The following is a 135,659-nucleotide window of genomic DNA, read 5'->3' as shown; positions in this document are numbered from 1 at the left end:
AAGACAGTACATTGGAAATCAAACAGATAGCAGAAGTGGTCAATAAAAAGGTAGAAAAAATCCAGATAGGATTTAGGGACCTGAATGATAACGCAAAACGCTCAAACATACGTATTATAGGCATTCCAGAAGGAGAAGAGAAGGGAAAGGGGTCAGAAGGAGTGTTGCAGGAAATAATGAATGAAAACTTCCCAAATCTACTGAAAGAGACACATGTACATATCCAAGAAGCACAGCGCACTCCACAAGTCATAAACCCCAACAGGCCCACCCCAAGACATATACTTGTCAAATTATCCAATGCTCAAGACAAAGAAAAAATTCTAAAAGCAGCAAGAGAAAAGAAAACCATCACATACAAGGGAAACTCCATAAGATTAAGTGCTGATTTCTCATCTGAAACGATGGAGGCAAGAAGGCAGTGGTATGATATAGTCAAGGTACTAAAGGAAAAAAATCTCCAACCAAGAATACTCTATCCAGCTAAACTAGCATTCAAAAATGATGGAGAGTTCAAAATATTCACAGATAGGGAAACGGACTTTGGCCCAGTGGTTAGGGCGTCCGTCTACCATATGGGAGGTCCGCGGTTCAAACCCTGGGCCTCCTTGATCCGTGTGGAGCTGGCCATGCGCAGTGCTGATGTGCGCAAGGAGTGCCATGCCACGCAAGGGTGTCCCCCGCGTGGGGGAGCCCCACGCGCAAGGAGTGCGCCCTTGAGGAAAATTGCCCAGCGTGAAAAGAAAGTGCAGCCTGCCCAGGAATGGTGCCGCCCACACTTCCCGTGCCGCTGACGACAACAGAAGCGGACAAAGAAACAAGAAGCAGCAAATAGACACCAAGAACAGACAACCAGGGGAGGGGGGAAATTAAATAAATAAAATAAATCTTTAAAAAAAAAAAAAATATTCACAGATAAACAGAAACTGAAAGAGTATATCAACAAGAAACCTCCCCTTCAAGAAATTCTTAAGGGAATTCTGCAGGAAGAAAGGAAAAAACAGGACAGTCAGAGATGGAGGAGAGTGTAAGAGCAACAAGAAAGACAAAAATAGAAGGGGAAAATAAAATAATACAAACAAAATATAACAAACACAAATCCAACCAAAATATGGCTACCATAAATAACTCTCTAAACGTAATAACACTGAATGTCAACGGATTAAACTCACCTATCAAAAGATTCAGACTGGGACACTGGATAAGGAAATACGACCCATCTATATGCTGCCTACAAGAGACACATCTTAGACCCAGAGACTCATGGAGGTTGAAAGTGAATGGCTGGAAAACAATCATACAAGCAAACAACAACCAAAAAAAGGCAGGAGTAGCTATATTAATATCAGACAAAATAGACTTTAAATGCGAAACAATTCTGAGAGACAAAGAAGGATACTATATTTTAGTGAAAGGGACAATTTGTCAAGAAGATCGAACGATCATAAATATTTATGCTCCTAACAAGGGCGCCTCTAAATATGTGAGGCAAACGCTGGAAAAACTAAGTGAAAGAATAGATGCATCTACAATTATAGTGGGGGATTTTAATACACCACTATCAACTCTGGACAGAACATCTCAAAAGAGAATCACTAAAGAAACAAAACATTTGAACAGTATATTAGAAGAGCTGGATCTAATAGACATATATAGATCATTACACCCAAACACAGCAGGATATACATTTTTCTCAAGCGCACATGGAACATTCTCCAAGATTGACCATATGCTAGGCCAGAGAGAAAGGCTTAATGAATTCAGAAAGATCGAAATCATACAAAACAATATCTCTGACCACAGTGGAGTCAAGCTGGAAATTTGCAAGGGACAGAGACCCAGACTTCACACGACAATTTGGAAATTAAACAGCACACTCTTAGAAAAACAGTGGGTCAAAGAGGAAATCTCAAAAGAAATCAATGACTACCTTGAAACAAATGATAATGATAACACAACATACCAAAATTTATGGGATGCAGCAAAAGCAGTACTGAGAGGGAAATTTATAGCCATAAATTCATATATCAAAAAAGAAGAAAGAGCAGAAATTGAAGAATTAACTGCCCATTTGAAGGAATTAGAAAAACAACAACAAAGTAACCCAACAGGAAGAAGAAGGAAGGAAATAACAAAGATAAGAGCAGAACTAAATGAAATAGAAAATAAGAAAGCACTTGAAAAAATAAACAAGACCAAGAGCTGGTTTTTTGAGAAGATCAACAAAATTGACAAACCTTTAGCGAGACTAACAAAGAAAAAAAGAGAAAAGATGCAAATACACAAAATAAGAAATGAGAAAGGTGATATCACCACTGACCCCACAGAAATAAAGACTATCATAAGAGGATACTTTGAAAAACTATATTCCAACAAAAATGACAACTTAGAGGAAAAGGACAAATTCCTAGAAATACATAAGCAGCCCATACTGATGAAAGAAGAAATTGATGATCTTAACAAACCAATCACAAGCAAAGAGATAGAATCAGTCATTAAAAATCTCCCAACTAAGAAGAGCCCAGGGCCAGACGGCTTCACAGGTGAATTCTACAAAACATTCCGGAAAGAACTAACACCAATCCTGTTGAAACTATTCCAAAAAATCGAAACAGAAGGAACACTGCCTAATTCCTTCTATGATGCCAACATTACCCTAGTACCAAAGGCAAACAAAGACACCACAAGAAAGGAAAATTACAGACCAATTTCTCTAATGAACCTAGACGCAAAAATACTTAACAAAATACTTGCTAATCGTATTCAACAACACATTAAACGAATTATACACCATGACCAAGTGGGATTTATCCCAGGTATGCAAGGATGGTTCAACATAAGAAAATCAATCAATGTAATACACCATATAAACAGATGGAGAGAAAAAAACCACATGATTATATCTATAGATGCAGAAAAGGCATTTGACAAAATACAGCACCCCTTCCTGATAAAAACACTCCAAAAGATCGGAATACAAGGAAACTTTTTGAACATGATAAAGAGTATATATGAAAAACCTAAAGCCAACATTGTTTACAATGGCGAAATCCTGAAATCCTTCCCTCTAAAATCAGGAACAAGACAAGGATGCCCATTGTCTCCGCTCTTATTTAACATTGTCTTGGAAGTACTGGCTCGAGCACTGAGACAAGAACCAGATATAAAAGGCATTCAAATTGGAAGGGAAGAAGTCAAAATTTCATTATTTGCAGATGACATGATCCTATATATAGAAAACCCTGAGAGATCTTCAACAAAGCTCCTAGAACTCATAAATGAGTTTAGCAAAGTCGCAGGTTATAAGATCAATGCGCAAAAATCAGTAGCATTTCTATACACCAATAATGAGCAAGATCAGGAGGAAATCAAGAAACAAATACCATTCACAATAGTAAATAAAAAAATCAAATACTTAGGAATAAATTTAACTAAAGAGGTAAAAAACTTATACATCGAGAACTATACAAGATTGTTCAAGGAAATCAAAGAAGACCTAAATAAATGGAAGAATATTCCCTGTTCATGGATAGGAAGACTGAATATTATTAAGATGTCTATCCTACCAAAACTGATCTACACATTCAATGCAATCCCAATAAAAATCAACACAGCCTTCTTTAAGGAACTAGAAAAACTAACTATGAAATTTATTTGGAATAAAAAGAGGCCCCGAATAGCCAAAGACATATTGAAAAAGAAAAATGAAATAGGAGGAATCACACTTCCTGACTTCAAAACATACTACAAAGCTACAGTAGTGAAAACAGCATGGTACTGGCATAAGGAGAGACACACAGACCAATGGAATCGAATTGAAAGTTCAGATATAGAACCTCATGTATATAGCCATATAATATTCGATAAAGCCACCAAACCCTCTCAACTGGGAGAGAATGGCCTATTCAAAAAATGGTGCCTGGAGAACTGAATAGCCATATGTAGAAGAATGAAAGAGGATTACCATCTCACACCTTATACAAAGATCAACTCAAGATGGATCAAAGACCTAAATATAAGAGCCAAGACCATAAAGACCTTAGAAAGCAGTGTAGGGAAACATCTACAGGACCTTGTAATAGGAAATGGCTTCATGAATATGACACCAAAAGCACGAGCAGCAAAAGAACAAATAGATAAATGGGACTACCTCAAAATTAAAGCCTTCTGCACCTCAAAGGAGTTTGTCAAGAAAGTAAAAAGGGAACCCACACAATGGGAGAAAATATTTGGCAACCATATATCTGATAAGAGACTTATAACTTGCATATATAAAGAACTCATATATCTCTAAAACAAAAAGATAAACAACCCATTTAAAAAATGGGAAAAAGATTTAAACAGACACTTCTCCAAAGAAGAAATACAAATGGCTAAAAAGCACATGAAAAAATGCTCCAAATCTCTAGCTATCAGGGAAATGCAAATCAAAACTACAATGAGATACCATCTTACTCCCATAAGATTGGCAGCCATGAAAAAAACAGTAGAATACAAATGCTGGAGAGGATGTGAAGAAAGGGGAACACTAATCCATTGCTGGTGGGAATGCAGAAGGATCCAACCATTCTGGAGGACAGTTTGGCAGTTTCTCAAAAAATTATCCATAGATTTGCCATATGACCCAGCAATACCACTGCTGGGTATATACCCATCAGATCTGAAAACAAGGACACAAACCGATATATTTACACCAATGTTCATAGCAGCATTGTTCACCATCGCCAAAAGTTGTAATCAATCCAAAAGTCCATCAACAGATGAGTGGATCATTAAAATGTGGTATATACACACAATGGAATACTACTCAGCTGTAAGAACCAATACACTACAATCGCACGTGATAACATGGATGAACCTTGAGAATCTTATGTTAAGTGAAGCAACCCAGACATTGAAGGACAAATACTATATGACCTCAATGATATGAAATAAGTTAACTGCCTCAGAGAGCTAGAGTCTGGAAAAGTGGCTTACTGGAAATCGGAGGGTGGAGGAAGGATGTGAGTTAATGTCTGTAGGGGTGGAATCTGTGATGAGCTGGGGGTAAGTATGAGCACAAAGAAGGGACAAAATGGGGGCAAGGGGTTACCTTCGGGTGGGGTTTTCTGGGTTTGAGGGGGGCTGGGGATGGGAAGAGGGGTAATATGGTCCAAGAAATAGGTGGGAGGGAGGGGCAACATACAAACATGGGAGAGTGCCAGAAGTTCGTTAAGAACTAAATGTTGAGTAAAACGTATCAAAGTATAAGTAGGAGGGTCACCTGGTTAGGACGCTCAGGGGGTATGGTCTGATGCGGGACGGACTCCGGAGGGAATAGCTGAAGGCTCATTTTGCCAAGGTGGGTTCTACCATTGGGTGGGGTGGACCCATATCCTGGGGAAGACTAATGCTGTCGAATAGAGAGAACTGTATCTCTCGTGAGAAAGGACGGCTCCCAGGGCATTAGATTGGCAGGCGTTGTGGGCCCTAAGGGGAGGGGAAAATGGACGTGCAATGGATAGAACAAAGGTAAATAAGGGGGCAAAAGAGGAGTTATGTGAGAGTACATGAGGATGAATATAAAACAGCTAATATTACACCAAAAATATATAGGGGACGACAGACTAATAATGAAAACCATAAGACAAAACATAGGATAACTAAAAAATTTAGAAAACTGTACAACCTAAAGTATGGACCACATAGTAAGCACAAATGTTACCTTGTTTGAAAACTATAGTTTCGGAATCTGTACATCAGTTTCAGGAAATATGATATGAATAAGTTAAAAGATTATTGCTGTGCAAGGGAAAAGGTTTTATGGTGGATCTGGGGAAATACTGTATATTGTATATATGAATTTTGGTGATCTAAGACTCTTCTGAAGCTGACATTATGTTGGGATTCACTTTACGGGAAGTTTTGGATCACAGAGTGGTTCAACAATGGCAGCGGAGGAATACTGATATGGGATGTTATTGACAGGATATATATGGTTGACAGGGAGTTATACAGGGCATATGCCCAGGGTATATGGTAATGTCTATATATACTCATAGTGGAAACAATTAAAAACAACAGCCGGGGGGGTACTGGGCTCCTGGCCGGGGGGTCACTGTTGTGGGCCCTGGGAGAGCAGCGGCAATCCTCCAGGTGCAACGGCAAGAACCAGGAAGGAAGGAGGGCCCAACAGTGGGCTCTTGATACTAATGCCTACACTTTTGAGCCTATGCACCTGCAATAAGAACAAGGCCTAGAGTAGCATTGTGCCTGGGGGTCTCCTCCTGACAGCCTTCATGTTACTCAAATGTGGCCACTCTCACAGCCAAACTCAGCGTGTAGATGTGATGCATTCCCCCCAGCGTGGGACACGACACCCGGGGATGAGCCTCCCTGGCACCGAGGGATCACTACCACATACCAGCTGAAGAAGCAACTAGAAAATGACCTTGAATTAAAGATTCAATGCGGAACAGCAGAATATACCTGTCTACATATAATAACATGACTTCGGGAAGCGGTTTGACCTAATGTAAGGGGGAAATGGAAAGAAGAAATGAGATTATAAGGCTGTGAGTCTCTAAAAAAGAGTCTGGAGGTTGTCAGAAGGAATACCCCTATGTACAACTGAACAGAGTCTAAGAGACAGATAAGGTAGATACAACCCCAGGTATTGGTTCTTTTGAGGGATAAAGAGACCCACGGGTTCTATGGTCATGGCAGAAGGGGTTCACTGCCATGACAGATGGCCCTTCTTTGGAGCTGGTGTTTCTGCGTGATGGAAATGGACTCAGAGGGGATCTCTTTTCACAAGACTTGCATGCTACTTTATTGGAATTGTAGTTGGTGCTGAGTTTAAGATATATGTCGGGGATTTGAATCTCTGGACTGATAATATGACACCCAGGCCCAGAGCCTCAACAGACTTCAGCTCCTACACTTTGACTTATTGGACTTACTCCACTCAGCTAACATGGAGTTGAAGAAGGTCAACCACCACAACATGCAGCCTAGAGTGTCTACAACTAGAAGCGGGAAGAGTGCATCCAGTACCCATGTGGAATCTAAGCCCTCACTTGACATAGGTGTGCAATGGACACAACCAATCCAATGTCCACAGAGAAAATGTGGAATGGGTGTGGGAATGGTAGCCATGGGGGCTGCTGGGTGTGGGGAACGGGAGGAAGAGATGAGATGTGGAGGCGTTTTCGGGACGTGGAGTTGTCCTGGATAGTGCTTCACGGACAATTACGGGACACTGTAGATCCCCCCAGGGCCCACTGGATGGAACGTGAGAGAGTCTGGGCTATGATGTGGACCATTGACTATGGGGTGCAGTAATGCTCAGAGATGAACTTACCAGGTGCAATGGATGTATCACGATGATGGGAGAGAGTGTTGCTGTGGGGGGAGTGGGGGGCGGGGGCGGTGGGGTTGAATGGGACCTCATATATTTTTTTTAATGTAATTTAAAAAAAAATAATAAATAAATATTAAAAAAATAATAATAAAGAAAAGAAAAAAGAAAAAAAATAAAATAAAATAATAAATAATTAAAATATGTATCTCCTCGTAATAGGCCTCTGAACTTTGAAATTTTATGTGAGAATATATTTACATCTCAAATTTCTAGGAAAGACACAGGTTTTACACTTTTTTAAAAAGTAGCAAAATTTTGAACCCGCCCAATTTATTGAAAAAGCCGTTACTTTTCTTAGAAACAAACAATGCCCCTCCAGATGTGGGCAACAGGTCACGCATTTCACACAGTGCGCGCCTCCCTCTAAGGGGATGGGGCAGGGGGCGGGGTACCTCCTCGACCCTGCGCAGAAGTAGTTGGTGGACTCCGTAAGCTGCTGTCCTCGGACACAGACCAAGCATTCCCTCCCCAAAGTATCAGATTCAGAAAGGCAAAGATGACAGACACATTTGGGGATCCATGTCGTGACAGAGTCAAAGTGACATGCCACTTCTGGAGGCTTGCGACAAGGCCCCAGGTCCCCACAGCGCCGTGGCCGGTAGCTGCTCCAGGGTCCCTAAGAGCGTCCGCCCAGGCGCAGGGCTCGCCAGCCGCAAGCGCGCGGCACCAGGAGAAGGCGCAGTCAGCCGAGGGCGGTGCTGGGCGATCCCCCCGGAGGCTCACGCGGTGCCTGAAGGGGAAGAGCAGCGACGCAGCACAGCAAAGCCAAGACTAAGACGCCCCCTACCCTCGCGCGGAGGAGCCACCCCCGCGAGGCAGGGATTCCCCAGTTCACATGGCCCCGCGCGTCCTCAGCGGACCCCCGTGACGTCTGCTTCACCCTGAACCCTGCAAAGAGACCCGGCCGTGTTCTTTTCTTTAGGACAAGACACCAGAATCTGTTTGACCCTTTAAGCATCCGCAGGTGGCAAAAGCAAAGACGGCAGCGGCCCAGCCGCGGACCGTGGTGAAGCGGGGCTCCTTGAGCGGGTTGGGGCGACCGGGGAGGTGGGCGAGGAGGGGTGCAGGCGGCGAGCGGGCAGCCGGGCGGCGGGAGCGCTGGTCTGTTCCAGCCGGCCTTAGAGCCTCTGCTTGACTTGCTGTACGTAGACCACTTATAGTTAATGCCGTTACTGATGAGGTTGTTCAGCTTTACCATTTTATTAGTTTTCCGGGTATCCCCTCTATTGCTTGTTCTTCTGTTTACCCTTTCCTACCTTCTTTTGGCTTTTCTGAATATTTTTTAGTATTCCATATTAGTTTATCTACTGACATTTTAACTATAACTCTTCATATGTCTTGTCATATGGCTATTTTAGATATAACAATTTCACATAAATAGAATCATACAATATGTGACCTTTTGCGTCTGGTGTCTTTTATTTAGCATCATTTTTGCAAGGTTCATCCATGTTCATAGATATACTCAAGTGTGTAGCAGTACATCATTCCTTTTTTTTAATTAAGGTAAAATTAAAATAGCACAAAATTCACTATTTTAACCCTTTTGAAGGTACAATCCAGGGGCATTTAGTACATTTACAGTGCTGTACAACAATCACCTTTATCAAGTTCCAAAACACTACAATCCCCCCAAAAGGAAATCCTGTACCCATTAAGCAATAATTTCCATTCTCCCCACTCCGAGACCTTACAACCACTAATCTGCTGACAGTAGCTATAGATTTGCCTATTCAGGATATTTCACATAAATGGAATCATACAATATGTGGCCTATTGTGTCTGACCTCTTTCACTAAGTATAGTATAAAGTTTCCAAGGTTCATCTATGTTGTAGTATGTATCAGCGTTCTGTTCCTTTTGATGGCTGAATAATATTCCATTGTGTATTAATCAGCCAAACAGGTACTGATGCAAAATACCAGAAATCTGTTGGCTTTTATAAAGGGTATTTATCTGGTAGAAGTTTAGAGTTACCAGGCCATAAAGCACAAGTTACTTCCCTTGCCAGTCTACTGCCACGTGTTGGAGAAAGATGGCTGCCGTCACCTGCCAAGAGTTCAGGCTTTCTGGGTTCCTCTATTCCCAGGGCTGGCCTCTCTCTGGGCTCAGCTGCTAATTCTCCAGTCTCTGCAGCTGCAGGTGAATGGCTTGTCTCCCTTCTCAGGGTCTTCTCCCTTTCCTCATGACCAAGCTCCTCTGTATACTTACTTCCCAGGGCTCCAGCTCAAAATTCCCACTTTCTCTTCTGCCATGTCCTTTTCCCTACTGACGTGGCCCAATCAAAGCCTTGATCATTATTTAATCAAGTAAAAGTAAAATTTCTGAATTCAATACACTCTAATATGCCCAGAGGAAAAGACAGTTTACAAATATAATCCAATATTTCTTTTTGGAATTCATCAATAATCAAACTGCTACATATTGTATGGATAAATCACATTGTGTTTATCTGTTCATCTGTTGATGGACACGGGTTTCCATCGTCATCGTTAGCCATTGTGAATGATACTGCTATGAACATTTGTGTACAAGTTTTTTTTTTAATGCCACTTTCAATTCATTTGGGTATATACGGAGAAGTTGAATTGTTGGGCCATGTGTTTTGGATATTGTGCGGAAGTTGTTTGGGTGATGAGGCACAAGCACAGCCAGCCAGTCAGCTGAGAGTGCATGCACCAAAGGCCCTGGGGGGCCACTGCGCTTACCTAACCTAGGGCCCTGTGAGGATCTGTGGAGGAGGGGAGGACGTCTTGCCTTTACTGTGACCCAGAAGGAAGGGGGATTGAAAGTTTCAGCTCTACAGCACAAAGTGCAGAAGTGAACAAGGCCATCTGGAGAAGCTGAGCGTAGCTTCTGATCATCCAGGCCACATGGACGTGAAACGGGCCTTGACAGTAAATTGTGCGGCTCAAAGGAGCAAGGGGCTTTCAGAGAAGCAGCAGCAAGGGCAGTTCAGAGACTCTAAGGGCAGCTCCATTTCAAGATATTCCATGGAAACTGGCTTCCCCCAGAGCAAGTGTGGGTGTTTGAAATTATTTTATGAATCCCAAAAAGAGAATATTTGTTTTAAACTAATCCATTCCTGTGGGTATGAGACCCATTTGACTGAATTACGTCAGTGGAGATGGAAGCGGAATTCTCCCGTGACCCCACATTGTGAGAGAGGGATTCCTGTCCCCCTTCATTAACAAGTAGTCGGTTCATAGCTCCCAGCTCCACAGGGGTCCAGGACCACACCCTGAGGCTGTCTCAATGCAGATGCAGTAACACAGCCCCCACCGGCCTCTGCTTACTTTTCACACGTTCACTCTTACTTTCCTGGAACTTTTTCTCAAATGAGTATTGACTGTGGCCACATAGTTTATAACATTTATCCAGCAACTTCATGTATTTGGAGCAGAAATGATCTGAAGTAAGATTTCAATCAGCGCTCTGAGGTCAAGTCTGACACTATCATCATCTCAGTGTCTCCAGCATCCACGGCTTCATCTGGCCCACGAAGCCACCCCAGACCGAACCCCTTTCTTGTCTCAGGACCCACTGGTTCTTCACAACATCCCTAAGAGGAGAGGCCATAATCCACACTACAAGGAGGGAAGTGAGACCATATATACACTGAGTCAGTAAATGCAGGATCCATGTCTTCATTTAAAAGCCCTGAATTGCCTCCAAGCAGCACTCTTACCCAGTGCCTGGAGAAAGAATTCACAGTAGGATATGGAGAGTTCTACCAAGGGAGGAAGAGACCCTGGGGATGCAGAAATGAAAATCAGAGGTTTGGAGGAGGAGGGAGAGAAAGAGGGAAATAGGGAAGTCAGGGAGGGGAAGTGGTGGAGAGAAAGAAAGACCAGAGGGCAGGACTGTGCTTTCTTCTGAAAGATTATGAACACTCTTATAAATATCTCCCCATGACTCTCCTCCTTGTGGGGTCATCCTCCCTGTGGCAGCCCCATTGGCTCACCCAGGCAGCCAAGGAAGAGAGTGGCATAGCTCTCCAGCCCTCACTCTTCCCCTTCACACCCAATCATCAGTCCTAACAGTCCTGCTCCCTGAACCCCTCATGTCCATGTCCACCAGACATCACCACAGTCCATGCCCAGAGGAAGCCCCTAGATGTCTTGCCTGTGCCACCACACCAGCCTCCTCCCAGGAGGATTCCTCAATCCCTCCAGAGGGCTCTTCTAGCAACGCCATCTGGGCCTGACCCTCCTCTATACAATGTCCTTCCACAGACGTCCATCTTCCTCAAAACAAGATCCTAAGTATCTCTCCCAACAAGTCCATCTCAGTTAACTACTTTCCCCTGGACACACACAAACCCAGCTATTTAACACTTCGGTGCTTTTTCACCGGCTGCTCCCTCAGCCAGTTTGAACATGGCAAATTCCTTTCCGACCTCTCAGAGTAAGACAAAGACCAAGAAGTATTCCAGTCTCATTCCACTCCACTGCAAATGTGTTGGTGTTGTAGTGTTGTATAAGGGTTATGAGAAAAACCCACATAAACCACATAGAATACTAATCAGCACATCATCTAGGGGTCAGATTGCTGCAGTTTTGTTTTATTAAAAATAGAGCTTTTCTGCATTCCGTTCTCCACAAAATGGAGGTTTTTAAAAACAGAAATCACTTCATAACCTCCTTGCTAATAGTCTTTCCTTTGTCTGAAAGATAAAATTGAAAATACTAGCACAGTGCACAAGGCCCTACATGACCAGTTCCAGCATTCCCGGAAGAGCTCTCTGCTCTCAGAACAGCCAAAGCTCTTTCTGGGGGAGGACGCCTCCGCCACCACTCATGCCTTGGTCTCTCGTCCTCCACAGGGTCCCTCTCTTTCAGTGACTCCAAGTCCAGGACATCTGCCTATTACTGAGTCTCATTGTCCCATGCTCTCATTATCTACATGCCAAAACCATAACTGAGCTATCCATCTCCTAAATATTTGTAATTCCTGCCTTTACCTCCTCTCCATGAGTCCAGGGAAGAAACAAGTCTGCTTCACCAATCAATCTCCCATGTCTGGCCCATGCCAGGATGTGGTCATTGCTCAATAAACACTGTTGATTGTTTTAGTTTCCTCGTTGCTAAAGAAAATACCATGCAATGGGTTGGCTTAGACAATGGGAATTTATTGGCTTGTGGTTTGGGGGTTGGAGAAGTCAAAATGAAGGTGTCATCAGGCGAGTGCTTCTCCCAGAAGCCTGTGGCGTTCTGGGCGGCTGCCAGCAGTCGCTGGCCCTGGCATGCTGTCACATGGCAGTCTCCCTGGCTTCCCCGCTCTCTTCAGGGGTCCACTGACAGCTTCTGGCTGCGCCCTCTGAGGCTTTCCTCCCTCTCTATGACATTCCTGATATAAGCCTTCAGTAGTAGGATTAAGGCCCATACTGGGCCACACCTGATCTGAAGTAACTTCATCAAAACGTCCTATTTACAAGTGTCCACACCCTCAGGAGTGGGTTAAGTTTGAGAACATGTTTTCTTCTGGGGTACACAGCTCCAAACCACCAAGCTGGCTGACAGAAGGAGGAAGAAAATCTCAGGTTCAGGGAGGGGAAGGGACTTGCCCCAGTCACACAGCCTGGATAGAAGGCACACTCAGAACTGGAGCCATAATCTGGCTGGCTGCTAAAGCCCGTCTTCTCCCGGGGCCAGGTAGGAGGCAAGGGCCACTCTCCAGACCTGGGTTTGACATGAGATGAGGGCTTGGGGGTCAGATGAGACGCCAATCTGATCTGGAAGGTCACCAAAGCCTGCTGTCTCTGGCTCTGGGGCGTGGCTGTGCCCCCCCTGTGAAGACACCCCACACGTGAAACTGGGCTTAGGGCTGGTCACTTGCTGTGCGTCTGTCCACCCCGCAGGGCTCTGTGGTCTTTATAACTCATCTGCATTGCTGAAGACCATGAAGGCAATGCCATGACCACCACCCTCATTGCTCTTTTCTGCCCGGGTGAGCTACGGGGCAAGTAGAGGGGACGCAGACCCGAGATGAGGCCCCCATCCCACACAAGGACACAGGGTGATCAAAGGAGGCTGAGCCTCTGGGAGGAGAGAACAAGCCCGTCCCCAGCTCCTACCACCACTCAGGGCCAGGCACCCCTGCAGCGCCCTCGTGTGGGTGGGAGGACACGCCTCTCACGGGGAACTCGCTTGCAGGGCTGTGTCGGGGCCAGGGGGACCAGGTACAGGCAGGTGAGGCCTCCACAGACATCCCAGCTCCCACCTCCAGGCTCAGCACGATGAGCCCCCTGGGCAGATCAGGGGGGAGCTCAGCAGGTCTGGGCAGAGGGTGAGCAGTCTGGGGGGGCCTTGGAGCGACAGCTGGGGAAACTGAGGGAGAAGGGAACCTTTCAGAGCTCCAGGTCTGACCCCTTTCCAGGACCTACCCTAAACCCTCCATCTGGGCTGCCACAGGCCCCATTTTCCCAAGGGGACCCTGTGACCCTCTGGTGCCAGGGCCTCTGCAGGCTGATGTCCACCAGCTGTATGAAGTGCGGGTCTCTGAACCCTGGGACACACAGGCCCCAGTGGACTTCAGGGACAAGGTCAGATTCCCCATCACATCCACGAGCACACGCAGAGCAGGAGAGTCCAGGGTGTGCATAACGGCTTGGAGGGCAGCTCAGAGCCCGGCCACCCCCTGTGCCTGGTGGTGACAGGTAAGAGGGAGGAGCCAGGCCCCCTCCTCCCTGACCACACCTGGGGGTGAGGTGGGGTGACGGTGGCCCCCTTTAGCTCGCTCCCTCCCTCTCTCGGGAACACACGGAAACCCTCCCTCTCAGCCCATCCTGGCGCTGGGGCGGCTTCCGGAGGGAACGTGTTGCTCTCGTGCAGCACACAGAACCCAACGGCACTTTCCATCTGCTGAAGGAGACGCCGCCAGCCCATGTCGTGACCTGGCAGTTCTCTGCTGGGGGGCACCAGGCCTCTTCCTGGGGCCCCGTGATGGCCTCCCATGGGGGAGCTACAGGTGCTATGGCTGTCCCAGCTCCTACCCTGACAGGTGGTCACTCCCCAGGGACCCTCTGGACATCTAGGTCACAGGTGAGGGAGCCCCGGCAAGATCCCATCTCTTTTGGGGGCTCCACAAAGACTAATGTAAGCCGGTGCAAGGGCAGCCCCAGTGGGGATGGGGGGTCAGAGACGGGGCCTCCTGGTCCGGACTCACAGACAGGGGGGCATAGGTGGCAGCTCGGGGCACCCCTCTGCAGCCACAGTGGACAGCATGGGATGAGCATCCCCTGCAATGCCACTGTCTCTCCATCTCCAGGCCTGTGCCGGGCACCCCCCTCGGGTAGGCTGGGAGCACTGGTGCTCCCAGACACCCTGAGCCTGCAGTGTCACTCGCAGGCTGGCTTTCACGGATTTGCTCCAACCAAGGCGAGAGCTCACAGTCCCCCAGTGCCTCACCCGGCAGTTCAGTCCTGGCTTCCCCCTGGGTGAGGCGAGGAGCCCCCATGGGGGCTGGCAGACTCTACGTGGACACCACCTCTCCTCCAGTGGTTGGCCCCCCTGAGCCCCTGGCCGTCCTCATTGGGGCAAGGAGCCCCTGCCCAGCCCCAGCCCAGGTGCTCAGGACCCTGGACCCAGAGTCGCTCTGGTGGCAGCTGAAAGAGGGGGCCATGAGCTGAGGCCCTGGAGGGGAAGGGGCCCCTCGGCTCCGGGTCCGGGCTGTGGGGAGGGGCGGCTCCTCCACTCTAGTCTCCTCTCCTAGGACTCACCTGAACCAACTGCGCCCCCCCCCAGCCCAGCTGGGCCCTGCTGCCTCCACGGGAGAGAACGTGGCCCTGCATGCAGCTCGGGCACGCGGTACACCACTTTCCACCTGTCCAAGGAGGGGTCGGCTGCTCCTCCCCAGTGCCTTCTGCACACAGCACAGCTGGAACCTCAGGCCACCTCCACCGTGAGCCCTGTGGCCTCGGCCCACGGGGGGACCACAGCTGCTACGGCACTTGCAGCATTGCCCTCACCTGTTGTCTCAGCCCAGTGCCCCCTGGAGCTCCTGGTCTCAGGTGAGCAGCCGAGAGACCCCGTCCTCCCTCTGTCCTAACGGGCAGTTCAGGGCCCTGCCCCAGGAGAGCCCTGGGCTGGGAGGGAGAGGGGCTCAGAGAGGGTCAGTCAGAGCAGTCCCGTGTCGCAGGGGGGTGGAGCAACTCCTGCTCCTGCCTCATCCTCCATCTTCATCCCTGAGGCCCATTCCTGGTGGGTGGATGGAGGCCTGGGGGGGACTCAAGGCTGAGCAAAAGAAGAGGTCAGAGGCACCCACCCCACCCTCCTCGGCTCCACTCCCGGTAGCCCCTCACCCACAGGCCACACAAGAGCTGGTGGGTGGGGGCCTCGCCCCTCAGCCGGTCCAGTCCCTACATTGTGCCCTCTGGCACTGCTGGTCTCCGGGGAAGCAGGAAGGTGGGCAGAGACGAGGCTGTGGACACAGGGCTCCCGGTGGGGTGGCCACAGCTGTGCAGACCAGTTCTGTGTTTTACCACTCAGAGCTGTTTTCTCTTGACTTCATGGAGACTCAGAAGAGGAGAACATCATCTGTTCAGTTCTTGGGTGCTCTGTAGACCCTCATGCAGACCTAGAGGAGGGCTCGAGGCTGGATTTTTGCTGATTGCCAACTTTCTGCAGGAGCTGCAGAGCCCAAGTCTCAAGACAGAAGAAACCTGCAGGAGAGGTAAGACCTCTCCCAAAGACTCCCGGACCCCACCCCGCCCACCACTCCCTCCCTGCCACCTGACACTCCTGTCGCCTTCCCCCAGCTCCAGCGGAGCTGCTGACCTACAGGAGACCTTATGTAAGGGGGAAAGGCGGGCCCAGAGGGTGGGAGGCGCAGGCAGAGAATGTCAGTGGGCAATGGGGGAAGAGGAAGGCTGGAGATGGTTCTGGGCTTGGGATAAGAAGCACACGTCTGGTGCTAGGTGACATTGGTCACAGCACTGTCCCTCTCTGGGTCTCAGCCTTCCCATCTAGGATGGGTAGAGGCTGTGCTGGACTCTGAGATCTCAGGCAATTTTGCCAAAAGATGGGGTCCCTCGCTCTGACCCTACCAGATGCTGCCATGAAATTCACACTGCCTGAGGACAGACCGATGGACAGTCAGATGAGTCCCTGGTCCTGACCCTGACACTCACAGACATCTTGTCCATAAGCGAGACCCAGTGGACATGCCACTTGACTCTTAGAAGTAGTTGTCCAATTTTTTTTTTATTGCTTTTATGCATTCTAAATTATTTCCATTTTAATGTCAATGTTTTCTGATCTTAAGGAATGATTTTCTTTTTTCTGGTTGCAAATATACCTGTTTGTTTGTTTTTACAACAGCCCCCTTCCTCTGACCCAGTAACCTGTAATCCATGGTCTCTGAATTTCTAGTCATCTCTTGTACATGATCATGTAATTTTTGTCTTACTTCACTAAGCGTAAGGATTTCAAGCTTCTTCCACGTTGCAGCACATCTCAGAACTTCATCCTTCCTTATGGCCTGAGAGCATGCCATTGTGTAGGGCCACACTGTGTTTGTCCATTCATTCGCGGGTGGACTTGAGTTGTTCCCACCTTTTGGTCACCGTGAACATGCTGCTCTGAACACTGGTGTACAGGCCTGTTTGAGACCATTTTCACTCTGAGTATTTACCTAGAAGAAGGATTGCCAGGTCAAACGGTCGTTCTGTATTGAACTTTTGGCGGAACTGTCATATTGCTTTCTGCCATGGCTGCACCATTTTACATTCCCACCCACAATGCAGGGACATTCCCATTTCCCCACATCCTCCCCAGTGCTATTTGCCATCATTTTCAATAACAGCCATCCGTGTGGGTGTGGTCGAGAAGCGTCACAGCTGCATTTCCCTGATGACTGACGGCCTACAGAGCCTCTCCCTCATGACATGCTCTCCTTGGCCCTCCGGGCTGGAGCAGAGCCTAAAGGCCTGCAGTAGCCAACGCCACAGACAGGTCAGCTCACACGGGAAGTCTCACCATCCTGGAGGCTAATGCCCAAGACCAAGGTGTGGGCAGAACCAGGCTTTTTTTTTAAGATTTATTTTTATTTCTCCCCACCCCACCCTATTCCTGCCATTGTCTGCTCTGTGTGTCCATTCTCTGTGTGTTCTTCTGTGGCTGCTCATATACTCATTAGGCAGCTCCAGGAACTGATCCTCCAACCTTCCAGAGTGGGAGAGAGGGGGTCATTCTCTTGTGCCACCTCAGCTCCCTGTTCTGCTACGTCTTATTTTCTCTCCTGTGTCTTGTTGCGTCATCTTGCTGTGCCAGCTTTCCGTGTCGGCTGGCACTCCTGCGCAGGGCAGCACTCCCGCACAGGACAGCATTCCCACGTAGGCCAGCACTCAGCATGGGCCAGCTTGCCATGTGGCCAGTTTGCCCTCACGAAGAGGCTCTGGGCATTGAACCCTGGACCTCCTATGTAGTAGATGGGAACCCAATTGGTTGAGCCACATCCGTTCCCCGGATCAGGCTCTCTTACAGTCTGTTGCCTCCTGGCAGTGGCTGACAAGCAATCTCTGCCCCCCTCTGTGGCTTGGACCTCCGTGTCCAAATTCCAAAATTCCTTGGCCTCACTCAAACAGGATCTTAAAAGGTCCTAATTATAAAGGAGTTCACCCCCACAGGACAGGGCTTAGGACTAGGTTGTGTCTTTGTGGGGCGATCCCACCCCTCACAGCAAGTGTCCCCTCTTCTGCCCACTGAGGTGCTGACCTCCCCCCTCTCACACTGGCCAGGTTAAAGGATACGGCGGTAGTTGTGTGCTACACGGCAGGACTAGCGAGAGCTGAAATCCAAGCCCGGCTCCTGCAGGGAGGTCCATCTGTTAAATCAACACAAAGGTAGCCTGTGTGCTCAGCGCTCCGCAGTCAATTCTCTCTCCCTCAGTGCCCTGGTTGTGTGAAACCCAACAATAACGTGCCTCGACACCCCACGAGAGGTTTTACTGCTCCCCTGTATGTGACGGCTCCACCTATTTCTAGTCCTGACCCCTCCCCTGAGACTCAGCCCCACCCACATGCCATCCACATCCACTGCACAGACCATTCAAGTTCACATCCTGCTACCGCCCCCCAACATACTGGAGGGCAAGAGGAATCAAGGAAACCCCTGTCTCCCTACAGCAGAGCCCTGAAGAGCCCCAGGGCGTGACCCACTCCCAGGTGAACCACTCAAGACATCACGGGAAGTGACCAAGCCCCCTGCCCCTCTGGAGCAGGCAGCCGGGCAGTCCGATGGGTCCTTAGCCCCCACACCCTCAGGGTTCCCCTCGCCCCCTTACCTGCCCTCACATTTACACCCCCTCTCTGGGGACCCAGGACATGACCCTGCCCAGCTGAACCACTTGACCCTCCCAGGCAGGGGAGCCCCAGGCTGAGTCCAGGCACTAGCCCAAAAACCCCACTCCAGGGGTCCTGCAGGGACCTTGGAAGGCACAGGATATGCTTTCACTCACCCAGCCCAGAGAGCAAACCAAGGGGCTCCGAGAGAGCTTTTGTAAGTTAACTGCTTCCAGAGATTCCACCTAAACCACACAGCTGACCTCAGGCCCTACACCAAAGTGGCCCAGTGGAATTCTGCCACCAACCAGACCACAGACTGAGGAGAGGGGGAAAGAGGAACTGAATAGATGGAATCAATGTAACTGTGGGGCAATGGAAATGTTCCACAAGATTATGCAAGGATGGATACAGGACAAGTTAAATTACACCAAAAATGTATAGGCGCTGATAGGCTAAAATGTAAATCATAATATAACTAAAAATTTAGAAAAGTATCTAGTCTAAAACATAAACCATAATGTAAACCCAAGTATAACCTTGTTTGAAAGCTATTGTCTCAATATCTGTACGTCAGTTGCAGTAAATATAGTATGAACATGTAAAAAGATTATTGCTGGGGAAGAGACAAAGTGTCTGATGTTAGATAAGTGGGAGTACCGTATATTATATATATGAATTACTGTGATCTATAACTTTTGTGAAGACAAGCTTAATAATTAGAGAAAAAAAAAAGAACAAGAAAGGCCGTAGACACTGAGGAAAAGATGGAAAATGTTGCCTTGCCAATGTGCATACAGGGCAACATTTATTGCAGTGATGGAAGGCAAAACATCAAAAACAAAGCTTTTTCATTTTTTCATTTTTTTGATACCCCAACTTATTTTTAATTTTTCTGAATTAGTATGTATTCTATATCTAACCTTTAAACCCATCACTATATTCCATTTTACTATTAATGGAATCTGGCACTATATTAGGCTTCATTTTCGAAGAAGTTTTGGACCACGGAGGCTCAACAATGGCAGGGGAGGAACACTGGTGTGGGGTGTTATTGATAGGGGGCACATGGTTGGGAGGGAGTTCTCCAGGGCATGTATACAGGGTACATAAAAATGTTTGGATATTTTCGTAGTGGTTACAGTTAAAAATGACAACTGAGGGAGTGCTGAGTTCCTAGCCAGGGGAGCTCTATCACATTCCCCAATGGAACAGCAACAATCCCCCAAGTGCAATGGCTAAGACCAATAAAGAAGACTGGTCCAACAATGAGCCCTTTATACTAAAGACTATGCTTATGAGCACATTTGCCTGAAATAAGAACTAGGCCTAGAACTGCAGGGTACCTAAGAGTTACCTCCTGACAGCCTCCGTGTTGCTCAAATATGGCCATTCTCAAAGCCAAACTCAGCATGTAAATGCATTGCCTTCCCCCCAGCATGGGACATGACTACCAGGGATGACTCTCCCTGGCACCAAGGGATTACTACCAAGCACCAGCTGATGATGTAACTAAAAAATGACCTTGAATAAAAGGGTCAACTCAGACCAGCAGAATATCTCTGCCTACATGTAATATCAGGAGTTAAAAATGCTTTTTGACCTTGATTAAAGGGGGAAATAGAAAGGACAAATGAGTTTATATGGCTATGAGTCTCCAAAAAAGAGCAGGGAGGTCATCAGAGGCATCGTCCTTACACACACCTCAGCAGAGTCCCAGAGACAGTTAAAGCAGATACAACCCCAGGTATTGGTTCTTCTGAGGGCAACAAAGACAGACAGGTTCTATGGTCATGGCAGGTGGAACTCAGTACCATGTCAGTTGGCCCTACTTTGGAGTTTGTGTTCCTGAGTGTGATGGAGCTGGACTCAGATGTGATCTTTGTTCACAAGCCCTCCTGTTATTTTTACCAAACCTGTGGTTGGCACTGGGGTTTAGTGTATACTTAGGGGACCTGAATCTCTGGACTGTCCATGTGATAGCCAGGCCCTGAGCCTCAGAAGACTTGCAACTCCTACCCTATGGTTTATTGGACTTACCCCAGCCAGCTAACAGGGAGGTGAAGGTCAATCACCACATCAGGGAGCCAAGAGTGCCTACAACTGCAAACAGAATTGCATCCATCATCCAAGTGGAATCTAAGCATCCTCTCAATACAGAGATGGAGCAGACACAACCATCCCAGGGTCCACAGAATGGAGGAATAGATTATGGATTAGAGTAGACACTGATATTCTATTCTGGAACTACTGTGATTAGTAATGGAAGTAAATGTAGCATTGATGTGGAGAAAGTGGCCATGGTAGCTGCTGAGAGTAGGGAGTAGGGAGTAGGAAGAGATGTGATGTGGGGGCATTTTCAGGACTTGGGAGTTGTCCTGGGTATTACTGCAGGGAGTTACTGGACATTGTATGTCCTCCCATGGCCCACTGGGTGGCCTGGGGGAGAGTGTAAACTATAATGTGACCACATGGTGCAGCAGTGCTCAGAGATGTATTCACCAAGTGCAATCAATGTCCCATGATGATGGAGGAGGTGGTTGTTATGGGAGAGTGGGGTGAGGGGGACCTCATATTTTCTGAATGTAACATTAAAAGTAATAAAGACAAAAATAAATTTTTTTAAAAAAAGAGAAAAAAAACAGACCACAGATATCAGGTGGCAGCCATTGGGGGCCTACCACGTTGCCTAAGCCACCGCATGGAACACGAAAGCAGAGATCCTTAAAGGACTCTGAAAATTAGCATGATCTCAAAGTCTCAATGCCCAAACAGGGAACAGACCACGGCACACAAAGTCACTGAGGTCTGCTGAGGACATTGCCCAAGCTCAGCCATTCCCCACTTCCTCAAAAACCAAGCCCCTTCCCCCTTGCCTGATGCAGACTCTCACAGCAAAGCAGGAAAAAAAAAAAAAAAAAAAAAAAAGGGGAAGCCTGCCTCACTCATGACCCTATTTCCAGAAACTCCCAATTCAGCAGAAGACAAGCAGGGTTCCAATTTCTGAGGTCACTAGTCAGAAGGCCCATCATCCACTTCCTACTTCACAGAACCCACAGGACATCTTCAGGATAGAAAACCAGAACCATTCCCCAACCAGCTCTAATGTCTATAAACCCTCAAGTGCTCCTATCTCAACAGCCCTTGATGGTGAGCCTGAGATTTCTAGCCCAGGTCTCCACAAAACCAGCCCCACCTTACCCTGACATCACTCACCAGGGGCCAGGATGAAGGGCTGGGTGTGACTTTCACTTGCTACTTCCCCTGCCGGGAGGGCTCCTCCCCACCTCCAGGTGCAAATGGCTGGCCTTGACTCCAGTGCTTTCCTGACTACCATGGCCCCCGTAAAGGCTTAGGGTATTATCTAGCAGCCTACAAGGTTGAGGAATTCCATACACACACACTCGAGCGAGGTAAGCTGGATTGGCATTCCTTCCATCTACACCATCAGAGCATGGGCAGGCCTGCAGGGCTCCAAGTCAGGCATGGAAAGAGACAGAAAAGCCAACAAACACAAGCTCCCAAGTGTTGAAGTGTTTATTGACAGATACTAGCAATCCTCGCAGCCTAAGAGGGGCTGGGTGGGCTTAATCCTCCTCCTCATCATCCCCGGCACCGGCGCCACCCTGGCCCTTCTTGGCGTTCTTCCTCTTCACGCGGCCTGGGCGGCCGCCGCCATATGGAGAGCGCAGGGAGAAGTCGATGTGCTTCTGGGAGTCCAGGCGGACAATGAAGGACGGGATGTTCACCACCTGCTTGCGGACCCTGGAGGGGGTTGACAGGTGAAGGGGACTGGAAGGGAAGCAGCAGTCCACACCAAGACATCACTCCCTTTTCCCCACAATGTGGCTGGCGCTAGTTACCCTGACAACGAAGCAGATGCCTGTGGGCTTCGGAGGGCTGCAGGGCATCCTCTAACCCATACAACTGCTTGGTGAGTTTTCAGTCACTTTACAGAAGGGGAGAACCCTCAGAAGTAACCCACACCAGACCACAAAGCCAATGAGGCGGCAGCGACAAACCCAAGGTCTGACTGCCATACACCTGCACCGTGCCTTATTCTCACGTGCACTTTCACTGTCCTCAGAGGATCGCCTGCAGCAGGTGCTATGATCCACAGGCAAAGGAGCAGGAGGGCTAAGGCAGCTCAGGGCAGGAGGGCTAAGGCAGCTCAGGACAGGAGACTCGACTGGGGGCACCAAGAGCTGTTACCTGTCCAGCTGCCCGCATGCCTGGCAGAAGCCTTCACAAGGTGTACGGCCAAGCCGCAGTGACCCTTGCGCTGGGCTATGGGGGCATGAGGCTGTCCCCAGCTCCCACGAGCTGTCAGCCGCGTGAGAATCTGTGCCCTGAAGGTGAGCTCACACCTTTGTCACCTCCAAGGGCTGCCTAGGAAATAGGGACAGCACGCTTATTGAGGTTGACCAACAGAGAAGGGTGAGGTGGGGAAAAACTCAGGGGCCCTGCCACAGGCAGTACCTGATATGGCGCTGGCGGATCAGCACACGAGCATGGTGGATGGACTTGGCCAAGCCCAGTTTGAAGACTTGGGTCTGCAGGCGCCTCTCCAAGAAATCCTCAATCTTCAGGCCCAGGATGTAATCCAGCTTCATCTTGCCCTCATCCAGCACCCCAATGCGGACAAGTCGCCGCAGCAAGGCATTGCCTAGAAGAGGCAGCAGCAAAAATGACTGACTTTAGACCTCTGGAGTTCAAATCGTGGCTCCTGTCAGTAGTGCTCTATGCCCTGGTTGTGGGACACAGGTGCAAATTAACAGCCAACTCTGATAAGGGATTTTACTGTCAGTCACTGCAAAACTCAGTCCTTCTAACTCTAGCTGGCACCACTGCTACATTCGCTTTGCCCAGGAAAGTGACATTACATACGCCTATTCTGTCATATGAGAAGAGCAATAACACCTGCCCTCATACAGTAAATGATAATCCCCTTAAAAGGAGTTGGCACATGCCTGCTAAGAGTTGGCTACTTAGTTACTACCTTAGCAAAGCTAGAGGTAAACTGCTCACATCCTGGAGAGGGAAGCCCTATCAGTTAAGTAGCTATGTAGTGAAGTCACCCTGGAATACAGAATGTTACCTCTTAGCCTAAGAACAGAAAGACTAAGAGTGCCCTTCTTTAACCTGGCTACATGTCATTCACTCCCATTGTTTGCACATCTCCATAAAAAACACACTGTAAAATCGAACAACTCATGGCATAAACGTTTCCAAAAGACACCAATTACCTCATTTCTTCCAACACCCCTAGCTCAGGCTTCCAACTCAGATTATGCTGTTTCTTGCCCATGGTCCCTCAGTAATTCCCAATATAATCCGAGCAATGTCTGTTCAAACTCCACAACTCCTGTCCAGAGGCAAACCACTTCCCCAGCCTCAACCTCACAGGACTGTTCTGGGACATGAACTCTGGCTCACCACAAAGAGTTAGTTTTAACACCTTGAGGCTGTGGTAACAGTCCTAAAAATAAAGGGGAGTGCTTGTAGCTCAGTGGTTGAGTGCCTGCTTCCCATGTACAATGTCCTGGGGATTCAATCCACAGTTCCTTCTCAATTTCTTTTTCTGTAAAAAGATTGCTGTTATTTCTTTATAATGTGACTCTTATGTTACTCCCAGCAAAATAACACAACTCAAGCAAGCTACAAAAACAACAGGGGAGGCACTGTTACCACCCTTCAGGCAAAGCTGAAAATCAAGCTGAAGTAACGGCAAAGACAAGTCTTCCTGGCAGGGAGTTAAGACACTGAGATGGCTCCTCACTAGGATTAAAGCACTTAATGAGTGAAATAAAAGCACCATTGTAAAATTTCATATTCACCACTAACCTAAACCCCTGGGGAAAAAAAAAACGTACAGCCACTCCATCAATTCAGGCAAAAAACATGAGGACAGAAAATGAAAATAATTTACATATTCAATAGGCGCTTGCTGTACCACTGAGAACTGCTTCCTGGGTATAGGAGTACTTTATAAACAGCAGATGCTCATTAGTAACTGCTTTGGGAGAGGGGTTCACATACATGCCACACAGCCCTGTAAATCAAGGATCAAGTAAGCCCTGAAAAGAAATTTAAACATTTCAAAACAGAACTACCTGTATAATAATAACCCAAGTAAAAAAGTATGACAAATATCAGAGGAAGGGGGACTTGTCCTGCCTGTAATTTGTAACAACATTCTCTTCAAACCCAAAGTGTGAGTCCCGGAGGTGTGGGAAATCCCTTTTGGCCAACGAATTACACAAATGGAGGCCAGGCCAGTGAGTCGCGGGGTAGGAACAGTCCTTGACTTCATCTAGTCCTTATTGCAGAAGAGCATTTAAGTGCCTCAGCTTCTTCTCAATCCAGAGAATGAAATGAATACAATCCCTGCATTTCTGCTGCTGCAAGATTAGATTTCATCTCTATATGGTACTGATCAGTGTCTGCCACTGAATTGACCTACCAGTAAAATGCTGGCTGTCAAGAATCTTCCTGCTGTCACTGCAAGTACCCCACCTGTATCCCCTTGGCACCTGCCTTTCCAGTGCCTGCCAACGGCATTTCCCAAAAGTGCCTGTGACCAAGAGCTTCCAGTGTGCACAGTGGGGCAGGCTGGAAGGTCAGGGAGTCAGAGCCCCAGGGGCAGCCTTCTGCCAATGGGAGCTGGAGGGAGGCACAGAAGCCAGGGGACCCCGAAGCACGCACGCCTGTGCTGATTCCCAGGTGTCCCCAGCAATAAAGCTCAATAACGTGTCCTCGTTGGTGGCTGTCCCTTCCCTGTCTCTTCCCCACTTCTCTCTCCCTGCTGCTTGGGATGACCCAAATAAACCATATGCACCACCGAAAAAAAAAAAAAGAATCTTCCTGCTCATAGATACAGCTTAGCAGGAGAGCTGGAATCTTAAACAAGGCTTGACTTTTAATCAGAATAAATGTCAAGGCGATGGTGCAGAACACATGTACCTGCAGATACAACTCCCAAACTCTTTCCTGTCCTATAACTAAATACTTCCATTTACTAGAAAATTTAATACCTGAGAAGTTGATACCCCTTGCTACTTCCACTTCTACCATGGAAAACCACAAAATAACCTTGAATACCTGTTGTTCAGTCCTGCCCTACAACACAGCTTCGTTGTCACTTCCCCACGAATATCATCTAACTAAATACCTGAGTAAGTCTCCTTGTAATTAGTTCTATCTTCAGAAGATCCTCCTGAACCCAGAAAAAGCTGTGCCCTCTCCCCCACAGGTCTCCAGGAACAACTCCTATTCTAATATGAGCATGCACGGGGAATCCAAGAATTTAAGTGTGACCAACTTGTAATGGTTAGACAAGCGCTAGGCTTTTCTCAACCATTGCCATGGATAGCCACTCTCATACTACAAGTAAGGGATCAGGTGTAGTGGTAATTCCTTTCTATACACCTTAGTCAAAAGAAATACATTAGGTTAACTAAAATGCTACATTTTAAACTCTAAGTTGTCAGTGTGTTATTTGTAAAGCTGTTAAAAATAACATACATGTTACAGAACCATCGCTGGCCATTTCACATCTGCAGAAATCACAATTCACAAATGCATCTTTGCTCATCACTAAATTAGGGTGAAATAAGATAATGGACATTTTGAGCCCACAAAAAGTGCTTAACAAGTCCTCATAAAACATTTGACCATTTCAATAGGACTGTCATCTTACAACCCAAGCAGTACTGTGAAAATCCTAAGATCATGTCAATCTGCTTGAGAAAGCCCTCCATCAAACTCCTCTAATCTCAGTAGAAACTCAAAACCTTAAAAAAGTAGTCTATGGCTCTACTGGATCCGCATCCCCTCCTCAATGTTATCCCCTGCAATGCTCCTTGTGACATCAACATGGGTTCCTCCCCCCTCCTGCTGTCTGCTAAACGTTCACCTCATGAGGTCTTCCCTGAACACTATATTAAAGCAGTCACTCAACTCCCCTCCCCCTTTCCCCCCACAGAATTTCACCTTCAAACATGCCAGCAGTTTTTACTGTCTGCTCCTACCATCGGAACGCGGGATACACAAGTGAAGTGTCTTGGTGCGTTATACACAGCCAGATGAGCAAACGGGCGTGAGATAATCTTACTCATCAGTAAATTAAAGTCCCAATACTTGGCTAAACCAAAGGCACACACACCTAAAAAATGGGGCTGGGATTTCCATCCTACTCCCCAATCCCCACTAAACTCTGGTGAACATGCCGAACTTGCTCAACATCACACCTGATCATTGGAAGAATTCCAGCAACCCTCCACTCCTACCCCCCCCCCCCCGAGGGGGCTCGTACGCACCTTCAAACAGCCGCCGTGGGTCCTTCTCGTCCAGCGTCAGCAGCTCCCGGGCAGCCTTGCGGATCTTAGCCAGAGTAAACTTGACCCTCCAGACCTCACGCTTGTTCCGGAGCCCATACTCGCCTGCAAACCAGGAGTAGGGGTGGGGACGCTTTAACGGGTCAGCAGGCTCATCCCACCGAACTAGCGCTAAACTTGCAACTTGAAGACTGGTGACTTTGGGATCTAGATCTTTCTAAACCATGTTAAGATCCCTATTTCGGGAGAGTCAGACCAAAAGACACGACTAGTGGAGCACAAGGGAGGCCTCATCCACGTGCTAAACCTTCCCTCTTTCCGGAAGCCGAAACCTTGCCTCGGCCACTCACCGATCAGCTTCAACTCTTGGTCGAGGCGGGACTTCTCGAAAGGTCTCCGCGGAGTCACATAGGTTTTGCGACAAACCCAGCTCCTGGCCACGGGCATGTTGGCTCCGCTCACCCGTCCGCGCCTGCGAGGAGGGGAAACGGCACCATGAGGATCCGGGCGGCGCCTGCGCAGTCTGCCGCCCCGCAATTCTAAAAACTCGGGGCTCCGCACTAAATCTCGCGGGACGCACACCCAAAGCTTTTACAGTCGTTATCACAGCCGAGAATCGGTTTGTAATCCTGTCCAACTACCCTCCTCTCGTCCCCACCTTCTTTAGTGTACAGATAAAGCTCAGAAGCCTGCACGACCTTACAAAACAAGACAAGAAAGAAGTCAAGGACAACCTTACCAACACGCGGACCCTGGCGATTAAGAGAAGCGGTCGCGCCTCAGCCACGCTCTTATATGGATGCCGCCAAGGCGTGGCGTCAGCACGCACGGCGCACGCCAGCGTGCCAATCAGAAGAGACGCTCGCGAGCAATCGAGACGAGAGCCTGAGCTAGAGGGGCGTGCTTGGCTTGGAGAAAACCGCGCCCTGGCGGTGGAGGGTCGTCCGCCCCACCCAGGATGTGGGAGCAAGTCGAGGGCCCCCTTCCGGTAGTTCGTAACCTGCTAGGCAAACTAGCGTAGGATTCCAGAGGCCGCGAAACATGAAGCATTTTGTGAAGGAATCCAGATGCAAGGACCACATGTGTCTGATTCCATTCATGTGAAACGTTCAGAGAAAGCAAATACAGACAAAATAATTAGTTGCCACAGTTGGAAACAGGAGGCGACTACAAATGGGCCTGAGGGATATATTTGGCATGCAACTGTTCTGAAATCAGATGTGATGTCTGCACAGCTCCGTAAATTTCCTAAAAATCACTGAGTGGTACATATACAAAGCTGCTGAATTTCATGGCATGTAAAGTAAACCTCCAGGAAGCTGTTTTTACAAAGGAAGCCACAGCCTGTTCTCAGGGAGCTTATATTTTGGCTAGAAGATAAACTGAATAGAGGTACTTAGCATGTTAGTGATAGTGCTAAGATAAATCAAGAAGGAAAGCAGTATCAGGGAGGGGTGCTAAATTTTAAGGTGGCCAAGAGTCTTCACTGAGGTAACACTTAAGAAAAGACGAGCAGGTAGTGAGGGAGCAAGGCCATGTTACCCCCCAGGAGAAGAGCACTGTAGGTAGAGGGACAGCAAAGTGCAACTGAATGGGAGCGCTCTGAAGAGGCTGGTGTGGCAGGTGCAGAGAAAACATGGAGACTAAATGGGTCAGCGAATGAGGAACCTGCAGTGTAGGGCCTTTGAAAAACCTCCGAATTTTGACTTTCACTCCAAGATGGGAAATCAGAGTTTTAAGCAGAGGGATGACATAGTCTGACTTACCTTTTAATCAGATAATACTGGCTACTCTGTTGCAAACACGGTGGAAGGGAAGGGGTGGAAGCGAGGAGATGTTATGCAATCATTTAAGCAAGAGATGTGGCACATGCCAATATGTTGGCAGTGAAGGTGGAGACAAGTGGACAAATTTTGGATCTGCAGTGTTGTGAAAGCAGTGCTACAGGTTCAGTAGCCCATTTTAGATGTGGGAAATTTTGAGAAGGAAAACTTGTACTCTTGATGTAGCAACTGAGACTTCTAAGTGACTTGTAGAGGAAAGAGAAGTTAGAGAATGTATTTGTAGGTCAATTACCAAATAGATACAAAGAATAGAATGTTGACAAAGCAAAGATCATTTTCCTATTTAAAATTAAACTTGCTCAACATCCTGTCATCAGGAAATGGACATTCCATCCAGTTCGTTTTATGGACAAAATCCCTTCTGGCAATATCCTACAGCCAACTCAGAAGGTTTGATCTGGAAGGGTAGGATTATTAATCTATATTTATGTTGCCCATGTACTTGCGGCAGTTGTACTTGCTCACTTTTGGTCATATGAGATTGTATTCCAATATTAGAGGAATTTATTCACCTATATTTTCATGAAAATATCATTATCATGATTAACCCCAACCAGAGTTCATTCGTTTGATTCTCCAACTTAGTGGTTCTAAATAAGAACAGTAGCACCCACAAGGGGACATTCTGGAAATTTGAGGTAGTCAGTGATTCAGGGACTCTACAGCATTTAGCGGGCAAATTCGTCCTATGCCCCTTAGGACTCTGAATGGACCACTAGACAAACATTCGAGATGGGAGCCCAGAACACCTAATCATAAGAGAGATTTTGCACTGATTTAATATGCACTGGATTTTCCAGAAATGCAACTTCAGTGTTTACTAAATATAGTACTCTCCTAAGGCTGCCACAACAAGGTACTTAAAACAACGGAAGTGTATCTCTCATCGTTCTGGGGGCTACAAGTCTGAAATCTGTGGTGAAGACTCATTCCTTCTCTCTCCCTAGCCTCTGGCGGTCTGCCAGCAATCTTTCGGCTTCTATCTGCACCTGGGTCATCACATGGCCTCCCCCGAATCTGTTTCCTCCCTTCTTGAGGACACCAGTCTTACTGGACTAGGGCCCAACCTAATCCAGTTTGGCCTCATCTTAACCAATAGCATTTTCACAGACCCTATTTCCAAAGAAGGTCACATTCACAGGATCTGGGATTAGGGCTAGAATGTCTTTTGGGGGGACACCATTCAACTCATAACACTGAGGGATATTGAATTTTGCTTAGTTCACCCTGGCAACACCTGTTCAGCCTTTTTGAAAAGTTACCAACAGTAAACGCTTGATGAAATTTGAGTTGTCAATGCAACATACCTGTATCACACTGCACTTGCATCTACTGCATTCAGGGCAGCCCTATGTACACAGATACCAGGATCCATTAGCTTCATTACATCCTCTAGTGTGTAAGTAGAAGGTTATGGTGCCTTGAAAGCCCATTTAATGTAAAGGAATATAAAGGGACGTTTTTTTAAAAGATTTATTTATTTCTCTCCCCTCCCCGCCCCCACCCCGGTTGTCTGTTCTGTGTGTCTATTTTGCTGTGTCTTCTTTGTCCGCTTCTGTTGTTGTCAGTGGCACGGGAATCTGTGTTTGTTTTTGTTGGGTCATCTTGTGTCAGTTCTCCATGTGCACCGCACCGTTCCTGGGCAGGCTGCACTTTCTTTTGTGCTGGGCGGCTCTCCTTACAGGACGCACTCCTTGCACGTGGGGCTCCCCTACGCAGGGGACACCCCTGCGTGGCACTGCACTCCTTGCGCGCATCAGTACTGTGCATGGGCCAGCTCCACACGGGTCAAGGAGGCCCGGGGTTTGAACGGCGGACCTCCCATGTGGTAGACGGATGCCCTAACCACTGAGCCAAGTCCGCCACCCTAAAGGGACCATTTTTTAAAAATATTTATTAAAAAAAAAAAAGTGTGGTGTATCTGAAAGGTTCAGAACCATGTTCTAACTCCACCTCACCCTAAGTAGCATACACTTACTTGCTAGCCACAAAGAATTAAAATCCTTTAGGTTTCTTCCCACAGGCTGTCTGAAAAGGTGAAAACATGACTCTAACAGATTCCTTTCTAAATGTAATGCAAACCTCGGCTCTGGCGGTGGGGGATACTTCTAGGGGTAAAAAGCTGGGAAACCAGAGGTAGAGACTGTTAGCCCCCAGGATTTTTACTGTATGAATGGATTACACTAAGGAAATCTCTGCCGACAAAAGAAAACTACATATTGTTTGGCTATGCATATAAATGTTGGAAGTTGGTACAGGTAATGTTCTGGTAATTTCTTAATCAGAAAGTGATTATGCATTCGTTTTATATATGCATGTTTTATACATATATATATAACTTTTGTAACAATCATGGAAAAGATACACAAAAAAGGACCTAAAATGTACACCATCAAAAATAACGACCACACACCTGAATAACCACCACCCCAGCTAAGAAAAAGACTGCCAGCACCCCTGAAGCCTCAGGGGACCCCAAGAGCCTCTTCCCCCACTCCTGTCCTGAAATTATAGCACTCACTCCCTTGTTTTCTTTATAGTATATTTTTATTTATACCTTTGGATGCATCTGAAATGTTTCATTAAATCTTTAAAAAGTAAGTTTAGTGTGGAGGAAAGAGTTCAGACTTAAGAGTCAGAGAGGCCTGGTTTTCGATCTCAGTTCTGCTACTTACTAGTTGTGTGATTTTGGTAGGTCATTACCCCTCCTCCAGGGCTCTCTCATCTGTAAGCAAATGAAACACTCCCACATCCCTGGGTTGTTTTAAGGATTCAAATCATAAACCACATTTATTCAACAAGTTTATTGATACCTCCTGGAAGCTAGGCCCTGTGGAAAACAGAGATGAATCAAGTCCTTGCTCAAAAAGCTCAGTTTAAGAAACAGTTAGAAATTGAGAACTACAAAAACAAAGCCAATAAGTGCTTTGAAACAGGGAGGGATATAAGAAGGACATAGTGTTTAAAAACCTGGAATCAAAAACTAACCGTAGAGAGAGGCAGGAGGGTGCTCTAGCCTCCCACGCAGAGATGGTTTGGGGACATCTCGAAAGGCTCCTGCCACAGACACTGTGACATCATCCAGGCCTCGGGAGTTCACTGCAGGCTGGCCCACTGCAGGGAGGTGTAGACCACCTTACCGTCAGGCTGTGGGGAACAGAGCAGCAGTGTCTTTCTGACGCTGGTTCCGAGGCGGCCAGCAGAAACCAGGTCCTGGAGGGGGATCGGGTCCCCAGCAGCCCAGCACTGAGCAATGTAGTGGGCATGGAAACGCAGCGGATCCCCTGGGAGAGGGAGAGAGGCACGCTAAACCACAGGGCCGAGAAAGGATCTGCACTGTGGCAGGTTGCAGTGGCAGAGGACTGGAAGGCACTGAACATCTACTGACAGGAAACTAAAGGTCGTTTTGGCAATCACTACCAAACTTTTAAAACAAATACCCTTGCACCTAGCAATTCCACTTACAGGAATTTTTTTCTTACTACTGGCCCAAAAATAAACCTATAAAGATGTTCACTCTATTGTCACTTATAATTGCTAAGGAATGGAAACACCCACAGTACATCTGTAAGTTGTACATACACAACTGTTAAGCCCACAGTACATCTGTGAGATGAAACATACACAACTGTTAAGATTAAAATAATGTACTAACTTGGAAAACGTCAATGATGTGTTGAGGAGGGGATGGTGGTGGAGGCAAGTTGCCAAACATGAATAGTATGACCTTATTTTAAAAACACACAAAAATAACCAAACATGTCATTGTTACAAACGAAGGAGGAGGACCACAAAGTCCATCAAAGCCACAAGAGACTTAAGAAAATACCCTTTAAGGAGCTGTAAAAGTTGTGGCTCTAATGAAGGAATATGAAAAGAATGTAGACTAGAAAGGGGAACTAAAAAAATTAAGAGAATCCCAAGTAGGTGGCAAGCTAGGTGAGGGGAGGCAGATTTCTTTTCACAGGTCTTTAATCCCTTATTTGAAACCCTCAGGGTGAGGTGTTTTTAGAGTATTTGGGGTAACATGGTACATACACCGCCCTAGCCAGTACCCTGAACGTACACACATAAGCATTTCTGAGGGTATTAGTGTCATTCCAGTGGGATAAGGTCTGTAAACAGCTTTATGCCAGTTCAGGTCAGGTTTTCCCACCAAATGAGCTGACACCAAATTACAGAAAAAAACACTTGTGGTTTTCAGAGCTTTTCCAGGTTCAGAATTTCAAATGAGGGACTGCAGACCTGTATATGCTATTGTCATAATTACAAAACTATGATCACAGAGTCAGACAAAGCCATGAGAAGCTCAAAAGAATATTATGCAACTATCTAACAAGAAGCAACTCTTTTGTTATAAGAAGAAAGAAAAGAATTGACAGTAGGATAGAGCAATAAAGAAAAGGAATACGGGGTAAACAGAACTTTTCAGTGATTATTGTAAAGTGGGTCATTGTAGCACAGTAGCAGCCAAAGACTATATGTAAACAAATGGCAAGGCTGTGTTCCAGTAAAACTTTATTACAAAACCAGCTGGTGGATCAGATTAGACCCCCAGATTAGATGAGTTCGATCAAGTTAAGCAGAAACCAGCTTGGGAAACTGCATAGAAGATTAAGTAACAGGTAAGGTAAACCTAAGAGGCCAAGCCTCTGAGACAACCCACCTGAGGAGACAGCCATAACAACTCTAAACAAGACGCAGCCTGGCAGCTGGGTTTCCAGCAAGAGTCCAGCCAGGAGCCAAGAGTGTTCCTGGTTGCTAGGCTACCTCAGCCAGCTGAGAAGGAAGCGTGGAAGCTTGAGAAGTTAACCCAACACTGTCTTCTTAGAGGCTTAGCATCTTTTAACCTCAGGGAAATTTAGAATTAGACTTAAGAATATTTAAGTAAACCAGATCTTAAATACTAATATCTTGGGGACAAGGAATCTATACATCTCTGGTATACTGAATGTTTACATTATTTTAAAACATTGCCCTATCAGAACTAACAGGTCGGCCTTGTGGTTCTGTTTAAGAAGTATGATTGAGTAATTGGTTTAAATCTGTTACTTTCACCTAAAGTTTTAATAAGTTTATAAACAATGTTGGAACATCTAAGAGAATCTAAAACTCACCCATTTCCAATTTATCGAAGTTACTGAGCCAAGTTGCAGAACCAAAAAACTGTAGAACTTAAAAAGCAAAACAGGAAAGCAGATTTGGCTCAACTGATAGAGCGTCTGCCTACCACACAGGAGGTCCAGGGTTCAAATCCAGAGCCTCCTGACCCATGTGGTGAGCTGGCCTACATGCAGTGCTGATGCTCGCAAGGAGTGCCGTGCCATGCAGGAGTGTCCCCCATGTAGGGGAGCCCCACACGCAAGAAGTGCACCCCTCAAGAAGAGCTGCCCCGTGTGAAAAAAGTGCAGCCTGCCCAGGAGGGGCACCACACACACAGAGAGCTGACAGAGCAAGATGACGCAACAAAAAGAGACACAGATTCCTGGTGCCGCTGACAAGAATGCAAAGCAGACAAAGAACACAAAGTGAATGGACAAAGAGAGCAGACAAGGGGAGGTGGGGAGAAGGGCAAAGAATAAACCTTTAAAAAAAAAAAGGCAAAACAAACATTAAATTTTAAAATGCAGCTTATAATACTTAAAAGTACGTAACTTCTTTTGCAAACAAGATTAAACATGAACTAACAGTCCTCTTAAAATTTCCTAAAATTGAAATCTTTAAATTGAATTTAAAGCTTAAAGAAGAACTAGGATTTGCATTTTAAGTTTGATCAATTGAATATTCATATTTCAAACCAAAATAATCTTTTGTACATATGAAAGCCACCCCAAAATAGCTAATAAGCCATGGTTATCTGCAGAGAATGGGATTGTGGGTTTTGTGGCAGGTAAACCGTCCTCAGTTCCTAAATCAGTAACTTAATCTTTCAGTCAGAACAGACTGGCTTTCAGCTCATATGCAGATTTAGCAGAAGTCCCCAACAAACTCCTGAGATCTGACTACTGAGCAGCTTGTTCTCTCTCATCACATTCTTAGAAGAAACAAAAAAGGTAACTTTTTGCCAATTTATTTTTTAGAATCTTAAATCTATACAACAGAGGAAGGCACTTTTACTGTAAATTTAAAAATTAACCAATTCAGCGGCAGTCCGCTCGTCTATCTAGGTCACCCCCAGGGGTAACCACTGTAGCTGGGCTGCTTTATAACCTTTCAGGCCTTTTCCTACCTACTAGGTGGGGTTCTCTTCATCTGCATAACACTCTGTTTTTTAAGTTCTTCTCATAGTCTTTCTTTAAAGCCACAAACTTTACAGCTGCTTGATGATATATATGTATACATCTGCATAGCAGCATAAAAATACAATTTACATTTTACTGTGTGGCTTTTCTACAATTTGTTATTTTTTCCCAGTTTGATACAGTTATGAATTCTAAAAATAGTTACTGGATTTTGTTTGTAAACTAGTCTGTACCTGGATGTGATTAAATTATGATCAGGGTTTTGACTGGACACGTCAGTAGTAGGGTGTTGAGTCCCCACCTCTTGGTGGATGAGGATTCACAGATAAAAGGCATGGCAAAGGACAGAAGTTAAGGGTTTTTAATGTTGGAGTTTTGATGTTGGAGTGTGATGCTGAAGTCTTAAGCTGGAGTCCCGGGAAGTAAGCACACAGAGGAAAGAGAAGCAAGCCCTGGGAAGAAAGGAACCCAGGAAGCCTGAACCCTTGACAGACGTCGGCAGCCATCTTGCTCCAACACATGGAAATAGACTTTGGTGATGGAAGTAACTTATGCTTTATGGCCTGGTATCTGTAAGCTCCACCAAATAAATATCCTTTATAAAAACCAACCGATTTCCAGTAACTTGCATATATCCCCCTTTGGTCATTTTTTCCTAAATATTTGTGAGTCTACAATAATCACATTTCTTGTAATTTCTCTATTAACTGCTTGCTATATTTAACCACTAGCCTACTAACAATCATTGTGGTTGTTTTCTGGTTTTTTAATATTATAAAGAAACCTGTAGTAAACATTCTTTAATTTTTTGCACGTGTCTGAGTATTTTTAAGTGAAACTTCTGGGACAAAGGAATTATTTAATTGAATGAAAATTCCTACGCTGCCCTTCAGTTAACTTTGGGCTCCCAAATGTTTCCTGTCCTTCCAAGGGTTTCAGATACTACAAGAAAGTGAGACAAAAAGGAAAAACGAAAAATAATTCTGGACGGCCAGATTGTGAGGAAAGGGGTAGCACCCAGGTATCCCAACCCAAACTCACCAGGATAGACCAGGAAGTCTCCCCCAAACTTGCCAGCGGCACTTAAGAAGAAGCCTCGCTCCCACAGGTCTCTGTAGATGCTGTAGCGCAGCTCATGGGCTGGACGGCCAGCGTGGGGCCAGTCTTTGGACTGGACTCGCCAGTCCAGGGGCCTAGCCTTGATGGGACGAGGCCTGGCAGTGGCCAGCTGAACAAGAAGTGCAGATCTGGGCAAGGGGGTTACCCCATTTGACGGCCCTGGTTGGGGAGAGGAGGGACCTGGGGGAAGCACAAAGAAGACAGTTTGGTGAACCTAAGAGAGATGGTCTTTGAGACCCAGGCCCTAGATCCCCAATCAACATACCCAAAAGACCTCTATCCCCTCATTGCCCTGGTCCTAGACTCCAGCCCCACCCTCACCTGCTTCCTCGGTCTCTTCGGAAGCCGGGCTAGCACCGGCTGCATTCTCTCCGGCAGCTTGGCTCCCACCAGCCTCTTGGCTCCCGCCGGCCCCTGAATCCTGTTCGAGCTTCTGCTTCTTCGCAGCCTGGCCCTCTGCAATCTTCTCCAGGAGCTCCTGGCGTCGGGTCTCTCGGGCCTCAGCTGCCAAGGCGCTTTGCTCCTGGAAACCCTGCTCTTGCTGGCGCTTGAATGATGCCAGAGCCTGAAGAGTAAACTTAACTGGCACCCCAGGACTCAGGCATTCCGTTCCCCGAGTTCCTAGGAAGCCAGGACTCCTGAATCCCCGTCCCTTTCCCCACAGAATTCTAGCACCCAGGGCTCCAGCCCGCTTCGCCCACAGTATTCTAGAAGACTGCACACCGGCCCCTCCCACCTCAGGGACCCGAAGTCGGCGGCCCCGCCCCTTACCAGGCTGTGGTGGCGGGGATCCGGGCGCGGGGCGCTGACCAGGGTCACGGCGCCGATCTCGGCCAGGAGCCGCGCCTCCTCGGGCATCAGCAGCAGCGGGAGGCCCAGGCGCGAGTTCTGGCGGGGCCCGCGGGGCAGGGCACCCACCGTGCGGCCCCCCACGCCCAGGCGCTCCCGCAACGCCTGCACCGCTTCGGCTCCCCACACCAGGGAGCGGCCGTTCGCCACCTCCACCACCAGCATCCTCCTGCGGAGGAGGGCCGGAAACGGTCAACGCCGAGGCCGCGCGCCGCCTCCCGGCCTCGGCCAAGCCCCGCCCCTAGCGCGAAGGGGGCGGGGCCTCGCTGGAGGCCCGAGGTTGGCCGGCCCCGCTGGCCCCGCCCCTGCCCGAACGCCGGGGCTGAGGTTCGGCCTCCGCCGCTGGGCTTCGCAGCCACCCGAGGCCCTGCCCCTGCCCGAGCCGTCGGTTCCGCTGGGGCCCTCGGGCCGCTCCCGGATTCCGAACGCGCGAAGGCGGCGACCTTGGGAGCCCTCGGCGAGCGCCCCCGCGAACCTCACCTCCGTGAAGCCGGGGCCACGCCCCCTCAAAATAGCCATTTTGGCGCCGCCTCCCGCAAAGCGGGCGGCCCCGATAGCCATCGGCCTCCCAAGGCCAGTGCCCCGCCCCCGGGAGGCTTCCGAAGCCCGTCTCCAAGCCGGCGTTCTCGCAGGGTAGATCCCCCGAGTCCCGAGGCGACACTCTTCGAGATCCCCGGAACTTGGCCCCTGTCCCTTCCCCTTCCAAACCACGGAGGTGCCGGCTTCGGGATTTCTCGTTCTGAGTCAGACCCGGCAGCGCGAAGCCCATGGAACCCCCACCCCCCGCAGGCTGTTCGGCGTTCGGGCGTCCTCGGCTCGGCGGAACCCACAGCCCCGCCCCCTCCCGAACGCGTCAGGTTCGGGCGTTCTCGCCTGTCAATCGCGAAGCCACGCCCCCACCCGAATACTAGCGGTAGGGGCGTTCTTGCCTATGTCAATCCCGCAGCCCCGCCCCCCCGAAGGCAAGGGGTTCGGGAGTTCTCGCCTGTCAATCCCGCAGCCACGCCCCCTCGAGTGCGAGCGGTTCGGGCGCTCGGGCGTCCTCGGCTCGGTCGTCCTCGGCTCGGCCGAACCCACAGACCCGCCCCCTCGGGTCGCTGACGCTCCGAGTTGGGCAGTTCCCGCCTCGCGACCGAACCCCACACCCGAGGACCCCGCCCCTTGGCCCGCTGTTGGTTCTCGGCTCCAGCGGGCTCACCCCACTTGCCAGAAGCCAGTCGGCGCCCCTGCTTCCCGGCAGAGTGTCTCACCGTTCTTCGAGAGCACCACCTCCGAAACACCAACTCGGACTCTAGGCGGAGCCACCCCCTACGTAGCGCGCCACGCGCCGCTTCCTCCACCCACCCGCCCCCATGCCGACCCTCCTGCGCCGATTTCGTCATCCCGCCACCTCGGCGGCGCGGGAAGCCTGGGGCCCGCCCCCAACTAGGCCCAGAGCCCCGCCTCCCTCCCTGGCCCCGCCCCCCCAGAGGGCCCCTCCCTCCGCCCCCACACGTCCGGTCGCCACGCCGCCTCCGCAATTTGGGAACGTACGGCTCATTCATTACCCTGGCCCCGCCCCTCTGCCTACGGGGCCAAGGCCCCGCCCACCTGTTGTCGGGGCGCTCTTCGTCCCACGCGTTGCAATGCCAGGACCCCCGCCCGTACCGTGTCACCTAAGTCCGTGGCCCTGCCTCCCTCCAAAGAGCGAGGCTCGAGGCGCGGCGAAGCTGGTGACTCCGCCTATTTTTAAACCCGCGTCACCTGTATCTGCGACGTGGGCCGACCTTCCCAAACTGTAAACACTCCCCACTCTGCCCGAAGAAAAGCGAACGCTAAGGCGCCGGCCGCTTTCGGTCGGGACGCTCTCCGCCCGACTCCCTTGGACCGTCAGGAGCCCCGCCCCCTTTGCGTCGCCTGCGCCTGCGGCCCCGCCTCCCCCGTAGGGCGGGGCTGGGCCGGGAGAAGCAGGTAGCTCCGCCTATCTTTAAACCCAGGTCCCCGCCTCCCGACTACCTCCGAACTATGCCGAAGCCTGTGGCCCCGCCCCCGTGCTGTGAGCGGAAGCTGCCGACTCAGCCCGAAGGGGCCCGAAGCTCGAGGCCCCGCCTCCTTCCTGGTTCGGCGGCGTTTCCCCATTTCCGAGCCGGAGGCCCCGCCCCCTGGCTTGCCCGCCTCTCCGGCCCCCGCGCTCCTGAACTCGGCTCCGGCCGCTGCGCTCCTGGACTCCGGCTCCCAGCGCGGCTTCGCGCTCCGGAGCTGACCCGGGCTCCTTCTCTGCCAGCGCGGGTCCCCCACGGCGCCGCGACCCCGCCCTTGGCAGAGGGAGCAGCGCGGGGGCGGGCTTGCGGGAGGCGTGGTCCGGCCGCGGGCAGCCAGCCGCGGCCGCCCAGGTGGGCCGGGGTCGGGGGTCGGGGGCAGCGCGGCCGAGCGCGGGGTGGCGCACCCGCCTTTGGCTGCGCGGAGGCGGGCGGGGTGGAGGCCTGCTTCTCGGATTCTAGGCAGAAAAGAGGGCTGGGGCGCTGAAAAGATCTGGACACATGGGTGCGCAAGGAAGGACGGGCAGGGGGGTCCGAAGAGGGGCGTCTGCATTCCCGGATCCTTGAAGGGGAGGAAGGCCGGGAGGTCTGGATTCCTGGACTCCGCAAGGGAAAGGGGCCCGGGCAGGGTTGTTTCTGGGTTCCCAAAGGAGCGTACTCTAGAGACCTGGGCCCTCGACGTGGGAAGGTGGGGGACTTTGTTTTCTGGGTTCTCAAGGCGGGGGGTTAGAAGCTGGATTCCTGGATCCTCGAAGGAGCAAGGAAGGGGCTGAGGATCGCAGTTCTCAAGAGGAGCTGAAGCCCTGACTCCGGAATCCTGGAAAATTGGGGGTGAGGGGGCCTCATTCCTCGGTTTTCACTGCGTGTCCTTCCCCCAGATCATGTCCCCGGAAGAATGGACGTATCTAGTGGTTCTTCTTATCTCTATCCCCATTGGCTTCCTCTTTAAGAAAGCTGGTGAGTCCGGGTCCCTCTCCAGTGGAAAATAAGGGAGGGGGGCGCGGGCAGGGGCCGCCGGAAGGTTCCAGGCTCATGCTGGCTCTTCTCTCCCCGCAGGACCTGGGCTGAAGCGATGGGGGGCAGCGGCGGTGGGCCTGGGGCTGACCCTGTTCACCTGTGGCCCCCACACCTTGCATTCTCTGGTGACCATCCTCGGGACCTGGGCCCTGGTCCAAGCACAGCCCTGGTGCGAGCTTGGGGGAGGGGAGGAGAGAGGGCCACAGCTACCAGTTCCTCTCTGGGTCCCGCTGGTTATTGCCTCAACCTCTGCGTATCTCCTGTTTATCTCTTTGCTTCTCTCTCGTCTGCCTTTTTCTGTGTTTATCTGTGTTTCTCTCAATCCTCACATCCACATCTTAGGGAGGGGGGGCATTTTTTCTCTGCTGTCCCCACAAAAGACACACCATTCGCATTAGTTTTTCAGCTTCTCTCTCTCTTGTCCTGGACTCTGGACCATGGAAGTAAAGGAAAAATGGAGAACTGAGGGTCTTCACCCTGAAACTTCTGTTAACCCCTCGTTCTCTTTTCCCTGCTCTGTGTGTCTCCGCGTGGTGGGCCTCCTCTCCCCCTCCATCGTCTAATTCCGCCCATCCCTCTCTCCCTTGGTCCTGTCTGCTCTGCCTCCTCCCCTCTTCCCTGCCTCTCTCCTTTCCTCCCTCATTTCCTGGGCCTGGGGGAGGAGGACTGGTAGCTAGGCTCTGGGGGAGGTGGAGGCGCACCCCGGTGTCCAGCACAGCGGCCTCCTGCCTCTGCCCAGCTCCTGCCACGCCCTGGCCCTGGCCTGGACCTTCTCCTATCTTCTGTTCTTCCGCGCGCTCGGCCTGCTGGGCCTGCCCACCCCGACGCCCTTCACCAATGCCGTCCAGCTGCTGCTGACACTGAAGGTCAGGCGCGGGGCTCCCCCTCCCCGTGAGCTAGGTAGCCCCCCACCCCTCACCTCCTCCAACTGGTGGGGGGTCTGGGGGAGTCACTTCCCAGCAGTTCCCTCGAGGGTTGGGGTTTCAGCTCTCACACACCCCTGGGGATTAGACCTCATCTCTCCCTGTTCAAGGGGTGAAGAGATAGACAAGTAATAGAGCAAAAGCAAAAGGCGCTGCCTGCAGTGGCTGGGGGCTGTACCACGTGCTCTCCTTGAATCTCTGCAGCAAGTCACTTTACAGAGGAGGGAGACCAGATGGAGGAGAAGGCACCTGCCTCAGGGCACAAAACTAGCAGGCCAAGACCTGGCTCTTAGCAAAATGTTGGAATCACCCGGGAGCCCTACCAAGCCCTGCATTCCTACGAGGAGTTGTGTGCAAGGCCCCAGGGACACACCAGTGAGCCGAGCAGTCATCGAGTAGCCCAACAGGTGTCCTTGCACTTGCCCGTTTTCAGCGGGCACTTGCAGATGGGTAGGAGTGGGTGGGCAATAAGAGCGGGAGGAGGAGCCTTGCAGGGCCTAGGGACCAGCGTGTGTGCGAGGGAGCAGGCAGAGTGCCTTGAACCCTGCACCAGCCACCTGTGCTTTCTGCAGAGAACTGAGGGGAAAGGCCTGGAGTCCCAGGGAAGCAGTTTTTTTGTTCTAGAAGATTTCTGGGTTCAAGGAAGTTGGCTCCTGCCAAGTGTAGGGAGGCAGATGGACTGAGGTAGGGAGGTAGGATTCTTTTGTCCAAGTCCAGGTGGCAACAGTGACGACTCCGTGGAGGTCTGCCAGAGTTCCAGCAGATAACACTGCATTTGGGATAACTTGGAGAGTTGAAAGAGGTGTGGGCAGGATGTAGAGGAGCTGGAGAGGAAGGTGCTGGCAGTGCAGGTAGCAGCAGGGGGGACGAGAGGAGGGCCAGAGGGTAGAAAGCAGAGGCAGAAAGGGGCAAGAGAGACAGCTTGGGTTGTTAGGGTCAAGGCCATCCCAGGGACCCTGCTCCCCCCCCCACCTGGGATGGAGCCCCCAATTACCCCAGCCGGCAGGAAGCCGAGGACACAGGGCCAGCCTTGGGGGCTGGGTTGAAGGGGATAGTAGCCCTGGAGAGGCAGACAAGCTCCTTAGTGGCTGGAGCGGGAGGAAGCCACCGACAGGATTGGAGCCGGGAGCCTGCAAGGCTTCTGGCTGAGCAACTGAGTCGATGGCCGGAGACCCTGAGAGGACCCACTCTGGGGAGCCGGAGTGACGCGTTCTGCGTTGGGCACATTTTCACTGGGGTGCCTGCCAGACACCCGGGTAGAAATGGCAATCTGGGAAGAGGTCTAGAGCTTCAGGGAGGGGTCCACGTGTGGGCAGGAGCCAAAGCCAGGGCACAGTGCCAATGGACTGGGGCCGAACCTGCAGGGGACACCCAGCAGCCACAGCACCCATAGGCCACTGGCTCAGTGCTGCCTTTGGAGAACAGGAAACCTCCCAGCCTCCCAGGCTGCCTGTGCTTCTGCCCATGACTGCCAAGTGGGCCCAGGAAGAAGGCACGGAGGGGCCCGGGGCTGACCCGGCCCTGCCCGCGCGCCCTCCCCCAGCTGGTGAGCCTGGCCAGTGAAGTGCAGGACCTGCACCTGGCACGCAGGAAGGAGCTGGCCCTGGGCTTCAGCAAGGAGCCGGCCCTGGGGCTGCTGCCTGACATCCCCTCGCTGATGGAGACGCTGAGCTACAGCTACTGCTACGTGGGGATCATGACAGGTGCGTGGGTGTGCCGCGGTCTGTTCTCCGCCCCAGGTTTGCTGCCTCCCCGAGTCCACCTGCCCCGGTTGCCTCATTCTAGCATCTGTGGCTTTGGGGGAGAGCAGCAGTGCCTGGGTCCCTCCTGCCAGGCTCCCGCTGAAGGGGAAACTGTTTTCAGCCTAATGGGTGCTGTGCCTTTCTCCTTACATCAAGAACAATTAGGAGATAAAGGAAGACACTCATCCCTGCCCAGGGAGCAAGTACTCACAGCTTAGGACCCTCATTTAAGAAGTCGTTTCTCATCTATTTACATATCCTGTCCAACCCACCCTTTTAAAGTGTTTGGGTCAGTGGCCTTTGGTAAGGTCACAGAGTTGTGCACCCATCGCCACAAGTGAGTTTAGGACATTTTCACCACTCCCTAACCCCCTTGCTCTCTCTTCTCCCGGCTCCTGGCAGCCCTTTCTGTCTCTTTGGGCCTTCTGTCTGGGCGTTTCTTGTAAACGGAGCCCTGCGACGGGCCGCCTGGGTGAACACGCAGGCTTTCCCACACCTGCCCCTTCTGCTGGCCCACTGCTCCTCCCCAGGCCAGGCCACCCTCCCGTCTAACCCTGGCGTCAGCGTCTCCCCTTCCACCATCACTCTGCTGCCAGCCACCCTCCACTCAGCAGCCAGAGGGTCTTGGTGAAAGGGGAAGGGTGTCAAGTTACCACGGTGTGGTCAGATTGTGCTTAGGATAAAGCCGGAAGTCGTCCTCACTGCCTCCCTCCCATCTCTTTTCATTCCCCTGCCCACTCAGACGCACCACTGTCCTTCGATGGAGGCGTTTATTCCAAGACCACCCGCATTTCCCTGGGTCTCGTGTCTCAGGGTCTCCACCTCCCTCGTTCCTTTTTTTTTTTTTTTTTTTGAGGTACCAGGCATTGAACCTGGGACCTCCTGTGTGGGAAGCCAGTGCTCAACTACGGAGCCACCTTCCTTGAGTTGGTTTTGTTGTTTGTCTTGCCTGTTTGGTTTTGTTTTTTTTTTTGAGGGGGGGGGCAAGGCACCAGGGACAAACCCAAGACCTCCCACATGGGCTCCCAGCTCCCTCGTTCTTGGCATCTTGTCCCCGCCTCAGGGTCTCTCCTGCCCTCCCCCAGCTCCCCCCCCACCCCCCGCCCCTCTGGGGCCCCGCCCGCTCACCGCCTGCCCCTCCGCCCCGCACAGGCCCGTTCTTCCGCTACCGCACCTACCTGGACTGGCTGGAGCAGCCCTTCCCGGGCGCCGTGCCCAGCCTGCGGCCGCTGCTGCGCCGCGCCTGGCCGGCCCCGCTCTTCGGCCTGCTCTTCCTGCTGTCCTCCCACCTCTTCCCGCTGGAGGCCGTGCGCGAGGACGCCTTCTACGCCCGCCCGCTGCCCGCGCGCCTCTTCTACATGGTCCCCGTCTTCTTCGCCTTCCGCATGCGCTTCTACGTGGCCTGGATTGCCGCCGAGTGCGGCTGCATTGCCGCCGGCTTCGGGGCCTACCCCGTGGCCGCCAAAGCCCGGGCCGGGGGCGGCCCCACCCTCCAATGCCCACCCCCCAGCAGGTCAGGCGGCGGGAGGGAGGCTTCCCAAGACCCTCCGGGCCTGGTCGCCAAGGGCTGGCCCTGCCCGTAGCGGGGAGGCAGGCGGGGAGCCGGGGGCAGGTGCGCCACCCGGGGTCAGTGAGCGTCTCCCCTGGGCAGCGCGGCCGCCTCCCCCTGCCGGAGGAGACGGCGCCTTGACCACCATTGCCCCTGAGCTAGCCTGCCGCTAGGAAAAGGAAGTGGTGCCTTAGCCCCACGTGCTGCCCCTCTGTTGCCGGGGAAGTGCCACCCCAATAGCCAGGCGTTCCTGGTTGCTTGGGCCACATCGTTTGGCAGCACTGTCCCCAGGGAATGGTTTCCTGGCGTCCAGGCTGCCCCCTTTGCTCGGGCAGCCGGATCCCTCCCCCGTGGGTTGCCCCTCGTGCTGGCAGGCTTCCTCCGCGTTGCTGCGAGGCCTCGTGGGGAGGAAACGGCAGCCCCCGGACGTCCCCCCAGGGCTAGGGAGCCAGGATCCCTGAAGGGGTGGCGTCACGCAGCGGCGCTCAGTCGTCCTGTCTTGAGGCGGAGGGGACCCTGTCCCCAGCATCCGCAGATCGCCTTCCTCCTGTTGAGGCGCTGACAAGCAGCACTGCCCTGGACTTGTCGCTAGGGATGTGGCGCCCCCAGTAACCAGGACGGGGCGGCCTGCCCTGTGTTTCCAGCAGCCATAGCCAGACTTCCCCCCAGGGCAGGGCTGGAGTAGCGGCCCTTGAGTGTGAATTCTGCACCCCCGTCCTTGCTGGGGTCGTGTCGCCCCTGGCTGCCTTTGGCACCATTCCATTGCTGGGGAAGTGGTCCCCGTATGGATTCATTGCCCCTGCTGGGGTCCCCACGGGCTGACCTCCAGTTGCCAGGGAGGTCATCCCGCAGGAAATGGCCAGCAGCAATCACAGGTTCTCCAAACCTAACAGATGGCTCCTCTCATCAGAAGCCCCCAGGGTTCAGGTATATCGAGGCTATCCCCGCTGCTGGGGTGCTGGCAGTGATGCGGGAACGCTGAATTGCCAGACACGGCGCTTCTCAACCACCGCAGGACCCCCAGCCAGGAAAGATCCTTTCCTGAAGCTTTTCCAAAAGTGCTAAGCCTTGTTGCTATGGGATGCTCTCCCTAGCAACGGAGACCATTGAGGTGTCACGTGGCCACAGAGCATCTCCTTAGCAACCGTGAAGCACCTTGTGTGCTACCTCTCTAGCAACCAATGTGCCCAGCAGTTTAGAAAGAACTTCTTGGGGTGTCTCTGAATATGCTAAGCCTGATTGCTAAGGAGCGGCCTTTGCTTGGCACCTGAGACCACTGCAAGGTCAGGTTGCTAAGGACCTTTCAAGGCTTTTCGTGGCTGTTGCAGGCCCCACTGCCCAGAGGAGGGGACCCCATTGGTGGACTGTGCCCTCCCCTGGCCGCCCCGAAGGCTCCTTGGGCCGCCCTGGCAGTCACCCTAGCAGGTCCAGCAGCCGCAGGGCTGGGGCCTGGCCAGACTCCCCTAAGCATCCGGGGCTGGGCATCGGGGGGTCTGGCTGAGCTGCGTGTCTCCCCACCCTCGCCCTCCACCCCCCAGTCTGGAGAAGGCGGCTTCCCTGGAGTACGACTACGAGACCATCCGCAACATCGACTGCTACGGCACGGACTTCTGTGTGCGGGTGCGGGATGGCATGCGCTACTGGAACATGACGGTGCAGTGGTGGCTGGCCCAGTACGTCTACAAGAGCGCGCCCACCCGCTCCTACGTGCTGAGGTGGGCTCCGCCCCGAGGCTCGCAGCTGAGGGCGCTCCCTCCCCTCCCGGGCCTTGGTTTCTGCTGTGAAGTCAGCCTCGCTCAGCAGAAGCAGGGTGCTGAGAGGCTCAAGCTTCCAGTTACTGGGGAGCCTGGGAGGGACCGTGTGACCCCTCCATTTCCTCAGCTGTCAGTTCTTTCTTTTCACTTATGGGGTATTTCCTGAGTGGAGACTTTGCCAAGCACTGTTACCTTTACAGCCTTAGGAGGTAGGAACTAGTAGCCTCGATTTAAAGATGAGGAAACAAAGGCCCAGAGGGGCTAGGCCACTTGCCAAGTCTCCTGTCTGAGGTCAATCCTCTGTGACCTGCCCTGAAAAAGTAGCTGATAATGTCAGCCTGGTTTCATGGTCAGGGAGGAGGGGCTGGGGGCTGGACTCCTGGTCTGAGGGAGAAGGGGCTGGGGCCTGGACTCCTGGTCTGAGGGAGGAGGGCTGGGGCCTGGACTTCTGGTCAGAGGGAGGAGGGCTGGGCCTGGACCCTTGCGTCTGAGGGAGGAGGGCTGGAGCCTGGACCCCTGGGTCTGAGGGAGGAGGGCTGGAGCCTGGACCCCTGGGTCTGAGGGAGGAGGGCTGGGGCTGGACCCCTGAGTCTGAGGGAGGAGGACTGGGGCTGAGGGAGGAGGGCTGAGCCTGGATCCCTGGGTCTGAGGGAGGAGGGCTAGGGTGTGGACCCCTGGGTCTAAAGTTAAGAGGAACTGGGGGCCCAGACCCCTGGATCTGAGGGAGCAGGGCTGGAGGCCTGGACCCCTGGTCTGAGGGAGGAGGGCTGGGCCTGGACCCGGGCCTGATCCCCAGTTTCCCCAGGAGCGCCTGGACCATGCTGCTGAGCGCATACTGGCACGGCCTCCACCCCGGCTACTACCTGAGCTTCCTGACCATCCCGCTGTGCCTGGCGGCCGAGGGCCGGCTGGAGTCGGCCCTGCGGAGGCGGCTGGGCCCCGGGGGCCAGCAGGCCTGGGACTGGGCGCACTGGTTCCTGAAGATGCGCGCCTACGACTACATGTGCATGGGCTTCGTGCTCCTCTCGCTGGGCGACACGCTCCGCTACTGGGCCTCCATCTACTTCTGCATCCACATCCTGGCGCTGGCGGGCCTGGGCCTGGGGCTGGCTCTGGGAGGGGGCAGCCCCAGCCGGCGGAAGCCCCCGGGCTCCACGGCCACCAGCCTCACCCCAGAGAAGCAGCGGGAGGAGTGAGCCACTGCCGCGTGCCCTCTGCCCAGCAGCCAAGCGCCTGCTTTCTCCTGGGAATCCTGTGAGCCCGGCTGTCGCCTCCTTTCCCAGAAAGCCCTTACCGTGCCACGAGAGGATTCCCCTTCCCTGGCAGGCTCCCTGCCCGCAGTGCAGGCAAAGCTGGGGCTTCCACCACCCCCTGGGGCCCTGCTTTCTCCCTGGGCCTTCAAGGTCAGTTTCACTTCCTATAAGATCAGGTCACTGCCCAGAGAGGAAATCTCCTTTTCCACCAGCTCCGGACAGCTTCCCAGGTGTACAGAGAGAGGCCCCTGCCCCCCGCGTCAGGGGCCCGTGGGTGGAGTGGTGTCTTGGGTGCAGGGGTTAGGGGGCTTTCTCTATCTCGTCGAGTCAGTATTTCAGAACTGGAAGGGAGCGGAACCTTCCTGTCCCACGGGGGCACCAGCATCCGACCGCCAGCCTTGGGACAGCTGTTCTCCAGCTTCTGAGTCGCCTCGGGCCCTGGCTCCGGTCACCCCCTGTCATCCCCTTGTCACCTGCTGCTGGGGCAGGGTCTGTGGTTAAATCTTTCCCAATAAAGTGTTGCACAGGATGCCAAGTGTGTGTGTGGGCGCTGGTCCGAGGGCGAGGACTGCAGTTCCCAGGCCGCGGGGCAGGGGGCGCTGCAGCGCTCCCTTGGGCCACCTGGGTGCGGGAGCGGGCCTGCCCCGGGCTCCGCCCTCACCTGGGGCAGGCCCCGCCCTCACCTGGGGCAGGCCCCGCCCAGGTGGCCACTGGAGAAGGAAACGGCCAAGCCCTGGGCCATGGAAGAAAGCCCGGACTGGGGTCCCTCAGAGGGGTGGCCGGCACCCCGGAAGGCCCGAGGAGGTGGGCCAACCAGGGGATTTCAGACCCAACCCAGGGGAGAGACCCTGGGCCGGGAGGTGGAGAAGGGAACCGGAGGCCTGGACCCCCGGGTCCTGAGGGAGGGGTTCCGGAGGTCAGACTCTGGCCTCCGAGAAGAAGGCGGGGCCGGGGTCTCCTGGAAGCCTGAGGAGTGGGAAGGGCTGGACCCCAACTCCTGAGTGAGACAGAAAAGGAAGTTGAGGGCCTGCCTTCTCGGCCTTGGGTAGGCTGGGCTGGGCGTCCCCGCTTCCGGGCGCTTAGGGAGAGGGGCTGGGGGGTTCCTGCTTCTGGGCGCTGGGGGAGGTGGGCGGAAGGTCCCCGCTTCTGGGCTCTTGGGGAGGCGGGCGGAGGGTCCCCGCTTCTGGGCTCTTGGGGAGACGGGCGGAGAGTCCCCGCTTCTGGGCGCTTGGGGAGAGGGCTGAGGGTCCCGGCTGCTGTGTCCAGGGCAAATAGAAGGCTGGGTTCTGTTCCGGAATCTGGGGTCTTGGGAAAGGGAGAGGAGGGGGGTGGGGTCCCAGACAGCTGGTCCGAGGGAGGAGGGGCCGGGCCGGGCCTCCCGGGTCTTCCCAGCCTCCGCGCTCCCGCCCCAGGCCCGTCCCTGTCCTCCGTGCTGAACGAGCTCCCCAGTGCAGCTACCCTTCGGTACCGAGGCCCTGGGGTGCTGCCATGGGGGCGGCTGGAGCAGGAGGAGGAAGAAGGAGGGAGCATCCAGACCCTCGCGGAAGCCGCCCTAAACCAGCCGCAGGAAGCGCGGCCTTCCCGGGAGCTGCCCTGGCCCATGCAGGCCCGACGGGCCCACCGGTGAGGGGCCCAGCGCCTGCTCCGGACCCCGGGCCTCCGGGCCCGTCCTGCTTCGCCCCGACGGCTCCTCGGGGCTGCCTTTCCTCCACTCGGTTCCCGGCCTGTCTCTTCTCTGGCTCTAGAGCCCCTTCCCATACCCCTGAGCCTTTCTCCTCTCCCTCCCCTTCTCTCTTTCTGTTTCTCTTTTCGTGCTTACAGTGTGCTATTATTTTCTCCCCTGCTTTCTGTCTTTCTCTACCTCCTCTTCAAAGCCTGTCATGCTCTCTTGCATTCTTTACCCCTCCTCCCTCCCTTTCAGCAAAGGCAGAACCTAGAGCCAAGCCACTGCTCAGGGAGCCCGCCCTCCCCCCTCTCTCCTTCCCTCCCTCCATTCTTCTCCTTCCCTCCCTCCATTCTTCTCCTACTTCCTTTTCTTTTCTTTTCTTTTCTTTTTTTTTACTTTATAGTGCTGTTTGCCCACTGAAAAGTGCATGAAATGTGAATATGTAGATCTAAAGAATATGTGTAAAAGGAGGGTGCCCAGATAAATTCCAAATAGGGCAAGTCAGGAATGTTGCGGCACCTCAGAAACGCCCCAGGCTCCCCCCACCCCATACCCTTTTCTCCACTTTCTCTCCATAAGGTAATCCTTTCCCTGACTTTTGGAACTATCACTGCCTTGATTTTCTTTATAGCTTCACCACCTGTGATGCATCCCTAAGCAAAAGGCTTTAACTGTATTTGCTTGTGAACTTTATGTAAATGAATCATGCAGTCTTTATTCTTTGTTTAAAATGTGATTATAGACTCAGGAAATGCAAAAATAGCACATAGAGTCCTGAGAACCCTCCACCCAGCTTCCAATGATGTTATTCTTCTTTCTTTTATTGTAATATATAAATAACATTTCCCATTTAACCATTTTTATGTTTACAATTCAGTGGCATAAATTATACTCACGATGTTATGCTACGGACACAACCATCCATTACCAAGACCTTTCCATCACCCCAAACAGAAACCTTGTGTCTATTAATCAGTAATTCCCCATTCCCTACTCCCGCCCTGCCCCTGCCTTCTGTCCCTGTGAATTTACTTATTCTAGATATTTCATATAAGTGGAATCATTGCAATGTTTGTCTTTTTGTGCCTGGCTTATTTCACTCAACCTGATCTCTGCAAGGTTCATCCACACTGTGGCATGCATCAGAACGGCATTCCTTTTCATGGCTGAATAATATTCCACTTATGGATAGACCACATTTTGTTTGTCCATCCATCGTTGGACACTTGGGTTGCTTGCACCTTTTGGTTATCGTGAATAATGCTGCTATGAACACGAGTATAAAAGTGTCTGAGTCCCTGTTTGGTATTCCTTTTGGGTATGTACACCTAGGAGTGGGATTGCTGGGAAGCTCTAGGTTTAACTTTCTGAGGAGCCAGTATTCATCCTCTTGTTGCTGTGTAGTGTCCCAGTTACGAATGCACCGTTTGCTTCCCCGTTCTACTGCTGGTTGCTTCTGTATTCGCTTGTTGCTGGGATTGGGGGCTGCTAGACCCTTCACTGTCTGCCTCTGTGCACTTCCAGGCAAAGCCACGGCGGGGACCAAGCGGCCCAGGACTCGGGGTCTACGGCGGCCCACTGGGCCCGGCTGCTTCGGAGGTGCAAGGAGAAGATGCGAGCAGGCGTGCTCGCCCTGCAGCCCTGGGCCTGGACGCTCAGGAGGATCGGGGGTGCGCAGGCACGGGGGGGGGGGGGGGGGGGGGGGGGGAGGCCGAGCGCGGCGGGGCTGGCGGGGGGCCGGGAGCGCGCCTGAGGCTTCTCTCTGCTGCCCCCTCCAGGCCAGTTTGGCGCCGGCACCGAGTCCTACTTCTTGCTGCTGCGCTTCCTGCTCTTCCTGAACGTACTGGAGGCCGCGGTGAAAGCCTGCATGACGCTGCTGCCCACCTGGCTGGAGGGTGACCCTCCGGGGCCCCCGGTCTCTGGGCCCTCCTCCTGCGGCTCCTACAACCCTAAACCCGAGGGCCTGGTCTCCTTCCCCACGCATCTCTTCAACCTGCTTTCAGGGGAGGTGCGGGACGGGGCCCCTGGGAGGCTGGAAGGTCCCCCAGACTCTGACCGCTCTGAACCCCGCCTCCACCGCCCCGGCCTGCCAGCCCCACAGGGGCCCCTGAGCCTCTTTCCCTCTCCAGGGTTATTTGGAGTGGTCCCCGCTCTTCTATGGATTCTACCCACCCCGCTCAGGCCTGGCCATCAGCTACCTGTGCTCTGTCTTTGCAGTCGGCCTTCTCTGCCTCCTGCTCATCCTGCATCGGTCAGTGAGTGCCCCGCTCCCGCAACCCACCCATCCCAGGTGGTGGTACGGCCCCTCCCCAAGAGTCCCGAGTTTTGTTCTGTGGTCCCTTTCTCTATTTGAGTTAAAACCCATTTCAAAATGTTTACCAAGTGGTAGAGGCCAGGGATACAAGATGGGAAGCTTCTCTCTCCTGAAGCTTCGAGTCTAGTAGGGAAGATGTTAAACAAGCGGCAAGGAAATTAACTTTATATTCTCTGTTGGGGAGAAAAGGGTTAAAGGGAAACATATGGCAGTCGTTCACGCATGCATTCAACAGATATTTATTAAGCAACTATTATGTGCCAGGCACTGTTCTAGGTGCTGGGGATACAACAGTGAACAAAACAGCGGGGAAAACCAGTAAACTAAGACAGAGGCCTGCCCTGAAAAAGCTTACGATTTAGCGGGGCAGACAAGCAATAAGCAGTAGATGAGTTCATGGCATCGGCTGTTAGAAATAAAAAGCAGAGCAAGCTGAGGGGCACTGGCAGCAATGCACGGGGCTCTGGGGAAGCCTCACAGAGAACTATTATTTAAGCAAAGGCACTGAGAAGATGAGGGGTTTAGCCAAGCAAATCTCTGGGAAAAGAGTTCTCCAGGTAGAGGGAGTAGCTACAGTAAAGCAGCTTGGGTGGCATGTTCCTGCATGTTCCTGGGAGCACAGGGGGACCATGGGGCTGGAGCAGAGTGAAGGAAAGGGGAAGTGGTAGGAGACAGTGGTAAGAGTGAGGGAAAGGAGAAGTTGTAGGCCCCTGGGAGGAACTTGGTTATTGCTATTGCAATAACCCAGGTGAGAGAAGACAGTGGCTTAGACTAGGGTGACAGCAGCAGATGGGTGACATGTAGTCAACTTTGGATTTATTTTTCATTTTAAAAATATCACACACATCCAGGAAAAGGCACAAATCAAAGGGTCGTGCTTTGATGATAATGGAATGATGATTCCATTATCAAGAAATGGAATCCTATTTGTATGCTGTTTGCCCAGTTCTCTGTGTGTCTCCTGTTTCTCTGCCCCCCTCCCCCTCCTGGGTCTCCATCCCCCTCCCTGGTCTCTCTCACTCTCCCATCTTTCCAGATCTTTTCTCCCTCTCCCTGGGTCTCTGTCTCCTCCGAGGTCTCTGTCTCTCTTTTGGTGTGCCTGCCCTTCTTGCTATCGTGGTCTTTGTCTCCACACTGTCTTCGCCCCTTTGACTCCCCCTCCATCAGGTGACCGCTCGCCAAAAGCCGAGGGTCTTAGGGCTCCGTTTCCCCGTTGGTCCCCTAAGAGGGGTGGCTGCGTGGCTGAGCTTCCACACCCGCCTCCCGGGTCTCCTCTCACTCAGCGCTGCGTCCGGGATGAAGCAGACGCTGCTGGCCGAGTCGGGGGCTCTGACCAGATATAGTCACCGCGTGTTCTCCGCCTGGAACTTCGGCCTCCACGGGGATGAGCACGTGCGGCTGCGCCAGCGCATCATCCGTTACGAGCTGCAGGTGCGCTCGGGGCGCCTCGCCAGGAACGGGCAGAAGCTGGCAGGGCCTCTGGGGAGGCTGGCGGAGCTCGCTTCCAAGGGGGCGGGGCTCGGGAACCTGGACGGCCGGGAGGGGCCCACGGCGGGGACGCAGGGCAGAGGGCGCAGGGCAAGGTCAGCGCCCGCGGGGAACGTGGCGGGGTGGACCCGAGCTCAAAGGGGGCGGGCGGGGCCAGGCCGGGGGCGGGGCTGGTAAAACCACGGGACCCGCCGGGCTGGGCGGGGCTTCGGGGGCGGGGCTTACGGCGTGGGGCGGGGCTGCGAAGCGGTGAAACTTGGGTGTTGGGCACTGCATGGGTTGAGGGGGCGGGGCGATGCTGGGGGCGGGGCGATGCTGGCGGGCGGGGCTTGGAGTGCCGCCCCCGAGGGGCGGGGCCAAAGAGGTCTAAGTAGGCAGGAGATGGCCCTTAGAGGGGCGGATCTGCCTGGGTTCAAGTTGAGGCGGGACTCCGGACCACTCTCCGGGCCTGGGGGAATGGAGCCGAAGTGGACGCGTCTCCTGGTCTCAGGTGGAGCTGGAGGAGGAAGCGGTGCGGCGCCGGGCTGCGATGCGGACGCTGGGCCAGCAGATCAGGGTGTGGTCGGTGCGGGCGCTGCTCAACCTGCTGGTTTTCGCGCTCCTGGGGGCGGCCTTCTACGGCGTGTACTGGGCTACGACTTTCACGGTGGAGTCGCAGGTATGGAAGGTCTTGGAGGAGGAGGCATTTCCAAGGGTGGAGTGGCCCGAAACCCAGGATTCCTGGCATCTTGAGAGAGGAGGAGTTGGGGCAGGGACAGGTTTAGGCCTCGGATGTCGGGGTCCAGGAGGAAGAGCAGGCTGGGGGAGGACCTTAAGCAGGGGTCTTGGTCAGGCTCTTCCAGGACCCAGGCCCTCTTTTGTTGGTACGCCTTCCCTCCCAGGAGACGCCCCTGCTAAAGCTCGTGGTGGATTACCTTCCGTCCATCTTCATCTCCGTGGTCAACTTCCTGCTGCCGTTTGTGTTCAACCTCATTGCCCCGCTGGAGGGCTACACTCGGAGCCGCCAGATAGTTTTAGTCCTGCTCAGGTTCCAGCCATGCGGACTGGGGGTGGCCTGGGAGCCGGTGTGAGGGACACGGAAATCCTGAGGACATGGGATCCAGGGAGATCTAGGTTAAATTCCCGATTCTGCCACAGAGCCTCGGTTTCTTCATCCGTGAACTGGGGAGAATCGCGAGCGCGTTTCCGAGCAAGAAGGTCGCGGCGCGTGGGGCTAATTCCTTTCCTTCCTTCGCCAACAGGACCGTGTTTCTACGCCTCATCTCCCTGCTGGTTCTGCTCTTCTCCCTCTGGAGTAAGATCACTTGCTGGGGCGACGCCGAGGCCGAGGATTGCAAAGGCTGTGGCTACAATTACAGAGAACTTCCGGTGAGGAGGGCATGGGGCGAGATGGACCTCTTGGAGGAAGAAAGAGCTGAGCGGGTCTAGACTCCTGGATTGGGAGGCGGGAGGGACTGGAACACTCCCTGCCCTGAGGACAGGGGTGTGGATGCTGGAGAGACCTGCCGACCCGCTGGGAAAGTACAGACCGGACCTCACATCCTTGCGGGGGCCTCACATCCTTGCGACTTGGAGGCCGGGGTCCTGAGGTCTCTCTGACTCCTTATCTTCCTTGTCAGTGCTGGGAGACTCGGCTGGGGCAGGAGATGTACAAACTCCTGCTGTTTGACCTGCTGACTGGCTTGGCAGTCGTGCTGCTCGTCCAGTATCCTCGAAAGTGAGAACCCCGCCCCCGCGGGCCCCGCCCACACCTCTGGCTCGGGGCTCCGGGCTCGCTGGCCCCGCCCCCTCCACGTTTTCGAGGGTTGAGTTCCCCTGACCCCGCCCTCTGGATGCACCTTCACCCCAGGAGCCTTGAAGCTCCGCCTCCCCTCCGAGACGCTCCCTCCCAATTGGTGGGCGGGGCAGCAGGGGCGGGCTAGTACGCGTGACTGGCAGGAAAACCCGGGGCCGTGCGCCTCTGACTCGGCCGTCCGCTTTTCTCAGGCACGTTTGTGGCCTCTGTCCCGGGGCGCTGGGTCGCCTGGCGGGGACCCAGGAGTTCCAGGTGCCCGACGAGGTGCTGGGGCTGATCTACGCGCAGACGGTGGTCTGGGTGGGGAGTTTCTTCTGCCCTCTGCTGCCCTTGCTCAACACGGTCAAGTTCCTGCTGCTTTTCTATCTGAAGAAGGTGCGAACTGGGGGTAGTCCTGGGAGAGGAAGAGATTGGGGCAGAAGTATTCTGGGGCCCGGCTCTTGGTAGGGAGAGCTCTAAGGACCCGGACATCTAGGCCCTGGCTGAGGAAGGGGCGGGATTGCTGAGTCGTGGAGAGAGGCCCAGACCCTCGAGTCTCAGATTCCTCCTTGCCCACCTTCCCACACCAGTTCACCCTCTACTCCACCTGCTCTCCGGCCTCCCGCACCTTCCGTGCCTCCACGGTGAATTTCTTCTTTCCCCTGGTGCTCCTCCTGGGCCTGGCCATCTCGGCCGTTCCGGTGCTTTATAGCATATTCCTGTAAGTGTGAGCGGCGCGCGCCTCCCTCCCCACCATCCAGGGTCCTGACTCCTGGCTCTGCCTGAGCCCACCCGTCTCTCACTTTAGGATATCACCTTCCCAGCTGTGTGGCCCGTTCCGGGGTCAGAAGACCATCTGGGTCCTGATCCCTAACTCCACTGACAGCCTCCCTCAGACCGCCCGGGACTTCGTCCTCTTCCTGGGGACCCAGTCTTTTGCTGTGCCCCTTCTGCTGATCTCCAGGTGAGGGGACCGGAGTCCTGGGTCCGATGGAGGAGGGATCTGGGGACCGTACGTAGACGCCTGATTTTCTAAGGAGCCAGGCGTTGCGGGTCTTCCAAGAGCTCTGTCTCCTCCAGCATCCTGATGGCATATATCCTGGCCCTGGCTAACTCCTACGGACGCCTCATCTCTGAGCTCAAACGCCAGATACAGAAGGTGAGCACCTGGCCACCTGGCGTGGCGCCTGGGGAATAGGTAAAGGGACGCGGTGGAGGGAAGTTCTGTCTCATTTCCACCTCTTTTTACCCCCAGGAAGTGCAGAATAAGGTCTTCCTGGCACAGCGCGCTGTGGAACTGAGCGCAGCCAGGGAGGCTCTTATTCCTACCCAGCCCGGCTCGGGATGAAGTCCCACCTTCCGGCCCCAGATCGGCCCCAGACTCGCTGTCACACTCTGCAAACCACGATTGCGTCATCTATCAAATGGGTGTATTGGAGATTATTCCACACCCAGCCCTGACATTTAGAGATTTCCAGGGTCCTGGAGCCCCGCCGCCAAGTCCCCGACTCTCTAGCGAACTTCTTTTTTTCATCAATAAACCAAGCCGGAGGCTGCAGAGCGTTCTCTGAAACCATGTGCTGAAACCGGGGCAGGGTATTTGCGGGAAGGTGGGATGGTGCGGAAAGCGCTTCCGCCAACGGACTTGACGGACATGCCTGCCAATCATCGTGCCACCCTGAGGCGCTAGGGGCGGGGCCACCCGTGATTGACTCAGATCCTTGATGAGAGGCGAACGTGGTGGTGGGCGCCTCAGCCAATCACTTTCTGCCTGGAGGGGGCGTGCCAACTAGCCCAGGACCAATCTGTGGCCGAGCCAGGAGCACCAGGGAGGGAGCATCCTCTCGCCAATTGGAAGTGCTAGAAGGCGGGCCTGGCAGTCTGTGGACGGTTACGGCGCCATGAATATCTTGCCCAAGAAGAGTTGGCATGTCCGCAACAAGGACAATGTCGCCCGCGTAAGGCGTGACGAGGCCCGGGCTCGGGAGGAGGAGAAAGAACGTGAGCGGAAAGTGCTGCTCGCTCAGCAAGAGGTAAGCTCCCTTGAGCCCCCGGGCGGGGCTCCTGGTGTCTAATCGCGCAGGCGCCCCTAGGCCGGAAACGGAGAGGACTGTGGGGCGCCGACGCCTCCGCGTAGGGACCGGAAGTGTCCGCGGCGCGCAGGTCCAACAAGCCTCGGCCTAATTAAGCGGCAGGCCCTCCCCCTTTTTGGGGTCGTTTCTCCGCAAACCTCCGCCAAGCGTGCTTGGTTCCCCCACTGGCGTATCTCAAGAGGAGGAGCTTAATACATTAGCCGTTGAATGAGTAAATGAGCCCTTGCGCGTGGTGCCAGGAAACTTAGATCACTTTATAGTTTGCCTGCACAACCTATTTATCGAGCTCTTACTGTGGGCTCGCGCCTTGCGGAGCGCTTGACTAGAGAAATCCCTCGTAACCACTGTTCTTGAGGAGGGGCCCTGTGCTGTATTGTGTAGAGAAGCGAGACAGCTTGAGAGAGGAAGGCACGGCTGTGATGGAGTGGGACGAGCCAGGTTCCACTGCCTCTGGCCAGCCCTTTCCCTGCATCGCCCCCCAACCCCACACGCACGCCAGAGGTCTTTTTTAGCGCTTTAGTCTCTTGTTTATACCTTTGATTTCTTTAGCTGATGTGATCCTCAGTACTGGCTGGGAGGTGGTATTCAGGGCTCGTTTATTGTTGCATGTCTGTAGGAATTGGAAGGTTCGGCTGGGGTTAGTGACTTGGAGCCTTGCCTGGAATTCAGATTGTCAGTCCTGATACATCGTTTGGCTGCCTCGAGAGCTGTTTTCATTGTTGAGATTGGGAAGCCCTTCCACCTCCTATTTGAAAGGGGGCTTAGGAAGCCCAGGCTTTGCCACACCCTTCCCACCCCGACCCCTTCAGGCTGCAAGTCGTGCCTCTTCTGGGCTTCCAGTGCCCTGCGCTCTTTTTTCGTCTCTAGCACAGTGGACTTTTTTTTTTGAGGTGCTGGGGATTGAACCTGGGACCTTGTATGTCAGCCCCCCTGAATTGACTTTTTCATTTGTTTTGCTTGTTGTTTTTAGGAGACACAAGAGAACCAACCAGGGACCTCCCATGTGGGAAGCAGGTGCTCAACCGTTTGAGCCACATCCCTCTCCTGTACTTAATTTTCTGTAGCCCACACCAGACTCCAACTACTTCAGTCACCTCTAGGTTCTGAAGAGCCTGCATATACCCTTCTTTTTCCTCAGGCCCGCACAGAATTCCTACGTAAGAAAGCCAGGTATCAGAATGCACTACCTGAGCTTGAAGCAGCAGAGACAGGAGTCCCAAATTCTGGCCCCGTGGACCTGTTTCGGGAGCTGCTGGAAGAAGGGAAAGGGGTGACCAGAGGCAATAAAGAATATGAGGAAGAAAAGCGACAGGAAAAAGTAAGCTGGCCTCAAACATTTCATCAGATGGAGAGTGGCGGGTGGGCTTTGGCCCCTTGGGTGCATGGTGGGGATACAATAAGCTCATCTACAGAGATCTTAGAACAGCACCTAAACACAGCACTCAAAAAAGTACTGGTTGTGGCCATCTGGGTCCCCACAGGATTTGGAAATATGTAGTGGAGCTACCCCAACTATGGGGCTGCTAGGTACAGTGCCCTCAGGTCCACATCTTGCCCTAAGGTATGTGGGAAGTATTAAGGGTTAATAGTGCTAACTCATTTTCAAAAACCTGGTTCATCCTCTAACCTTCTTACCTTCCCCATAAGTCACAAATTCCCACAGTGGGACATTTTGGAGGGTCTCCTTTGCCTCATTATCAACTTTCCTTTCTCTGATAATGCCCTCAGGGCCTGGGCTTTCATGAGGCACCACTCTCTGAGAGTCTGGAAATATGTGGGGGTCTTTTTCACTTCCCAATAGTGAAGGGAACCTGCTAGCATTTAGTGCACGGAGCTGGAGACACTGCATGGAGTGTGCTCTGGTGCCCAGGGCAGCCTGCACAATACGGAGCTGTTGCCAGCCCTGCTCCCCCCACCCAACTGCTTGGCACACCCATCAGTAAGTCCTGCTGGCTCTGCCTCCAAGATACTGACTGGGGCACCTGGCATCCAGCTACCCGCCCCTCTACCTACACCCCTTTTCCTTGTCCCTCATTTGACAAGTACACAGGCCTGGCAGGGCTGTTTCCCCTACAGCATGTTTTGCACACAGCCAGGGGCCAGAGACCTTTTTAAAATTTAAATCAGATCTTGTCACTCACCTGCTGTCACTTCCTGCCAAACTTGCTGCTCCCTCTGCCTCAGTCACTCCTCTCCTAGCTCACAAGTATCCTTCAGCTTTTTTCAGGTATTCCCCAAAGATGCCTTGCCTTTCAACCCTGGCATAGTTCCACCCTGTCTTCCTCTCAGTCCCCTCCCCATGCTTTTTTTTACTGTGCTGCACCTGCCGTCATCCCAGCAGGGCAGGAGCTTGGCCCAATACACTGGCCATCCCATCCCCACCACCTGATAGCTGGCTCATGCTAGGCCCTCAGTACATTTTGCTTGAATGAAGATTCTGCCTCACATGTCATATCCAGGGCTCCTTGACATCCCCAGACACCCTGAAAAGGCTGTACCCCAATTCTTTCCTGTTTTCTGGCTCCTCCAGGAAAGACAGGAGAAGGCTCTGGGCATCTTGACATACCTGGGCCAGAGTGCAGCTGAAGCCCAGACTCAGCCCCCTTGGTACCAGCTCCCCCCTGGACGAGGAAGCCCTCCACTTGGCCCAGGGCCAGAAGAGAAGATCAAGAGCCGCTTGGACCCTCTGCGAGAGATGGAGAAGTATTTGGGAAAGAAAAGAAGGCACAGCGATAACGATGGAGGTCACAACAGGAAGGAAAAAGAAGGACATGAAAAACAGCGACCAAAGGAGTAAGAGTACCCAGGCCCAGAAGAGAACCAGAGCCCCAAGTCCTGGCCCACATGTGGGCACCACAGGGAGAGCCTCTCTCTGGACACAGGAGTCAGGGGCTGGCTGGGTACAACAGTGGTTCTCAAAGTGTGGTCCAGGGACCCTTTCCAAGGGTCTGTGAGGTCAAACCTATTTCACAACACTATTTTCCCTTCTTCACTCTCAATATCAATTGTACCACAGAGGTTTCCAGAGGCTACATGACATGAGATGTCATTGCTCCCAAGACTAACGGGACGTCTGCCTGTTTTTAAAATGTTTTCATTTCTAATCTAAATATTAATAGAGCGGCCCACATAAACGTTATTTTTAGTTTGTAAAGGGGTCCTGAGACCGACGTTTGAGAACCACTGGGTTGGAGTAAGCACACATTTGTGTTCAGGATGCCAGACCACATGTAGAGGGGGTGTACCAACCACAATCTCCTTCCCACAGAAGGGAAACTGAGGCTGAGAGGGCTGGGGCATTGCCCGGTGCCATACTGTAGAGGTAACAGTGTGCCCGCTTGCACTGGAGGGACACCTGGTGTGAAAGGTTGGCGCAGACAGGGCCCAGGGGCTTGCACGTGGTTTCAGGCCAGTTTCCTGAGCCTAGACTTCAGCTGCTTTCGTCTGAGAGGAGACTGGGAGCATGGCAGGTGCAAGCAAGGGGGTGAGAGAAGGCAGAGAGGAGCCCTCCTGGAGAGTGTCCACTTCTGACCCTTCTCCTCTACCCCTAGGCCCCTGTCCCTGGACCAGCTTCGAGCTGAACGTCTTCGACGGGAAGCAGCGGAGAGGGCTCGGGCAGAGGCCCTGCTGGCCCGGGTCCAAGGAGGGCCACCCCAAGAGGATCAACCAGAGGAAGAGACAGACGAGCGGCGGCGGCGGTACAACTCGCAGTTCCACCCCCAGCTGGCCCGGCGCCCCCGCCAGCAAGACCCCCACCTTGCTCGCTGACTCCAGCTGAGGACAAGACCCTGACATCTCTGCTCCTGAGGGGGCACAGGAGAGGCTGCTGCTGCCAGCCGTCATACAAAACTATTTATTCATAAATATTTTCCAAAATGAAAATAGGTTTACCAAAAAATGTCCCTCACTGGGGAGGGGAGGAGGGGGCAGCCCTCGCCCCCGGGCCCCCAGGGTGGGGCTGAGAGGAAGAAAACCTCCCGGCCCCCTCCCTGCTTCCTGGGGGAGGGGGCTGCCCCATGGCCTGGGGCCTCCCCCCAATCTTCCAGGGCAGGGCCCTCACCTGGGCAGGGGGATCAGCATGCGGGGGGAGGGGTGGGCAGAGGGGGGCCGGTGTCACTGGAGGTCCCGGTCCTCCAGGTAGCGGTACTCAAAGGTGAAGCCTTCCTTCTTCCGCTGGCCCCACTTCTCGTAGTCAAAGTAGATGTAGGTGCCCTGGCCGGGGGAGAAGGCGGTCAGTGAGTGGAGGAGGAGGCACCTAGGTGTCTGGGCCGCACCGACAGACAAGGGACAGGCAGTCCTTAGGGCCGTGGGTGTGCCAGGCACCGGGTCAGCTGCCCCAGGCACTGCCTCCTTCCACCCTCAACGCTCTTCTCAGGAAGGAAGAACGACCGCATCCATCCAGAGGTTCAGGCTGAGGTCACATGGCTCGCGTGTGGCCAAAAGGCAGCCACAGCGCTCCTCAGTGGCTGCAGCTTCCACCGCGTACCACGTGCCAACCTAGCATTTAACCTTCCCCGAACCTTGAAGTAATGGGGGATCATTGTCCCAGCCCTGGAGAAGGGAAGAGGCCCTGCTCAGAACCTATCCAAGCACGCTTTGGGAACAACATTTTATTGATGGTGGTGGTGGTAGGGGGTTTTTGGAATGAATCAGATACCCTGAAATATAACAACTTGTACCAAACTAGACGGGACAGCACTTCTGTAGTTTATGTCAGAGAGGACACAAGGGGAAAGGGGCTGGGTCCCAAATGTCTGAAATGCTTGTGCAAAGGCAGCTGGGAGTACTGAGGGAAGGGACCACACCTGTCTTACTGCACACTCTTCTCTGTGACGGGGCTTGGCAGCAGGGAAATACTTGGTGGAAATAAAACATTGTGGAACACACCAACTAAATGTAATTTGGAGAATATAATGCGTCCATGACACGTACTGTGCAGCAGGCACCGCGAAGTCCTTCACGTGTTAGACATTTAATCCAGAAAACAATGACATGAGATGGGGTACCTGTTACCCCGTTTTTACAGATGAAGAAATTGAGACAGACATTCAAAGAGGTTCAAGGAACTTGCCCAAAGCCACCCAGCTGGAGCTGGATTCAGACCCAAGTAGTCTGGCTCCAGAATATTTTGAGAGAAGCGTGAGGTGAAGCAAGTAACGATCAGTGCGCAAGATGGCCACTTAAGCAGGTAGCTCCCCAGTCACTATCTGCAGAGCCCCTGCCCAGCAGAGCCCGCCGTCTCGTGGGGAGACGTGCCAAGGAGAAAATCCCACACACCCACCTGGCAAGTGTGACAGGAAGAACACAGTAGGGGCACCAGGCTGGGTGGCTCTGGGGGGGATTCTCTGAGGCAGTGACATTTAGGCTAAGACCTAAAGGATGGCTAGCAGGTAGTCAAGTGAGTTTTCCAGGCAGGCAAAAGGCCTGAGAGAGGAAGAGCTTAGAGCATTTGAGGCATTAGGAGTCCACAGAAGAGTGGGGAAGGGAGATGGGTGGAGCAGGGACTGCACAGACTGCACAGAGCAAAGCCCTGTGCAGCATGAAACCTGGACTCAACCAACTACCCCAGTGGGACTGCAGCTGGCAGGGGCACAGGGAGGGCCCTCTCACCTGTTCAAACTCGTCCGTGATGGTCTTGGGTTCCTCGTGCCGCTGGAACCACATCATGTACTTGGTGTGGAATCGCCACGACTGCTTCTTCAGGGCCTTGGCTGCCAGGTACTGTGCCTTAGTGCCCTGGGGGGAAAGAGGGGGTCAGGGCCCCAGCCCTGGCGGGAGGGCCCAGGGGTGAAGTATCAGGGCTGAAGCGGGCGCCTCAGACAGGTTGGGCTGGGTGGTCCAAATGAAGATGAGGCTGGGGGCACAGAACATACCCACGCTGACCAGAAGGAAAATGAAGACAAGAGGAGGAAATTGCTTTCAGAGAAGCTCTGAGAAGAGAAACTGATGTGTGATGAGTGCTGAAGAAGTAATTTAAATTCAGGAAACCCCCAAGTCAGGTTGCGGGTGGTCACTCAACTCCGTGGTATCACGAAGGGCTTGGGCAGTGCCCTAGCTGGCTCCGGGGATGCCGGAGAACGTGCCAGTGAGCAAAATGGAGGGACAGCCAGCCTGGAAGAGGAGCCTGCCCTGAGGTGGGCCCATCTGAACAGTTCTAGCACCTCTGTACTAGGTGGGGACAGGGACAAATTTGGTTTTGAGGGGCCCAGGATGGGACAGGGAGAGGGGTGCAGTCCCGGTGGCACAGTGGGGCACCCACCTCACCCCTCCAGCCTGAGGGGGGAACGGCGGCGGTGAAGCCGGGGGGCCTGAGGCTGTCCCGGGGGCCCTGCTGTACCTCCAGATAGTAGAAGATGAAGAAAAGGGTCTCAGTCGACAGGCGCTGGTAGAACTCCACAGTGTCCGAGTGTGGGGGTGGCATCTGGTGGTGGTAGGGGGGCGTCGGGCAGGGGTTCCGGGGGAGGTACTGCCTGTGGTGCAACAGGACGGTGTTGGTGCCAGCTGCCAACACAACTCTGAGAAAGAGGGTAGTCAAAACCCACCCACTCGTTTGGCTCCAGCCTCCCTGATGCATGGTGGTCAGGTACAAGAGTCAGCATGAGCAGCCTCCAGGACCTTTGCTCTGTGCACCGCACCTCTCTCATCCATCAAAAGGTGTTTCTTCACCCCCATTCACCCCGACACTTAATCCCTCAGTCCTTACCTCTTTTAGAGAATCCCAAATCCAATCAACGCTCAAACTCCATGGGGCTCAGCCCCTGGTCTTTCTGTCTAGGGGACCATAACCCCAGCTGCCCCACCTCCCTCAGGCTCAGGGGCCCCCACGCCCAGAACCTCCCTCTGGCCCCTCACCGGATACGCTCGGAGTCAGAGGGGTGGGGCATGTGGTGCCAGGCGGCCTCTTCCATGGCCTGCTGGTACAGCTGCTCCTTGGTGAGGGGCACAGGCCCCAGTGGACACACGCCCAGGGACAGCGGGATGTTCACCTCTGACAGCTGCAGGGGCGGCTGGGCCGAGGCAGGGGGCGCCGACGTACTGCTCAGGAGGATGTCTGGGAGAAGGGGCGCCCTCAGTGGTGAGGCTGGCACCAAGCAAGCCCCTTTGTCCCTCACTGCCCCCCTGCCCCCACCATCCTGAGTCCCTCACCTCTCTCGGTCAGATGCAGTGTTGGTGCAGGGCCCTCAATGCCAGAGCTGATGGCTGCCCGCTCTGCCATAGACTTCAGGGAGCTCAGAGGCTCAGGAGCCTGGAGTGGGGAGAGGTGCCAGCCTAAGCCTCTAGAGCGGGACAGGCACAAGCACAGCCTCCCTGCTACAGGCCCCAGGCCCTCCTGCCTGCCCTGCTGGGAGGGTATTTTTTGCCCACATCCCAGGCACTGTTCTCAGATGAACCATGACATGTAACAGCATTCACTAGGCACCACGGGAGCATCCATCACTAGAAGAATGCCTGGTAAGCACTGGCTTGGGGACAGTGTGCTGCTACTTTGAAAGCAGAAGTTCATGACACACCAGAGAGAAAAGAAATCAAAATGCAGAAGAGGCCGAGCCTACCACTGTTGTCCTACAACAGAGTAACGGCATACACTTCTCCAAGAACACTGATAGGTCTGGAAGAATCCACTCAAATGCCAACAGCACCATCCAACGTTTCTAAGGAGGCAGGGGGTGCCTGGGGCAAGCTCCTGTCCCTCTCTTGAATTTAGTGTCCTCACTGATAAAATACGCACCCAAAGCCCACACCTTCCTCCCCGCTAGGTGAGTGGGTTAGGGCAGACTGCCCTTCCTTGTACTCAAGCAGCCTCAGAGGAACTCCCATTCGGGGTGGTCCGCACCCACCTTGGCAGAGAGCACTCACCCTTACCTCCCCCTCTGCCCACTCCTCAGCCCTGTCACCAAGGCCCACCTATCCCATTTCCAAAGTCTGTCTCAGGCCCATCCCTTCCCTCTATCCCCTGACCGTGGCCATGTAGCCACCCAGACCTTCATCCCACCCAACTTCATCCCGTCCCCACTGGCCACAAAGGGACCATTTCCACAATAGCTCAATTTGTTCTTTCTCAACTCAAAACCTTTCCAAGGCCCACCATGACCCTCTTCTGTGGTAGGCGTAATTTTAATCATTCCTATTTTCCAGGTGAGAAGACGAAGGAACAGAAAGGTTACGGAATGTGCCCCAGTAGCAGGGCCAGGAAAGGGCAATGCCAGGATTTGGACTTGCACTTCCTCTGCCACCCCACGGACCTGACACTACTATTCCAGAGCTACTCTCGGCAGCTGCACTCCACCGGCATCAGCTCGCCCCGCAGCCAGCCTGTACTCCTCTTCTCTGCGGAACTCCTGCTCGCTTTCCAGCCACCAAATCAGACCTCTGTGCCCTCCCAGAATCCTGGGATAGGAGAACTAACTACTCCTTCCTCCGTTAGCCTTTCCTGCTACTATGGTCCCTCCTGCCCTGGAGCAGGTCTCAGGTTAAACACTGCCTCCTCTGAGAAGGCTTCCAGGGCCTGCCTTCCCCAGGTGAGGTTCGATGATCCTGCTGGTCCACAGCACCTTCTGTCCGCCCTACCCCACACAGCACGTGTACAGGCCTGTTCCCCGCACCCGCTGGCAAGCTTCTTCAAGGCAGGACCAGGCTGTATTCATGCATGCAAGTGGGGCAGAGCAGACCTCCACTGAAACGGCTTCTTAGGGGGAAAAAGAGGGTGGCAGACTACATGACGGGTCAGAAGAAGTAAAAAGCATCAGCATGTCTTGTGAGAAGAAATGGGGACAGAGACCCAGAGTTGGCAGAGGGCAAGGGAGAAGATAGAAACCTGGAGAAAGCAAGCAAATACAACCAGAAAGGGAAAGAAACGCATAGAGTGAGGGTGGAGTGGGGTAAGTGGGGTTAAGATACTGAACGAGAGCCCCCAAGATCAAGGTGAGGGTGCAGGTGGATTCAGAAAGACTCAGGGAGGAGCAGGTGCAAAAAAGGGGCCAGCCAGCCAGAGTGGGATCCCGAGAGAGCAAAGGGGGTGGAGGTGGTATTGCTAGTCAGACTGGAGGACGGGCTGCCCTGGGGAGCGTCTGGAGGGCTCACCTTGATCTCCGGGGCGGTGCTGAACTGCGGAGGTCCATTGAGCAGGGCCCCAGCTGCCTTGGCCTCGCTGAAGCTGGGCGTCGGGGAGCTGGGAGGATTCACAGCTAGTGGCACCAGGAGGCTGGGCCCCCCAGCGGTGTTCCCTGAGCCTGGGGCTACAACCCCAGCCCCTGATGGGGCTGCTGCACTGGGTTCCTTCCTGGCAAAGAGGAAAGACAAGGGCGGGGGGCTGAGAAGAGGGTTCCTGAGGGTGCCAACGAATAGGGAGGTTTGGGTGGACAGAGGGAGGGCAAACAGGAGAGTCCAGCAAAAGGTGGGCTCAGAGCGGAAGACAGACGGGGCTGGCAGCAGGCCATGGAGGTGAGAAATGAGAGGGCAGCAGTTCTTTATCATATCCCAGAGGGCGGAAGCAGCAGCCAACCCCTGGAGTCATTTCTCCCCATAAAGGAGTGCTGCGGAGGTGGAGAACAAGGACTCTTATGATGCCCCGACGAAGACCCAGGGGCTGAGAGAGGACAAAGGGAGATGGTTCTGTGGAAAGCACACAAGGGAATGGAAGTTGGATGCTTCCCCACCAGAAGCGTGCAAGTTTCTCTTGGGGCCTTCCCCTGGGAAACAGAGAGACCAGGTGGAAGGGGGTGACGTTAGATCTGGAGAGTGGCTGGGAAGAGAAAAGGAAGACTCTGGGCTATTTCCCTTTGAAAAGCAGAACTCTGGCCACTCTGGAGCAGCCACAAGGGCAACTTGGGGCAACTCAACAGGAGCTGGGCAGGGAAGAGGAGAGGGAAAAAAGAGCTCCTTGGGCAAACGACACCAGAGGCGCACTGCAACGGGCACCCAAGCGGCTGGGCAGGTTCTGAGGCACCTGGCCAAGGCGGAAGGCGGCACTCGCTCTGCAGCCCAGGGGCAAGGCAGGACCAAGGTCTGAGGAGCTAACAGTGGGGGCAGGCAGGTGGACTGTGTGCAGGCATCTCTCTGCTCCAGGAGGCCACCTTCCCAAAGAGACACTCACGAGGCGCTGGGCGGTGGGTTGTGGGGGCCAGGTGGGGGGCCTAGGGCCTGGCTGCTGGCGGTGCTGCCCCCACTGCTGCTCAGAGCCACTTCTGCTGGGCTGTCAGCCACTACTGAGCTGTAACCTGGGGAAAGAGGAGGGAAGGAAAAGGGGCTATCAGCTGCTGCCTCAGCTGTCCCACCCCTACCGTCAGCCCCTCATCCCCCCACCCCACGCCTGGGCTCCCCACTCACTGGTGGCACCATTCTGTTTGCCAGCACCTCCGCTGCTATTACTGCTGCTGCTGCCACCGCCTCCTCCACTGCCGCCGCCTCCGCCACCGCTGGGTTGGACGCTGGGGGGCCGGGGCTGGGCTGTGCTAGGTCCACTGGGGGCTGGTGGGGCCACAGCCTGGGCATAAGGGGCAGGGGTGCCTGAGTTGTGGCTAGGAGCTGGACTGGCCTTGGGACCCAGAGCACTAGGGGGTGCTGCTGGGGCAGGTGCCCCGTTGTTGCCAGGGGTGGTACTCAGGGCAGAGGGGGCAGGTGGAGGGCCGGAAGGGTAGCTGGGTGGCACCGCTGGGGACTGAGGATGCTGGTTGCTGTGGACAGGCTTGGAGCCATTTTTGGCTGGAGACTGTGAATGGGAGAGAGAAGATCAGAACCCAGGTGGGCTGGCAGGCCCCCACCCTGAGCTCTCACCCCCACCCCACACCTCCATCCCTCCTCCAAGCGCAGGTTCCTTCCTCATAGACTGGCCGCCTCTCTGGCCTTGCTGCCCCCAGCTGCTCCCTCATCCTCTTGGCCTCGATCACCACTTTCATGCTTAAAACACTGAAGTTTATTTCTAGCTCCCACCCCCCTTCCTGATGTCCCAGTCCTTCCTGGCCATCTCCCCATCAACGTCCCAGAGAAATCCAACATCTGTAAGAGGAAACAACTGGGAAAGCTATCCGTCCAATCACAGGTGACAATCTGGAAACACTAAACGTCTACCAACAGGATGTTAACAGGCACAAGCCAAATGCCCAACAAAGACAACATCAGCACTAAATTAGCTGGAAAATGAGATGTTCAAGAACAACAAAGAATATATCTAAGGGACAGTAAGTCACATATAAGGTCACAAAAACAACCGGTGGGGACCCAAGTTACCAACACTTCTAAAAAGTGGTGGCAGAGATCAGTATTCTCCATTTCAGCACCATTTCAGCACACCTGGGTGCCATACCCTGCTGCTTCCGACTTCTCTCAATGAACCTGCTGGCTTCACAGATGACTCCCTCCCAGGGTCCCTGCTAGACAGCAGAGCCTGGGCAGACAGGAGTCCTGGGGTCATCCCCGCACCAGCCTCCCCACCCTCACTGCTCCGGGCCTCTTGCCTGGACCTCTACCTCCAGGGTCTCCCACCAGGCCCACATTAGCCCACAGGGGGACTTCCAGCCCGTTACACTCCTGCTTAGCGACATGGCTTTCTCAGCTCGCCGTTCTTGGATAGCAGCAATTCCCAATGTGTATGCCTGTTCTCGGAGGTATTAACAGAGGAACAGGGGGTTCGCTAGTAGAAATAAGAAATTCTAAGATATGCTGCATTTGTCTTTCTCTTTGCGGAAACTGCTATGGGCACTAACACAGCAAAAACCCTGAGAAGTCTCAAAGAAAAAGACCATTTTGGGTTTTTAACTATCATTTCTCAGACTCATCTGAGCCTTTCAGAGTTGGTCCATAAAGTCTGAGCTCTTCAGCCTAAGACTCGTCCATCACATTGCTCCACACTTTTCTGCCACAACCCTTGCCCTCCTATGTGCCGTTGCCTCTCCCTGCCAGGCAGCCTGGGGTGAATGCCACTTCTGAACACATTTCCTGAACACCCTACCCCCTGCTCCGCCCAGGACAGGCTGGTGCCCTGTACGACCCCCTCAGCCAGAGCACCTGCCACTTGGCTGCTTGCTTGCCCATCCCGACCTATCTTTAGTAATCCCACAAGGCTCCCCCTCCAGGCCAGACCCTAACTCCTAGCTCATCTCTCTGTGCTTGGCACTCAGGCCTCAGTGAGCCTTCAGGGAACAAATGAATTTACAAGGAAGTACAATGCCCACAGATCCCAGGCCCTGACCCACCTGGCTGACTTCACTGTCTGTTGATCGTCCCCTCTTCTTATCGTCTTCGGAGTTTTCCTGAGGTGGGCGATACAGAATCAGAACCCTGTATGATCTCTATATCATCTACATATACAAGTAGGACCCTGGACCTAGGGCTGGCTTGCAGTTCCAAAGCTGTTCTAACACCTAATCCGTGACCCTAGTCTCCTTGGGGAACCCTCCCACATTCCAGCTTCTAGTGTCCTGTCACTCACCCAGCCTCGTAAGGACCCAGGAACCTGCTCCCCTTAGGGGACCCAACCCTTGGATCTCCAGTCAGAGGCACCCCATGCTCTGACCCCTCCCAGCTTTCACACCAGAGCCCTAAACCCAAGTGGGATGCCAGGGTCCCGATATCAGCTCTCTATGTCCCTTAGGACCCCAGCCCCTTCATGCGCCTAGACAGGCTCCTGGCTTCTTCAGTTAACTACTTTGCCTTCCACCTGCCCCATTCCTCCGGCCCCCATAGAAACAAAAGTCCTAATACAAGTTACTGAGACTTCCAGCCCCATGGCCTCTAGAACTGCTGGAATCCAGGAGCCTCACCGTGGTACAGTTGGCCGGGCTAGGAGGGATGGGAGAACTGGAGGTGGTCGAGGTGGGCGTGCTACTGGACTGGTTGAAGATCTCATCCTCCATGTGGCTGTGGCTGGGGGGGGAGGTGGCGACCAGCGCCTGTGCTGTGGGGGAAGGCGAGAGGCGTGCTCAGCAGCTCAGACGCCCGTGGCCCTCGGAGCCCTGCTCCCGTGGGTGAGCCCCAGGGTCTCACGAATGTCCTCGAGGTCCAGGTCGTCATAGAGGAACTCGTTCTCCTCGAAGTCAGGGTCCTGGGACGAGTCGACGTAGTACTCGACATCGTCCTTGATCTTCCGAATGGCGTCCACGAGGATGGAGTCGTTGTCCAGCATGCGCAGGATGGTCTCCAGCATGCGCACGTGGTGGCGGTGCTTCTCGATGTGCCGCTTCAAGCCCTCGATCCGGTCCTGCTTCTGCTGGCGAACGCAGGCCAGGCTCAGGGGCTGCCCTAGCCCAACAGCCCCTACAGAATGTCCCTGGCCCTCTTCCAACCCTCTACCCTGCCCACCCTCTGACCCCTCAGGGACTCCTCAGTTCTCACCCCAGACCTCTGGCACAGGAATCTGAGTCTACCTCAGGACCCCAAAAACCTCTAAAAGACTCAGAGGTCCCTGTGCCACCCCAAAACCTGGCCCCTATCAGCACCTCACTTGATGCCCCAAAGCTTTCAACTGTCCTCGCTGCCTGTCTGCTGGGTCCAGGGCCAGCCACACTGATCACCTTCTGGGGTGTGGCTCCACACCCCGCCCCCAGCCCTGCCTGTGGGAGCTTGCTGTTTACAATCACTCATGGCCATCTTCACCATCACTGTGGCTGCCCCAGATTCAGAAGGTACCTGACCCCTCCCAGGGCCCATGCAATTCCCTTTAGGATTTGACAGCTGGGCCCCAATTCCAAATTACTTCTTTCTCCAGAAATCCATCATTTCCCCTTCAAGTCCATGGTCCCCAGACTCTGCACCTGCAACACCCCATTCTGGCCCAAGTTCTAGTTCTCCAAGGGCCAGCTCTGGGTTCCCTCTAATTCCAGTGCCAACAACAGAAATATAATTTGCATCCTTTAAAACTGACACCCTTCAATCCTCAAATTTTGCAAGCTGGGATCCTAGCTTTATCCCAGACTACTCTTCTCTTTGGGGCCCAATTAACTGGCTTCTTGCCTTATCTACAGCTCCCCTCCTCTGCTGAGAACCCGGGCCATCTAAGAGTTATATGAGACCACAGCCTCCCACCCCAGGTATCCTTAACACTTACTCTGGGGTCCAAGCTGAACTCACCATCTTTCTCCCTAAACTGCTCCTCTTCTTGAGGCCCCACTGCTTACCCAGATACCCAGCTGGACCCCTGGAATCCTGTCTTTCCCCTTCCCTGACCCCACCCAGTAAGCTGCTCAGCCCTGCCAATTCTGCCTCCTAGATCCCAAATCCCATCTTGGGAATCTGACCCCTCCTCTCAAAGGCCTGGGTAATTGACTTCTTCAGACTGCCAACCTGTCCCCCATCTTCTGGGCATTGGGTCCCCTACTCACATCCTTGTCGCCCTTCTTCTTGCGTGTCTGCACAGAAAGTGACTCTACTTCACTCTCAAACTGGTCCACCTGCATGTTTAGGGTGTCGATGGTATTCTAGGAAGACAAGGAAGAAAAAAAGACAGCAGTCAGCCCAGAGTGCCCTTGTGTGCCTGGGGGTCAGGGCCCCCAGAGTTTACCTCCTCTTCTCTGCCCCAGCTCACCGTGAGCCACTGGCCAACCTCTTCCTTCTCCTTCTGGGCAGGGTCCACCTTCTGGGCCAGGCCCAGGCCCTCCTTGCTATAAGCTTTGGTTTTGGTCTCTCGTTCCACAACTTTGAACCGTTCCATTTGCTGTGGAGAGAGCAGTTGGCAGGGGGCTCCCGAGGATGGGCGAAGAGCTGACCAAGGGCTGGCAGATGCTCACTCTTGAGCCTTGTGACCCCACACTGCAGACTCTGAACCACTCGTCTCTCCCCTTCACTCAGGTGCAGACCTCCCTCCTCTCAAGGACCTCTGGAATCTGGCTGTTCCACCTCTGCCCTTGGGGGACCCCAGAAACTGGCAAGCTCCCCATCCCTGGGCTCCTACCGTCTCAATGAGCTTGCGGTTGTCTATAAGCTGCCTCTTGTCCTTGATCTCGTTGGACGCTACCCATGTCTTGATCTGGTCCCTCAGCCGCTGCAGGTGGGAAAAGCAAGTCAGACCATCTCAGGGCCCAGGAACAGAGGCCCCAATCCCTCCTCTTCCAGGGGCCCAGGAGACCAGTCCCACAGTTCGTTCCACCCCAGGAAAGGAGCCCAGGCCCCTAGCCCCTCACTTGTAGCTTCTTGATCTCCTTCTTTAGGTCCGCCTCATACTTTTCTTTCTGGTTTGCATTGGCCGCATTGTGGAGCTGAGGATGCAGAATTTCAGGAGTGAGTGTGAGGGCAGTTGCCCTCATGCCCCCTCCAATAGCAGACCTTGTCTGCCTTCCCTGTAGGCCAGGGGCTCTGGGACCACCCTTCCTGATCTACCTCAGAGCAGCTTCTCTTAGGTCCTTGTACCCAGAAGCATGCAGCCCCCTCACCCCGGATGATTCCCAGAGACCCTGAACCTCTTTCTGCACTTTCCTCTCTGGAGACCCAGATTTTTTAAGTCCCAGCCTCTGTACCTTCTGCCAGATATCTTCAAACTGCTCCACACCCTCGGACACCTTCTTGAGGCAGCGATCAATCTCACCTGGTCAGGGAGAAGGAAGGCTGTTAGAATCCAGCAAGGCAGCAGACACCCAAAGAGAAGCTGGGAGGTGATGAGGGAGTGTGTGGACACGTATGTGATGGGCAGCCCAGTACCTTGGAGTTTGCGCTTGTCCGCCATCTTCCCTGCCCTACAGACGCACTCTCTTCATACTCTCTTGGAGTCGGACGCTGCTAAGAGAGAGCGGAACAAACATTTACTCCCTGGCCAGGCCAAACCCAGTGACAGGGACTTGGGGATAGGAGGTTAGGTATGAAGGTAAAGGGAGGAGGCAACTACTGTCTGGTGATAGAGATCAGGCCCAATTCTCCTTTTGTTCCCACAATTACCCAGCACAGGTCTAGCCCATAGGAGTTTGGTGAAGCAGGGAAAAATATATACCTTTTGTATGCCTGACTCAGGAAGTGGAAAATTCCTGGTGCGTGGAGCACCTTTCCCCATAGATGACATTCAAGAGGATTTTTTTAGAGGAAAAGAGTCATGCTGCACACAGCTAACTGCTAGGGATGAAGGCCTTAAATTTGGAGATCACACTTCCTACACAGAGGGGTCAGGCATGAAGGTGCCTAGAATCGTAGCAGTGGGAGAGATCACGCCCTCAAACGAATCATAAGACATAAAAGGATTTACACTTCAGAGAAGGGCCTGACAACACGTACATATGGATGCGCTGTGGAGGAGAAAGGCAGACAGGACGAAGAGAGAAGAGACAGGAGATGCCTAAAACTATGAAAAGCTGAACCCATCAACACAGAGAGAGCCGGTTCCCAAGTAGAAAAGGGTCTTCGACCTCAAAGATTATTCCAGGGCAGAACCTTTGGACCAAAAGGAGAGAACACTCCTAGTCCAAGGAAGCTGATACCAAGAAGGGGTAGAGAGAGATGTGGGGCAGAAGGCAGCATCCAAAGAAAGGCCAGAAAAGATATAACTCTTAAAAAGTTAAGAGAGCAAAAGGGCACTTTAGCCATGCGGAGGTAATTTACACAAAGGATTCCATATCAAGCGGACTGGAAATTCAGACTCAGGGTAACACAAACCACCTTGGCAAAGGCCCAATTCTGAAAGAAGGGACTCTCCACCCTACAGATGTTACAAACAACCCAGAGGGGGCTGACATCAAGAGGGCTGAGAGCTTCAGTCTAGGAAGCCCCAGGATGGAGGGTCATGCTCGGAGGCCTCCTTGGCAGCCAGCTGAGGCTACCCACCTGAGAGGGGCTTGCACTGAAAAGTGCAGGTCCCTTCAGTCCAGGAGGGATCCCACTCTACAGGCACAGGGCAGGGACACCCAGGGGAGCCATTAACTGCAAAAAGACACCCCTACACCAAAGGCTGAGAGCCTTAACCCAGAAGGACGTTATACCAAGAGGGCTCCTTGCCATGGAGAAGGTACCATCTCAAAAGGTCCAACCCAACAGAACTTTCTGAAAGGATGCAAATTTTCTAGATCTGTGCTGACCAACACAGCAGGCTGTTGCCACATGTGGCTCACTGAACACTTGAATTGTGATGAGTCCAACCTAGAAACTGAACTCTCATTTAGTTAAAATTTGTATCAGGAAAACAAGTTACACAGGACAGACCCAAGCTGAGGGGGACAAGCACATCAGACCCAGGGGGCTCAGACACCAACCCTGAGGTGTGTGGGACTCTTCACTGCACGGGAGTGTAGTGCCAACATTCCTGCCACAGGAGAGAGCCTCTTACTCCATGGGGCAAAGAAGAATAAATGAGAGCTCATACCCCTCCCTCTACCCCAGGAGCTCACCATGCCTCAGTGGACAGCCCTAAGCAAGGGACACCACACTTTAGGGAGGTGATGTCCTCTCCAAGTCCTCACATTGTAGGGATCAGGAAACCCAGTCCAGGGAGGAGTTAACATCCCCTTGCAGGAGCAAGAAAAGCCCTAGCCCAGGGAGGTGATGTTTTAGACATAAAAGCCCAACGTGGAAGTTGGCAAAAGCTTAGGCCCAGGGGGAAAATTCCAAAAGGGGTGTCACTGGTGTGTGTGGGGCGCTCCCCCCAACAGGCCCAAGATACAACAGTGGGCAGGGGTCTTAGCATGAGGGGAGGCAACACACTTCCCCCAAAAAAGCCATATAGCAGTGGACCAGATGGACAAGAGCCCCAGGCTTGAGGGGCTGGGAGCCACAACTCTGGGGAAGGATCTACTGAGATCCTCCAGGGGAAAACAGACACTGATGAATCCAGGAACACTAGTCCAAGAAAAAGGCACATGCCCATAAACGGAGCCTCTACTGGGGGTGTGAGGTGATCTTGGCTTTAAACCCACAAGAACCAACAGCCCCTACAATGAGAGGCCAAAGCTAACAAAGGGTCCCTCAAACTTCACCTCAGTCGAACTAACACTGTCACGCAGAGGCCGGACAAGCAGAAGGACCTAGCACCAAGCAGTCCCTGGTCCTGGGGGTGGCCTTGTGCCATGGGGTGAGGAGCCTTTGATCTAGGGGAGCTTGTATCTCCACAGCAAGGAGCTGCAAACCGAAGAGGGTAGAAGCTTTGGTCTGCTGAGAAGTGATGTCAGAAAAAGGTCCTTAACCCTGGATGCTGGTGAAGCTGTCAGGGGCTCTTATTCTCTGGAAGGCGGATGTGTTAGATCCAGGGCAGAGATCCATCTCTTCCCACCAAAAGGCCCAATGCCAAGGGTAGGGGAAGTGGGGTTATACCAAAGGAGTTCTTAGTCCCAGAGAAGGTGACACTTGGGGTCTCTACCAGGCATCTCAGGGTCCTTACACCCCTAGAGCAAGGAATTTTCACCTTAGGAGAGGGCAAACACCTCAGACCCACACAGTGGGCAAGAAGGGGTCCTTAGCCCCAAAGTGGGGTCACATGTAGACACATCAAATGCAGGAGGACCTGACACCAACACAGGAAAGGCAGGAACCTTATCCCTGAGGAAGGCAATACCAAGAAAGTTTCCTTATCCTGGGGCACAAAGCCCACACCCCTCGTACAGGAAGCTCAGGTCTAGGAAGACTTATACCCCTGCAGGGTACCAGCAAGGCAAGATTGAGTAGGTGTGAGCCTTGGTTCTGCTGAGCTTACAATCCACAGTGAGGGGCCTGACACAATATTGAGGGTTATGTGGGATCCCTGGCCCCTGGATAAATTACACCCCAAAGAAGAGACTCATGTGAATGGGAGTTAAAGTCTCAGAATCAGAGGAGGCAACAGCTTACACAGAGAAGGGGTGCAGGTGTCAAAAAAAAAAAAAAAAAAACCAACAGTAAAAGGGTAGGAGAATTAGTTCTGGGTGACAGGCCCTGAATTGAGAGGCAGGAACTACTTAAAGGGGAGCTTGCACTTCCTGCAGCAGGAGATCATTAACATGAAGAAAGGGGGAGCTTGGGAGGTCTCACCAAGACAGAACCATGTACCGGAGGCCCAGGGGTGCTCAACAGCCTCTGACACCAATACACAAGTAATGATGACATCGCGAGGAAGCCCCCACGCAGAGAGGCAGATAGGGTGCATCCAGGGGAGTTCACATCCACAAAGCCCAGGGCAGATACCAAGACCAAAGGGGTAGGAACTGAAGGCTGGAGAGTGCAGCACTGAGGACAGTCCTGAATCGCGGGACAAAGTCAGGCTCTCCCAAAAGAAAGGCGCCGTGCTGCGGGATGGAGAAGCTTTGGATCCACGGGACTTTAGGGAAGAGCTACAAACTAAGGAGAGAGGAACTCTGGTCCTGGTGGAGGTGATTCCAGATGGGACAGTGACTAAATGAAGCTGATATCTTCAATCCAGGGAGGCTCCTCCCCCAGATCTCCAAAGAGGGTCCCCCACAGATGCCAAGAAGAAGCCGGAAGCTTAGATCCAGGGGAGCTCATACTCCAAAGAGAAAAGATGACATCCAAGTTGGTAGGAGTGCGAAGTGGGGAGCCTTGTCCCCGGGAAGGGGGACCCCTCGCTCCAACAGGGGTCCTGGTCCACACTGCGGGGCCCGGCGCCGACCCCGGCGGAGAAACTGCAGCCAAGGGGGTCAGGACGCGAGCCCGGGGCGCCTCCAGCCCGGCGGCCAGGAGCCGGAACCAGTCGGGAGAGAGGCGGGCCGCTCGCACCCTCTCAGGGGCCCGACGCGGGCGCCACGCGGAGGCGGCGGGGACCCCCGGCTGCGGACAGCGGCCCCCGAGCGGCGGGAGGCGCGGGCGGGAGCCGGGGCCGCGCACTGCGAGACGGACGGCGCCCAGGCCCCGGCGGCCGCCTCCGGCCGGGAGCCCGCGCTGCGGGGGCGGGGAGGGGCTGTGTCGCGACAGCCGGCGGCATCGCCAGAGCGGGGGGCCGCGGGGCAGCGGCCGGCAGCGCCGGGGGAGAGGAGGGGAAGGGGTCGGGCCCAGTCGAGCCTGACGCTCTCACCACAGGAGCTGGCGCCGCCGCTGAGGAGCGTATCGCGACAGGCGGGGGAGGCGAGCGCCCGCCGCCTTTTTCTCGCGCCCCGGGCCCGGGCGCTATCGCGATAGCGGCCCGAAGCGGAAGTGGGGTGGGGGGAGTGGGCCCGGGGTTGTCTGACGACTGGGTCGGGGCTCAAGGGAGGCCGCGGCGTCTGCCGATGGCTCCGCGGAAGCTGACCGGGCCCGGTCCAAGATGGCGGCGACGGAGGAGGCCTCCCCTCCTCTCTTCTCGTCTCTGGCGCCGGCCCGCCTCCGAGCACTAAATATAGACCTATCATTGATCCTGCCGCACGTCGCTCTCGCCGCTGGGGCGCGCTCTATTGGCTCTTGTCCGGGATGCGGCCGGTCCCCTCTCATGGATTGGGTAGTCGCTCCGAGGCGCGGCGTTCGATTGGCCTCCCGCGCAGGCTGCTAGGATTGGCTCCGGTTTTCTCCTCCGCTTCGCCTCCTCCTCCCGCCTCAGGGCACAACACGCCAGCGCGAGGACCTGCGCGTCAATTAAGAGGTCTAAGTGGTGCTGATTGGATGCACCCGCCCCCTTCTGCTAAATCGATTGGCCGGGGGGGAGGAGCTAGGCTGCTCGGGGGCGGGGAGTCGCGCGTCAAGTTTAGAGCTGCTTTTAATTGGATACGCGAAAATTTTCTGCCTTTGACCATTGGTTGGTCCTGGAAGTGGGTGGGGAAGGCGGAGGAAGGCATGGAGAGTGGGCGTTAAAGGCCGCGTACCTAATGGGAGACAGGTGCCTTCAAAGCGGGGGCAAGCTGAAGTCATCTGCCAATCAAAACGACCGCTGGGCCAAGGGGGCGGGGCTACGGGAGAACCGATATCACTCATCCAAGTTCAACCAATAGCACTGCGAGAGGGCGGTACTTGCCCCTGAAGCGTGTGAAAGAGGTGCAGCGGCCAGCAGGTGTGCGTGGGGCCGCCTCCTCCCGCGTCTGCGGTGTCCCGGCCTCGAAGACCGGGCCCTGTCTTCCATCCAATCGTCTTTCTCCAAGTGCCGGTCCCGGGCACGTCTCTGAAACTCAGGATTTGCTGAGCGAGGGAAGGAAGAGCAGGAGACGGTGACCCCAGCTCACTAGCCCGGGGCAGACCAGAACCGGTTGGGAGGCTCGAGGCCTGGAGTGTCCTTTGGACATGGCTCTCCGCTGCACCTGCGTTTTCTCGGTGGTGAGGAGGCCGGTGGAAGTACTTGAAAGCGCTGCAGGAGGCACGGATCATTTACTGAATGAATGAATGAATGAATGAATGACGGACGTAGTTGAGGGCACATGGGGCTCAAGGTCACTGTCCAGAAGCCATGCCTGATCTGCACACCACCTGTCTAGTGGAGGAAAAGAAAACAGATCCAAGAGGGAAACTACCCTTTACTGACCCATAACTCAGAGCAGTTTCCCAAAGTGAGGTCCCTGCCACCCGCATCAGTGACGTATGCACGCAAAGATGCACGTTTAGGCCCAGGAGACCTAGCACGGAAGTGAAGCCTGGGAATCTATAGCTCGCAAGTCGTTGGCATATAACCCTGCGCCTCAAAACGTGGCCCCGAGGGAGCTGAGCCTCTCAGACGCTAATGTGCCTAGGAGTCAGCTGTGGATTCCCTAATTTAGAGATTCAGGTTTCATTTCTAACAAGTTCCCAGGTGATGCTGGGACCAGAGCTGTGGTTCTCAGATTCAGCTGTACATTAGAACCACATGGGGACTAGACCAATTACATCAGAATCTCTGGGGATGAAGCTAGACATCCGCAATTTTTTTCCTAATGTGAATTATGTAATTTAAATGTAAACCCATGAGATTATTTTTAAACATCAGTTCTGAAAGGGCCCTCCCTTGAGTTATTTATATAAATTATCTTTGAAAATTACTGAGTCAATGATTTTCACAAATTGCCCAACTCATTCCTAGTTTCTAGTATGTAAAATCCTGTTTGATTTGCGGTGTGACAATATCTTTAATAGTTTTCTTTGGACAAACTTCATTTTACTATTTTATGGGCAAACACTTCCCCTTCCCTGGTAACCTCTAACCTGCTTTCTACCTCTGCAAATTTGCTATTTCTAGTCATTTCTTAATTATTCTTGTTAATATAGCAGCTGGAGGATAATATTGGGAATGTATTACAATGATTGTGGAAGTAGATGGTTGTGGTTAATATAAATACAGGAATGTTCTACAAAACATCATGATACATGGGAAAAATATAAACGAATATAATTTATGGACTATAGTTAACCACATTATGTTTTTGTAGCAAAAGCAAAGTTGGTACTATATTAATTCTAACGATTAAAAAAAGAATTTGGGGTTTGTTTTTAAGATATGAATACGTTTAAGCATTTTTTTCTCTTCATTTTTTTCATCAATAAGGAGACCTTGACTATGGCATTTAACTAATCTTTGTTCATCTGTATCTTCCTGAACATTAGAGGAACAACTGAGTTAGCGGTCGGAATTAGATAACATAAAAGCGCCTGAAAAAGATCTTTTAGGAGTAAAGTTTCCGTAACTTGTTGAGTGGCCTTTTTCTGTTCTTTTCATTTTTGTGAATTTGAAATAAAGTTAATTTTTAAAAAAGACAATCTAGTCATCTGATATGCCTTTTTAAAAGACATTGGTCATTTTTACCACTCCTGAGATTATTCCAAACTGCAGCTAATCAGAGCTGCACTGATTTGGAGATTTTCTAGAGCAGTGGTTGGTTCCAGAAGTATAGATCAGCAGCACGAGTATCTCCTGGGAACATGTTAGTCCTCTACCGCCTAGGCCTACTGAATCAGAAGCGCAGGGCCCATAGGTCCTGCTTTAGTAAGTCCGCCAGGTGGCTCTGAGCACACCACTGTGAGAGCCTCCATTCTGGAGTACTGAGCCTGAAGAGCCAGGTGACTGGGGACTCTTTCTTGAGATTCACACCCCTGCGCCACACTTGACAAATGCCAGAAACGCTCTGGCCAAGGGGACAGGGGTCTCTGAACAGTGTTGAGGACAAAGGGCCCTTCCCTGGCAGACCCATTAGCAGAGCTAAGCCAAGTCTGTCACTTTCAAATACAAATAAGATAAAAATGGGGAAGCAGAGTTAGGCGACCTGGGATAATTTTGCCATTAAAAAGAATCTCCTGGGAATAGATGTAATTCAAACAGTTGTGTGCCTGCCTCCCACACGGGAGCTCCCGGGTTCCGTTTCCAGTGCCACCTTAAAAAAACAAAAACAAACGAGAAAACCAACTCAGGGAAGCTGATGCGACTCAGGGGCTGAGTGCCAGCTTCCAACATACAAGGTCCTGGGTTCAATCCCCAGCCCCTGGTATCTCAAAAAAAGGAAAGAGAAAAAACCTCTTGGGGAGCAGGTGTAGCTCAGTGGTTCCCTGGTACCACCGAAAAATGAAAAATAAGAAAATGAAAATCTAATGGAAGGTGGTAATAACGATAGCACAACAAAGTAACAGCAACGAATGCTGCTATACACTGAAAAATAGTTAACTTGGCAAATTGTTGTTATTCCACACATGCAAAAAATAAATCTATATATTTATATGAAAAAACAAGAACCTCCCCAGGGCGTACTCTCTGACACGAGGGAGGCCTGGAGACAGAGCCTGGCAAGATGTCAGGGAAGGCCCAGAGAGGAAAACAGCTAAAGGCGAGCCAGAGCACTCGTGAGAAGGATGGAGACCCTCAGGCAGTGCCTTCCCACCCATGCAGGTGCCTGAGAAGTGCCCCACTCTCCAGTGCCCCGCAAAGTGTCCCTGGGGTGGCCCTTCCTCAGCCCTGGCAGGTAACCCGGCCTCACGCTGTGCCCTTGGGGCTGTGCCCGAGCGGTTCCTGCCTGGAAGGCCCTTCCAGCTGTCTGCAGGCCGCGTGCCCCCTCGGCCCTCACCAAGTGATGGAGGCCTCGGCTTAGCCCCCAGTGGGGGCACCTTCTGCTCATGTGGCATGAACCTTCACAGCGACTGGACCCGACCGAGTGGGGCAGGGAGCCTGCCTGCTTAGCCCGATTCCGGGGCGGGGACAGGCGATAAATACTTGCTAAGAGTAGCAGCTCAGGATGGGTTCATCGGTGAGTGCAGTGCAGCACTTCCTGTGCTTCACCTCCTGTCCTCAGGGTGCAGGAGTGGTTATCGCCCCTGTAGAGGGAGGCCGCCTGCCAGACACGCCTGCCTTTTCAGTTGGGGCTTTTCTCTTCCTGGGACCCCACGGCGAGGGAGGGACAGGCCAAGGTTTGGCCCAGGTACCACCTGAGCCAGGCAGCACTCTTTCCTCTAAAACCCACAGCTCTGACTCCACCAGCTGCCCTGGGGTTGGACAATCAATCACCCCCCAAGGGCAGGTCCTGACAATGTGGTTTTAATTGTTTTCCCAAAAGTATCTGCTTACTGGGTTAAAAAAAAAAATTCAGGTATGTTGCGGATCACCCTTGCTCCCCAAATAGGCAGCAAGCTCAGTTCTCTGGGCGGCAGCCGCACCTTTCCCGGGGCCTCCCTGGGCAGTCCTGGAGCAGGGGCTGGGCTGAGGGGGGCAGGTCCTCACTGCCAGGCCTCCCAGCCCCGATCTCATTCCCTTCAAAAGGGCGCGGCCTCTGTATGCCTCGGGCAGGCGGCCACCCAGGGCAGCTCCTCAGGTGGACATGAGGCCGCTCTTCTCGCCCTTGACCTTGAGGAACTCGGCCATGCTGGAGAAGTACTTCTGGTTGGCCTCGGCCACCTTCTTCTCGGCAGCTTGTGGGTTCACGATCTCCAGGCCCTGAGCGAGAGAGGAAGGTGGGACAGCGGTGGGGGGAGGGCCTGGCCTCCAAGGACGGCCCCCTTCCCACCCAGTGAGGGAACCAGGCAACCTCCATGCTGACAAGGGACATGAGAATCCTTTCCCTGTGCCCACATCCCCACCTTCGGGGAGATCCTCTCTTCATTCAGTGGGCCCAGGAGGGGTGCACGTGGGCAACTGCTGGGCAACTGCACTTCCAGCAAGTTCCCTACGAGGCTCTAAAAGCACAGCCAACCCAGGTCTGTTTCCGGACAAGTATCACTCGCTGAGGTCCGGGAGCCGCCAGCGTTAGCCCCACCGCCGCCAGCGATGAGCTCTGGGTGCTGTTCCAGTGTTTCAACGCAGAGATTCCTGCTTTCTCACCAAGGCCTGTGTGGCCACAGCATGGAAACCGCCACCATCGCTGTCTCTTCAGCACTTACACCACATGTGCTACCCTGCCCACTTAGCCAGGACCTCTGCTGAGTGGGGGAACCTCAACGACCTGGGCAGAGGCTCAGAAAGGGGCCTGACCTGCTCGGGGTCACACAGGAGTGAGCGGCCGCGGTCAGCTGGACTCAGTCCTACAGTCTGGGTCTACCACACCCGGGGTCGCTGCCCCGGCCTCCTACTGCTGCTACCCTTCGGGGCTCACTCTGGGCCAGGAGCAGTGCTGAGCCTTTCTCTGTGCTTCACCTTACAGCAGCCCCGGAAGGGGGACGCGATTACACCCACTTTACAGGTACGAGGCCCAGCAGGGCAGTCACTGCCCCAGGGGTGTTCAGATGGTCGGGAATGCAGCCGGCCTGGGACCGAGGTGGGCAGTGGGGCGCGTGGTACCTGGAGTGGCGTGAAGGCCACGCTGGAGGCGGTCCCTGAGGAGCGGTCCCGGATGGTGGACTTGCCGCCGTATACCACGCTCTGCTTCTGCAGGGTGCGCTGCGGGGAGGGGGAGGCTGTGGTCTGGCTGGCTGCCCCCTGGGTGTCTGCCTCCACCCGCCGCCCTCTGCCCGCCGCCCTCTACCCGGGCTTGGCCATACCTGTAGCGTCTTGGAGATCCTGGCTTTGGTGGCCTCATTCACTTGCGTCTGCCGGACACGCCCACTGCCTGATTTGCCCAGGTGGCCCAGGCTGAAGCCCAGGTCCTCCTGGTAGGCGTCCTCCTCGATCTGGGGAGACATCCTGGCGTCAGGCTCAGTCGCCTCTCGACCAGGTGCAGCCCGAGCACTCACCCAGCCAGTTACCCACCACGGGGCTGCCCTGCACCAGGGTGGCCGGTATCTGCAGGGAGTCAGGTGTTGCTGCTCCTCGAGGAAGAGGCACTGAACAAGGCCTGTGCTTCCCAGTATGTGTATGTATGTGTGTGTGTGTGCTGCCCTGAACTGAACTGTGCCCCCACAAGGCCCTACCGTGTGTGTGTGTGTTGCCCTGAACTGAGTTGTGTCCCCGAGGACACGCTCAAATTCCAGCCTATGGGTATGAACTCGTTTGAAACGGGGCCTTTGAGGGTTCTATTAGGACAACGCCAAACTGGATGGGGGCTTCGCCCAGCTCCTCTCGGGAAGGAGGAGGTGGCGGAGGCAGAGGAGTTATGGATGGCGGGGAGCAGTGGCCAGGACACCGGGCCTTCAGAAGAAGCTGGGCCTGCCGACACCCTACCTGAGGCCTCCAGCCCCGGGACTGAGACAAGGGCCTCCTGTCAGAGCACCGGGGTCTGACTTGTTACAGCAGCCCTGGAAACTAAGGCACTGCCCTGGGGCTTCTAGGAGCCTGGGGCGGGGCACAGCTTATGGGGGTGGAGCTTATGTGGTAGGGGCGGGGCACACGGGGAGGGGCAGGGCTGGGGCGGGGCCTGCCGGACAGGGCGGGGGAGGGGGCGGGAGAGGGGGCAGGGGAGGGGGCAGGGGAGGGGGTAGGGGAGGGGGCAGGGGAGGGGGCGGCAGCCTGGCCGCAGGGCCTGACCTCTCCGAAGCTCATGCGATTGGCCTGCTTCCGGATCTCTGTCAGCCCCAGGCGCTCCTTCATCTTACGGTACCTGGGGCCAAGTGAGGAGTCGGTGGGAGGGTGCCAGCCTCTTTTCTTCCCGACCCCCACCCCGCTGGTCCCCCAGGCCCCTCACCGGCGGCCTCCTCGCTTCTTCCTCTGACCGTCCAGGGGCGCGGGCAGTGGCTTCACCTGCTTCACGGGCGGCGGCTCCTGCCACTTGTCAAACTTGCGCTCAATCTCATCCTTCAGCTCGTAGCCCACCTGGGGAAGGGAAAGAGGGGGGCCTCCTACAGCCACACAGGCCATCGGCTATCTGTCTGTCTATCCCCTCGAGGGCAGCCTTCCTGCCTCCTCTCTGTGCCCGGGGCAGCCCCATCCAGTCCCAAGGCTTGAAGTGCCGCCTGTGGCTGATGACTCCAGCTCAGGCCTTTCCCAGGAACACTGGACTTCAACCACAGCTGCCACTGGGCAGCTGGTATTAGCCGCCGCAATAACAGGCTGTTGGGGCTGAGTCACACCCACTACAAAAGGCACTTCAAGCCTCAGTCTGCTTGAAGGTGTGGTTAGTTAAGGTGAGACTTGATTCACACGACTGAAGCCCTTAGCAGAGGAAATCAGCAGAAACCAGAGGGGAGCACCCAGGAGAGGAGGCTCGCCGGACGCTGCAGACTCGAGGAGAAAGTATGGCTGTCGAGACCCTGACGTGGCCTTGCAGCCCCCAGAACCCACAGTAAATCCCTGCTCTTCCAGCCCACCAGAGTGGTATCTGCCACAGCAGCCCTGGCAAACGGAGACAAGGCCAGAGAGTCCTGCTCGGCTTCAGCCCTGGTTCTCTCCGCTCAGCTCCATTCTTGCCAGGGCTCGGGCCGAGCTCCCTGAGGCGGGCTGTTTCTCACCCACCACAAACCTTCAAGAGACCCTGAAGCGGACCCCTCACAGCCTCCATGGCAGCGAAGCTCTTGCCAGGGTTCATAAGGCTCTGCCGGTCAGCCCCGGCTCCCCCAGGGCCCCGCCCCAGGCTTGCCCCACTCCAGCCACGGGGCCTTGGCACCTACCGTTCCCTCTGCCCCTGACTTCACTCAGGCCCAGATGAAAACCTCACCTGCTCAGAGAAGGGCTCCTGCTTTATTTTTCTCCCTAGCATTTACCACCTCCAGATAAATTCCAGTCTTACCTAGTTGTGGCCTCCTCACCCTGCCCCCAAGCTATTAATGTGAAGCCCCGGAGGCAGGGCCTGTGTCTGTGTTACTCACTGCTGTATCCCCAGCACCTAGAACACGTACTTGTGGCAAATGTGCTGACAGAGGGAGGGAAGGAGGGAGAACAGACTGACAGCGTCTGAACACTGTGCCAGGCTGGGTGCTCGAAAATCACCAATGCACGGGAGGGAAAGCATATGTGCTTTCAAGGATGAAGCCCTCCAAGGAAGACGCAAGCTAACCGAGCAAGTTCTCAGACAAGGGCGAGTGCAGGCGAGGGGTGTGTCGGTGTGGTGGGCTAAGGCCACTCAGGGATGTCCACGCCAACCCAGAAACCTGTGCATGTGCCCCTGCCGCGGCAGAGTGGGCCCTGCCGAGTGCCTGGCTCAGTACCCGAGGCGAGAGGGCCCAGTGTCGGCACGAGGGTCCCCAGAGCAGCCCTGAGGACAGAGGACGTGGCTGCACGCAAGGGGCGCCAGCAGCCTCCGAGGCAAGGCAAGGCCGGAAAAGGGGTTCTCCCCGCAGCCTCGGAAGGAGGCGGCCCTGACCGGCAGCCTCGGCCCGGTGAGGCCCGCGTGGGGCTTCTGCCCTCCAGGGCGCCGGGGTGATAAACTGGTGGTGTTTTCAGCCACTAAGCTTGCGGTCATTAGCTACAACGGCCACAGGAAACGGACGCCACGGGGCGAGGGCAGCTGCCCTCTGCCGGAGTCGGGGAAGGCTTCCAAAGAAGGCGGCCTTTACGCTGAGGCCTAAAGCAGCTCAGCCTGCAGCAGGCAGGGAGGGGCAGTGCTGCCAGCGGCTCCACCAGCAGCACGAGGCCCGACAGAGAAGGACGCTTGTGGAGAGGCTGGTGCAGGAGCGAAGGGGAGCAGCAGGGACTCGGGGGCCCATCCTGTGCACTTGCGGAGCCTGGGAGCGCCCTCGCCTCCCTGGCCTGTCCTTGCCTGTCTGCCCGGCTGCCTCTCCCCACCCCTCCCAGGCCCTGGGGCAGGGCCAGCCTCACTGGCACCTCTGGGTGCCCACGCCCAGCACGCAGGAGGCTGCAGGGAGTGAGCCAGTGTGAACCCAGGCAATGCCTTTTTCCAGAAGCTGGGGGCGTCGGCTGTAAACTCCTGGGGGGGGGCGATGGAGCCCTCACGCCTGTCTGTACATGCCCCTCTGCCGTTGCCTCCCTGGGCCCTTAACACAGGCCCAGAGAGGGTCATTTGGTTGCTGTGCAAACACTTCTGCGCACCCACCACGTGCAGGCAAGGCTTCTAGTCCCAAGCAGCTCTTTGAATCCATGAGGATGAAATGAAATGAAAGCTCACTCCCTCAGTGGCCCCAGCCATATTCCAATGTGCAGCGGCCACGTGACGGAGCTGCCACATGGACGGCGCAGACGCAGAGCACACCAACCTCACAGAAGGTTCGCTCGGATGGCGCTGCCACACCCGGTGTCCCCAGACCACGCTGCTCCGTGGGGCGCCCCACGCCCACCCTGCAGCTCTGCACCCCCAGACAGAACGCAGGCCCGGGAGGCCAGGCTCCTGCCTTACCTTGCCCTCAGTGCTCTCGTGGAAGCTGTCCACGCGGGCTGCCAGCGTGCACTTGGCGGCCACCAGCCGGGCTGCTTTCCGTCGGAGATCCTGGAGCAGTGGAAGGGAAGGCAGCCTGTGTGAGCCGGACAGCCAGGCAGGCAGACAGACAGAAGGATCAGCCACAAGCAGCCACTTATCAAGTGCTGACTGGATCCTGGGGCCCCGGAAGGAGGCGCAACAGATCCAAAATCATCTCCAACGTCCAATGGCCTCGCTCTCAGCCCCACCTCATAGAAAGCTGAGGAAGAGGGGTGGGGGAAGCCACTTGCCCAGGATGCTGAGGCTAATAAGCCAACAGCAGAGCCCAGCTCGGGTGATGACAAAGCTCAGTGATGACAAGTGGCAGTGGGGACGTGGCCAGTGGGAGGCACCGGCTCAGCACATTCTAGAAGTGGCCCCAGAGTTGAGCACTTCCCACGGCCCACCTCCCTGAACAGCCAACACCAGGTGGGCTGTCATCATGGTCTCTGTCTTACAGAGAGGGAAACCAAGGCTCGGTGCAGGCCAGGCACTTGGGCAGGGTGACAGAGTTGGATGTTGTTGCAGCTGGGACTCCAACCTGGGCCTGTCCACAGTAGCCCACAGCGCTCTTCCCCTGAGAAGTGACGCCCCCGCAGCCTGCCCTGCAGGCCTGAGACACTTGTGGTCTGTGCCTGAACTCATTCTGGGACAGAGAGAAAAGGAAGCTCAAGATCAGGGGAAGGGGCCAGGAAAGTACAGGCACCACGGCCTGCGGTGTACTGTGGCCTGTAGGGCACCGTGGCCTGTGGAGTGCTGTGGCCTGCTGTGGACCATGGCCTGAGGAGCACCATGCCTGTGGAGTGCCGTGGCTCCCACAGCTGCTGAAACCCACACATCCCTCAGGCTGTGGGGCCAGGGCTGGACGGAGCGGCGCAGTGACAGGCCTGAAGCCAAGGGTCCTGGGCCCTCCACCAGGGATCAAACCCCACCCTTGCTCCTCCCACGTGTGTGGCCATGGGCAACCCGAGTCCCTTGGTCTCAGGTTCCCCTTCCGTGGGAGGGGCTGGCAGTGCCACCGCACAGCTCGGGGCTCGCCTGCTCGGCGTCGGCCCCCTCTGCCTCACCCTCCCGCTTGCCAGCCCACAGGGGGCAGGAGCTCGGTGGGCGGCCGCTCTCCGAGCCCCAGAAGCAGGCCAGGTTGGGAGGCTGGCCCGTCTGACCCTGGAGCCTGCTCTGGCTGCCCTTCCACTGTTCTCCCTGCCCACACACTAGCTGCCAGCAGAAGGCAGGAGACCACCAGAGTGGAGGTGGAGGGCACAGGACACCAAGGAGCCGGGAGCCTCAGCCCGGGCCAGGCTGCCTGATTCAGCGGCTGGACAGCCCGAGTGATCCTGGACAAGCCACTAGCTTTCCTATGCCTCAGTTTCCTCGACTGTAAAATACAAGAAGGACAGAAAAAAATAGCATCTACCTCAAAGGTGAGGATTCAGTGTGATCATGAAATATTTCCAAAATGTTAGCCGCCACTCTGCACATCAGCATTTGACCATTGCTGGTGAGAGTTACGTATTACTGTAATAACGTATCTTAGTAATTAACTATTACTGTCACTTTTCATCTACTTTTAAAAAACAAGCTCCTTTAAATAGACAACTTAATTGTATGACTACGCATGGAAGATCATTAACTAAAAAAGTATCCTAAAAAAAAAAAAAGGCGCGGAGCAGGTGTAGCTAGGGGTCTGGTGCCTGCTTCCCATGTACGAGGTCCTGGGTTCCATCCCTGGCACCTCCTAAAAACAAACAATTAATTAGAAGAAAACTTTAAAAAGGTAACTAGCAAAGTGAAAAAAGTCCGTCCACATATCACCAGAGATTATGTGATGCTCCACTGAACAGGAAGTGGGCCTGTGCTTTGGGAAATACCAAGATGGGGCATGTAAAGCCCGTAAGCCCCGACTGATAACAATTACAGTAACGAACGCCTGCTCCACGCCGGGCCTCGCCTGCAGAGTCCTTGCCACGGCCCACACAGCAGGCGCTGCTCCCCCTGCCCTGGAGACGAGGAGCCCGAGGCCGGGCTCACGCCAGGCCCGGATGCCAGGTGCCACCAGGACCCCAGCCCTGGTGGGCGGGCTCAGGCGTCCTTGTTCTGAAACCCGACACTGCCCCGTTCCCTGGCCTGGTCACGGTGTGCGCAGGCAGACGAGCAGAGGCTGCGTGGGCAGCGGGCGGCGGGGCTCACCGGAGGCAGGGACTGCACGATGTCGCTGTGGTAGACGTAGCCGGTGTGCGGCAGTACCGAGGTAGACGAGAAGCCAGACAGCGTCTTGCGCTGGGCCCCGAGGAGCATGATGTTGCAGGCGGGCATCTTGGAGAGGTTGGTCAGGCCGCCGGCCACCCCTGCAACGGGAGGCAGGCGGTCAGGAGGCACGCCGGGCCCACTGGGGGCTGTGCACCTGCGCCTGGATTCTCGGCTGGTCCCCGTGGCAGTGGCAGTCTGCGAGGGAGGAGACTGATGTGTCCCCTGTCACGGGGGACATTCAATAGAGGCTCAGGGAGGCTCAGGGAGGCGCAGCGACTCGCCTGTGGGTAACAGTGAGGAGGTGGCAGCCCGGAGGGGCCGACCAGAGTGTGCTAGGCCACCTGCCCTGCTGCGGGGCCACGCCTGCGAGTCCCCCGCCCCAGAGCCTCCTCAAGGACAGGGAAGGGATGTGAGCAGGGCAGAGGAACCGTAGGTAAATACTTCCACCACTCGTGCCAGGTCCCGCGCGGGGGCTTGGAGGGATCAAATGGTCTCTTCAAGCAAATGAATCCTCGAAACACACCTCAGACACACGCCCTGAGCTGTGGGAGGCAGGACAACGCCCCCTACAGACATCCACACCCCGGGACCTGTGATAGGTTTGCTTACACTGCAAAGGGGACTCTGCGGGTGGGCAAGAGTGTCCTGATTCTCTAGGTGGGAGGCCGGGGGATGTGGCAGGAGGGCCCGGCCTGTGCCACCGGCTTGGAGATGGAAGGAGGGGCTGCAGGCCAGGGCCAGGGTGGCCTTGGGAAGCTGAAGAGGCAGAGCCCCCAGAAGGAGCGTAGCCCCATGACACATGATTTGGCTCCCTGAGGCCTGTGTTGGGCTGCTGGCTTCCAAAACCATAAACAACAAACCAACAAACCATACTATTAAGATGCTGAGTTTGTGGCAACTCATTATAGCGGCAAATAGTAAACGAATACACGCCAGCAGCTACTGGAGAAAACCAAGCCAGGAAGTCGCTTGTCCAAGGACGTGAAACCAGGAAGGCAGGACGGGGGTCCATGTGCAGGCTTATCCTGCTCCGAAACCCCTACACTGTGACAGCACACATGCCTTCCACCAAGGCTGGGGTCGGGCGGGCTGAGAGCACCAGGCAGAGGGAGGGCCTGGCATGTGGTGCTCACCAGCACAGCACCTGCTGAGTGGAGAACACCGGCTCAAAGCTCCGCCTCTGCTGCCCCCCCCTCCCCCCGGCCACCGCAGGCTGCTGAGAGCTGGGAACTGCCTGTCTGCTGCCAGCGGAGCCCCCACTCTTTCACCCACACTGCCTCCTTCCCGACAGCCACCTGGCCCCCAGCTCTGCTGAGGACTCGGGAACCGACAGGGCCAGGGTTTCGAGCCTTTGCCTGTCTGCGTGGGGAGCAGGCTGGTTCCACCCGGCATGTCAGGCAGGTGATGGCGGGGAGGAAGAGACGTGCTGGTTCGTTGGGTGCCAAGTGCCCCCCTCGCCAGCGCGGCGCAGCCAGCCAGTGCGCCCCAGCCCTCACCCATAATCTTGGCGGCAGTGGATGCGCCGATGATGATGGAGAGGTTGGGCGCGATGAAGGACATGCGGGACTCCACGTACTCGTAGATGCGGTGCTTGGAGGCATTCAGCTCCAGTGCCATGTCGCAGGCCTCCTCCAGCCGCTCCAGCTCCTCCTCCGACAGCTGCTGCCTGCAAGGGGTCGGGCGAGGGTGGAACAGAGCCTGGCCCCTCCTGGGGATCCCATCTGACTGCTGCAAGACCCCATCCTCTGTGCATGCATGCGTGCAGCTTCAGGGCAATTCCGAGGCCCTGCAGTCCCATGGCCTGACGCAAGGACTGCGGGAACCGTCCTCCTCGCCCAGCACCAGCCTCGCTGCCCGGGGCCAGGGAAGGAGTCCAGTCCTCCGCTACAGAGAGGGGAAGGCTCCTGCCCAGGCCACACTGCAAGCGGTGTCCCAGCCTGGAGCCTGGACAGGGGTCTCTGGCGTCCCCAGGATGGGTGGCTGGCCCCATACGCAGGCCTGCTGGCTGCAGCCTCTGCTCCTAAGTGGGCAGGCAGGATGCTCTGCCGTCAAGAGGCGCGGCATTGCCCCTGAAGAGGCCGTGGGGTGAGGTTGTGAGGAGCAGCGCCTCTTGTGGCCCTGCCAACGGTGAACGCTGAGCGACACCATGGACCTCAGTCCCCAGTACAGTAACAAAAACAAGCTCCCACAGACGGTAACAAACGTTCCACACCAACGCGAGGTGTTAGCAACAGATGGTATATGGGAAGCCTATTGTCTACTGTTCTGTAAACCCACAATTTCTCTAAAAACGGGGGGGTGGAAAAGGGCAACGGCTCTGCCCAGGGCCCAGCTTCATCCCTTAGAGCCGGGGCCGCACCTCTGGTTCGGGGCCTCTTGGGGGTCACAGGGAAAATGGGGCTGGCATCGTGGGCTGCAGTGAGGATTGAGTCGACGTGTGTCAGGGGGTCTCAACTGGGGTGACTCTGCCCCAGGGGACACTAGGCAAGGTCTGGAGACAGTTCTGGTTGTCACAAGTGGGGGGTGGGGGCCAGGGATGCTGCTAAGCCCCCCACAATGCACAGGGCGGTCCCCACAGCAAAGCATCAGCCGGCCCCAAACGTCAGTCGTGCCTGATGTGAGCGCAGTAGGCACGTACCGTTTGTCGTGGGGTCTGCCCAGGCACCCTATTTAAAATCAACACCACTTCCTCAACACCTGGAACTCCCCAGCTCCTGTCCCTACCATTTATTTTGGCATTCATTGGTATCTAACACACTACACGCTCTACTCGCTTTTTTTCCCGTCAGAACATAACTTTCACGAGGCAGGAGCTATTGGGAAGTTGGCTGTCTTACCCCAGAGCCTAGAACAGGACAAACCTGGCACACAGCGCATTCTCAAGGAACGGCTATTGAAGGAATAAACGCGCTCATTCATCCTGTCAGCCACACCTTAGCTACCCTGGGCACAGCGAGCAGCATCACTGCACCTGGTCCCTCACCTGTCAGCCTAACAGCAGGCGCCCAGGCCGTGCCAGCACCCTGTCGCTGTGCTGGGCGCCTTCTGCCCATGCCCTCGCCGAGTCATCGCTGCGGCCCAGCCAAGCCCTTGCCAGTCTTAGGCCTCTGCACTTGTTCCCTCCTCCTGGAACACACTCCCCCGGCTCCCCCACGGCTCCTTCCCACCCTTTGGGTCTCAGCCTTGCCGACCGCACAGGCCCTTTGCGCGGTGGGCTTGTTTTCCTCAGAGCACACTCTGCGAGCTGCAAGCAGCTGTCTGTTCACTGGCCTCTGCGTGTTCAGCCTGCTTCCTGCACTCGACTGGCAGCCCCAGGGGGGGTTGGCCTCCGTCTCTGAGGGTGGCCTGCCCAGCATGTCCCAGCTCACAGCAGGACTAGACGAGCACCTACAGCGTAGACTACTGTCATTGCCATTTTTCAAAGGGGAATCTGAGGTCCGCAGGTCACAGGCTGGTATGACAGAGCTGGGATGTGAACTCCAGGCCTCTGCATCCCAAAGCCATGCTGCTCCCTCCCCTCACTCAGTCACCCCCATGCACACCCCAGTCCACGCAAAGGGGGTGTTCTATCAAGCCCACTGGATGGGCCCATCATGGAGGCTCAGAAGGGGCTGGGAAGGGCTCCAGGTCTCCCACGGAGGCAGTGGTGAGGAAGGCCCTCACTGAAAAGCGTGGGACCTGCCTGAGGCCGTGTCACTTCACCAGGCGGCAGCCCGACCCACTCTGGGTAGAAGCCTCTGCTCTGCACTCCCACACGCGCCACGCCCTGCCCTCTCCGACACACACGCCCTTCTGCCCTGGAACAGCGTGTCCACTTTCCCCCCAGACAGGAGCTCGGAGAGGGGAGGGGCCACCTCTGTGCTGTCATTTCCTGTCACCCCATCCTCGGAGCAGTGTCCAGCGCACATCCGGTGCTCCACGGACACGTCAGTGACTGGGGTGCGAGTCGCATGAACCTCCACCCACGGGCTCTCCTGGGGGCTTTCGAGCATGTCCTGCTCTCAGACACGTGCAGGCCCAAGGCCAGGTGGGCCTCAAGGCACTGCTGTGCGCTTCGGACGACACACATCGACATGGGCCCTGGCTGCCCGTGTGCCCCTGACCGACCGTCCAAGCCCTGATGTGCAGCAGACCCCTGAGCTACTGGGGGGCTGATGGCGCAGGGGTGGGCTGCGATTTTAAAAGAGGGGGGCAGGGAAGATCTCTCAACTAGGTGAGGGGACTCAGGAGGTGAGGAAGCCAGGGAAGGGGCCCAGCATCCCAGGCAGAAGAAGCAACAGAGGTGAAAGCTTTCGGGCAGGAGCCGCCTGGCACCCAGCAGGGGCCGCGCTCATTCGCCTGCGCCCTGACCATGCCATGCATCCAGGCCCACTCACAGCCACCCTCCAGATGCCCGCTGGGTGACCACAATGCACCCGGCTCTGCCTCAGGCACACGGGAGACAGCACTGAACCATTCATGAAATCACTGTCCTCATGGAAGCTTTCCCGGGGTGGGGGAGACACACAAGGCACAAACCTTCTAGTTATGAGGTTGCTCTCTGACTTACCCCCTCACACTCCAGGCTCCTCTGGAGCAGGATGGGCTCCTTACAGCCCGTGGGGGCCCTAGAGCCTGGTATGTAAGAAAGGACTTCACCTAGAGTGATTACAACTGAAAATGGGAGGATTGCATCCAGCATCCAGGTGGAATCTGACCCTCCTCTTGACATAGAGGTGCAATGGACACAACCAATCCAATGTCCACATAGAAGAGGTGGCATTGGATTGGGAAAAGTGGACATAATGGACAAAGGGTATGGGGAAAGGCAGGAAGAGATGAGAGGTGGAGGCGTCTTCGGGACATGGAGCTGCCCTGGATGGTGCTTCAGAGGTAATCACCGGACATTGTAAATCCTCACAGGGCCCACTAGGTGGAATGGAGGAGAGTATGGGCCATGATGTGAACCAATGTATATGAGGTGCAGAGGTGCCCAAAGATGTACTTACCAAATCCAATGGATGTGTCATGATGATGGGAACGAGTGTTGTTGGGGGGGGGGAGAGGGGGGGTGGGGGATGGGGTTGAATGGGACCTCACATATATATTTTTAATGTAATATTATTACAAAGTCAATAAAAAATAAAAAAATTATAAAAAAAAAAAAAAAAAAAAAAAGAAAGGACTTCAACTGTCCCCCCAAGACAGAGACCTGTGCCACTGGGACCCCAAGATCATCTTCTGTCCAGGGGCCTGAGATCGGACCTACCCCTGGGTGGTGGAGGCGGTGACACTGACTACCATGATGGTGGCGTTGGTCAGGATCTGTTGCAGGTTCTCGTTGTTCTTGCACTTGTCCAGGCTGTTGCCCAGCTCCTGCGGGAGAGAATGGAAGGGGGCAAGGAGACCCAGGAAGGCCCTAGAACCTCTTTCCAGCACCCACTCGGGGCTCTTCTTGGGGGCACAGGGAAAGTTGGGGACGGTACGTGGGGTGCTGCCCCGCCCCTTTCCAGGTCCCAGATCTTCACGGCTCAAAGCACCAGCTGACCCGGAAGTGGAAGCAAGCAGAAAGGTCCTGCTGGAGGAACCCCATCTTCCCCAGGCAGGCTCTGGCCCCTTCCCAGGAGAGTGGAGGGGGCGGAGGGCGGTGAGCAAGTCCCGCCCAGGCTCCGCCCCTCCACGAGGAAGGCTGCTCCTGCTCCCCAGCACCTGGGCATCCAGGAGGGCGAGGCCAGGCCTCCAGCACCGTTCAGGCCAGCTCGCGTGCCCACCTCTTGTTCCCAGCCCTTCCCAACGGGCACGTTCCTGCCGGAGGCTGAGCAAGGGCAGCCTTCTCCCTCAGACTGGGGATGGAGAAGCCGAGGCTCTTCTCCAGCCCCCGCCCCCACCACTCACCTTGACTGTGCGGATGTAATCCAGGGCGTTGGGGACCAGGGACTCCAGCTCAGGGAACCGCTTTGAGTATTTGTCCCGGATGAACTTATGGATGATGTCTAAGTGGACCGAGAGGGGGGTGTTGGAGGAGGGGGGCAGCCTGCTGCTCACCCCAAGTATCCATTTCCCCTTCTTCCTTTAGTGCCCGGACCCTGCATCAAGGCCCCCTCCCGGCTGCCCGAGGCTCAGTGTGGCCATGGGTTAGTTCTGGTCTAAGATGTGCGCTGCAGTGACCTGTGCAGCTTCCAGATCATGCCCTTGAAGAACTGTGCCCTCCTCCTCCCTCCCTCGGCCCTGTCTGGCCAGTGGTGCTGTGTAGGGGACGGCAGGAGGAACGAAGTAGGAGCAACCTGGGAACTGGTCTGCTCACACAGACCTTCACAGGAGAGGGGAGCAAGCTTCCTTCCCATGGAAGCCACTGCTCCATCAGACGGCCGGGGTCCTGACTAATTCGAGGGCTTTGGGGCAGAGTGTCCTGAAGTAGTGCTGAGACCAAAGAGGACCGAGGGATGGAGCAAGGCCCAAGGAGGAAGGCGCAAGGCTCCTGCCTCTCCCTCCTGAGGGCGCCAGGCGGGCCGCGCACTCACTCAGTTCGTTCTCAATCTCCACGGTCAGGTTGTTGGCATCCACGATGACGCGGTACTCAGGGGCCGCCTCCACCGGGCCCATCACTGTAGGGTGAGAAACAGCCTGGGTGGGGTGGCCCGTCTGGACAGCCTCCCCAACCAGGCCCCACAGATGGGGGAGACGGGGAGTGGGAAAGAGGGGCCCACACCCCATGCTCCCACCGCCAAGTTCTCTCCTGTCTTCGAGGCAAGCCCCCTTTCGGCCCCCCCTTTTCCTGGAGCAAAGCCCTCCACGGCTCCCCCCTCCCTAAAGTACAGACCAAGCTCCTCCAGAACGGAGGCCCTGTGGGGACAGGTGCTCTTGGCTTCCCGAGGCCACTGCCCGGTGCCCAGGGTGGTGCCTGGCACACTGGAGCTGCTCCAGCACACTGGAGTATCTGTCGACACACCAACTTCCCCTGGTCGCCCCGTCGCTCACCACAACCCCCTCCAGGACCCCCCAGCGCTCTGGACACACAAAGCTCTTCCACTCCTGCTGGCCTCTTCCTGGAACGTCCCTTCCTCGTGTCTTTTTCTAGAAAACTACTGCTCATGCTTGACTAACTTTATCCACAGCCCCCCAGGGAGGCAGACATTAGATCAGACCAATTTTGCAGAGAAAGAAAACAGAGGACACTGCCTGATGTCCCAGAGCATGGACCTGGCAGTGGCTCCAGGGTCTGTGCTCTTGTCTGAGATGCTCATATGCCGCCAAGTCCTTCGGCTCCCGAGGGCAAGGAGGGACCCTCCCCTTCCTTGTACTCCTGCGGCCCCTGTGCCACCCGTTTTGAGCTGTTTCAGTCTCCCTGGTGTCACAGGTCTGACTCGCAATCCAAGCCTGGCCAAAGGAGGCCTCAGGAAATGCCCTTTACCTGGATCGAGAAATGCCAGCCTGACACCTAAAACCCTGCAGAACCCAGTGCCTTCTCAGCCTCCCCTTGCCACTCACACCTGAGTCTCTGTCCATGCAGTCCTTCTTCCCCAGGCATGCCTCCGCCCTCTTTTGCCCGGCACATGTATTCAAGTTTCACCATCCAGGTCAGGGGTGAATGCTTCCCTGAGCCGAGGCAGGGCCAGCCAGCCCCTCTCCTGACTCCCAAGTATCCTAAGTTGCCTCCATCCCAGCAGGCAGCACCAATAGCCACCTGGGACCTGGCCTGTCTCTTCCAAGGAACCCCAAGCATTTGGAGAGCAGTGACCTGGGCTATTTGACCGGGTCCCCACAGCTGAGCACAGGGCCAGGCTCACAGGGGATGCCAGGAAAAGCTTAAATAAAGGAAGGAAAGAATGTCTTGCTGAAACTCTACTCTGACTACATCAACAACCTCCCACGGCTTCCTGCTGTCCACAAATTCTATCCCCGAGCCTCACCTTGGCAAGTAAGATGGATCTCTTAAGAGCTGGGCTGAGTATTCAAGAGATAACCCACAGGAGGTTTTAGGTGAAGCTTTAATAAATATTATTTGCTTTTACGATAACTTTTGTTTACCAAATGACACAAGTTTTCCATTCATAGTAACAGTAAGTTTCCTTCTTAAATAAATTTAAGAAAGAAAGCCAGTTGATTTAAATAAATGTTAAATAATAATAGGACTAGCGGTTTATAGATATGGCAAAAACCCTGAAACTGGCTAGGTGAGTCACTGAAGCTGGGGAAATCCTGCAGAAATCCTGGGAAGCAATCAGCAAGCGCCCAGCACAGAGGGAACACTTAAGACATGTCAGCTTTATAAGGTAATGTATTTTGAGGGGAGGAAGGCAGTGGGTTGGGATGGAAGAGAAGATGAAGGCTTCAGAGATGGCGGAGCGGGAGACAGAACTGCTTTGAAGCCACAAGCAGCCACAGAGCCAAGGGGCTTGATGGGAGATCAGACAGGGTGGGGGTGGGAGAAGAGTACCTTCTGAAGCTTTGGCTTGCTTGCTGATATACTCCTCAATCTTCATCATAATTTCAGCAAACTGTTGGGAAGGAGAATGGGGTCAGTACCCAGGAATCCTCCACTAGAACCACTGATGCCCCCCCCCCCACTCCCACCTTTCTGGAAGCTTCTTTACAACCGCCTGCTTGGCTCGGACCCTCTCACCATCTTGCTGTCCCATAGTTTGGCAATGCTCTTGACCGAATCCCCAGAAAGATCCAGCTGTGTTTCCTCCTGCACATCCTCGATCGCTGGCTCCTCTTCTTCCTCCCCATAGCTTCCTCCTTCCTCCTCTTCAGCCGCCTCCTCGAGGTCAGCCAAGAGCTCATCTGCCAGAGACATCCTGAGGCCTGAGGGGAAGGAAAGGAGGGGTCCCTAGAACTGGGCCCTAACCACTGCCAGCAGGGGCTCCTCCCCCACAGGCCCTGTTCCTTCTCTATCTCCCTCACCAGCATGAGGGCTCCTCAAGAGCAGGTATTTTTGTCTGTTTTGTTCACTAAGGCATCTCCAGCTGTTTACCGTGCCTGGCACATAACAGGCACTCAATTCGTTCTGGCAAACAAATGGGTGAACAAATCTCCGAGAACCCACATGGTCTCTAGCCATAGCCGACACCACCTACCCACTCACACTCACCTCACTAAGACTCACCAGACTCATCAACCATTGCCTTGCCAAGACTAAAAAGATGAAACCAATTCCCACCCCAATCAAGATGGCTGAGTGAGATGCTTCAAGGCTCTGTGCCCACACAAGAAGCTTTGAACCACCACCAAGAACTGGCAGAAACGCCTTTCTCAAAGTTCCGGAAAACAGTTAAAGGATTGCAGTAACAGGGCGATGGTTGAATCAAGAAATAGGTTACTTGGATGGAGCAGAGGCAACCCTAGTGCACATCCTGGGAGCATCTATATGTGACCCAATCTGCCTGGTGGTGGCCTGAGGAACTTGCTGTCCCAGAACCTGCCGTGCATGCAGAAGGCAGCTCAGAGAACACTCTCACAGAACACTGTGGGAGAGTATTCAAGTGGCTGTCTGGTGCAAGGGCTGGCTGGCAGTAGGACATGCAGTGCCTGGGACCACGATGAAGCTGTTTCCCAGGAAGAGGGGACATTCAGAACCATGTAAACAGAATTTCTAGGGCTACCTGCAGATAGTCTCATCTAAAATATTAATAAAGAGGCTGCAAACTCCAATGAGGTCGGGTGGGAGCACAAGCAAATGAAGGAGCCTGGTGGCTGGACAATAGGGAGGAGTGGACACTACAGAACTAGAGAACTTATGCCCAGTGTCAAGGTGCTACCACTGCTCAGCTGCAGACATGCCTTATCAGTGGGAATGTAGGCACCATGTTGCCAGGTTTTCTAACATTTTCAAGAGGAGCAAAATTCAGATTTTTATATGAAATAGCCCAGTTTGAAATTTTTATTATTTAAATGAATTAAAATGACAAAAATACCACAGCACATTCAAAACCAAATAGGCTATTACGGGTCAGATTTGGCCCTGGAGCTGCTGGTTTGAGACTTCTAGATATCTAGTTGTCTCTAGAAGATCAGTTTCTGCTTACATCCTCTGTTCTTTCTAAAATGTAATGCCCTTTTCTACTCACTTCTCTCTGTAACAGATTTTCACTGTAAATGTCCCCTTTATAATCTCATACATGCCTTTCTCTAACACTTCTCCTCACTCCCATTTCTGAGAAAGACCCAGCTTCCGTTCTTTATGGATATAACCCTCTCCCATATATAAGACTCAATTTCTGTTCATACCCTCTCTTCTCTATTTACTTCCCACTAAACTGTGTTATAAAACTAGGAACCATGTCTGTCTTGTTCATTACAATATCCCCTATATTCCCGGAATGTGTGGCGCACAGTAGGTGCTAAAGAAGTATTTGCTGGGGAGTGGCTGTAGCTCAGTGGTTTGAATGCCTGCTTCCTATGTATGAAATCCCAGGTTGAATCCCCAGTACCTCTATTTTTCAAAAAAAGTACTATTTAAACAATTGAACAATTTTATAATTTTATTTAATCCTAGTAACCATCACATTATGGTTCTCATTCTCCAAGTCTTTGAGGATATTACTTTTTTTTAAAGATATATTTTATTTCTCCCCACCCCCTCGTTGTTGTTTGCATTTGCTGTGTCTGTCCGTTGTGTGCTGGTCTTCTTTTTAGGAGGTACCAGAACCGAAACCAGGACCTTCCATGTGGTAGGCAGGAACTCAATTGCTTGAGCCACCTCTACCCTGAAATACTAATTTTTTCATCCTTCAGGTAGAGGTATAAACATCATTTCTTGCCTAGACCCCAGATTAGATCCTGTTTACGCATTTTATGAATGCTTCAGTTCTCCACAGCATTTTACACACTTAAGAGTCTTTAAATTTCTGTTTAGTGCCTGTCTTCCCCATTAAGCTGAAAACAAAACGGGCGCCTGCCGTGCTCCTTGCATGCATCTCTCTATCCCCAGGGCACAGCACTTGGAACATTGGAAGTACTCAAATAAAATCCAAACACGGACCTCACTTGCTTGCCGCCAATCTTTCCATCTCCACCTCCTTACCACGCCCCCCCCCCATGACCCTGCTCACAATTCTTTAGCTTACCAACTTCTTCCCACCTTAGGGACTTCGTACTAGCAGTCCCCTCTGCCTAAAATGGCTATACCCCTCACTCTTTACTGGTCTAACTCAGCTGATACTACACCTCCCAGACCCACGCACCCCCACGCATCAGGCTGCTCTGCGAAATACGTCCCGCATTCCCTCTGTGTGGTTTCCTAAGGCTCTACACACGTTTGTGATGATTTCAGTAATAACCTGATGAATCTGCCTCCCTAGGCGCTAATCAAAGCTCGAGGAGGGCAGGCAACAATTTTTCCTCCCGCTCCATCCCCGAGGCATAACATTGTAGGAACACACGAAGGCCTTCGGGTAAGTGAGCCGACCAATCGACAAGGACGTGCCTGCTCCTCACACTCCGTTACCGAGATCTACAAACGCGGCCCCCGCTATCCCCTCTGTTCCCCACACTCACCGTTCCCTTCCTCGCACTACGGTTTCCGAGAGAGTAGCTTCCCACGAGCGGCCAGCGCTCACTGATGACGTCTCCCACGCGCGCCGCCCACGAGCGCAAAGCTGCGCTCTGATTGGCCAGCGTTCCGCGACGACCCAGACGCCTTGGAACAACAACTTTATTAGCACTTTTGGTGGGCGCAGAAGGGCTAGAGCAGGAAAGCCGAAAGGGTATTTCGCGGCTCACTGCCCGCGGTGGCTTGGGCCTGGCAAGTGGAGGGTCGCCGTGGCCGAACGACAGGGCGTCGAAGCAGGAATGAAAGTCGACGGCAGCTCACCCGACCGGCGGGGGTGCTAGACTGGAAAGCAAGGCCTCGAAGCCGAGACCTCGGGGGTGGGGGGGAGGGGGAGCCGGAAAGAGGAAACTTCAGCTCCTAGGCGGCATCGGGCTTAAGTCGCGGTTTCCTTGGCTCTGAAGCGATGCAACAGGCAGTCGAGCCTTAATCTAGGGGGGTTGAGAGGTGGGAAGTTCTGAAGCTTGGGGCGCCCGGAGGGAGAGAGATGGAACTGGAGCAGAGAGAAGGGTAAGTGGCCGAGTCTTTGTGAAAACTACGAATCCCGAAAGACCTTGCGGTAGCATCATGTGCGATCGTCCGCGCTTTTACCCCGCGGGCTGATGGGGATTGTAGTTCATGCAACTGCTTCCCCTTAGAACCCTTATGGGGCATATTAGGGACTAAGGGCTGGAGTCCTGGACTCCTGGGTCTGAGGGAGGAGGGGCTGCGGTGTTAGAGGTCTGCGTCTTTGAAACCCCCTCGCCCTACAGGACCATGGCAGCCGTGGGCTTTGAGGAGTTCTCAGCTCCGCCAGGCTCGGAACTGGCTTTGCCACCGCTGTTCGGCGGCCACATCCTGGAGAGCGAGCTAGAGACAGAAGTTGAATTTGTGTCCGGTGGTTTGGGCGGTTCGGGGCTCCGGGAGCGGGATGAAGAGGAAGAGGCAGCACGGGGCCGCCGGCGGCGCCAGCGGGAACTGAATCGCAGGAAGTACCAGGCACTAGGTCGGCGCTGCCGGGAGATCGAGCAGGTAGGTGAGTGTGGATTCCCTACCCCCCCGCCCCACCCCCCGCTTGGGGATCCTCTGGCATCCCAACTCCCCCTCTCCGCACGCCCAGCTTTTCTCGCCTGACTGAATGAATCTTTCGTTTATCTTTTCATTCACTACTCACTCATTCAGCGTCCCTGTTATCAGGCTCTGGGAAAGACCCTGCTCTGACCATCCACGTTATCCCTCTGATGTCTCTGGGGCACCTTTCAAGCTCCCCACTGATCAACTCCCAGCCCTTGAAACCTCCCATACTCCTTGCATCCTGTTCATTCTGCCTTCTGAGCCTCCCCTGCGTCCCATGGCTCTGCCCCAGTCTCGTATGATCTGGCCTGAATTGTTGCATTAGCGTCCTGAGTAGTGAGAATGAGCGTGGAGAGGCAGCCAGAGCCTGGCCTCTGAAAGGCCAGGAATACCAAGCCAAGAAATTTGAAACTTTTTTGAAAGTGAGTGGGTACCACTGAAATATTTCAAATAGGAGAGGGACAAGGTCAAGTCTGGGCATTCAAAAGATCTCTCTGAAGTGGGTGTTGGGGACTTTTGGAAGGGGTGAGGCAGGAGACTAGGGGGAGGCTATGGTTCATTCAGGAGAGAATAGGGCCTGGGCTGTGGCAGTTGAGGTGAAGGGCTAGCCCTGGGACAAGCAATCCCATTCCTTTAATACATCAAGTGGAGACACATCCATAGGTGTACCTGGTAACAGTCACCAGGATATCCATAGCTGCACTATTTCCCAACTGTCCACAAATTATGCTTTTCCACACACTGGATTAAGGTTCAACAATAAGAAGGAATAACTCACAATTACATGAACAATATGTGTGAGTGAAAGAATCCAGATACAAAAGAAGACATACTGTATGATTTTATGGTAAAGTACAAACGGAGGCAAAATCTATCTATGGTTGTATTAGTTTCCTCTTGCTGCTGTAACAAATTCTCACAAACTTAGTGGTTTAAAACAGCACCAATTTGTTATAGTTCTGGACATCCAAAGTCGATATTTCTGGGCTAAAATCAAGGTGTCAATAGGGCTGTGTTCCTTCTGGAAGCTCTAGTGGAGAATCTGTTCCTTGCCTTTTCTGCTTGGCATTCCTTGGCTCAGGGGCCCTCCCTCCATCTTCAAAGCCAGGAATGGCCAGTGGAGTCTCATATCACATGACTCTACCACTGACTCTCCTGCCTCCCTTTTTCCCTTAAAAGGGCCCTTGTGATTATACTGGACCCATCCAGATAATCCAGCAGATTGTCCCCATCTCAAGATCCTTAACTTAACTGCATCTACAAAGTCCCTTTTTTCACATAAGGAAACATATTCACACATTCCAGGGATCAGGGGCACAGGCATCTTTGGGGGCTGTGGCTGGTGGGAGGCTTCTGGGTTGCTGGTGACACCAGTGATCTGGGACTGGTTACAATGGCATATTCACTTTGTGAAAATCTGAGCTGGTACACTTAGGATTTGTGCCCATTTTCTGTATATGTAGTGCTCCAATAAAATTTAAAAAGAGAAGGACCCCTCTGGGCTGGTGTGGGGGAGACTAGAAGGGGAGATCCTAGAGGCTGAGAGGCCAGGAACAAGGCTGACACCCAGGACACAGGACAACAGGGTGCTTCAAGCTGCCTCTTTCCACCCCCTCTCACCGCCCAGAATCATCTTTCAAGTTCCCAGGCCTTTAGCCTCTGCTCCATTCCTCCTGGGCTGAATTACCTCAGCCCAAGCCCCAGTCATCCCCTCACTGCCTGTTTCCTTTCTTCTCCCCTGGTTCTTCCAAGACCCTATGTGAATCCCTTCCTTCCACCATCAACAAGATCTCACCCCTGGCATTGGCATTTCCCAGTGTGAAAAGGTGGTGTTGAGAAAGCACCCACTTTCAACTGGGAGCACCTCGTGTACCAGACTGGCCTAGGTGCTTTGTATACAGGAGCTCTCTGGACTTTGAACCTGCTGTTCTCACCCCCTGGTCTGAGCCCTGCTTAGGTGGGGGCTCAATGGGACTGAGAGGACTAAGTGGAGGGAGATTCGGAGGCAGGCGCCCTGAGTCTGCTCTCTGAACCCCCACCCCCAGGAGCAAGTTCTGTTATTCTTCCCAACAAACACAGAAACATGAGGCTCAGAGAGGTTGAGTATCTTGCCCAAGTTCACACAGCTGGGATGAAGCAGAGCTGGGATTCAAACCCAGGTCTTTCTGACCCAGGAGCAGCAGAGGCTTTTGCCATGATAGTAAGACTCCCCATTTGGCTTCCTCATCTCTCCACCCCCGAGCCTAGACTGTGTGCAGTGCCTCTTCCCTTGGCCTGGAATTCTTCCCTTCTGGCTTGTCATGGACTTGCCTCCTTCTCACCCTTCAGCTCTCAGCCCACATGTCTTCCCTGACTGCCACAGCAACCACCTCCTGCTGCAACCTCTAGCATATAATCGGTTTGGTGTCCTTCACCAAACGGGAAGTCTTTTGTTGCTCAACAAGTCCTCACTGAGCATCCCCAGGGAAAGCCCTCGAGGCAGGAGTGTGCCCAGGGACTCAGGAAACAGTTCAGAGCCAGTACATGTGGAGTGGACAAGGGGAGAGGAGCAGCAGGGGTGGGCAAGTTGGTGGGGAAGGAGTAGATCAGGCAGGACTTGTAGGCCATGGGTGGTCTCTGGCTGGTTTCCTCAGGGCCTCATGTGTAGAAAGCACTCAATTAAGTGCCTAATGAATGAATAAACAGGAAAGTGAATGGACTCCAAATGACTAGTGTCGTCTTTCTCCACGCAGGTGAACGAGCGGGTCTTGAACAGACTCCATCAGGTACAAAGGATAACCCGGAGGCTTCAGCAGGAGCGGAGGTAACCCCTTCTCACCGCTCTGGGCCCAGGTGCCCCTGCTCCTAAACACGTCACCACCACCTGCCATCTCGGCTGTCTTCCCTGTGGGCCTGGCCCCCACAGGCTGGGAGGAGAGGAGGGCGATGAGGGCTGGGGGCTGTGGTGAACGAGGGAGTGGCACTGGTCCTGGGGGAAAGGGCTGGCCCTTGGATGGGCCGGAGGGTGCCCTCTCTGAATGGAGAGTCCAGCAGAAGAAGGGAAGGCGCACGAGCGCTAGCCTCTCAGGCCTGGTTTCAGGCACCCTCCTGCTACGTGGTCTGAGCAGTGACGCCCCTCCCTGAGCCTCAGTCTCCCGTCAGCTGCGGGTAAGGCCAGTATCATGGGCTGCTGTGGGGATGAAAGGAGAGCAAGCCGGTGCCAAGCCCAGCGCAGAGGCCCCGGCACTCACCACCCGCCCCTCGTTCTGCCCTCATCTTGGTGAAGTGGGAGAATGGCCTGACAGCGAAGGGCCCCACAGCGCTGAGTCCACCTCAGCTTCCCTGGCTAGCGCCTCGGCCCAGGGGAACCCCCTTCCTGGAAGCCTGCCTGGGCTTCCCCTGCCTCCCAGCTTTCCTTCTTGGCTGCCTTTGCTGGTCTGTCCTCACTTCCCAGCCTCTCGCCTTACAGGACCCCCTGGATCCTTTGCTCTGTCTCTACCTGCAAGATCCCCAGATGGTGATTTACGTTTAAATTAAAACTGTTCCTTAACTGCATTAGCGGCACTAGCCACATCTCAACCCCTCAATAGCCAAAGGTGGCATTTTTCATTTTAATTAAGAGTAAATGAAATGAAAAATTCAGTTTCTTGGTCTTGCCCTGGCATTTCAAGCATTCAGTAGCCACGGGTAGCCAGTGGCTGCCGTGCTGGACAGTGCAGATCTGGGAAAGCGCCACCTGGCAGGAAGTCCTGGTGGATGAGGTGGACGAGGCTGCTGGCTCCAAGGTGCACCTGCAGCTCGATCTGCCTCTTACCTCCATGTGCCCGTCAGCTGCCCACTGAGCAGTGGCTGCTGACCATTGTGCCTCTGAAATGTCACAAGCCTGATCTTCCTCCCAAATCTGCCCCCCCAGGCTTCTCCAGGTCAGTAAATAGACTCCTCCTCTCTCCTTCCCAACCACATGTAAGCCATCAGAAGTCCTGTTGCCTCCACCTCCAAGAGACCCCGAATCCCTCCTCACACCTCCAGGGCCTCACCTGGGCCGAGGCGCCCCCACCTCTCAACTGCATCACGCCAGGCTCTCCTACCTGCTCTCCCTGTTCCTCCCTCGCTCCTCCCCCAAGGCTTCTCCCAGCAGCCTGAGGGAACCTTTTTTCCCCCTGCTATTTGTACCATTCCCAAATATTTTACTTTACAGTAGGATCAAGAGTGTATCAGTAAGATGACTCACCTTTGCGGTTGAAACACCAAGAAGTTTTGAAAGTATCTGCCCATGCTAAACCTTCCTTAGTAATTTAATACAGATCAGTCAGGGTAATTCTTTCTGAACTCTATATGGAGCTGAGCCCTGTGTTCCCAGGCCAGTGGCATAAGCAGTACCTGAGAACTTGCCACAAATGCAGATTGTCAGGTCCCACTGCACAGCTGCTGCATCAGGGACTCAGAGGTGGCCGAGTGGTCCTTTTACATGTAAGACGGACCATATCACTTCTCTGCTCAGAGCCCTGTGGCAGCTCGAGATGAAATGCCGACATCCTTACCCAGCCTAGGCCCTGCATCATACGGCCCCTTACCCTGCCCTCCCTGCCATGCCCGGGGCACCCCGGCATGCTCCACCATAGGGCCTTTGCACTTGGCTGTTCCTTCTGCCAGACATGCTCTTCCATCTCACCCTCACCTGTGCAGGGAGCCACCCCCCAGCCACCCCCCGCCCAGGTGGAATCCATACTCCTTCCCTCTCTCCCCTGCAAGAACCTGAGTTCCGTAAGCACAGGGATCTTGGTTTTGTTCCCTGATGTTTCTCCAGTCCCTGATAACCAGGATGTGCGTAGTAAATATTTGTTGAATGAAACAGAGCATGTGTGTGTAAAATGCCCCACCCAGGCCCTGCCATGCAGAAATTCAATCATTCAGAGTCTAAAAATAAAGAAAGCTGGGAGGGGAGAGAAGAGAAGGTGGCCTTGAGTAGGCGAGACCACCAGTAGGAGTGTCTTGCCCCAGCCCTGTCGCCCTTCCGTTATGACACTGGAATGTTTACTAATGCAGCTACCACCTGGGGTGTTTCCTAGAGATCAGTGAGTGTAGCCACCACTGTCCCGGCAGCCCAGCCACACAGCCTGTCTCCCACACTAATGGCAGAAAACCCAGGTGCAGGCGGGCAGATGGTCTTGCCCACGGTCCCACCTGCACGTCGAGCACTCAGCACCCAGGCCCGGCAGGTGCTGCAGCTCTCACCCTTCCGGGTCGGGGACAACATTGGCTTTGAAGGGAGTTGGAGCTGGGCTCTGCTGTCTGCCCTTTTCTGAACCGCTGCACTAGAAGGTGATTCCACGATGGCTTCTCTCTGACGCAGGTTCCTCATGAGAGTGCTGGACTCTTACGGGGACGACTACCGAACCAGCCAGCTCACCATTGTGCTGGAGGTGAGGGCCTGGGCTCCTGGGGCTCGGGGAGATGGGCGCCCAGCACAGCATCTAACCCGTCCTTCTTCCCCCAGGATGAGGGCAGCCAGGGCACAGATGCCCCCACCCCAGGCAATGCTGAGAATGAGCCTCCAGAGAAAGAAGGGCTGTCCCCACCCAGACGGACTCCTGCACCCCCAGAATCCAGCAGCCCGGTCCCTGGCGAGGGGCCCAGTGGGCGGAAGAGGCGGCGAGCACCCCGGGATGGACGCCGAGCGGGGGCTGCCCTGACTCCAGAACTGGCCCCAGTGCAAGTAAGAGGGATGGAGCTGGGGCTGAGGCGCGATCAAGGGCTCCTGTGCTACGAGGGGCACAGCCTCGTGCTGCACCCAGGTCCAGGGTGGCAGAGAACTGGAGAAAGGGGAAGCAGGGAGGGTCGGCGAAGGTCTGGGGTTGGGCAGAGGAGTTGGAAAAGTTGAGCAGGGAGCGGGTAGGAAAGGAGGCAGCAGTGGAGAAGGACTTGGGGAAGCATGGGGGAGAAGGAAAAATAACTGGAAAAGGCTGGGAGTGAAGAAGGTGGAAGGAGAACACTGGGTGGAAGAGAAGGGATGAGGGAAGAAGGGAGTATTTGGACCTGGGCACTTCAGGATTGCCTCTGAGCGCACGGGCGGGAGAGAGCACGGCAAGCTGGGGGGATTCTCTGGGCTCCCAGGCCTCCTCACACGTGTTCATCTTTCCCAGATTAAGGTCGAGGAAGACTTTGGCTTTGAAGCAGACGAGGCTCTGGATTCAAGCTGGGTTTCTCGGGGGCCAGACAAACTCCTACCATACCCCACCCTAGCCAGCCCCCCCTTTGACTGACCCCCTCCCAATAAACTGCCCCCCACAACGTCCTTGGCCACTATCTGCTGCTCCCACCTTGAGTCACACACACTCCCAGGTTCTGGGGCTGGTTTTCACATTTTTATTGGGGGCCACAGAGGAGGGGACCTGCCCTGCCAACGGAGGTGCTCACAGGTTCTTCAGCCACTCCAGGCTTCGGCCCTGGGGGTCCTGGGGGTGGCTGGGCACGTCCAGCATGTTGCCATCATCTCGGACTGGCACTGTGGGACAGGAGGACGGCCTGTGGTCAGCAGAGCTGGGTCCAGGAAGGCCTGGGCTGTCATTTTATACTCAGGGAGGGAGAGGCAAGAAAAGACCTAGAGCTGGAGATGTGAGAAACCCCAGAGGGGCAGAGATCCAGAAGATTCAGAGGCGGGATGTCCACAGAAATGGGAAACAAGAGGACAGGGAGCTGGAGAGATGGAGACCCCTGAAGACATAAATCCAGAAAGTAAGAGAGACAGGAGCCCAGAGAGGAAAAGAAAGATGGAAAGACAACAAAAACTCAAAAGTGCAAAAATGGATAGTGGGTAAATTTTGATATTTGAATTATATCTCAATTTTTTTTAAAAAAAAGGACTCTGTAGAATCTCCAGTCCCTGCTGAGGAGAGACCCACCCTACTAGTCCCTCCCCCAGCACAGGAAGGCTGGGCCAATCCCAAACGGCCCAGCTCTGGCTCCCACTCACCTGGGTAGTTGTACGGTGTGGCCTGGTTGATCATACTGGCGTACTTGGTGTAGGGGCTGACTGAGGGCAGAATTACAGCTGTGGAGAGACAGGGGGGTGAGGCCCTGGGGAGTAGGAGGGGGAAGGGGGGCAGAAGCTGTATCTTGGCAAAGGTGTTGGGGTGTGGGGGGATAGAGGTCTAGTGGGGCCCCTTGGTACCCTGGAAATCCCCATTTATCAGTAGAGAGGTTCACAATTCTTTGGGGGTGGATGGAAACATCACACCTAGAAGGCAGAGAGGAGGGAGGAAATGGGGGTAATTATGGAATGAGTGGTTTTGAGTACAGGGGTGGTCGTGGAGCAGCCAAAGGGGTGTGGTTTAGGAATGCAGAATCATAAGCTTTTACAAACAGGGTGGGTGTTGGGAGGGGGAGCCAGGAGTGCTGGGGTTGGGGTAAGGTGATAACAGGATATTCTAGGCCAGTGCTGTACAACAGAAATACGTAAGCCAGGATGGTAATTTTGTTAGCTAATAGACCCGTTAAAAACATACAGGTGAAACTAACTTAAAAAATATAATCAGGGCGCGGATGTACCATGGTGGTTGAGTGCCTGCTTCCTAAACACTGGGTTCAATCAATATATATTCAACCTGGATTTCTAAAACATCATCTCAATATGTAATCAATGTAAAAAATTACTGCAGTATTTTACATTCTTTTTATCATAAGTCTTTGAAATCCTGTATGCATTTCACACTCAGTGCATCTCTGTACTAGCCGTTTCAGGAGCTCCATGGTGGCTTGCGGCTGTTGTGCTAGACAGTCCCGTTCTAGAACCTTACCCAGTTTGTGATCTGCCAACCAACAGTACTGGAAATACAGAGAACTTGTTAGACATGCAGATTCCCAGGCCTCAACCCAGACCTACTGAATCAGAACCTGCATTTTTAACAAGCCCCCTAAGTGACTCCAATGCATATTAAAAATTAGAGCAGTCCTGTTCCAGAGCAGAGGTTCTTAATCAGGGTGGCACATTAGAACCACTGGGGGATTTTCACAAAATACACATTCCCTAGCCCCACCTCCACTCCAAGCGACTCAATTCCGAGTGTGTGTGTTTTGTGTCTGGTGAAGGGAGGATCCAGACTTTTTTTAGCGCCCAAGTATTTTTAATGCAGAGTCTGAGTAGAGCATGTCTCCTTTGTGGGATCATGGACATCCAGGGTAGGAATCGGGTGGCGCGTGGAATAAGGAATTATTCAATGCTCTCGAGAGAACGCAGTTTCACATGACAGAGTGGGAACGCTGGGAATGCGGTCGCAATGGGGCTTTGGGGTACCAGCCGTGTCGAGGTTGGGAGGTGATGCACGTTCGCGTCTGGGACACTCACGCACCGAGGCCCGCGATGGTGAAGGGACGCAACCAGCACCGGCTCCTTGGCCCAGGCATTCTTGAGGAAGGCGGCGGCTTCTGCGGGGATGGGCGAGGAGGGTCACCCCTGCAGGGGCTGCCCCGGGTGACCTCTAGCCCTCTGGTGCCACCCCCAACCTGTGCGCCCCCCTCTAGTAAGGACCCCACCGCCTCCACAGGTGCTCCACTATGCCCTCCCCCGAGCACCGTCCGGGACTCCCGGAACTACCCGAGGCCCCCGAGCCGACCGGGAACTTACTCGCAGCCATCTTGGTCTTGGCGGCGGCGGCAGCGGCGGCGGCGGGGACAGGGAGCACCCTGGGAGTTGTGGTCCGTGCACGCCAGGGGCCGCTGCCTGAGTCTGCGCGTGCGCGCTGGCGCAGAACAATCGTTCCAGGGGGGGACGACGGCAGCGAGGGCGCGGAGCGCTCTGGGAGTTGTGGTCCTAGCGCGAGGCGCCCCGGCCTGAATTTGCGCGTGCGCGCTAGCGCAGAACGGCCGGCGCCGAGAGAGGCGGAGCGCTGCAGGTGTAGGTTGGCCTGCCTTGGCCGGGATGCCCCTGGTGGGAGGTCGTACCTTTTGGCTTTCCTTTCTCACCCCAAACGTGTGTTCGGAGGAGTAACGCTCAATCCTCCTGCTGCGACCTTCCTACAGCAGCATGCAGCATTCCTCATTTTATTGTTCACTGATGAGGACCGATTCCCAAATGGAGAAACAGAGGCCCAGAGAGGACAAGCGACTAGCGTCTTTATCACGTCGGCCTCAGCTCAAAATCGGTGTGTCTAGGAAACGGTAGCTGTCGCCCCAGATGGGTGTGGCCTTCTCCGGACCCGTACAGTGACCTGTCCTACCTCCTTTATAGCTTAATCACGCTTTTCCTCTCTCTCTCACTGACTTGATCCAGGTTTGCCTTCCCATTGTTGAGGAATAAAAAGCATAACCTTGCAAAATATCTAACTAGTCACTCCTGACCCCTGTTGTCTGTGGATCAGTCTGTGAGGACATGGTCTCGCAGGATAATCTCAAATAACTCCTACTCCTGCTTCTGTAAATCAGCCTGTGAAAACATGGCCTAGTAGAAAGAAATCAAACAAGTGACTTCACCCCCCCACTTCTGTAAATCAGCCGGCAACCTTCCAGCTGCATTCTGCCTCTGTAACCCCACTGCTTGCAAAATGTCACCTAGCAACACATTAGCCAATGAGCAAAAGTTATGCTGATCCCACCTGAAATCCTATATAAACCATGAAACCTGAAAAACGGAGCTCAGAATTTGGAGATTGACTCTCCTTTGGTCCCACGCATAATAAAACTGTTCATCCACCTTTCTGGAGTGCCGGTACTGAGTTTCTACGGTTCAGAATCCGTGGCTTTGCTGTAACGCCATCAGCTTGAGAGCTGCTCGAGGGCAGTGGCGGGGTCTTACTCCCCTCTTGCCGCAGCATCGTGCAGCATGGAAACGGTGCTGAAGTTAAAAAAAAAAAAAAAAAAAAAAAGTTGAATTAATAACGGTTAGGCGGTTATGACTGCTTCCTCTCCCAGTTTTTTCCACAGCACCATGGGGCTGTGACACAGTCACCCAAGGGCTCCTGCCTCCCTCCTCCCTTCCCTACTCCGGCTCTGCAGATGTTTCCGCATTTACTGGAAGGGGAGCGGGAACGGCGGAGCCCTGGCTCCAGCTCCAGCGCAGATCTGCCCACTATGGCCCGGGTGCTGCTTCTCCTACCGCTGACTCTTTGTGAGCAAGAAGGGAGGGGGTTCCTGGCTGCACTGGGGGCAGGGAGACAGGCTCTGGGGACCCGGACACCTGACAGAAGAGGGGGCAAGGCACTGGACTCCCATGTCTCCAGAGGGCAGGTGCAGTGTAGCCGGGCAGCACTGGTTGGGGGTCTGGAATGGTGGGCTAGAAAGAGGGGACAGGACTGGGTCTCAGACCCCTGGATTCTGAAACAGGAGGACTCCGCCATCTCAGATTCCTGGGCCCCTGGAAAAGGAGGGAGTGGGGCAGGATTCCCTGGGTCTTGAGGCTGCAAGAGGCTAGGGACTGGAGCTCCTGGGTCTGAGGGAAGGGGGGGCTGAGGGTCTGAACTTCTGCGTCTTGAGAGGCAGGGAGGGGGGACGGAGGGAGCTTGGATTTCTGGGTCTGAGAGAGGAGGGACTCCTAGATTCTGATGTGAGAGAAGGCTGGGGGCCCAGATTCCCGAACCCCAGTGAAGAGAGATTATGAGCTCAAACCATGGATGTCCTGGAAAAGGCAGGGCCCAGGGGCTTGAACACTTGGTTGTATAGCTAAGAGGGGCCTGGTTTTTAAGTTGGTGGAGTCCCCCTAAAGGGAAAGGAGAGTCTAGTGCAGGAGTTCTTCTTAACCAGGGTTCTTTCAGGCGGTCTGTGAGCTTGAATTTAAAAAGTCTTTATTTTCTCTGGCCTCCGATGTTGAGTGTCATAAAACTATCTGCCGTTGCATTCTGAGTAGGGGTCCACGGTTTTCACCTGACTGGCAGAGGAGTCTGTGGAACCAAAAAGGTTAAGGACCCCTGGTCTATGGGTGGTAGACGCATGTTCCCCAGAGGAAGGAGGGACTGGGGACTCAGATTCCTGGGTTCCCAAGGAGATGTGGCTGGGAGAGGCCTAGCGCTCTCAAAAGACCAGCCCCCAATCTTCTGCAGGTCCTCTGTGTCACACAGACGTCACTCCTGGTAAGTAACACCCCCATCCAGCCTCCTTTATGCCGCTGGCACCCCATGTCCACCTACTCAGATCTTCTTTTTGTGCCCAACCCCACCCCAGATTTCCTTCCTCCTTTCTCCCTCCCTTCCCCCTCTCCCCCTCCTCCCTCCCCTGCCTCCCTCTGATTAGTGACTAGTATAAGTTAGTGGTGAAGACCGTGAACTTCGGTGGTAAAGAGACATAAGCTGGAACCCCAGTCTCATTGTTTTACTCATTGTATGACTTTGAACAAACTACTGCTTGCTAAGACTTAGTGTCCTTCTGTAAAATGGGTTGTTTAATAAAATCACTTGTGTAAAAGCCCTTGGTTCAGAGCCTGGCATGGGACAGGGCTCAAGAAATAAAGATTTCCCCAATTTTCCCCCATTTGGAACCCTCTTCCCACAAAAGCAGGGTCCCTGCCCTGAGACAGCTCTGGGTTTTCTCCCAGGTTTTCTGAAGTTTGGAACTTCTTCTTTCTCTCAAGTCTCTCCCCACTATACTCCAACTTTAAATAAGGATCCCTTGGGTAAATATTAATATCTTATCAATGTATTTTAAATTCATTTTTAATGATAAAGTTATTATATAGTCATGGTTTTTAAAATTCAATATTACCAAAAGACATAAAGAGAAAGTAACAGCCTCCCTCTTTCCTTCTCCATCTTCTTTAAGTAATCTTCTGACTCCTTACACAAAATTTCCATGCATTCATACATATATATATGTATGTTTTGTTTTGTTTTGCCAAGGCAAAAAGGATGTTCCCTGACACCCACAGTTGTACAGCTTGCTTTTTCCACCTTCCAGTATCTTGGAGATATTTCCATGTCACTCTAGCTAGCGCGACCTAAACCGTTGTCTATAGTTGACATTGTGTGGCTGGGTCTTGTTTATTTGCCCGGTTCCCTCTTGATGTGCACTGAAGTTTCCAAGTGTCCACCCTCTCAGTCAGTACTGCAGCGAGCATCCTGTGGAGCCATGAGCTCGCTTGTGCACAGGTGCGTGACTTTCTCTACGGTGCTGTCTTAGTCTGGTAGAGCGGCTATAACAAATACCACACTGTGGGTTGACTCAAAGGGAATTTATTATCTCACGGTTGGGTAGGCCAGAAGTCTAAAATCCAGGTGTCAGTAGGGCCATGGTTTCTCTCCCAAGTCTACAGTGTCCTGGTGCTGGCTTGCCTCCCTCCTTGGGGAACCATGGCTTGCATCTCTGGGTTCATCCTAGGCAACGTCCTTGTTTCCTCCCGTGTTTCTTACTTTGCTTTCTAAGGCCTCCAGTAATCCCAATTCAGTTGGGCCTCACCAAACTGGATCTTAGAGGAAGTTATAATACATCCTCCAAGGATCCCCTTTACAAATGGGTCCTCAGGCACAGGAACCCGCTTACGACTAAGAATTTAAGCACATGCATTTTTTCGGGGTCCGTGAGTCAAACTACCATAGGAGGAATGGAATTGTCGAGAAATAGGTCATGTCTTGATAGAAACTGACAAGTTTCCTTCTTTTAAAAATAAAAAAAAAAATTATTTTTTAAAGATACTTAGATTACATAAATGTTACATAAAAAACATAGGGGATTCCTGTGTGCTCCGCTCCCTGTCCCCCCACACACACTTTCCCACATTAACAACATCCTTCATTAGTGTGGTACATTTGTTACAATTGATGAATACATTTTGGAGCATTGCCAGTAAGCATGGATTATAATTTACATTGTAGTTTACACTCTCTCCCACTCCGTTCTGTAGGTTATGGCAAGATATATAATGGCCTTTATCTGTCATTGCAGCATCATTCAGGACAATTCCCAAGTCCCATATTACACCTGTATTTCCCTCTCCCTCCCCCAGATTTCCCAGTAGCCACTGCCGCCACATCAATGATATAATTTCTTCCAATGTTAGAATCGCAATAAGTCTATGGTTGAATACCAGTAAGTCTACTTTAGTCCATAGTTCATTCCCCAATCCTGAGGATTCTGGGATGGTGATGCCCATTCCACCTCTAATTGAGAGGGGGCTTCAATCCCATAGGGCAGATGGATGGGACTCTTTCTTGCAGTTGCAGACTCTCTCTCTTCCCTGGGATGGTCATTGTCCATCATCATCTCCTTGTTAGTTGTCCTGGGTGAGCCCAATGAACTGTAGAGTGGGTTTTGCAACTCTATTGAGATTCAGAGCCCAGCTGGCACATCAACACCCGAAAGACTGAAGTCTGTTGGACATACACCTATCAACTCTAGTATTAGTTATAGTTTCAAGTAGAAGGGGCAGAAGAGCCATGTGTAGGGAAACCACAGCTGAGCCAACTCTGTCACATGAGGGAGCATAAATGCCAAAGTAGGGCCCACTGGTAAGGCATCAAACTCCTGAGTTGTCCACCCTACCCACACTGTCTGCATGTCTCTAGAAGTTTCCTTCTTAAAAGATTCCTGTCAAGTATACCTGAGTGTCTGTCTCACTATATCTTTACCCAAAATGAGTATTAACTATAGTTTTAATTTTTGACAACTTGATAGGCAAAACTATATTCCTATTACTTTATTTTTAATGATTCCTACTGAGATTGAGCAACTTTTGCCTCCCAGATGTGTTTTGATAGTTGGACTTGTGTGTGAACTGAATATTCCTACCCTTTGTCCAACTTTCGATTGGATTGGTTCTAGGAGTTCTTTCTATATTCTTAGCCTATGTGATTTAGAAGTAAATGATTTTACTGACACTCACTTGTCTTTTAGCTACATTTCTGTGTCTTTTTTTTTGTTTTTTTTTCTGTTTTCAAGCACCATTATTTATTTTTAAATTTTATTTATTCATTTTTTAAAAAATATTACATTCAAAAAATATGAGGTCCCCATTCACCCCCACCACTCCCCCCACAGTAACACTCTCCCCCATCATCATGACACATCCATTGCATCTGGTGAGTACATCTCTGGGCATCGCTGCACCCCATGGCCTGTGGTCCACACCATAGCCCACACTCTCCCACGTTCCATCCAGTGGGCCATGGGAGGACATACAATGTCCGGCAATTGTCCCTGCAGCACCACCCAGGACATCTCCAAGTCCCAAAAATGCCTCCACATCTCATCTCTTCCTCCCATTCCCCGCACCCAGCAGCCACCATGGCCACTTTTTCCACACAATGCCACATTTTCTCGATTATTAACCACAATAGTTCATGAATAGAATATCATTAAGTCCACTCTAATCCTTACTGTATTCCTCCTTCCTGTGGACCTTGGCTTGGTTGTGTCCATTCCACATCTATGTCAAGAGGGGGCTTAGAGTCCACATGGATACTGGATGCAATCCTTCTGCTTTCAGTTGTAGGCACTCTAGGCTCCATGGTATGATGGTTGACATTCTTCAACTCCATGTTAGCTGAGTGGGGTAAGTCCAATAAATCAGAGTGTAGGAGCTGAAGTCTCATTTCTGTGTCTTTTAACATACAAAACTCTAAAATCTTGAAATGGCCAAATTTCATCCTTTCTGAACTTTTCATTTTGTATTTTAAGAAGGTCTTTCCTATCCTGAGACAAATATTTTTTTTGTATTTTCTTCTAATAGTTTTTGTGTTAAAAAAAAAAGTGGGGGGAAAAATGTGAGTCTCTAATTCATTTGGAATTTGCTTTAGGGAATGGTGTGAGGTAGGGATCCAACATTTTATTTTTTCCAAATAGATAGCAAAATGTGGCAGCTAATTAAATATGTTAAATATGTTGCACAGATTCTTGGGAGCTCTTTAAAATGACAGTTCTCTGGGGCCTAACCCCTTGACACTGTGTGGAGTAGCTGTGGGGGAAAGTTCAGGCATTTGTAGCAGTGTTTGTATCCTGCTCTCCTGATGTGCAGCTAGTTCTGAGAAGCCCTTACTGAAGTTCAGCCCCTCCCCCACTTTGCAGACAGGGAACTGCAGCTGAGAAAGGGGAAATGATTGCCAAGATGATTTGTCTCTTTTTCTGACTTACCTTCATGTCCCTGGGCTCCCAGGAGGCCCAAGCACCCAGTAGCCCCCTCTGTTCTGTCCCCCCAGCCTTGCACCCCAAGCCGTGGCTGGAGGCTCAGCCAGCAGCAGTCGTGAGTCCCGGGGTGAATGTAACCTTGAGGTGCCGGGCCCCCCAACCCGCCTGGGGGTTTGTGCTCTTCAAGGCTGGAGCCACCAAACCTGTGCTCCTCCCGGATGTGGCCTCGGAGCTGGCGGAATTCTTCCTGGAGGAGGTGACCCCAGCACAGGGGGGCAGTTACCACTGCTGCTACCAGAGGCTGAGCTGGGATTCAGGTGTCTGGTCCCAGCCCAGTGATGCCCTGCAACTGCTGGTGACAGGTGAGGTTGAGGTGTGGGGAGGCAGGAGGGGGGACAGGGGTAGTGTAAGTGGGGGACAGGGAGAGAGAGCAAGATGGGCGAAGAGAGGTATCTACAGAGGAAGGAAGGAGAGGCAGAGAGGGAGGAAGAGAGAGGGAGAGGGAGGGAGAGAGAGCAAGACAGAGAGAGGTAAATACAGAGGAAGAGGGAGAGAGATACAGAGCAGACACATGGGGACAAGGGAGAAAGATAAAGGGAAAGAGACCGAGAGGTGTACTCACACCCAGAGGCAGAGAAATTGGTGCACAAAGACAAACATGGGGAGAAGAAGCGCGAGAGAGGCTTGAACAAAACACAGGGCGAAAAGAGCTCAGAGAGAGACAGACACATACGTAGGCACAGTGGTTCTCGACCCTGGGTAGTGTTACTGCAGGTGACAGCAATATCTGGAGACACTCCCTCCTCCCCCATGGCTCCCTCGTCTGCTCGGTGTTTGCACTTATTGTCTGCTCCTTGTTTTTTGCTTGTTGTCTGTTTTTTCTTTAGGAGGCACCAGGATCCTAACTGGGACCGCCCATGTGGGAGGAGGGCACTCAACTACTTGAGCCACATCCACTCCCTGCTTGCTTGTCTGCTCTTTCTTTGTCATTGCCCATTTGTTGTTTTTGGTTGTTGTCTGCTCATTTTTGCTCCTTGTCTGCTCGTTGTTTGTTGGAACCAAACCAGGACCTCCCATGTGGAAGGCGGACACTAGACTGCCTGAACCACATCGGCTCCCCTGTCACGATGGGGGTGGGGATGGCTCCTGGTCTGGAGGGTGGAGGCCAGGGACGCTGCTAAACGACCTACAGTGCACGGACAGCCTTCCTGCCAAAGAACCACCCAGGCCCAAATGTCACCAGAGCTGAGCTGAGAGACCGTGGGGGAACGGGGAAGCACATTAGAAAATACATCAGAAAGGCACTGACTGCTGAGACCCAGGGGAAGAGACTGGCGCGGGGAGACCCCAAGCTAGGGAGAAAGGGAAAGACGGAGGGGGAAGAGCGGAAGACACGCTGGAGACGAGAGCTGGGGGGGTACAGAGGCAAAGACTCAGGGCCTCGGAGAGACACAGAAAAGGTGGGAGACAGACACCTGGACACGGGGTGACAAAGGGGGGGGGCGAGGGAGAGTTGAGAGAGATTGAGGAGAGTGGGAGAAAGGCGGAGGGGCGCGCAGAGGCGCGGGAGGGGCGGGGCGGGCCGCGCTCAGGCGCCGCCTCCCCGCAGACTCACTGCCGCGGCCTTCGCTGGTGGCGCTGCCGGGTCCCGCGGTGGCGCCCGCGGCCAACGTGAGCCTGCGCTGCGCGGGCAGCCTGCGGGGCATGAGCTTCGCGCTGTACCGCGAGGGCCTGGCGGCGCCGCTGCAGTATCACCGCAACTCGGCGCGGCCCTGGGTGGACTTCCCGCTGCTCGGCGCCGACGCCCTGGGCACCTACAGCTGCTACTACCACACGCCCTCCGCGCCCTACGTGCTGTCGCAGCGCAGCGAGCCGCTGGTCATCAGCTGGGAAGGTGAGGCCCCGCCCCCGGCCCTTCGCCCGGGTCCCCAGCCCCCCTCCCTCAGACCCAGGGGTCCAGACCCCAGCCCCTCCTCCCTCAGACCCGGGACTATGGGCCCCCAGTCCCCCTTCCTCAGACCCAGGAGTCCAGACCCCAGCCTCTCCTCCCTCAGACCCTGGAGTCCAGGCCCCCAACCCCTCCTCCCCTGATCCAGGGGTCCAGGTCCCCAGCCCTTCCTCCCGCAGACCAGGAGTCCAGGCCCCCCAGCGCCTCCTCCCTCAGACCCAGAGGTCCAGACCCCAGTGCCTCCTCCCTCAGACCCAGGGGTCCAGATCCCAGCCCTCCTCCCTCAGACCCTGAAATCCAGGCCCCCAGCCCTCCTCCCTCAGACCAGGAGTCCAGGCCCCAGCCCTCCTCCCTCGGACCCAGCTGTCCAGCCCCCAGTCCCTCCTCCCTCAGACCCGGGGCTATGGGGCCCAACCCCTCCTCCCTCAGACCTTGGGGTCTGGTCGCAGGCCTTGAGGTCCCCAGTCCCGCCCCCACTGTACTTTGCGAGTCGGGGGTCGGGTTCCCATCTCCACGCCGGGGTTAGAGGCCGGGAGCACCTGGCCGAGTCCGGGACGCTGAGCACCCCTCTCCCCGCCCGGCCCTCAGGCTCCGGGCCCTCGGACTACACCCAGGGGAACCTCGTCCGCCTGGGGCTCGCCGGCCTGGTCCTCATCTCCCTGGGCGCGCTGGTGGCTTTCGACTGGCGCAGCCGGAGCCGCGCGCCTGGCAGCGTCCGGCCCTGAGCCCCGGGGCAACCGGATCGAGCCCCCAGCAGCCTGGAAAGACTCCCGCAGAGCGACGGAGAGGAAGCCGGGGCCCGGGGCGGGACGCGCGGCGCCCGAGCCCCGCAGCCTGCGCGCCTCCCGGCTCGCCCCAGCCCTGCGCCGTGCGCCCTAGGCTCCCTCTGGGGGCATTTCCCAGCAGCTCGCGCCTGAGGCCGAGGCGCCCACAGGGGCTGAGGCTTCCTGGGCAGAAGACCTGAATTCCAGTCCCCCCGCGGCCGCTCACTCCCTGGGGGGCGCTGGCGAAAAGCCTCAGCTGCCCTCCCTGTAAAACGGGCATATGATAACAGCACCCCACAGGATTGTACCGACAAGGAGCTAAAACACACAAAGCCTCTGAAACAGCGAGTGGCCGTGGCAAGTGCTCGGTAAATGTTAGCTCCTGGAGTCTAACAGCGACTCCCACCGGGCTCGCGGCTCCTGGAGGGAAGGTCTCCGCCTGTTCAGTCGCCCACGCTCCAGCTCCCATTTTAAGGCTCGCTCTTAGCTCCTGGTGGCCGAGGAAACCCCTCGTCGGACCTTCCCCCCAGGTAGACCACCGTCCCACCAAGGGGAGCTCCGTGCATCTGCGCTACTGCCTGCTCCTTGAGCCGCCAGGATCCTGAAGCGTGGGTCCGTTGCCAGGGCAACACAGCGCGGCGCGCGCAGCAGGTGTCTGATTCCACTGGCCTGCACCGGCTGTGTGGTCGGCGGCCTTCGCAGCTGTGGGGAAAGAACGCAAGCCATTCCACTTGGAGACTGTTCGCTCTTATTATTTTGCCTCCCTTCCTCCCCAGGGATGGACGGACCGGCCCAGTTCCTCTTGAATTTTTAAATTTCTTTTTTTTTTTTCTATTTTTAATTTGGATAACCTTGATGCCTCTCTCATCCTTATCCACACAGATTCCTACCCTGAGCAGCACTTGCCGCTCAACACTCGTGTTGCTTTCTTGCTGTATGCCCTGTTTTGGGTGTAGCACACACCTCCTCTACTTCTGTTAATTTTTCCAACTGCTCCTTCCCTTCTCCCAACTTTATGAAGAAGAGGGTGACTTTCATTTTTTGGACAATTTCAGTTTTTGGACAACTCCAACTCTGGCACTCAGTCGCTGAATGATCTTCAACAATGAACAGTCGCTCTGAATTTTAATCTCTAAGACGGGACACTAAAATGGGAAATTAAAAATACCTATCCTGCTGGGTTTCACAGAGAAGTAAATGAGAAAACCAGTTCCCAACACATGTCAAGAGCTTGAGGAATCTTAGATTAGTGACTTGAAATTGTTTATCTTTTTCCTTTTTTGGTTGAGGACATAGAGTAAGAAGTAAAATTTACATTGCAACCCTATACACACATCCATGGATATATATAAACTGAAATGCAACTGTCATTAAACAGTATTTATTTCTGCTATATAGATGCGCACTAATATTTTCTATTAATTTACTATACAAGCTGATCACAACTCACTAGATTGATTTAGTGACCCCACACCAAACACAAACATGATTTGAGAATGAATGAGTGATATTGGCACCTTCTTTTGTTTCAGAGATTGGCCTAAACCAATTCCTCTATAAAGACTAGGGAATTTAAAATGCAATAAACAGTATAAAACAGTGTTATTTCAACCCCTAGGTCTCTTAGTAGATGAGATTATGGCATATTAAGCAGAATATATTTCTGAAGTTAAATTAGCCACCAGGGTGCACTGACTTGCTCAAAAGGTGGGAGGAGGGGCTCCGAATGGGACTGGCTGGGTTCATCCTCAGTACCGATGCAGGATCCCACCAGAGCATATCCGGGGCGATCTTCCTGGCATATGTGGATATGGGAGTTCCAGGGGGAAAAGAGGGCACGGGACCTGGACTGTGCTGCCAAGTCGTCAAAAGCAGTCTTCCAGGTAGCAGGTGTTTGCTCAGGGGTTGAGCGCCTGCTTTCCATGCACGAGATCCTGGGTTCAATTCCCAGTACCTCCTTAAAAAAGAACAAAACAGCAATCTTCCCACTCGACATTTGGGAAAATGGTGGAATAGAAAAGTGGCACAAAGTTCCTTCAGAGTCCTATGGGAAGTCACTGCCATATCAAGGAGATGTGCCGTGAACTCGTACTTAGTCCGACTCCACCTATTCATTCATGTACTCATTCACTCATTCACTCTGTCATCCATCCATTTGCTCATCTACTTTTTAAAAATATTTATTTATTTATCTCCCCCTACCCCATTGTCTACTCTCTGTGTCCATTCACTGTGTGTTTTTCTGTGTCCGCTTGGATTCTTGTCAGTGTCACCGGGAATCCGTGTCTCTTTTTGTTGTGTCATCTTCCTGCGTCTGCTTTCCATGTGTGGAGCCACTCCTGGGCAGGCTGCACTTTCTTTGCACAGGGCAGCTCTCCTTATGCAGTGCACTCCTTCTGTGTGGGACTCCCCTACGCGGGGGACACCCCTGCATGGCAGGGCACTCCTTGCATGCGTCAGCACTGTGCATGGGCCAGCTCCACACGGGTCAGGAGGCCCTGGGTTTGAACCCTGGACCTCCCATGTGGTAGGCAGATGCTCTATCCATTGAGCCAAATCTGCTTCCCTGCTCATTTACTATTTTTTTTTCTATTTGCCTAATCACTTTTTCACTTGCTATCATTTGTACATCTACCTGTTCTCTCATTTTCCCTTATCTATCGTTCTTTCATTTATTCATTCACTCATTCTCCCATCCATTTGCCCATACCGCCCTTCAATCATTTAATCAAGTTATCTATTTATTCAGTCATTCATCCAATGTCCGTCAATTCTACCCACACATATATATATATCCAATAAGCAGGGATTTCTTCATAGTAGTTTATCCGGTGGCTAGCACAAGGCTTGGTAGAGACCAATGTGCATTGAGTGAATAATAGTAAAAATAATACTAATTTCACTTTCACCATTAAACAGTGTCTACACCAGTCATTTTCCCAAGAGATCCACATATATTATTCCTGATCTTCACCAACAGCCCTCCAAGATGCAGGGTTCAACCCGGGACTTCAGGCAGACCATGTGGCCAGATTGCTGCTGTTTCTTCTGTGGCTGCCGCTGAAAAGAAAGACAGCTATTTCTTCCAGTTTGTTGAGTCAAGCCTTTATCACCTTTAGCCTTCTTTGTTCGTTTCCTTTTCAAATGGGGAAGAGGAAAGGGAACATTCTTAAACATTTTCTGAGCAGTTTGTGTTTTTTAGATGGCGGTTCCTTTACTTGCCACCCACAAAAGCGCAGCATTTCCAAGATGTTCCTAATGAGCCTGCGGCGTGTCTGGTTTGGTTTCACCTTTCTGTCTCCTCTTGCCTGCTTCCTCTACTCACCTTTCAAGTCTAGGTGCTGTTTCCCCTGCAAACTCTAGTCTGACTCGTCTGTGCTCCCCGATTGGAGCACTTACCTTACCGTTTCATGAGTCCCTGCCAGGAGGGACCGTGCTTTGTCTTTATGTCTCCAGGGATTGGCACGTGGAAGTCTTAGGAGATGCACACAGCCTGATGGGGTGAGCTCTCCCTGCTGAAGCTTACTAAGTAGGGCCACTCTTCCATCCTCTGCAGAAGGCTGAGTAATGGCCCCAAAAGATGACCCCTTCCTAATCCCCAGAACCTGTGGAAATGGCATCTTACGTGGCAAAAGGGACTTTTCAGATGGGCTTAAGGACCGTGAGATGGGGACATTATCCCAGTGTCATCACAAGGGTTCTCATAAGACAGAGGCTGCAGGGTCAGAGTCAGAGAAGGTGACAGGAGCAGAGACGGTGATGTGACAGTGGAAGGAACAGAGGAGTGATGAGGGGCTATGGGCCAAGGAGGGCAGGTGGCCTCTGGAAACTGGAAAAGGCCAGGAAGTGAGTTCTCCCCTAGAGCCTCCAGAAGGAAACAGCCCATTCTGCTGATGCATTTGGACTTCTGACTCCCAGAACTGTAAGATAATGAATTGCTGTCTTAAACCACTAAGTTTATGACAATTTGTTATAGGAGCAATAGAAAACTAATCCTGTCAGGTTCAGTTAAATCTCCTCCCCTGTCCCTCAAACCCAGGCATCTTTGCCCTCAAGACTTCCACTTTTGCCCCTGTGCCTGCTTCCCTTCATTGATCCGTTTTTCACTCATTTCTCTAATGTCTACCGGGGGGAGAGGCATGGTGCTGGATGTGGGAGACACAACAGTGAGTGCTTCAATTTGCCAAAAGCTGCTACGAACAATATGCCAGAAATGGGTTAACTTTTATAATGGGGACTTAGTAGGTTAAAAGCATACAGTTCTGAGGCTGTGAAAATGTCCATCTCAAGGCATTATCAGAGACGCTGTCTCACCGAAGGTCGGCCGCTGGGGTCCTGGATTCTTGCCTCCTGGCGAGGCAACAATGTGGCTCTGCCGGTCTGCAGCTCCGCCTTCTCCTCCAGGCCTCCTTTCTCCCTGAGGTCGGCCATGACAATCAGGCACAGGGCTCGTCTCTCCCCTCTCCTCGGCACTTGTCTCTTTCAGCCTCTTGGTGCCTCTTTCCGTGCCTCTGTGCTTCAGGGATTGCAGCCGCTAGGACTTCTCTCTCAGCCTCTCGGGTTTCTCCGACTCTGCAGCTTTTTTCCGTGTCTGCTGCTTTTAGTCCTCCATGTACAAAGGACCCCAGTAAGAGGATTAAGATCCATCCTGGATCATGAAGCCTCATCAAAGTCCTTTATCAGAAGTGATTTAATCAAGAGTTCTCACCTACAATAGGTTTACAGGTGCAGGAATAGTTTTGCTCTAAGAACATGATCTTTTCTTGCATCCATAAAAGCTTCAAACTGTCACAGTGAGTCATCCCAGACATAAACCTCACCCTCATGGGTGAAGAGCTTCAACAAGATTACTATTTATTGTATTGGTCAGGGAGTGCTTTAAGCTGCTGTAACAAATAGACACCCCTACCCAAGAAAAAACTAGGTATAAATTTATTTCCCTTTCACTTCATAGTGCGTAGTTGAACAGGCTAGGACTGGTGGGATAGCTCTGCTTTTATTAACCCATGTAGCTTCTATTTCTGGTTCTGAGCTAGCAGGAGTGGGGAAGGGAGAGAGGGAGAGAAGGATTCACACAATGGTTTTAAAGAAGAAGATCCAGAGTTTAAACACATCCCTCCTTTTGCATCCCATTGCCCAAAGCTACTGCAGAATTGTCTGGAGGAGATATTGTCTAGCTTGTGACTTTCTAAAGATGGGGGAGAGTCTCTATTATTTAAAAGGAGAAAGGAAATATGGATACTGGGAAACATTAGCTCTCTTTACCACTGTAACTAGAGCAAAAAGAAGAAGGTGTTCCAGGAGTCAGAACAGGGAGATTTGCTCTAATCGTGGAGGTCTATGGTGGCTTTACTGAAGAAGTGGTGTGAGATTTGGAAACTGAGCAGCAGTTAGCTAGGTGAAGAGGGAGTGAAAGATTGTTCTAGGCAGAGGGGGCAGCATGTGCAAAGGCCCTGTGCAGGAGGAAGCAAGGTGGCTCTGAAGGATGGAAGGATGGTCATTGTGGCTGGAACGGAGAGTCTGGGGATGAGGAAAAATAGAGTGAGGGCTAAGGCTGGGGTGTCAGCAGAGGCTGAGCCATGCTGGACCTGGTAGGCGAATACAAGACCAGTGCTGGGCATTTGTTATTCAACAGGGAATTTGGCAGATATGGTGCTGGCCCTTGTGGAGATTAGATTCTAGCGTGGATTTTCAGAAAAGCCTTAGATACGGTTCTCTTTGCAGGTCTGCATCTCCCAATGTGCACTGAATATTTATTTATTTTCTTCTCTCTAGGGGAAAATGTGGATGTAAAACATTTTTTTTCCTTATTCCCTCCCCCCCCCACCCCCTGCATTGTCTGCTCTCTGTGTCCATTCACTGTGTGTTCTTCTGTGTCTGCTTGTATTCTCATTAGTCAGCTCCGGGAACCCATCCTGGACCTTGTGGAGTGGGAGAGAGGTGATCATTCTCTCGCTTCACCTCAGCTCCCTAGTTCACTGCATCTCATATTGTCTCTTCTCTGTGTCTCATTTTTGGTTCCATCATCTTGCTGCATCAGCTCTCCATGTGGGTGGCACCATCCCTGGGCAGTCTATTCTCCTGCATGGGGCTGCACTCCTTGAACAGGGGCCACTCCTTGCACATTGTAACACTCCATGTGGGTCAGTTTGCCACATGGGCCAGAAGGCGGTGGGTCTTGAACCCTGGACCTCATATATAGTAGGTGGAAGCTCTATCCATTGAACCATATCTGCTTTCCTGGATGTAAAACATTGTGAACAGGGAAGCAGATGTGGCTCAGGCAACTGGTCTCCCGCCTACGATGTGGGAGGTCGCTGGTTTGGATCCTGGTGCCTACTAAAGAAGACAGTGAGCTCGCACAACAGGAAGGTGTGGCAAGTTGATACAGCAAGAGACGCAAGAAGGAAAAAAGACATAAGGTGAGACACAACAAAGCAGGGAGCAGTGGTTTCCGGTGACTCCTAAAGAAGGCAGCAAGATGACACGATGGGCAAGCACAGCGAGCTGATGGAACAAGATGATGCAACAAGAGACACAGGGAGGAAAAAACATGAGAAACACAATAAAGCAGGGAGTGGAGGTCCCAGTGCCTCCTAAAGGAAGAAGGAAGACAGACACAGCAAGTGCAAACAACAAAGGAGTGGGGAGAAATAAATAAATCAAATAAATCTAAAAAAAAACACAAAACATTGTGAACATTCACTGCTGTGCTCTAGTACATCCCAGTGAATTTGACACACCCTTTTCTCAGGAAGGCAGAAGGACGGTGGTTTCTGTCCTCCACTGAGGGTCTCCAGGGTCCCCCCCCCCCCCGCATGTGGGAGGGCTGTGCTCGCTGCATTTGTCATCTGTGCTGGACAATGAGGTGTGGGTGGTCGGGGGGAGCCTCGCTTCCCATCTGGAGCATCACACGGCAAAGGCTGCCCCCTGCCCCGACGCCCCTCCCCACACACATTCACAACCGCAGCTGTTCCATCAGCTGGGGTGCCTGGTGGAGGATGAGCAGAGCCCCCTGACGGGGGTCCCTATTTGTCTCCCACCACACCTGGCTCCAGTCACGCAGCCCCCCTCCCTGGGGCCAGTGTTGCCGTCTTCTTGAGCATCCTTCTGGAGAGCCTGGATCCATTGCTTATTTTAAAGAAGATGGAAGGTTAAAGCTATGTGCGGTAGATTGAATTGTGTGTCCTGATTTAGACGTGCTCCTCATCTTGACCCGCACCCCTGTAGTCGGAACCCATCACAATGGTGCCTCTCGAGGGTGCTGTTGAGTTAAGGTGCAGCCCACTGGGTGAGGTCGTGATCCAGATGGGTAGATGTGGCAGTTTGGCGTTGATCATGAATTCCAAAAATAGATATTGGACTGTTTGTGAACTGGTTTGTTCCTCTGGGTGTATTAGATGATATTTGATTCAGAGGTTTCACTTTCACTTGATTTAATCAAGATGAGGGCTTATATTTGACCAGTCATTAGGATATGCAGGGTTGAGTCCCCAACCCCTTGGAGGGGATAAAATGGACTCTCACACCGAAGAAAGCACACGGAGAAGAAGAACACAGAAGTAGATACACAGAGAAGAACAACACAGAGGATGAGAGCCAAGCCCTTCACCTCACAGTTTGCAGCTGAAGACACCAGAACCCTGAACAGCTGAGAAAGCCCGGAAAGAAACAAGCCCCAGGGAGAGAGACAAGCCCTCCGGCCTACAGCTGAGAGCAGAAGAAGCTGGGAACATGGAGCCCCTTCCTTCATGAAGAGGGAGGCTGGATCCTCACAGAGACCAGCAGCCATCTTGCTCCAACACATGGCAACACATGAGGAAAGTACCTTATGATTTATGGCCTGGTACCTGTAAGCTTCTACCCCAAATAAATATCCTTTATAAAAGCCAACAGAGTTCTGGTACTTTGCACCAGCACCCCTATGGTTGACTGATACACTGGAGTCCTTTATAAGCAGAAGAAATTCAGACATAAGAAAGCCACTGGTAGGGGCTTGAGGCTGGAAATTGGTGAGAACTTGGAAGAGAAAGAAAGGATGTTGCCATGTAATGCAAGGGTTCTTAACCAGTGATCCATGGACCCCCATGGGGCCTGTGGAAAGATTTCAGGGGATCGGAGAGCTGCAATTGAAAATTCAAAAACCATTATTCTTGTGGAGACGTGTTGGTGCAGTTGTGATATATTTATTAAATAATTCACAAAATAGTGTGGACTTAGCAAGGGGTCTGCAGTTTTCACCTGACTGGCAAAGGTGTCTGTGGCACAAAAGAGGTTAAGAACCCCTGATGTAATGGGAAGCACAGATTCAAGCCAAGGAACCCCAGGGCTTGCAGCAAGCCAGGACCAAATGCTATTGACCCTAAGCACTGGAGCCTCCAAACCCATGAGACAATAAATTCCAGTTCACCGCACCATCCCATTGTTTGTTATATGTCATAGCAGCCGGGCAAACTATTCGCTGTTGTAAGGGGATGGATCTGCCCTGATACTGCCCTTGCACACACCCTTGTAGTCAAAGGCTTGAACTGCAGCTCATTGGGTCTTGGTGGATGCTTCTTGAACTCAAGAGGGTGGGAGGCTTGGGAAGAGGTGCTGTGAGGCCATCTGCCCCTGCACTGGCTGACAGAGGGAAGGTATTCACCAATGAGTGTTTGCTAAATAAATGCTGAGGTTGAAAATAACTACTGGTTCATATTCTTGGACTTCCAGGAAGATGGTGGATTAGAAAGACAGAGGACTCTCTTCTCTTCCAGAAAAATAGCTAGAGGACAGGCCGAAATGGCCTAAAAAATGTTCTAGGGTTCAGGACATCGGGGAAATTCTGGACACCACCCAGAAGAGAGAGTGACACAGGAAAGTATTTTGAGGGAAAGACAGTGAGTGGAAGCTGCAGCTGCAGTTACCGTGCCCCTCCCTCATCCTATGGGCAAACAATTTAGAATTCTCCAGCTGGGGGCTGGGGGCATCAGACAAAGGAGGCCACAAGGATCCACCTCTCCAGGAAAGGGGAGAGAGAGGGATACAGCCTAAGGGTAACTCAGCTTTTTACTTTTTTATTAGATACCTAATTTTTGTCTTTTTTTTTTTAGAAAGATACATGGATCACACAAAATGTTATATTAAAAAATATAAGAGGAACAGCAAAGATCGACAAGGAAGGATGGTCCAATAATGAGCCCTTGATACTGATGACTGTGCTTAGGAGGCTGTGTGCCTGAAAAATGAACTAAGCCTAGAGTTGCAGGGTGCCTAGGAGTTACCTCTTGAGAGTCTCCATGTTGCTCAAATGTGGCCACTCTCTAAGCCAAACTTAGCATGTAAATACATTATCTTTCCCCCAACATGGGACATGACTCCTGGGGACGAGCCTCCCTGGCACTAAGGAATTACTATCAACCACTACCTGGTGAAGCAACTAAAAAGAGACCTCAAATAAAAGGGTCAACTCGGACCAGCAGAATATCTCAGCCTATATGGTGGATCAAGTGTTAAAATGGCTTTTTGACCTTGAATAAAAGGGGAAAATGGCAAAGACAAATGAGTTTACATGACTAAGAGTCTTCCAAAATGAGTTGGGAGATTATCAGAGGGGTTGCTATTATGCACACCTCAGCAGGACCCCAGGAAAAGCCAAAGTATATAAACCCTAGGTACTGGTTCTCCTGAAGGCTATGGAGCTCCACAGGGTATATGGTCATGGCAGATTGATTTGGAGTTCTGTGCCATGTCAGAGGGCCCTACTTTGGAATTTGTGCTCCTGAGTGTGATGGAGCTGGACTCAGATGTGACCTTCCTACACATGCTTCTTGTCACTTTTACTGAACCTGTGGATGGCACTGGGGATGGTGCATACTCAGGAGACTTGAATCTCTGGACGTTCCATGTGCCAGCTGGACCCTGAGACTCAGCAGAGTGGTGATTCCTACTCTCTTGTTCATTGGTCTCACTCAGGTCACCTAACAGAAAGGTGAAGATGGTCAACCAGCACACCAGGGAATCAAGGGTACCTACTACTGCAAGCAGAGGAACTGCATCCATCATCCATGTGGAATCTAAGCCCCTTCTTGATCTAGAGGTGGAGAGGACATCACCATACCAGGTCCACAGAATGAAGGAATAAAATATGGACTAGAGTGGACTTACTGATATTCTACTATAAAAGTATTGTGACCAGTAATAGAAGAAATTTTAGCATCAAGGGGGAGAAAGTGGCCACAGTATTTGCTGAGGGCAGGGAGAGAGATATGATGTGGGGCATTTTTAGGATTTTGAGTTGTTCTAAATGAAATTTCAGGGTCAGATGCTGGACTTTATATATCCTGCCATAACCCACTGAATGTACTGGGGGAGAGTGTGAATTACAGGGTAAACTATTATCTATGTAGTGCTGCAGTGCCCCAAAATGTGTTCACTGAGTGCAATGAATGTGCCACAATGATGGGGGAGGTTGTCAGTGTAGGAGGAGTGGGGTGGGGGTGGGGGTAATACGGGAACCTCTTATATATTTTTTTCTCTCCCCTTCCCCGCACCCCCCCCCCATTGTCTGCTATCTGTGTCCATTCGCTGTGTGTTCTTTTTTTTTCTTTTTCTTTTTTCCAAATTCTACTCAATTTATTCATTTTTTTAAAAGATATTACATTAAAAAAATGAGGTCCCCATTCGCCCCCACCGCCCCCATCCCACCACTCCCCCCACAATAACACTCTCCCCCATCATCACGTCACATCCATTGCATCTGGTGAGTACATCTCTGGGCTTCACTGCACCCCATGTCCCGTGTTCCACACCATAGCCCACACTTTCCCACGTTCCATCCAGTGGGCCATGGGAGGACATACAATATCCGGCAGTTGTCCCTGGGGCACCACCCAGGACAACTCCAAGTCCCGAGAATGCCTCCACATCTCATCTCTTCCTCCCATTCCCCGCACCCAGCAGCCACCATGGCCACTTTTTCCACATCAGTGCCACATTTTCTCGATTATTAACCACAATAGTACATGAATAGAATATCATTAAGTCCACTCTGATCCTTACTGTATTCTTCCTTCCTGTGGACCTTGGCTTGGTTGTGTCCCTTCCACATCTATGTCAAGAGGGGGTTTAGATTCCACATGGATATTGGATGCAATCCTCTTGCTTTCAGTTGTAGGCACTCTAGGCTCCATGGTGTGGTGGTTGACATTCTTCAACTCCATGTTAGCTGAGTGGGGTAAGTCCAATAAATCAGAGTGTAGGAGCTGAAGTCTGTTGAGGTCAGGGCCTGGCTATCATATTGTCAGTCCAGAGATTCAAATCCCCTAGATATATCTTAAGCCCCAACACCAACTACAATTCCAGTAAAGTAGCATGAAAGTCTTGTGAAAAGAGATACCATCTGAGTCCAGCTCCATCCGCTGTGTGTTCTTCTGTGACCACTTCTATCCTTATCAACGGTATGGGGATCTGTGTTTCTTTTTGTTGTCATCTTTTTTTAAAAAAAGATTTATTTATTTTTATTTATTTCTCTCCCCTTCCCCTCTCCCACCCCAGTTGTCTGTTCACTGTGTCTATTTGCTGCGTCTTCTTCTTTGTCCGCTTCTGTTGTTGTCAGTGGCATAGGAATCTGTGTCTCTTTTTGTTGCAGCATCTTGTTGTGTCTGCTCTCTGTGTATGCGATGCCATTCCTGGGCAGGCTGCACTTTCTTTCGTGCTGGGTGGCTCTCCTTACGAGGCGCACTCCTTGGGCGTGGGGCTCTATGCCGGAGACACCCCTGCGTGGCAGGATACTCCTTGTGCGCATCAGCACTGCGCATGGGCCAGCTCCACCCAGGTCAGGGAGGCCCAGGGTTTAAACCACGGATCTCCCATGTGATAGACGGATGCCCTAACCACTGGGCAAAGTCTGCTTCCCTGTTGTGTCATCTTGTTGTGTCAGCTGTCTGTGTGTGTGTGCAGCGCCATTTTTGGGCAGGCTGCGCTTTCTTTCATGCTGGGCAGCTCTCCTTATGGGGCGCATTTCTTGCGTGTGGGGCTCCCCTATGCCAGGGATACCCCTGCGTGGCACAGCACTCCTTGCGTGCATCAGCACTGTACATGGGCCAGCTCCACACAGGTCAAGAAGGCCCGGGGTTTGAACCACGGACCTCCTATGTGGTAGGTGGACGCCCTATTCATTGGGTCAAGTCTGCTTCCCTCCTATATTTTTTAATGTAACTTTTTTTTGTGATGTATGTATCTTCAAAAAAATACAATTTACAAAAATAATGAGGTGGGGGGTGGGGAGTGGGGTATGTGGAAACTCTTATGTTTTTTATGTAATGTTCCTTGTGATCTACTAACTTCAATAAAAAATATATATAAGAGGTTCCCATATACCCCACTCCCCACCCCATCCCCACCTCCTCCCACATCAACAATCTCTTTCATCAGTGTGGCACATTCATTGCATTTGATGAATACATTTTGGAGCATTGCTACACTGCATGGACTATACTCTACATTGTAGTTTACCTCTCCCCCAGTCCATTCAGTGGGTTATGGCAGGATATATAATGTCTAGCATCTGTCCCTGCAATATCATTCAGGACAACTCCAAGTCCCCAAACTGCCCCCATATCACACCTCTTCTTCCCTCTCCCTGCCTTCAGCAACTACTGTGGCCACTTTCTCCATATCAATTATACAGTTTCTTCCATTGCTAGAGTCACAATAGTTCTATAGTAGATTATCAGTAAGTCCACTCTAATCCATATTTTATTCCTTCATCCTGTGGACCCTGGGATGATGATGTTCACTTCACCTCTAAATCAAGAGGGGGCTTAGATCCCACATGGCTAATGGATGCAATTCTTCTGCTAGCAATTGTAGACTCTCTCAGTTCCCTGGTGTGCTGGTTGACCATCTTCACTTCCCTGCTACCTGACCTGGGTAATCCAATGAACCAGAGAGTAGGTCTCCTGCCATAGGATCCAGGCAGGATCCTCTATCACATTGATCTGGTCCATGTTACCATACACACACTCCCACCAGGCATTGACTGAGAACTGCCAAAGATCACCATCTGCTGGCAGGGTAAGGAAGTGCCCTTGAGGGATTTAAAAGTACATAAGTAAGAGAGGCTTTTTTCAACTGTTACAGTCTCCCTCCCCAAGGCCCTGGAAGTGGGTCTGCAACCCATTACTGGGTCCATCACCCAGATTTGATCAACTACCAGGGACAATCTTAATGACCCAGGTTGAACCAAGAATTAAAGAACAGCAGTAATGCACCTCCTGCCACTAAATTCTATGAAAGAGAGAGAAATAGAGCATCTGAGTAATCTCGCCATCATAATCAGATGCCTAGACATCAGTAAAAAATTACAAGCCATACTAAGAAAATGGAAGAAATGGTCCCAGCAGAGGAGTATATCAGATTCCCAGAAGAGAGAGGATTTGAGACAACTAATCAATGATATGTGCACACATTTCCAAAATCAAATTAATGATTTGAAAGACAATATGGCTAAAGAGGTCAAGGATGTCAAGAAGGTACTGCACAAGCACAAAGAAGAATTTGAAAACTTGAACAGAAAAACAACAGAGCTCATGGGAATGAAAGACAAAATAGATGAATATACAACAGCAGACTCAAAATAATAGAAGGAAGAATAAGTGATACAAGAAAACAGAACAGCTGAAGTTGAAGAGAGAGAACAGAGAGAAAAGAATGAAAATAATTTGATCAGGGACTCAGGGAGTTGAATGACAACATGAACACAACAGCATACGTATCATGGGAGTTCCAGAAGAGAAGGGAAAAGGGACAGAAAGAGTACTTGAGGAAATAAAGACTGAAAATTCCCAACTCTTATGAAAGAAATGAACTTACATGTCCAAGAAGCACACTGTACACCAATCAGAATAAATCCAAATAGACCTACTCCAAGACACATATTACTCAGAATGCCAAATGTCAATAATAAAGAGAAAATTCTGAGGGCAGCAAGGGAGAAGCAAACCATCACATAAAAGCAATGCCCAGTAAGACTTAGTGCGGGCTTCACATAAAAAACCATGGAGGCAAGAAGACAGTGGTATGATACAATTAGGATACTGAAAGAGAAAATTTGAGAGCCAAGAATTCTTTATCTGGCAAAACTGGCCTTCAAATGTGAAGACAAGTTTAAAATATTCACACAAAAAATAGAAACTAAGAGAGTTAATTAAAGAGAATCCAACTCTGCAGGATATAGTAAAGGAAGCTTTACATCCCAAAAGAAAAAGACAGGAGAGAGAGGCTTGGAGGAGAGTGTAGGAGGCAAGAATAGCAGAAAGGATAACCAAAAGAGTAAAAAGCCAAAGTAAGATATGGCTTATGATAACCAAAGAATAAAATGGTGGAAGTAAATAGTCCATTTTCAGTAATATCATTGAATGTGAATGTATTAAACTACCCCATCAAAAGATATAGGCTGACAGAATGGATAAAAAAACGTAAGTCATCTACATGCTGCATACAAGAAACTCACCTTAGACACAGGGAAACAAACCAGTTCAAAGTGAAAGATTGGAAAAAGATACTACACAACACAAATAGACATCAGCACACTGTTGTTCATAGTGTGTTATTCACAATTGCCAAAAGATGGAAACAACCCAGGTGTCCATCAACTGATGAATGAGATGCTGTGGCCTTGGTTAAGGCACAGTTATTATCCGGGAAAAAAGGCACGAAGAATGATGATCTGGAAAATAAAAGCAGGTGTACTTGAGATTAAGAGGAACTCAGCATTCTCCTAATTCCTGTTCAATGTCCAAGAGCACGAAGGAGAGGAAGTGGGAGTGACAATCATTGCCAGAGCTGGATAAGGAGAATTCATTAAGTAGGTCAGCAAAAGATATAAAAGGATAGTTTAATAAAGAAAAATTGCCTCATTTCTTTAGAGATGATGGCCCCCTGAACCCCGCTGTGTTGTGTCTTTCTTTTCACCTCTGCATTCGTACAGCTTCTCCTACAACAGAATGGATAAGCACACAGTAGTATATATATGCAATGGAATATTATTCAGCTGTAAGAGGAAATGAATTTGGGAAGCATGTGAGAACATGGATGAAAGGAGGATATTATGTTGAGTGAAGCAAGCCAGGCACAAAAGGATAAATATTGTGTGGTTTTGCTATTATGAAATAAATATAATGAGCAAACTCATGGAGTTGATAGCTAATATATAAGTCACCAGAGAATAGAATGTGGTGAGAGAATGGAAAGCTGAGGTTTAATCTATGCAAAATTGGTAAAAAGTTGTTTGCAAATATTTGTAAATGAATACAAATGGTGAAAGCACATTATAGGATTTGCAATTAGTAGGGCTAACATATAAGTATGATAGTGGTTTGTTCTTTGTTGTTTTTTCCTTTCTTTGGAATAGTGAAAATGCTCAAATATTGATTGATGTGATGAATGCGCAACTTTATGATTCTACCAAATGCCATTGATTGTACATTTTAAGTAAATTGTATTGTTTGTGAATAAAAATTAATAGTGGGTTTGGGGGAAAATATACCAAATGTAGGATATGGACTATAGTTAGTAGTAGTACTTTGAGGAAGCTCTTTCATAATTTGTTATGAATGTTTCACAACAATGTAAGGTATTGGTGGTAGGGTCAGGTATGGGAGCCCTAAATGATGTTATCCATGTTTGTTTTCCAAGTTTACAACTTTTACTATACACTTATTATTTATGTAAGTTATTGTACGAATGATATACTTCAATAATTTTTTAAAAGATTTATTTTCTTTCTTTTTCTTCCCACCCCCTTGTTGTTCACACTTGCTGTGTCTGTTCGTCTTCTTTATTTTTCTCTTTAGGAGGCATCAGAAAGTGAATCCAGACCTCTGACGTGGGACGGAGGCTTCTAATCACTTGAGTCACCTCTATTCCCTGCTTCATTGTGCTCTTGTGTTGTTTTTTCTTCTTGTGTCTCTTGTTGCATCACCTTGTTGCGTCAACTTGCCATGCCTGCCCGTTGAGTCAGTTCACTGTTTTGCTCGTCTTCTTAAGGAGGCATTGGGAACCTCTGCTTCTTGCTTTGCTTTGTCTCTCATATTTTTCTTCTGTGTCTCTTGTTGTGTCATCTTTTCATGTCAGCTTGCCCTTGCTGTGCCTGCCCATAGTGCCAGCTTCCTGTCTTCTTTAGGAGGAGGAACCAGGAACCCACCTATGGACCTCCCATGTGATAGGCAGGAGCTCAATCACTTGAGTGACATCCGCTTCCCTTTCAGTAATTATTTTTTTAAGATTTATTTATTTATTTTTCTCCCCCAGCCCATGGTCTGCTCTCTGTGTCCATTCACTGTCCGTTCTTCTATGTCTGCTTGTATTCTCATCAGGTGGCACTGGGGATCTGTGTCTCTTTTTGTTGCATTATCTTCCTGTGTCAGCTCTCCATATATGTGGCACCACTCCCGGGTGGCCTGTGGTTTTGTGCAGGGCAGCTCTCCTTGTGCGGGGGGCCACTCCTTGCATGGGGGGCACCCTTATGCGGGAACATCCCTGCATGGAACAGCACTCCTTGCATGTGGCAGCACTACACATGGGCCAGCTCACCACATGGGCCAGGAAGCCCTGGGTATCGAACCCTTGAACCTCCTATATGGTAGACGGATGCTCTATCTGTTGAGCCACATCCACTTCCTTCAGTAATTTTTAAATGAAAAAAGTGAATTAAACATGATCACATTTGTTTCCACAAGGAAAAAAAAAAAAGATAATCCATGCAAACAGTAACCAAATAAGAGACAGGGCAGCTATACTAATATTGGACAAAACAGACTTTAAATGTAAAAAAAAGTTATAAGAGATACAGAAAGCCATTATATATTAATAAAAGGGAAAATCTACCAGGAAGATATAACAGTTGTAAATGTCTATGCACCTATTCAGGGTGCCCCAAAATACATGAGACAAACTCTGGGAAAACTGAAGGAGAAATGACATCTCTA

The 135,659-nt window shown here is 53.0% G+C and overlaps 10 protein-coding genes across 23 annotated transcripts; 5 read left to right on the top strand and 5 right to left on the bottom strand.

The window, feature by feature from the left end:
* Window positions 1-22,202: 22,202 nt before the first annotated feature.
* RPS9 (ribosomal protein S9) lies at window positions 22,203-27,858 on the bottom strand. Its single transcript, XM_004456664.4, has 5 exons — window positions 27,759-27,858; window positions 27,370-27,491; window positions 27,002-27,124; window positions 23,163-23,349; window positions 22,203-22,448 (listed from the first exon to the last, which is right to left on the bottom strand). Exons 2-5 carry the CDS (start codon window positions 27,464-27,466, stop codon window positions 22,271-22,273), a joined length of 585 nt encoding a protein of 194 aa, XP_004456721.1. The 5' UTR covers window positions 27,467-27,491; window positions 27,759-27,858; the 3' UTR covers window positions 22,203-22,270.
* Window positions 27,859-31,652: 3,794 nt separating this feature from the next.
* TSEN34 (tRNA splicing endonuclease subunit 34) lies at window positions 31,653-38,963 on the bottom strand. Of its 6 annotated transcripts, none has more exons than XM_058280794.2 (5): window positions 38,664-38,963; window positions 36,996-37,242; window positions 36,540-36,789; window positions 36,147-36,404; window positions 31,653-32,147 (listed from the first exon to the last, which is right to left on the bottom strand). In XM_058280794.2, exons 2-5 carry the CDS (start codon window positions 37,236-37,238, stop codon window positions 31,960-31,962), a joined length of 939 nt encoding a protein of 312 aa, XP_058136777.1. In that variant the 5' UTR covers window positions 37,239-37,242; window positions 38,664-38,963; the 3' UTR covers window positions 31,653-31,959. The 6 variants fall into 6 exon arrangements, with proteins under 6 accessions (XP_058136777.1, XP_058136778.1, XP_058136779.1 ...); XM_058280795.2 differs by having other exon boundaries at window positions 38,817-38,963; XM_058280796.2 differs by having other exon boundaries at window positions 36,546-36,789; window positions 38,664-38,962.
* Window positions 38,964-39,189: 226 nt separating this feature from the next.
* Window positions 39,190-47,858, top strand: MBOAT7 (membrane bound acylglycerophosphatidylinositol O-acyltransferase MBOAT7). Its single transcript, XM_058280791.2, has 8 exons — window positions 39,190-39,445; window positions 39,970-40,048; window positions 40,148-40,277; window positions 40,848-40,974; window positions 42,575-42,734; window positions 43,926-44,286; window positions 45,861-46,037; window positions 46,882-47,858. Exons 2-8 carry the CDS (start codon window positions 39,973-39,975, stop codon window positions 47,270-47,272), a joined length of 1,422 nt encoding a protein of 473 aa, XP_058136774.1. The 5' UTR covers window positions 39,190-39,445; window positions 39,970-39,972; the 3' UTR covers window positions 47,273-47,858.
* A 144-nt stretch (window positions 47,859-48,002) lies between these two features.
* Window positions 48,003-56,129, top strand: TMC4 (transmembrane channel like 4). Of its 2 annotated transcripts, XM_012524474.4 has the most exons (15): window positions 48,003-48,133; window positions 48,742-48,952; window positions 50,520-50,665; window positions 50,774-51,003; window positions 51,125-51,246; window positions 52,593-52,740; window positions 53,288-53,455; window positions 53,679-53,824; window positions 54,039-54,165; window positions 54,417-54,514; window positions 54,784-54,967; window positions 55,162-55,292; window positions 55,380-55,535; window positions 55,652-55,730; window positions 55,827-56,129. In XM_012524474.4, the coding sequence occupies exons 1-15, from the start codon at window positions 48,070-48,072 to the stop codon at window positions 55,917-55,919; spliced, it is 2,103 nt and encodes a 700-aa protein (XP_012379928.2). In that variant the 5' UTR covers window positions 48,003-48,069; the 3' UTR covers window positions 55,920-56,129. The 2 variants fall into 2 exon arrangements, 1 of the variants encoding a protein (XP_012379928.2); XR_011646402.1 differs by lacking the exons at window positions 55,162-55,292; window positions 55,827-56,129.
* Window positions 56,130-56,278: 149 nt separating this feature from the next.
* On the top strand, window positions 56,279-61,550 carry LENG1 (leukocyte receptor cluster member 1). The gene is made up of 4 exons (XM_004456658.5): window positions 56,279-56,604; window positions 57,803-57,982; window positions 59,195-59,457; window positions 60,216-61,550. Exons 1-4 carry the CDS (start codon window positions 56,473-56,475, stop codon window positions 60,430-60,432), a joined length of 792 nt encoding a protein of 263 aa, XP_004456715.1. The 5' UTR covers window positions 56,279-56,472; the 3' UTR covers window positions 60,433-61,550.
* On the bottom strand, window positions 60,504-76,848 carry CNOT3 (CCR4-NOT transcription complex subunit 3). 7 transcript variants are annotated; one of them, XM_004456660.5, is made up of 18 exons: window positions 76,571-76,843; window positions 72,292-72,369; window positions 72,111-72,178; window positions 71,778-71,852; window positions 71,549-71,638; window positions 71,183-71,311; window positions 70,980-71,075; window positions 69,646-69,868; window positions 69,423-69,556; window positions 68,856-68,912; window positions 66,991-67,372; window positions 66,758-66,881; window positions 65,746-65,944; window positions 63,811-63,910; window positions 63,517-63,715; window positions 63,002-63,134; window positions 62,275-62,400; window positions 60,504-60,876 (listed from the first exon to the last, which is right to left on the bottom strand). In XM_004456660.5, exons 2-18 carry the CDS (start codon window positions 72,314-72,316, stop codon window positions 60,778-60,780), a joined length of 2,259 nt encoding a protein of 752 aa, XP_004456717.2. In that variant the 5' UTR covers window positions 72,317-72,369; window positions 76,571-76,843; the 3' UTR covers window positions 60,504-60,777. The 7 variants fall into 7 exon arrangements, with proteins under 7 accessions (XP_004456717.2, XP_004456716.2, XP_058136769.1 ...); XM_004456659.5 differs by having other exon boundaries at window positions 72,292-72,366; XM_058280786.2 differs by having other exon boundaries at window positions 69,646-69,865; window positions 76,571-76,842.
* Window positions 76,849-80,931: 4,083 nt separating this feature from the next.
* Window positions 80,932-100,024, bottom strand: PRPF31 (pre-mRNA processing factor 31). Of its 2 annotated transcripts, none has more exons than XM_004456655.5 (14): window positions 99,852-100,024; window positions 96,976-97,160; window positions 96,790-96,850; window positions 94,874-94,957; window positions 94,248-94,345; window positions 93,622-93,728; window positions 89,870-90,039; window positions 88,314-88,471; window positions 86,067-86,156; window positions 83,463-83,590; window positions 83,306-83,378; window positions 82,384-82,512; window positions 82,184-82,282; window positions 80,932-81,343 (listed from the first exon to the last, which is right to left on the bottom strand). In XM_004456655.5, the coding sequence occupies exons 2-14, from the start codon at window positions 97,150-97,152 to the stop codon at window positions 81,218-81,220; spliced, it is 1,500 nt and encodes a 499-aa protein (XP_004456712.2). In that variant the 5' UTR covers window positions 97,153-97,160; window positions 99,852-100,024; the 3' UTR covers window positions 80,932-81,217. The 2 variants fall into 2 exon arrangements, with proteins under 2 accessions (XP_004456712.2, XP_023444054.2); XM_023588286.3 differs by having other exon boundaries at window positions 96,927-97,160; window positions 99,852-99,909.
* A 250-nt stretch (window positions 100,025-100,274) lies between these two features.
* On the top strand, window positions 100,275-107,230 carry TFPT (TCF3 fusion partner). Its single transcript, XM_004456653.5, has 6 exons — window positions 100,275-100,413; window positions 100,656-100,914; window positions 103,689-103,759; window positions 106,289-106,358; window positions 106,433-106,651; window positions 107,079-107,230. Exons 1-6 carry the CDS (start codon window positions 100,391-100,393, stop codon window positions 107,196-107,198), a joined length of 762 nt encoding a protein of 253 aa, XP_004456710.1. The 5' UTR covers window positions 100,275-100,390; the 3' UTR covers window positions 107,199-107,230.
* Window positions 107,231-107,287: 57 nt separating this feature from the next.
* Window positions 107,288-110,744, bottom strand: NDUFA3 (NADH:ubiquinone oxidoreductase subunit A3). The gene is made up of 5 exons (XM_058279168.1): window positions 110,643-110,744; window positions 109,559-109,744; window positions 109,284-109,359; window positions 107,909-107,986; window positions 107,288-107,440 (listed from the first exon to the last, which is right to left on the bottom strand). The coding sequence occupies exons 1-5, from the start codon at window positions 110,742-110,744 to the stop codon at window positions 107,349-107,351; spliced, it is 534 nt and encodes a 177-aa protein (XP_058135151.1). The 3' UTR covers window positions 107,288-107,348.
* A 98-nt stretch (window positions 110,745-110,842) lies between these two features.
* On the top strand, window positions 110,843-120,082 carry OSCAR (osteoclast associated Ig-like receptor). The gene is made up of 5 exons (XM_004456666.5): window positions 110,843-111,037; window positions 111,966-111,995; window positions 116,049-116,339; window positions 117,587-117,871; window positions 118,514-120,082. Exons 1-5 carry the CDS (start codon window positions 110,926-110,928, stop codon window positions 118,648-118,650), a joined length of 855 nt encoding a protein of 284 aa, XP_004456723.4. The 5' UTR covers window positions 110,843-110,925; the 3' UTR covers window positions 118,651-120,082.
* Window positions 120,083-135,659: the final 15,577 nt, after the last annotated feature.

This window comes from Dasypus novemcinctus, chromosome 18 (genome assembly GCF_030445035.2).
Source record: "Dasypus novemcinctus isolate mDasNov1 chromosome 18, mDasNov1.1.hap2, whole genome shotgun sequence".
Taxonomy (NCBI): domain Eukaryota; kingdom Metazoa; phylum Chordata; class Mammalia; order Cingulata; family Dasypodidae; genus Dasypus; species Dasypus novemcinctus.
The sequence above is the reverse complement of the archived record's forward strand: the minus strand, read 5'-3'. Positions and strand labels throughout refer to the sequence as shown.

What these genes read in the sequence shown, in the direction of transcription:
- RPS9 (XM_004456664.4), bottom strand. Translation starts at nt 27,466, where the DNA reads ATGCCCGTGGCCAGGAGCTGGGTTTGTCGCAAAACCTATGTGACTCCG. An exon ending in CCAAGAGTTGAAGCTGATCG is followed by an intron (nt 27,125 to 27,369) that starts GTGAGTGGCCGA and finishes CCTGGTTTGCAG; the next exon opens with GCGAGTATGGGCTCCGGAAC. An exon ending in ATCCGCCAGCGCCATATCAG is followed by an intron (nt 22,449 to 23,162) that starts GTACTGCCTGTG and finishes AACCCCCTCCAG; the next exon opens with GGTCCGCAAGCAGGTGGTGA.
- TSEN34 (XM_058280794.2), bottom strand. Translation starts at nt 37,238, where the DNA reads ATGCTGGTGGTGGAGGTGGCGAACGGCCGCTCCCTGGTGTGGGGAGCC. An exon ending in ATCCCCGCCACCACAGCCTG is followed by an intron (nt 36,790 to 36,995) that starts GTAAGGGGCGGG and finishes TTTACTCTTCAG; the next exon opens with GCTCTGGCATCATTCAAGCG. An exon ending in AGACTTCCTGGTCTATCCTG is followed by an intron (nt 32,148 to 36,146) that starts GTGAGTTTGGGT and finishes TCCCTCTCCCAG; the next exon opens with GGGATCCGCTGCGTTTCCAT.
- MBOAT7 (XM_058280791.2), top strand. Translation starts at nt 39,973, where the DNA reads ATGTCCCCGGAAGAATGGACGTATCTAGTGGTTCTTCTTATCTCTATC. An exon ending in CTGGTCCAAGCACAGCCCTG is followed by an intron (nt 40,278 to 40,847) that starts GTGCGAGCTTGG and finishes GCCTCTGCCCAG; the next exon opens with CTCCTGCCACGCCCTGGCCC. An exon ending in CTACGTGGGGATCATGACAG is followed by an intron (nt 42,735 to 43,925) that starts GTGCGTGGGTGT and finishes CGCCCCGCACAG; the next exon opens with GCCCGTTCTTCCGCTACCGC.
- TMC4 (XM_012524474.4), top strand. Translation starts at nt 48,070, where the DNA reads ATGGAAGAAAGCCCGGACTGGGGTCCCTCAGAGGGGTGGCCGGCACCC. An exon ending in TCAACCTGCTTTCAGGGGAG is followed by an intron (nt 51,004 to 51,124) that starts GTGCGGGACGGG and finishes TTCCCTCTCCAG; the next exon opens with GGTTATTTGGAGTGGTCCCC. An exon ending in CTCCTGCTCATCCTGCATCG is followed by an intron (nt 51,247 to 52,592) that starts GTCAGTGAGTGC and finishes CCTCTCACTCAG; the next exon opens with CGCTGCGTCCGGGATGAAGC.
- LENG1 (XM_004456658.5), top strand. Translation starts at nt 56,473, where the DNA reads ATGAATATCTTGCCCAAGAAGAGTTGGCATGTCCGCAACAAGGACAAT. An exon ending in TGCTGCTCGCTCAGCAAGAG is followed by an intron (nt 56,605 to 57,802) that starts GTAAGCTCCCTT and finishes CTTTTTCCTCAG; the next exon opens with GCCCGCACAGAATTCCTACG. An exon ending in AAGAAAAGCGACAGGAAAAA is followed by an intron (nt 57,983 to 59,194) that starts GTAAGCTGGCCT and finishes TGGCTCCTCCAG; the next exon opens with GAAAGACAGGAGAAGGCTCT.
- CNOT3 (XM_004456660.5), bottom strand. Translation starts at nt 72,316, where the DNA reads ATGGCGGACAAGCGCAAACTCCAAG. An exon ending in ACCGCAAGCTCATTGAGACG is followed by an intron (nt 71,312 to 71,548) that starts GTAGGAGCCCAG and finishes CTCTCTCCACAG; the next exon opens with CAAATGGAACGGTTCAAAGT. An exon ending in CAAACAGAATGGTGCCACCA is followed by an intron (nt 66,882 to 66,990) that starts GTGAGTGGGGAG and finishes CTCTTTCCCCAG; the next exon opens with GTTACAGCTCAGTAGTGGCT.
- PRPF31 (XM_004456655.5), bottom strand. Translation starts at nt 97,152, where the DNA reads ATGTCTCTGGCAGATGAGCTCTTGGCTGACCTCGAGGAGGCGGCTGAA. An exon ending in ATTACATCCGCACAGTCAAG is followed by an intron (nt 93,729 to 94,247) that starts GTGAGTGGTGGG and finishes TCTCTCCCGCAG; the next exon opens with GAGCTGGGCAACAGCCTGGA. An exon ending in GGATCTCCAAGACGCTACAG is followed by an intron (nt 82,283 to 82,383) that starts GTATGGCCAAGC and finishes CCCTCCCCGCAG; the next exon opens with CGCACCCTGCAGAAGCAGAG.
- TFPT (XM_004456653.5), top strand. Translation starts at nt 100,391, where the DNA reads ATGGAACTGGAGCAGAGAGAAGG. An exon ending in GAACTGGAGCAGAGAGAAGG is followed by an intron (nt 100,414 to 100,655) that starts GTAAGTGGCCGA and finishes CTCGCCCTACAG; the next exon opens with GACCATGGCAGCCGTGGGCT. An exon ending in AGCTCACCATTGTGCTGGAG is followed by an intron (nt 106,359 to 106,432) that starts GTGAGGGCCTGG and finishes TTCTTCCCCCAG; the next exon opens with GATGAGGGCAGCCAGGGCAC.
- NDUFA3 (XM_058279168.1), bottom strand. Translation starts at nt 110,744, where the DNA reads ATGCTGCGGCAAGAGGGGAGTAAGACCCCGCCACTGCCCTCGAGCAGC. An exon ending in CAAGACCAAGATGGCTGCGA is followed by an intron (nt 109,360 to 109,558) that starts GTAAGTTCCCGG and finishes CCATCCCCGCAG; the next exon opens with AAGCCGCCGCCTTCCTCAAG. An exon ending in CACACCGTACAACTACCCAG is followed by an intron (nt 107,441 to 107,908) that starts GTGAGTGGGAGC and finishes CCTGTCCCACAG; the next exon opens with TGCCAGTCCGAGATGATGGC.
- OSCAR (XM_004456666.5), top strand. Translation starts at nt 110,926, where the DNA reads ATGTTTCCGCATTTACTGGAAGGGGAGCGGGAACGGCGGAGCCCTGGC. An exon ending in CCTGCAACTGCTGGTGACAG is followed by an intron (nt 116,340 to 117,586) that starts GTGAGGTTGAGG and finishes GCCTCCCCGCAG; the next exon opens with ACTCACTGCCGCGGCCTTCG. An exon ending in GCTGGTCATCAGCTGGGAAG is followed by an intron (nt 117,872 to 118,513) that starts GTGAGGCCCCGC and finishes CCCGGCCCTCAG; the next exon opens with GCTCCGGGCCCTCGGACTAC.